The sequence below is a fragment of the Artibeus jamaicensis genome, unplaced genomic scaffold, assembly GCF_021234435.1.
Source record: "Artibeus jamaicensis isolate MK-2021 breed Jamaican fruit bat unplaced genomic scaffold, CSHL_Jam_final contig_519, whole genome shotgun sequence".
NCBI lineage: Eukaryota > Metazoa > Chordata > Mammalia > Chiroptera > Phyllostomidae > Artibeus > Artibeus jamaicensis.
In genome coordinates this window covers 52,600,412-52,740,478 of record NW_026521871.1, presented here as the reverse complement: position 1 = coordinate 52,740,478, position 140,067 = coordinate 52,600,412, and the positions used below count along the sequence as shown (strand labels likewise).

The 140,067-nt window shown below is 51.4% G+C and overlaps 5 protein-coding genes across 14 annotated transcripts; 3 read left to right on the top strand and 2 right to left on the bottom strand.

Annotated features, from left to right (window-relative positions):
- Positions 1 to 39,138: 39,138 nt before the first annotated feature.
- XCR1 (X-C motif chemokine receptor 1) lies at positions 39,139 to 48,735 on the top strand. Its single transcript, XM_037129920.2, has 2 exons — positions 39,139 to 39,285; positions 41,656 to 48,735. Exon 2 carries the CDS (start codon positions 41,673 to 41,675, stop codon positions 42,684 to 42,686), a length of 1,014 nt encoding a protein of 337 aa, XP_036985815.2. The 5' UTR covers positions 39,139 to 39,285; positions 41,656 to 41,672; the 3' UTR covers positions 42,687 to 48,735.
- A 2,441-nt stretch (positions 48,736 to 51,176) lies between these two features.
- FYCO1 (FYVE and coiled-coil domain autophagy adaptor 1) lies at positions 51,177 to 123,013 on the top strand. Of its 5 annotated transcripts, none has more exons than XM_037129845.2 (18): positions 51,177 to 51,298; positions 61,399 to 61,535; positions 64,562 to 64,668; positions 66,231 to 66,356; positions 70,066 to 70,172; positions 71,610 to 71,753; positions 74,513 to 74,603; positions 75,435 to 77,864; positions 78,945 to 79,037; positions 79,782 to 79,900; positions 81,947 to 82,114; positions 84,989 to 85,138; positions 85,797 to 86,008; positions 88,456 to 88,600; positions 104,250 to 104,342; positions 112,283 to 112,493; positions 117,723 to 117,832; positions 119,582 to 123,013. In XM_037129845.2, exons 2-18 carry the CDS (start codon positions 61,481 to 61,483, stop codon positions 119,655 to 119,657), a joined length of 4,437 nt encoding a protein of 1,478 aa, XP_036985740.2. In that variant the 5' UTR covers positions 51,177 to 51,298; positions 61,399 to 61,480; the 3' UTR covers positions 119,658 to 123,013. The 5 variants fall into 5 exon arrangements, with proteins under 5 accessions (XP_036985740.2, XP_036985750.2, XP_036985758.2 ...); XM_053669505.1 differs by lacking the exon at positions 51,177 to 51,298 and adding an exon at positions 60,805 to 60,945; XM_037129855.2 differs by lacking the exon at positions 104,250 to 104,342.
- CXCR6 (C-X-C motif chemokine receptor 6) lies at positions 93,656 to 107,112 on the bottom strand. Of its 6 annotated transcripts, none has more exons than XM_037129899.2 (2): positions 106,931 to 107,112; positions 93,656 to 96,538 (listed from the first exon to the last, which is right to left on the bottom strand). In XM_037129899.2, exons 1-2 carry the CDS (start codon positions 107,078 to 107,080, stop codon positions 95,486 to 95,488), a joined length of 1,203 nt encoding a protein of 400 aa, XP_036985794.2. In that variant the 5' UTR covers positions 107,081 to 107,112; the 3' UTR covers positions 93,656 to 95,485. The 6 variants fall into 6 exon arrangements, with proteins under 6 accessions (XP_036985794.2, XP_036985803.2, XP_053525482.1 ...); XM_037129908.2 differs by lacking the exon at positions 106,931 to 107,112 and adding an exon at positions 99,422 to 99,532; XM_053669507.1 differs by lacking the exon at positions 106,931 to 107,112 and adding an exon at positions 99,395 to 99,425.
- A 1,264-nt stretch (positions 123,014 to 124,277) lies between the features above and the next one.
- On the top strand, positions 124,278 to 127,972 carry LOC128628047 (uncharacterized). Its single transcript, XM_053669508.1, has 6 exons — positions 124,278 to 124,453; positions 124,967 to 125,127; positions 125,648 to 125,805; positions 126,186 to 126,297; positions 126,696 to 126,770; positions 126,915 to 127,972. The coding sequence occupies exons 1-6, from the start codon at positions 124,430 to 124,432 to the stop codon at positions 127,111 to 127,113; spliced, it is 729 nt and encodes a 242-aa protein (XP_053525483.1). The 5' UTR covers positions 124,278 to 124,429; the 3' UTR covers positions 127,114 to 127,972.
- A 1,681-nt stretch (positions 127,973 to 129,653) lies between these two features.
- Positions 129,654 to 139,574, bottom strand: CCR9 (C-C motif chemokine receptor 9). Its single transcript, XM_037129817.2, has 2 exons — positions 139,527 to 139,574; positions 129,654 to 131,583 (listed from the first exon to the last, which is right to left on the bottom strand). Exons 1-2 carry the CDS (start codon positions 139,545 to 139,547, stop codon positions 130,504 to 130,506), a joined length of 1,101 nt encoding a protein of 366 aa, XP_036985712.2. The 5' UTR covers positions 139,548 to 139,574; the 3' UTR covers positions 129,654 to 130,503.
- Between the last annotated feature and the right edge of the window lie 493 nt (positions 139,575 to 140,067).

The following is a 140,067-nucleotide window of genomic DNA, read 5'->3' as shown; positions in this document are numbered from 1 at the left end:
GCCCTAATCTGGGTACCATATCTTAGGAAAAGGAGTAGATATCTGTGATTCAGGCTCCCAGCACCATCAGCTGTGTCGTTGCCAGAATCTTCAGTTAGTCCTAAGCCATGTGGCACCTTCTCATGGCCCACTGGCGAAAGTCCTTGCACTCTTCTTCCAGGCAAAGTCTCTCCTGCTTCTAGGCCATGTGGCCAAAGGGAGCACCCCAAAGCCATGTTGCAAAGCTGCGGAGGTCTCCACTCTGCCAAAACCACATGGTTCTCTCTCAGCAAAGCTGTGGGGGTCCCCATCCTGGCCAAAGCCGTGTGGTTCTCCTCAATGGCTGCCGTGTCTGGGTTTAAATCCCCGCGCCAACCTTTCTCTGCACCCCCATTTCCAACTCGTCTTACAATCAGTTACACCTGCCAGCATTCCCGTATTATCCCAGGTTTACTGGGCTGCCATCGTAAGTCTGGGCAGGTGTGGCCCCATGTCATGGAGCCAATCTTCTCCAAGCTCTCACACTGTAACCAGGGGGAGCTGCTCCCCAGTTACATCTTTGGGTGGGAGTCCCTTCCATCCCCCTGGCTCAGAGCATGGCCACAGCTATTTAACATATCTATGCAACCAGTTAAAGGTTACAGATATGTTAAATTATCATGGCAGAGGTTAGCTGCAAAGCTGTTGCTGTACAAAACAGCTCTGCATGTTCCTGCTCCATGTGTCCCTTCCCCCAACTCATACCTGTAGAGGGGGGAAGGGGTGAGGACATCCTATATATCCTATATATCTTTTGAACATTTCCTGATCACCCTGAATTCTGGATCCCATTCCAAATCCCTATTTGGGGACCCCCTCTGGGCTGCACCCTGTTTCAATATGTCCCCAAAATTGGAGCTGAAGAAGCCAGCAACCAGGAAACACTACGGGCAGGGAGGGAGAAAGCCCAGGCCACAGCCTGCTCTCCCTTACGTGGTCTCCCTAACATCCCTGACATCCCCGCTGCGGTGTCAGTGGGGGCCAGGCAGGGAGCCCCACTTGCATCCCCAACGCCACCGGGCTGTAGGTGGGGAGCCTGGACTTCCGCCCCATATGACAATAACGGGGTGCCCCTCCCCCTTCCTACCACCCTGACAAAGGAGGTCTCCTTGGAGAGTCAGGACGTTCCCCATTGCCCAGGGGGCAGGAAGCCACCCCCCCCCCCACCATGTAGTCAGCAGAGGCCTCCCACCCACCGCAGAACAATAACGGCAATAACGACGCACTCCAAACCCTCTCCGTGGCCAGGGCTGCCAGTGAGAGGCCTCTCAGGGAGTGGGAACTGCCCCCTCTGCTGGGCAGTAATGAGCAGTCCACCCTGCTCTGATGTCACCCCCTGGGGCCTGGTGAGGAACCTCCCTGGCTGTCCACACTCCCTCCCCGTGCCAAAGCCAGTTCAAACAGAAGGTTCTGAAGTCTCATAACGTAATGTCTCAAATTCCCAGGTTTTAAAAATTGTGATGAAACATTCATAAAATTTACCATTTAACCATTTTTTAGTGTGTTAAGTACATTCACACGGTTGTGTGACCATCCCCACCGTCCACCTCCAGGACTTGCTCATCTTCCCAAACTGAGGCTCTCGGCCCATCAGACACATGCACAAAACATTGACAAGTTCCCATCGCCAGCCACTGGTGACTCCTGTTCTCTATCTCCATGAATCCAATGAGTTCTGGTACCCTGAATAACTGGTGTCATATGGTATTATCCTTTTACATCTGGCTTATTTTCCTCAGTGTGATGCCTTCAAGATTCATGCATTTGTAGCATGTGCCAGAATTTACTTTACTTTTATTGTCCAATACTATTCCACGGTACCTGTAGACCACACCTTGTTTGTCCTTGTGTCCGATGACAGACCTTTGGGCTGTCTTCACCTCCTGGCTGTTGGGAGTGTCCCACTATGGCCATGGCTGCATGAATGTCTGCTTGGGTTCCTGCTTTTGGATATACTCCCAGGAGTGGAATTCTATTTCTAACTGGTTTTGAGGAACCTCCATAGTGTTTTCCCATAGCAGCTGTACCACACCCCAGTTCCACGAGTAATGCGTGAGCGCTCCAATTTCTCCACACCTGCTAAAACCCTCGTTATTTTCTGGTGTGTGGGCAATAGCCATAGTAATAGGTGTGAGGTGGTGTTCAGTATGGGTTTCATCTACATTTCTCTAATAATTAGTGAAGCTGGGCATCTTTCATGCATTTATTGGTATTTTGTGTATTGTCTTTGGAGAAATGTCTCATCAAATCCTTTGCCCATTTTTAGTCAGTTCGTTGTTGAGTTTTAGAAATTTCCTATTCTGGATATTAACTTTTTATCATTGTGATCTGTGAACACTTATTCCCATTACATGGGTCGCCTTTTTACTCGGTTGATGTCCTTTCATGAATAAGAGCTTTAATTATGATGACATCCAATCTGTCATATTTAAGAAATCATTACCAAATCCAATGTTATGAAGCTTTACCCCTTTCTTCTAAGAGTTTTATAGTTTTAGTTCTCATGTTCAGGCATCCAATCCATTTAGAGTTAGTTTTTGTATATGATGGAAGGAAAGGGAGCAATTTCATTTTGGTTTTTTGTGTGAGGATATTAGGTTTTCCAAACACAAATGACTGAAAAGACTGTTCTTTCCTCCGTTGGATGTTTGCTTGGGCTGCTGTATCAAAGTGCCTCAGATCTGATGGCTTGAACGATGGAAATTCATCTTCTCACAGTTGTGGAGTCTGGAAATTCAAGACCTGAGCTTCGTCTGACATTTTTCTTTTTGATTTGCAGATGGCCACCCTCTTGCTATCCCTTCACACAGTCATCCCTCTGTGCATGTGGTCCCCACCCCAATGCCTTCCTCTCCTTGTAAGGACACAGTGACTAAGGCCCCACTCTAAATACCTCATTTTTAAATTAATTACCTCTTTAAAGACCTCTCCAAACACGGTTACATTCTGATACTGGGAGTTGGGACTTCAACATATGAATTGGGCGCGGATACAATTCAATCCACAAAAAATGGCCTTGGCACTGTTGTTGAGAATCATTCGTAAGAGTCGAATTCTAAGTTCTCTGTTCTGTTCAGTTGATCTATATGCCTGTCTTTGCCATTACTATACTGTTTTGATTATTATAGCTTTGTAGTAAGTTTTGAAATCAGGTAGTGTAAGACTTCCAACTTCATTCTTCCTGTGGGGTTTTTTTTTTTGTCCATTCAGGATTTTTTAAGATTTCATATGAATTTTAGGGTGAATTTTCCAATTTCTGCAAAAAAATATCCTTGGATTTTGATAGGGATTACAATCCCTATCTGAATCTGTATATCACTTTGGGTAATATTGACATCTTAGCAACATTAATTCTTCCAATCCATGAACACAGGACATGTTTCTATTTATTTGCTTTTTAAATGTATTTCTATAATAATTGTGGTTTTCAGTGTACAAGTCTTTAACCTACCTGGTCAAGTTTATTCCCAAGTACTTTATTCTTTTTGATCTTATTATAAATGCAATTGTATTTTTAATTTTCAAGTTGCTCATTATTAATGAATAGAATACCAACATTTTGGGATGTTGATTTTGTATCCTGACACTTTGCTGAATTTACTGATTTGTTCTAATAGGCTTTTTTGTGCAGGGGCGGTTATCTTTAGAGTTTTTTATGTTTCATATCATATCATCGGTGAATCGAGATAATTCTATTTCTTCCTTTCAAATTTGGATGCATTTTATTTCTTTTTCTTTTTTTCTAGTGCTCTGGCTAGGACTTTCAGCACTATATTAAATGCAAGTGGCAGAAGTGGGAATCCTTGTCTTGCTCCTGATCTTGGAGGAAAAGCTTTAATCTTCTTCACCATTGAGTATGATTTTTATATATTGCCTTTATTATGTTGAGGTACTTTCAGTCTATTCCTAGTCTGTTGAGTGTTTTTATCATGAAAGGGTATTGGATTGTCTCAAGTGCTTTTTCTACATTGAGATAATCATGTAGGGTTTTCCTTCACTCTATTAATGTGGTGTATTAATCACATTGAATGAGTTTTGTATTTTGAACCACTATTGCATTCCAGGAATAAATCCCACTTGGTCATGGTGTATAGTCCTTTGAATATGCTGCTGAATTTGATTAACTAGTGTTTTGTCAAGGATTTTTGAATCAATACTCATAAGAGATATCGGTCTGTAGTTTTCTTGTCTTGTCATCTGGCTTTGGTGTTGAGATGACACTTGTCTCATAGAGATAAGTTAGGAACTCTTCCCTTTAAATTTTTGGGAAGCGTTTAAGAAGGATTGGTGTTGATTCTGCTTTAAGTGTTTGGTAGAACTCACCAGTTAAGCCATCTGATACAGGGTTTTTCTTTGTTGAGAGATTTTTTTCGATTACTGCTTCAAGCTCTTTATTAGCAATAGGTCTATTCTGATTTTTTCTTTCTTCGTGATTCAGTCTTAGTAGGTTGTGTGTTTTGGGAATTTTTCCACTTCTTCTAGGTTATCCCATTTGTTGGTGTACAGTTGTTTATAGCACTCTTTTATAATCCTTTTATTTCTGTAAAATCAATAATAATGTCCTCACTTGCATTTCTAATTTTTTAAAAGATTTTATTTATTTATCTTTAGAGGGGAAGGGAAGTAGAGAGGGACATAAATATCAATGTATGGTTGCCTCTCATGCGTCCCCCTGGGACCCAGGCATGTGCTCTGACTGGGAATCGAACCACGATCTTTTGGTTCGCAGGACCGCACTCAATCCACTGAGCTACACCAACCAGGGAGATTTCTAATTTTTGTTATTTGAGTCTTCTCTGTTCTTTTTGTGCCAATCTAGCTGAAGTTTGTTGATTTTGTTGATCTTTTTAGGAACTCTTGGTTTTGCCAATTTTTCACTATTGTTTTTCTGTTCTCTCTCTTATTTTTATTTATTTATCACTACTGTAATCTTTAATATTCCCCATCTTCTGATAGCTTTGGGTTCAGTTTGCCCTTCTTTGTCTAGTTCTTTAAGGTGTAAACTTAAGTTGTTGATTTGAGATTGTTCATCGTTTAACGGAAGCATGTACAGCCAACTTTTAATCAGAAGCCACTCATCCTACCAAGGGCCAGGAAGATCTCAACCTGAATTTTAAAGAATAGAATCAATAAAAGCAACACCAAGAGGTGTTAGAATGACCTGACAATGAGTTTAGGCAGCTATCATAAACACGCTTCAACAGAGCGACTACAAACACCCTGGAAAAGAAGAAAAACAGAAAAGTCTCAGAGAAACAAAATCTACCACTGAAAAATATAATAACCAATTTTTAAAAAATGAAAAGGATGAGCCAAACAGCAGACTGGAGGATGTCAAAGAAAAAGTGCACCCGGCCAACAGAAAGAGGCAGGAAGGTTTTATGCAGGGCTGTCGTGGTCGGGGATTGACTGTTGCCATAAGGGGATGGAAACAAAAGGAAGGCCAATTTTAAAGCGCGGCGCTGCGGGGCGCTGCGGGGCGCTGCGGGTTGCTGTGGGGCGCGCTAGTGAAAAGCACCAGAGGACGTAAGTGGGGAAGTTGTTCAATGATAAGTAGGCCATCTGCGTTTGCTCATTTCTGCTTATCGAGTTTAGGTTTCTGCCCTCCCACACAGACCAAAAGATAAGGGGTCTTATCGTTCTTGATTAAATTTCGAAGAAATGACTCCCGGGTCATTAAAAAAGACATTTATTGATTCAAAACCTACAGGCTAGAAGATTTATCTACGTTTCAGAGCAGCGGAGAAAACATGTTTTATTATTATTTTTTAAATCCAGGAATAAGTGGACCTGAGCAATTCAAACCCACATTTTTTAAGAGTCAACTGTATTTTCCGTTTATGGTTGGAATTTACGTCCACAGGAGGCCAAGTTACATCACACTCAGATTTTCCACTGCGCAGTGGGTCGGCACCACTGTCTCCTACCTTGTTCAGGGGTCAACTGCACATACCTTATAAAGTCAGTGTTCTAAGAAAAGGTGATCAGAGGGGCTGAGGTCAGGAAGAAACCCGTCTGAAGCTTAGTCAAGCTGAGGCCAACACTAAAAGCCAGGTTGGTCAGCCCCCGTTCTGTTCGAGGGAAACCAGGTTTCTCATTGAACAAATTTGGAAAACCTTGTCTACGGAGCTTGTGTCGCCAGATTCCTGCGCTGAAACACGGATGGAGCCACCGTGGAGGTCTGACAGTGTAGCAGTGCGCAGAGCCAGGCATCCCCAAGGGGGTTTCTGTGGAAAGGAGGAGGGCAGGGCTTTACGACGAGTAGGAAGGAGCTGTGGACACACACCACAACTTGGACGAATCTCCAGGGCATTACGCTGACTGGAATAGAAAAGCTCAAAACATTCTGGACTCTGTGGCTCCATTTCTCAAAACGGAAAGAAACTATAGCGGTGGAAAATAAATTAGTGGCTGCCGGGAGTCGGAGAGAGTGCGAGGGAGCGGGCTCGGCGTGATGACGAAGGAGCAGCAGCCAACAGGAGATGTCTGTGGTCACGGAACAGCTTTGTGCCTTGATTGCCAGGGTGGTTACATGAACCGATACACAGATAAAAGTGACACACACAGCTTGTACCAACATCAGATTCCTGCTGCTAATATTACACCCTGATTATGTGAGATGTAACCACTGGAGAAACCGGCAAAGGGTCCGTGGGACTGCTCTGCGGTTATTATTCACCACCTGTGGATCTATACTTATCTTGAAAGTAAAACTTTAAGAAAACTTTTTAAAAAGAATAATAGTGTTGGAATCAGATAGGTTTAATTTTTAAAAAATAAAAATTTCCTTCTCTTTCGCCTAAGCCACTGCCTGGCTTCTGTCTTTCTGCTCACACTATACGCTGCTGAGAGAGGTGTCCGCATTCTGCCCCCACCTCAGGACCCACCGACTTCTCTGCCCCCTGCTCGGGACCTCACTGGGGACGGCCCAGCTGTAAACACTCCTCCCTGTGCTTTTACATGCCCTGCCGCTGGGTCCAGTGGGAGTCTTCTCACCTTTATGAGTTGGAATTTTCTCTCCGGCCTGGTCATTCTGTGTTCCCAGCCACTGGGGCAGTGAGTGGCTAAGAACAGTGACATTGAATGAGCAACCCCAGCCCCTCTGGCCCCTCATGAGCAGAGGGGCAGGTGCCTGGGGTGATGTTCTCTTTTGATGGGAAGTATCAGCCTCCCATGTTCAGGCTGTGGGTAGCAGGGGACCTTCAGGGCAGAAAGGGCCTCGGTAAACTGAGGCAATTTTTTTTGTTTGTTTTGGTTAAATACATTCAAGGGGAAGAGTTGAAACTATTACATCAGTAAAATTATTACAGACTTTTCTACTTGCTATGTGCTTCCTTCACATTTTGTGTTCTCATCAGCGTGTGACCTTGTTCCAATGACCTTGACTCAATGAATCAGCCAAGATGAAATATTTTCATTTATTTCAGCAAAGCTATGAGGATGGAGTATGCTGATGGATGGACCTCAAAGATGGATGGACCTCGAGTTCACAGCCGCTGGAGGTGGGTAGACACTTGCACCCTCTCTGTGGGGCACTTTTCTCATTTTAGATCTTGAAATTGTTCCCGCCTTTTGACCCGGGAACTTCATTTCTAGATGTGATCCTAAAGAACTAGTCAGGGCTATGTGTTCAAGAACATTCAATGTCTTGCTAGCATTCATACTGAAAGTGAGAGACAGCTTCACTGCCTAGCCGCAGGCTGCTGGTGAATAAATTCCGGCAAACCCATGTGGCCAACTGCATGAGACCATTACATATTATCTTAGAGAATGAAAATGATACAAGGAAATACTCACCGTGCCATGCTAAGGGAGAAAAGTGGAAAACAGTTTGATCTCAACTTCACCCAAAAAACTCCAGAAGGAAAAGCTTCATGTTATAAGTGGTTAATGCTGAGTTGGCTTGTTATTTGGTGAAGTTCTGTTGTTATTTTTGTTGGATTTCTCTAAATTTTTGTTACTATGTATTTCTTGATTAGTGGCTTTAATTTATTATGAAATATTGTAAACATTCAAAAAATATAGAGCCCTGAGTTAATTGGGTGTCGTCCCCCAAAGCAAAATTCCCTGGTTCAATTCCCAGTTAGGGCACATGCCTGGATCATGGGTCGAATCCTCTGTTGCGGTGTATGCGAGAGGCAACAGATAGATGTCTCTCTCATATCGATGTTTCTCTCCTTCTCTTTCTTCCTCCCTTCCCTTCTCTCCAAAAGAAAATAAAATCTTTAAACCAAATTAAAATAGAGAAAAAACTAGCAGATATGCATTAGGTCCCTACCTCACACAATAAAAAATGGAAATTCCAGCTTAATTAATTAATTCCAAATTAATTCCAGACTCTGTTACAAAAATAGAAAAAGCAAAAAGGAGAAACTTTGAAAGGAGAATATAGAAGATCCTCTCTGACCTCAAGTGGGGGTGGGGAGACTCTGCTTAACGGCACGTGTGTTGTTTCAATATTCCTGCCCGACAAGCCAGCCCCAAGTTCAGTGGCTTAAAATAGCAGCCGTTCTTCCCTGTTGACGACGCCGTAGGCCTTAGCGGGCAGTTCTTAGGATCTTTGCCGGGCTCGTGGATGTAACTATGGCCAGCTGCCAGGTCAGATGGGGGCTGGCTGCTGGCTGGGGGTCGCAGGGGCGTCTGGGCCACATAGCCATTATCTAGGAGGCCAGCCTGAGCTCGTGTACCTGGCGGCTGTGCTCAGAGCTGCCATGGCCTCTCTGCCACTGCATTCCCTTTGCCGGAGCAGCTAGTACTGAGATTGCGGTGGGGTAGCAGTGGGTGCCGCCTCCTGACAGCGGGAGCTGCAGAGACGCGCTGTTGGAGCAGAAGGGAATGCCTGGAGCGAAACTCGCGGCCGTTTGTGCAGTTGGCCACAGGAAATAGAACGCGCACGCCGTAAAGGAGCAGACCAATACATCGGAATACATTCAAGTTTAAAACTTCTGTACGCAAAATGACACCTGAAATATGTGATGTTGGGAGACTGCTCCCAACCAAATCTTCAAAAAGGGGCTGAAGAAAAATATCTATGTAAAAATCTGAACTTTCAAATTCGGGAAATTTTTGCCTTAACAATTTCATTACAGCTGGATGCTTTCTCCTCAAATAGGAATATTACAAGCCCACCTTTTGCATTTGAAAAGGAAGTCCTTCCACAAAAATTCTTATTCCACATCTATTATACATCATAAGCTGTGCCTATTTAAAATTGTAAGCGTTTCTTCATTTTAATTCTTCTCATTCCAGGGAGATTATCGAATCAGAATCTTGGGAAGCAATTCTCCTTTTAAAGGAGCGGGAGCATTGAGGGAGCCGAGCTTGTCTGTCTTCAGGAGAGCGTGAGGGGCAGGAAGCGGCTGCTTAGAAGCACAGACTGAGGGACCTATGGTGTTTTTGCTCTGAATCCGTACTCAAGAGTCCAACCTTCACCTTTTAGATGACTCTGGTTGTCCCCAAAACACCAGCCCCTGTGGCCCAATCCAAGGCCAAGTGTGAAGAGTTGGGGGTCAGACCATGACCCTAAGCCAACCCTAGTGGCTCCTGGCCTGTCACAGTGAGAACAGAGAAGGTTGGGGTTTCCCAGGGACAGAACACGAGCGCACCTCTGAGCAGCCACAAGCCTGCAGGGCGCGACAAAATGATTAGAAAGCAAACTTTTGGCTGAGAGGAGCAGCCCCGGTTCCTTTCTGGCTCATACCCACAGACGTAAGAAGAAACAGAGGAACAGAACGCATGAGTGGAGGGGCACAGAACCTTCCAGACCCCTCTTTCATCAGCCTGCCCTTTGTATCCACCCGCCGCTGCCCCAGTCTGCGTCCTGGAAGGAGCTGAGTTTAGGCCCGAGGCCTTTATGTAGAAAACATACTGCGTAATGAGTCCCCTCTGCCTTTGTGGGGCCAACAAAGGTGACAGCTGAGAAGTGATGTGATCTCTTCACCCAGCTTCCTGCCAAAGTGGCCGTAACACCAATCGCACCCTCGTTACCTGATGGTCCAGTTCTCTTTGGTGGGGTCGGGGGGCAGCCTTGTGCCTCATCTGTGTACGTCAGGGCTCTGCTTACAGCAACCCTGTAGCATTGTTTGATAATAAATATGGCAATTTCACCTTTACAAATATTTACCTACACGTCAAAAGGCCAGAGGAAGGATTCACCAACTCCTGGTTTCTCACAGAATTGCTCTGCAAAGGGACAGGGGAGGGTCTCTTTCCCTTGTAGCCACCAGGCAAGTTCAGCATTTTAATGTAGCCTTCACATGGATGACGGCAAGGCACCAAGACCTGGGCGGGCATGGGCCCCCCTTCCCCAATTCTGCGGGAAAGTCCATAGCCAGCTACCCTAGAAACTTCCAGAAGGAAATGACTGGGGAACTGTGATGAGCAATGGCTGACATGAGAGCAATGTTTTTATGACCTGGGAGGCAGAGGACAGGTGCCCCTTGTTTGCTTAAAGGTGAGGTTTTATCAAGGAACGTGGTGGAAACACTTTGGTGTCATTTCTAGGAACAATGCCGGAAGTTCTCCACAGTGTCCACAGTTGCTGAGACATTCTTGCGAGAACTCAGTGTACAGGAACTGCTTGTCCACATGTGAAACCGACTCTTGTCACAGGTCTAGCTTCAGATACGCCACTGCGTGGGCCCCCAGGGGTCTCCTTTTGTGGGCTCAGACTCCCCTGGGTGTGGCCCCTGTTGACACCGAAGCCATTTCCAGCAATAAAAAGGTGCAGATGTTCCCAAAATTGCTTCCACAAACCACAAATGGCACCCACAGCACCCCACCCCCCACCTCAAAGCAGGGGTGTCACAGAGACATCTGTGACCTGAGTGGCAGGAAATGTCCTCTCTGGAAGACCAGGGGAACCCCCAAGGTCATCGGTGAAAATCGGTCTGCTGCACCCAGAAGCCTCTTCCCCAGAGCACTCAGCCGACTTGGCGGCAGAGGCTCAAAGGAGGAGCTCCAGAACTGCAACCGCACAAAAAGAGGATGTGTTCGGAAAGGACAGAAACCATCTGTCATTGTGACCTTATTTTCTTTCTTGTTGATTTTGTGCCATTTCAATGCCGGATTCAAACACCTCTTGCGTGAAGTCTTCCTGTGTTTCCTCTACCCCCAGCGGCCTTGGATCTTGCCCACTTCCCACCAAGTCCCCCAGCCCAGACTCTGGGCTTGCTCTTACTGTGGCACCTTCATTTCAACTGAATAACTGAATTATTACAATTTTTTTCTGGCTGTAGAACAAGAAGTGATCATTATAGAAGAATATCCGCCCCCCCCCAAAAAAAAACAAATAAGAAAATTAAAATCCTAAATAATTTCCCCATCTCGATGGACATTTTTTCATTCTTTGTCCTGTGCATGTTGCATGTGCTTTTAGAAAAACAATGAATCAGACTGAATGTGTTGCTTTGAAGCCACTTTGTCCCTTTAATCTTGTGATGTACATTTCCCTGCATTCTAGAACAACCTTTTGGTGCTTTTGGACTATGGCTTATCTGAGGCAGTAGAACACAGTGATTTAAAAGTATAGGTTCTCCTGGCTGGTGTGGCTTAGTGGATTGAGTGTTGGTCTATGAACCAAAGAGTTGCTGGTTCGATTCCCAGTCAAAGCACATGCCTGGGTTGCGGGCCAGGTCCCAGTGGGGGGTATGTGAGAGGCAACCACACATTGATGTTTATCTCTCTCTTTCTTCCTCCCTTCCCCTCTCTCTAAAAATAAATAAATAAAATCTTTTATAAAATCTTTTCTAAAAATGTGGGTTTAGGAGTTGTTCTGCCTGAGTTAAAATCCTGTCTTGGTGACCTTCAGCAAATCCATTAACTTCCCCAAGCCTGGATTTCCTGCCACTGGTTTGCTGTGAGTACACATCTGTCAGAAGCTCTTCACATAGTGCCTGGCACCTGTAAGCCCTCCATCAGTATCTGCCACGCTCTTGATTTGGTCACAGTCCCCTGCAGTTGAGCCTTGAAAGGTCAAGGTTACTACTCCAAGTATCACTACAGTAACCATCCATGATGTTTTTTAAGATAAGAAGAATTTCTGGGTTACAGTATTTGCACATTTTAAGGTATTTATGTGTATGCCAAGTGGTTTTCTATTGATACGGAAGCAGTTTAATGGTCACCAGTGTGTGCGGCAGTTGCCATCGACACAGAGGGATGGAGCGTTCTGAGGCCGACAGGTCAGGTCACATGGCAGGGGGAAGAGGGCTCAGTAGTGCCCTACTCGTTGGCCCATTGCTGCTCTAGGTAGCAGTGGACTGCAGGTCAAACCCTGGCCCCATGCGGGCTAACACATTTGTGTCCAGGGCCACCAGAAACAAACAGAACCAAACACAATATAACCAAGACAGAACAGTGGTTTTCTTTTTATTTAAAGTGGGTTATGTATTGACATTGTCTCTGCTTTTCAATATTAAGTATATGAGGTGGAAGTCGAAACAGATGTCATATTCTCCACCATAAATCCAACAGACACCAGAGTTTGCTTGTTGGTTTTATTTATTTTTTAATGTATACACACACAAAAAAAAACATGCCAGTGGCTCTCAAACCAACACAGGAGCAAATGCCACAAAACACACTGCTTTGCATAGTGCTGTCAAAAGCAGAACTAGAAAATTCTGACCAATGAGTGGCTTCCCTGCCGAAGCTGCATGATGGAAATGGGGCAGCAAGCAGGAGGAAGTGGACGGGAAGCCAAGTGGACAGATTGTGAAAAGTATGACTTCAGTCCCCACTTTTAAGGAAGTAGATGGAGAAGGGCAGTTTCCAGAATAGAAACTCTCCCCACCAACCTATCAAGGATAAAAACAAACTCATAGCAAGTGCAAATAAGGAAGTAAGCATTGCTCACTCTCTTGTGCCTCACTGATAACGCTGTTGAAGATGAATGTATATGTTTTACTCCATCAAAATCTGTGATACGTACAATTTTATATCCTTCTTTCCCCCACTGAGTGTTCCAACATAAAAATTACCCCACATTAAAGATGTCCACAAACATCACTTTAAAGAACGACACGTATTTGAAGATGATACCATTGAAATAATTTTGTGCCTAGAATTCGATACCTTGCCAAACTATCCATGCAGTGTCATGCAGGACCTCGGACTCCCGTACAGTTTCTGGAAATGAAATTAATTGATGATGTGCCACTCAAGCAAGAAAAAGCTTTGAGAACTAAAACCAATTTGACCAGCCTCTAAATGCAATTAAAAAAAATGTTGCCGTATGGATGTACAGTTGGCCTGGCCTATACATTTTGAAGCCCTCAATAAATAATGTAACAGCTGGAAGGTGTTTATAATATTATAAAGGAAATACATGCTTCTTTGCCAATCCATTAAAATGGCAGAAAATAGTAATGTATGAAATACACACATCATGGCCCAAATATAAAACCAACCAAGAAGTAGGATTTTGTACAGTCGGTGGAATCTAAGAAGAGAGGATGCACTTGGCTTTGGCGTCGGAACACTCCCCTCTGCAGATCTCAACATAACACTTTCTTCCGTAGAGGCTGATATTGATACCATCTTTGTACTTTAAATACAGCTTGTTCATTGGCTTTCAATGATCAGACTTGACTTCCTGACTGAACGTGGAGAACACATTTACCAAACAGAACTCATGAGCTGTAACCCTTGGCCGCACTACAGAGGTGGTATAGCTGGGAAAGGGTGAGGAGTAGAGGGGAGAGAAGCAAAGGTGCAGACAGGTGAACCAATTAATTAATGGGTCAGTAAACAGATCGAATGTTATATAAAATCATAACCATTGGAAGAAATAAAAATGCACAATTGTCCATGATATGGAGGTGGAGGAAAGGGGTCAATAAGTGAATAAGTTTCTCTTGGTCTATTGATGGTGCTTAGAGATGATCATCGAAGTTGTGGGTATATGATGCTATTTAGCTATTAAGGTAAATACCAGAGGAAATAGAAACTGAAATAATCAAGTGAAGATACCTATTAGGAGAAACAGTGGGAAAGGAGTAGGGAAGAAGACTTACTTTTCATGGCTTTCTGCATGGTTTCTCCATCTTTATTTCCAGCCAATTATATGTTAATAATTAAAAAGCAAAATAAGAAAAACACCAAAGGATTCTAAAGTCATAGACAGGCATCAGGTCAAAAAGATAAAGATTTTCCCCTTCTATTTTCTAATTATACTGCATGTAATACGTGTTATTTCCTTAATGGGAAGATGCATGAAGAAGACAGAGAGGATTAGTGCATCATTTTTGTCACATGGTGGTGAGAAGTTGTGGGACGTGGGGACGACTAGGCCAAGAAATGCACCAAAAACACATGCCCATCTTCAATGGGCACGAAGGCCAGGCCAGCTGCGTGATCCTGGGCAAGTCACGTAGCTCCTCCGGACTCTGCCCCCACCTCCGAGACGCAGAGGCGCTGTCTGGACAAGTTCTCAGGCCGGGTCAGCTCCCAGAGCTCACGACTCTCTCAAGGGCCAGTGGCCATGAGCTTTGCCCCTGACAGCCATCAAGAGAAGGCTGGGTTCACTTTTCTGTTGTTGAGAGCTTACTTCCACTTGAATCCCAAAGCTGTGAGGTGCTGCAGACCTCACGTTCTTCTAACAGAATGGCAGTTGTTGGCTCCACAGAGAGTGCAAAGTCCACATAGATTATTAGCCCTGGTGCGAGCTTAGAAAAAAATGCCACAGGCCTTACAGTAAGGATGTAACCCAGGCCCAGCTCAAGCCTGTAACCTCGACGAAACCTGTAACCATTCGGGCCCGCAGCCTCCAAGAAAGCAGTCTGTTTTGCAAGACATGCAGGAAGCTTGTCAAAAGACACAACCACAACAGAACTGCCACATCAAACTGAGAGGTGTCCTTTAAAGGCAGGGAAACCACGCACCCACCAGGACCCAGCTAGAACTAACTCCTGCTGCCCTCCGGGTTCAACATCGCTCCATGTCCTGGCCAGGATATGGGGGTTTCATCCCAAATTCTGCCCCCTGGTAGGTTCTTAATGAGTAACAACATAGAAACAGAAGAGAGAAAGCTTGTGGTGAGATCCTGTAGCAAACTGCAACTCATTTCCTTTTTGTAAAACAGCTACTGACTTGTCAGGTCAAGTTTTGAACAGCAAGGGTCAGGGACTAAGGAAGACCCACGGGTGGTCAGTAGAGAGTCTAGAGTCTTGCCATAGGATGTGTGGTCCCCAGAGCAGCAGCAGCAGTTTCCCGGGAAGATTTCACACAGGCAGACGCTTAGACCCTGAATGGCCCTGTGGAATCAGACACTGCCTTTTGCCCAGATCTCTGGGTGACACATCAAGGCACTAAAATGTGGGAGACGCTGGCATGCAAGACCTGGGAAGTCCTCACACCTACCCACGTCAGCACCTGAGGACTGCACCGTGCACAAGGTCAAGTAGCTAAACCCACAAAAACTCTCCAAGAAAAATGTCATTATTGTTGCTTTTATCATTACTGCTCCTGTGTACAGACGAGGAAACCCAGGTTAACTTCCGAAGAGCTGGGCCCAGGAGCTCGGAGAGAAGGCTTAGAGAAGTTAGAAACCTGCCCAAAGTCAAAGGTGGTAAAAGGCAGAATTGGGATTTGAAACAGTATCTCCTTGCACCTCAGCCTCCTGTTCCTAAGCTCTGCTCTCAGTTGCCTCACTAGAGTTGGATGCTTTCAAGTGATTCATTCAGACCATTGAATCCGGCTGGCAGCGTGTCCAGAACCATCTTCCAGAATATCATCCTTAGGGGACATCCTTAGGAGCTTCTTTCTCACCCCTCACCCAACCATCTGGGTAGATGTGGATGTTCTGGGAGGGGTCCTTCCCAGAATTGTGTAGCAGAGAGTGTCACCCTACTTCTGGACACACAAGTGTGAGTCCCGGAGGATCTGCATGTGTCAGCTGGCCCCGGAAACAGCGCCTGTGTTTCAAAACGAAAGGTCAAGGCTTCCAGGAAGGATGATCTATTTTATGCCTTCAGGTTTCAAAATGACTATGGGGCCCTTTCACCTACCTCCTGTGAGCTAAACACCATCCTGTACCCTCTGACACCCTTGGCTCTGGTGGCAGAGGAGGGTGGGTGAGGCAATTGCCGCTGACAGGAGCCCCGATTTCCAGGAGCTGAGGCTCTAGAGTGTTTCCCTAAAAACAGAGGGGAGAATGAGGGGGCTGGTGGGTAATTACGATGTTTGCCCCTCTCTCCATCTTGCTTGTCATCATTTGGAAACCTTAAGGTAGAGGAACACAATTTCAGAGTCCCTCTTTTCTGGCCCTTACTCCGGGGAGGAGGAAGCCAGGCTCCACCATGCATCGTCTGGGTGACCATCAGCTGTGGGTAGGAGCCAGGGAGAACAAATGAAAAAATGCTGACTGCAGGGTGAGAAGGAAAGAGACTCCGGCCGAGTGGTCTGAAATCTGCTGCTGGAGCCAGGCAGAAAAGCAGAAGGCCATGGGCAGACCCTGCACTCCACTTTTAAAGTTGGCCTTGGTCTTGCTTCTGAGGCTTAAGTTCTACCTTGTACCCCAAGGGGTGGGCCTTTCCCCTGGGCGTGACAGCTTCTTCGGGTCACCCTGGAACCCAAGTCCGCTCTGCCGTGTTCAAGCCAGACTCTTCCCATCCTCCCTCGCTCCTCAGAGCCGGGACGATGGTCGCATTGGCTGCAGCTGAAGCCCAGGCCTCGCTCTGGGTTCGGACACCGGCACCTGGTCTTACCCTCCCCTGGGTGCCTTCTCCTGCTTCAGATAGAACCCCTGGTAATAATAAAACCTGCCCAAATCTCCAGAAGTGGCTGCAGTCAGTTCTCTTACGCTTTAGGTATTTTTCTTCTAAGCCCAATGTCCCCTTTGGCTGAGACTGCCTGGCACACAGTCCCCAACCCACCTACCCACCCACCTAGGGAAAGCAGCTCTGGGATGACTTTTGAGCAGGGGTGACCGTGGAGGGGACCGGGAATGGAAACCCTGCTATAAACGGCCAGTAGCTTATGACATGATTTGATGCAAAGGGACTGACAAAACCGAGTGGCAGCATTAACTAAGCCAATCGGAGTCCCTCAGCAGGGAGCTTAACATGAAGTCACGGGACGGAGGGAGGCTGACGCGTGGCTGCTGCTGTGTGCGATTCAGGACGCCGCAGACTCCCACTGCTCACGTTCCCAGCTCTCAAAACCAGTGGGCCGGGAATATCCGGCTGGGTGGCTTTCACCCTGCCTGTGATCCAGGGACCCCACAGGCTTGCAGATGGGCACAGAAGACATCCTCCTCTGGCCATCGAGTGAACACGGTTCGTGACATCTCGCGATGTGCGTAGCTCACGCCGGGCAGGTTTCTGGTTCTGATGCCTGCCCTGCCCTCATGTGCCTCCCTTGCTGGCTGAAACTGCCCTTCCCACAGCCCTTTCTGCCCATTGAGGCAGGGATCAACTACTCTCTCTGCAAGGGTGGTCACTGGTTGGACCGAGAGGGCCCAGCCACAGGGATTCCAGCTGAGGGGCTGTTCTGTGTTCTCCGAAACACTTTCAGTGGCATATGACCAAACCCCAGTAACGTGGTACAAACAGCTCTAGGCCTACGGTTCTCTCCTGCGGAAGTCCAGACTGGAGCCGCAGCTCGGTTCTGCAAAGGGCCAGGTCTTCCTCTCTCGCTGCTCCAGCAGCTCTTCCATGCCGTCCTCCCCTGCACTGCCCGATGCGGCTCAGGGCACGTCCACCTTCCAGTAAGTTGGGAAGGGAGAAGGAGCCCGGAGGGCATGCCCCTTCCCTTGAAAGGCACAGTCTGGAAGTTTGGCTAACTGACACGCATATCCTATTGGCCTCACCTGGGTGCAAGGAAGGCTGGGAAATGTTAGTCCTATTCTAGGCAACTCCATGGCTGGCTAAAATTCCAGGCTTATAGTACGCACCTCGCTAAAAGTCTGGAGTTTCACAGGGTGGGGCAAAAGTAGGTTTACAGCCTGTGAGTACACAAAACACAGAGTTGATCAATTGTTGTATTATTTTTCATATATATAACTGTAAACCTACTTTTGCCCCACCCTATGTTGTGTGCTGAGCTAAAAATTCGAAGTGCTATCATTTTGAGAGAATGAATAGTAGGGGCATCTCTGGTCTCGGCTGGGCAGACCAGCTCCCTCCAGAATCGGGGGCTGGAGAAACCAGAGGTGGTGGTTTCTCCACAGTAAGAGGAGATGGCCCTGGCCATGCGGCTTGGTTGGCTGGAGTGTCGATCCAGGCACTGAAAGGTCACTGGTTTGATTCCCGGTCAGGGCACCTACAGGAAACCAATCAATATTTCTCATTATATTCATGGGCGTTTTTCCTTTCTCTCTCTCAAAATCAATGGAAACATGTCCTTGGGTGAGAATTTAAAAAATAGAGAGAGAGAGGAGACAGAGGGTGACGTGCAGAAAGAATCACAGCCACAAGGCCCAGGAGAGGATGCGGGAGCGTGGCCAGGCCCCAACCCCACCACCTCCCCCCCAGACGGCTCCCACTCCTGCTACCCCAGGGTGTGTCCTCTTGGAAAATCCCCTTCTCTCAAGGAACGGGAGGCACCCAGAAGTGTCACTGCAGGTCCTGGGCGCGCAGTCCTCTGGGAGGGGAGGCCCGAGCAGGGTTCGCACGGTGGTCTGTTCTCAGAGGAGGTAACAGAACTAACTCTAAGTGCTCTGTTGTCTGTCCTCAGGCAAAGAAGAAAAACCGCCCGGGGAGCTGCTGCTTTCAGAGAAGGAAATGAGCCAGAGCCATCAAGATGCTGTCTGCTTCCTCTGTGTTCAAAGTGCAGAGAGAGATTGAGAGGGTCCTGTTTGCTGGGACCACAAGCACAGGGTAAGTCCCCCGAATGAACACAACCATGGATGAGGGTGAGCCTGGGGTGCGTAAATGGGCACTGAGCCCCCGACATGCGGGCTTCACAGAGGTGCCATAGGCGCGAGGCCTCCCTCGAGACCACTGTCCCGTTAGCCACAGTGCACTCAGGGGGGCCTGAGAACAGGGAGGAAAAAAGGGTAGGGGGCAGGACCTGGGACCCGGCTAGAACCAAGAGGGACAGGATCGGTCTCAGGTCCTGGAGGAGGGAGTCCCTCCAGAAGGCAGGAGTGGTTCCTGGTTCCCGAAGAGGATGGCCAGTGTGACGCCTCGCCTGGCAATATACCTTTCGAAAATCAGAAACCCACATCACAAGTCAGGCCTTCACTGATTCGAGATAGGCATGATTCGGCTGTGGACTAGGGCCAGAGGTGTGGGCAGCCTGCAACCCCAAGGGTGGGTGTCTGCCACACATGCTGGCCACAAGCCAACGGCACTGGGATGCTGAGGTTGCCATTGGGGCCTGCGTGGTCCTCAGGTGAGGACACAGCAGATGACTGTGGTCCCGGGCGGCAAGCCCCAGTGGCCCTGCAGGACAGGGCTCGGGCAAGGAGGGAAAGGTCGCTCCTGCACAGCCACTGTTGATGGTGGAAAAATTGAAGAGAAACTTAACTCTAACCAGCTTGAGCAAAAAAGGGAATCTGTGGGCTGTGTAACCAAACCGCACGCAGTACGGCAACACAGCTGGATCCAGGGACCAGATTGGGAGACTCAGCTGTTGTCAGGTCAGGACTTCCTCCCCAGTGTGGGCTGCTGCTGCACAAAACGCCGCAGGCCGGGGGGTAAACAGCAGTGATTTCTCACAGCTCTGGCGGCCGGGGCATCTGAGATCGAGGACTTGGCCTGTTTGGTGCTGAGTGAGGACCAGCTCCCAGGCTTGCGGAAGGCAGCTTCTCGCTCGGTCCCCACACGGCGTCTTCATTGTGTGTGTGCACTGGGGCGACAGAGTGAGCTCTGGCATCTCTTCCTCTTCCTCTGAGTGTGCTTATGCCATCCCAGGGACCTCACCCTCTCGACCTCATCCAAACCTAATCGCCTCCCAAAGGTCCCACCTCTTAATGCAGTCACATGGGGGCTAGGATTTCTTTTTTTTATTAAATTTACTGAGGGCACCTTGGTTCATAAAATTATATAGGTTTTGGAGGTAGGAGTTAGGACTTCAAAATATGAGGTGGGTGGTGAGTTCCTCACAAACCGTGTCTCCGATTCTCTTTGCACGTTGGATTCATTCTCACAATTCAGTGTTTCCATCACCAAGACCAAAGCCATGACTATAGGCAGCTTTGGACCTAAATACTAGCAGAGGGAGTCTCATCACCAACTCTGGGTTCACAGAAGTCTCCACGAAGGCTCACGATTGGCTTTGCAAGCCACCTGCCCATTCCTGGACAATCACTTTGACCAAAAGTGATTGGCCCAGGAAGGACACATGCTCATCTCTGTGGCCTCACTGATGGTTGGAGTGGGGAAGGAGCAGCCTGCTCCCCCACAAACGGGGAGGGCTGTTGTGGGCCTGCTCAGCAGCAAATGCCCATTGCAAAGGGAGCTGGGGGCGGAAAGGGCCGAAGAAGGAGCTGTGCTGAGTTCTAGCGAGTGGAACTTCCTGGGGTGCCTGAAATAATTCAGGGAACTTATCAAGGAAGGAGCTGAAAACCATGGAATAACACTGTGCAAGACAAAGAAGTCTGCTTGTGACTGTTAATACAGAGATGGGGGGGCTCTGGTAAAACGACGTCTGCAACCGACTCTGAATGAAGTACTGCTCCTGGGCCTTGTTGCATCCACCACAAGTGCCACTTCCTTTCATGCACAGTCTTGCCAGAAAGCCCTGCAGAACAGGGTCTGGACATTGTCGAGCTCACTGGTGGTGGTGCAGCTGATTTGCACCAGCTGGCTGACAAATGTCTCTCTGGGGGGAGAATTCAGCCTGAAACCTGCTTGTGTGGGAGCCTGGAGCGAGGCTGCAGGGAGGAGCTGGCCCTCGGCTCATGGGACTAGTCGTGGCTGTTCCCAGGAGCAGAAGGGGACCTCATGGTTCTGTGTGACCAAATGGGGGGGCAGGAGGTGCCCTTGCAAACTCAGCGGCTCATCAGTTTTCCTCAGAAATATGTGTCACCCATTAGGTGTTGGGTTCCACCAGGAGCATGAATCCACCCTCCAGAGATGGAGGGAAGGGTGCTGGATATAAGGCCAGACCATTCCAAGTGAGACCAATGAATGAACAAATGTCCGGGAGGGAGAGAGAGGAGACCCAAGCAATGAGGCAAAGGCCCAGTAGCCAGGCTGGTGTATGACCTTGGAACCAGAGCACACAAGGGCCACCAGACACAGGAGCCTCAAGGTCTGGGCTGCAGCCCCGTTAGAGACTGGGCAGAGGAGAACCCAAGGCTGCTGTCGGCTGCAGAGACTGAAACCAGGCCCAGGCTGGCCACCATCCACCCACCCCACTGACACCTGGAACTGCTCCCGGGAAGTGCACAGAGGTAGGGACTCAGGGTGCCTCACACTAGTGACAGCCTTGAATCATCGCCCTTCCTTTCCACTGCCCAGCATGCTGACCGTCATCACAAAGACCACAGGGAGACGTCTTCGAAGCTGCTGGTGTGAAAGCGTCTTTGAGAAGAAAGGGTCTTTGAAAAGTCTACTTTTCAAAGGGCAGAAAGGGAGTTTCCAGCCTGGATGTGGAGGTCCTCCCACGTTTTCTGCAGAAAGTAGCGGCTTTCTCTGGAACCCAAATGAGGAGGAAGAGGAGGCGGGGTGGGTGCCAAGGGCAAGAAGCCAGAGAAGAGGGGAGAGTTGCTTCCATGGCCTGGAGGAAGGTTTTGAGGAACATGCTGGACACATAGGTGTGAGGTTAACTTGCCCCTGGTCCGCCCCAACCCCTGACATCTTCACCAAACTCCCCGCTGCTCACTGATGCATGCGTCCCTCCTCCTCCCAGTTTAGTGATGTGAAACCATGCAGTTCCTCTGGGTTAATACCAACAGCTGCCATTAGTTGAAGAGGTTGAAAGTCCCCTACCACACTTTAACCTCACTCCAGGTCACCAGAAGAGCAAGTCTCAGGATGAATTCTTCCCCCAATACTGACATCTGTCAGCAGGCAGGTCGTCCTGTCAAGTGCAGGAGGACCATTCAGGGCTACAGAGAGAGGGTGGGGATGAGAACAGAAAACTCAAGCAAAGACGAACACACCTTAGGGAGAGCTGATGTAAATGGGCTTTCGGAATATTTACTGATACACACTGATTACTTCATTCAAAATCTTACTAGAGGCAGGGACTACTTGTTTTGCTTTCACAATCCCACATGACCTCGCTCCCCAACCAGCAGGGGAGGAATATGATAAAACGCCAACAGCACAAATGAGCTCCGTATGCAGCGACACATGAATGATTCTCTTCTCTGGGGAGGTGTAGATACTGGAGGCGTAAACATGGGATGTTGTGCCTCCCAAACCAAGCGTCTCCCCCCTGCGGTGTCCACCTGGAAGATCTACAGGGAGATGCCCCCTGGAGGACACCGAGGGAGCTGTGGGAGGGGCGGGAGGAACTCCTGTCTGGCAGGAGGGCAGTGTGTCTGGCATCTGCTTGGTAGCACAGGTGAAAACCAGGTGCACATCAGTGCTGGAGTCCAGCCAGCCATGCACCAAGAGGGGCAGAACCCCACAAAAAGGACCCCAACAGCAGTGAGCCCCCCAAACTCAGGAAGATGGCTGCAGGTAGATGGGCAACTGGAACAACAGTGGGTTGTCCCACTGTTGGGAGAGGAGTGAGCTCCAGCGCTGAGCTGAAACTGCGGATAACAGGGGTAAGAAGGGCAGATTCTGAGCCTGTAACCATAGAGGTGGGGCACAGAGAGTGAGAGAAAACCCCAGTTATTGGAAAGCCCTGCAACTCTCAAAGCTCAGGCCTGGAGTGTGGCACTGCAACTCCTTAAATGCCCCTTCCTAAGGGCAGGGCTAATCCCAGATATAGAGGAAGTCTTTTCATTAGGAGGCATTTGGCTGCAAGTAACAGGAAACTGAACTAGAAGTGGCTGAAACCTGGAAGGTCATTGACTTGCAAATGGGCAGGTCAGCACAGCAGGCCGACAGCCAACCTCATCCAGGGCCTCTGGCTCCATTTTCCAGTGACTTTCTGGACTCTGCCTATTGCGGGACAGTAGTTCATCTGCAGGCTGGTAGAATGGCTGCTGCGGGCTGGCCTTGGGTGAGGACCGAGCAGCACCACAGGGCCAGCTTTCTTTGGGGCCTGTGAAGCACGTGGGCTGGACAGACATCTGAACAAAATCATTCTTCTGTGAGGAAGAAGGAAGGGGGATGATACCAAGGGTGGGATGGAGCATGTGGGGTGGAGCAGCAGACTTGGGTTCTCACTGCCCCTCCTCTGTGGGAGCTGAGGAGAGCCATGTCTGCTCTCAAGGCCTCAAATTTTTCATCTCATAGCAAAGTGACTAAACTAGAGAATCTTTAAGTCATCTTTGACTCTATGAAATGAGATGTTTATGGATTATTCAAGGTGGGCCTTCAAGTATGGGAAACGACTCTAGCCCTTTGTGGAAGATAATACTGCCCAGAGATGGCCCCAGCAGCTCCTCCCTGCCACATGCCCATCTCTCACCATTCCACCATCAGGTCGTGGACCTGATCTTCATCCCCTGGGTCTGTACTAGCTGGATGACCCTCCTGCACCCAGGGGCCAGCCATAGTAGCTTATAACTACTAAACTGATGGCCTTTTCAAAAGACCATGCAGATTCCACCTGGCTCCCTCTGAACACTAGCTGCAAGGGAGTCCAACACTGTATAACAAAGCCAACTGCTCTCAGACCTCTCTGTGCTGAAGAGACCGTGAGCAGGCAGCCATGCAGAGGACTTGCTGATCATCAGAAGCTGGCCTCGAGTGTGTGCCTTGGACCCCAGCCCAGGCTGACCTGCAGGTGACTGAAACCTTGGCTGGCATCATACTGCAACCCCATGAGACACACCACAGCTGAACAGTCCAGCCGAGCCTGTCCAGAATGCTTGACCCAGAACATCACGAGCAAAATGAAGTAGATGTTCTTCTACACCCTTGTTTTTGGAGTGATTTGTTATGCCTCAGTGGTAATCAGAATATGCTTAGAGAGGACTGGGCATAAATGAACCAGGAAAGATTTTAGACTCAGCTTTGAGAGATTGTTCCTAATAGTTGCAAAACATTGAAAAATACTTAAATTCCTTTTTGTGGCTATTAAGGAATCAGGTGGAGAGACTCTTTGAGGAATGACCTGGGGCAGTCTTGCCAGGATGTGATAACAAGTCACCTTTGTAGCTGTGTAGCCCTTTAGGGTTCCTGCAGGGCCCGCCCACTTATTCCAGGGTCGGAACTAAGGGCGAGGGCAGGATTCAGTCTCCGCCTTTGTTCAGTCCCCCTCCTGGAAGTCCTGAGCCTGTGACACCCCTATTTTTCTCAGGGAGAATAGTAATGGATGAGCAAAACGTCCCTTCAGTGAGCCCCATGTGTAATGGGCACCACACCAGCCAATTCCCTTACTGTCTCCACACCATGCCTTCCTGTGGGGACAGCAAAGAGGGCTGGGGGCCTCTGAACTGCCAAGTTTCCCAGCTGGCCCTCCCGTGCCCCTCTCAGGGTCTCCGGGTCCAGCCCCACAGCCCCTTGTATGGCTGTGTTTAGCAGCTGCCACCTAGGCTCTTAGCAGGTACACCTCCTGGTTAAGGGTTTTCCCCGAAGAGGTCACACAAACTACAAAACCCCACTGAACCTTTGAGCAGTGGGCAGGGCAGGTGTTACTAACCCACTGTGGCAACCAGCCTTCAAGGCGACCCATGGTCTTTTGTACCTCCTGGTATTTGCATCCTTCAACAGGGTGACTTGGGTGACAAATAGGATAGAGCTTAACTTCAGCAGCTAGGTCAACAACAGGGTGGCTTCTGTCCTGCTCTCAGACTACTCACTCAGGGGGAGGCCAGCTGCCACATCATGAGGACCCTCAAGTGGCACAGTGGAGAGCCTCCTGCCGTCAGCCATGTGCCTGAGCTGTCTCGAAAGCAGGTCCTCCAGCCCCAACGGAAACTTCTGGTGACAGTGGGCCCAGCAGACACCTTGACCTCATCTCATGAAAGACCATGAGCCAAATCCGTGCGACCGAGTTGCTCCTAAATTCCTGACCCAAGGAAACTGCATGAGATAATTAATGTTTATTGTTTAAGCGACAAAATTTTGAAGGAATTTTTTAAAGGGTGACCAGTACAAATGAGAAACTGAGGCCCAGAGACGCACGGTGACTAGCCCCAAGCTGCAGAGCTAGAACTGGGAAGAGAGCCCTGCTCTTGTGATTGCTGAGTCAGACAGCACGGGTCCTCTTACCGCCCACAACTCAGCAGGCCTCCAGTTTGGCCCCAGAAGAGGGAGAGATGAGACTGCAGGCACGGGGCAGTGACTGCGCAACCGCCCTGGCCACGCCCAGGGCCTGGACCGACAGGGCTGGGGAAGGTGGCTGAGACCCCCCGCTCCTGTGTGCATGGGGCCTCCACCATGAGGAGAAACAAGCCAGCACTCAGGTCTTCTCACCCGAGCAGCACTCCTGTGCACTCAGGCTCACAGTGCTCCGGGCCTCAGTGCCTGCCCCCGTCCACCACCACAAAGGAAGCTACTCAGAACCGCGATGCTGCAATTCTCCTGGGCTGTGGTGGACCTGTGGGTGCAGGGACTTGTGTTTAAGACCCCTGACAATGACTCAGGCACTGGCCTGGCCTCCCAGTGTCCCCACTGCTGATTCATGCATCTGCTATAGAGAAGTCACCCCAGTGTGGGGCACTTTCAGGTCCTATGTGAATCACTGGCCATATGATCGCCGGTCACCTAGCCGCAGCCTGGGCCGGTGGCCTACGTGAGCTCTCCCCAGCAGCTCTGTGTGGCAGTCATGCGGTCAGCATGGGGCCAGTCATCTGGCTGCTTCTTCATCCCTCCAGCTGGATGGGACTTAATGCAGCAAGAGCTACTATGATCCGTCCCCCCCACCCCCTGACCCCTGCAAGACTGGGATTGGGGGTGGAGCATCAAGAGGGTGGCTTATGAAAAAAGGGTAACAGTTGCCGCTTGTCTTTGGGGTCTCGAGTCCGGCTGTCTGCACCGTGGAGGGCGCACCAGACAGCGGCCTAAGGCGGGGGCTGGGATTGGCGGCAGGAAGCAGAGAAATGCTTGTGGGTGGGTGGAGGTGGTGGCAGAGAGCAGCCCCTTGGCTGTGCGGGCCTGTGGGAGGGAACGAGGGAGAGACCTGAGGTGGCTCTGCAGCTCACACATTTCTTCATAAAGGACCTGCACAGCCCAGCAGAGGGTCTTGTGCCTGTGACCTGGTTGGGCATTCAAGGACCTCCACAATAGAAGAAGAAACAATAGGGTGTAGAACACCTGGGTTGTAATCTCGAGTCAAGATCCCACCACTCGGATAACCTTAGAAAAGCTGTTGGCCGGTCTGGGCCTCAGTTTGCTCATGAGAAAGTCACACAAATGCTGCTGTTCAGAGGGGACTCCCCGGAGCCCCGGGGGTTCCACAGGCCGGCCTTAGCGTGTGCCGTTGGCAGAGAGCCTCTCAACCAGTGCTGCCCAGTAGGACTAGAAAGCAAGTCACATATGCGATTTTAAATTATTTTAGTAGCCACATTTTTAAAATCTAAAAATATAAATAAGTAAAATTAATTTTAATAGCACCCTTCAACATGTCATCAATTTATTACATTTATTAAGATCTTTCACATTCTACTTCTTGTATTAAATTGTCAATAGCTGGTGTGTAATTAAGTGCATCTCAGCTCTGACCGGCCACACTTGCAGGGCCCCATAATTTGAATCGTGTGCCTGACCGTGGAGGAATCAAGGCTTTAAGAGAAGACCGCCCCCTGGTGGACAACACAGGAAAGCACAGGGGAGACCAAAGGATTAGAAGGAGGAAACACTGCAAAGCACAGAGAAGTGGGGGGGTGGGGGCATGGGGTTTGGGGCTTGGGGTTTACGGGTGCGGGTGGCTCCGTCCAGCCAGAGCGTGAAAGTAGAGGAAGGAGCATGACAGAAGAGGTCCTGAATTCATTTGGACTCCTCCAGCATCATGGGGTTCTCATGACATCTAGTTACAGTCTCAATTCTTTGGCCCAATGATCATGTATGTCGGCATTACATATATGTACATATATATAGTCAGGGCATTTTGGAATAACACATGAAAATAGAGACACAGGTCAAGGCCACACTCCCAAGGGATCTGGGAGAGAGATCTGATTGCAGAGTCACTACTAGGAAGAGAGTGATGGAGACTGTTCCTTCCAGACAAAATAGGGATGGGGCCCAGACACAGGGGTGTTGAGCAGGGAAAAACTATTCAGATGATAGTACAGGCTGAAGATCAACTGTCGTGATCAAGTCCAAGGACTCAGAGGCATTCAAGAGGCAGAATAGCAGAGCTGATTATGAACAGACCCTAGAGCCAGCTTCGCTGCTTCCTGGCTGCGTGACTTGGGGCAACTCCCCTCCTGCACCTCAGTTTCTTCATCTGTATAATGGAGAGAACAGTCATAGCTGCCTCTTGTGTTTGCAGTGTGAGGAGTTGTATTTGGTAATGATAGATCCTTCTTTCCTAATACCATGTGTCAAATGCTTGGAATAAAGATAAGAAAGTCCCATAGATTAGTTGTTATCATTATAGGAATTTCTTTAGAGGGGCAACATTTTCTGTGAGTGCTCACACAAGAGTCAGCCTTCTCCCCAGTGAGATGAAGTTCAACTGCAGTTACATGGCACAGTCTGACTATGCTCTGCTTCGAAATGACAGTATTGTTTCAATAGAGGGCAGTGGCCAGCAGCCTTTTTCTCTAGCCTCTTCAGACTGAAACTGACAGGAAGGCCGGCTTTCCGACCTGGGGAGTAGACACTCAGGACCATGAGGTTCAGACCTGGTTTTATGTTTCCCTCTTTCCCAGGGAAAATGCGAACTTATCAGGATTCACAATTCTATCTCTTAACATTGGTGCTGATGAATTCAATGATCTTCTAATTTAAAAGAAAATAATGCAAACAGCTGCATTTTGTTGAACCACTGGTATTCATATTCTATGTATATAGAGAGAGTATATAAAGAGTCTATATTCATATTCTATGAATATAGAATATTTATATAGAATATATATACCAGTTACACACCAATTGTTCCTTGGTGGCTGCAGAGTCTGGAGTAGTAGCTTCTATTTCATTCCTGATGTTAGTTATTTGTGTCTTTTCTCTTTTTTGTTGGTCTTTCCAGAGGTGTATCGCTTTTACCGATCTTTTCAAAGAACAGATTTTTTGCGTCATTTCTCAGTTGTTTTTGCTCTCCATTGTATTATTTCTGCTCTTCTCTTTTCTCTTTTCTTCCTTCTCCTTACTTTGCATTTATTTTGTTTTCCCTTTTCTATGTTCTCAAGCTAGGAGCTTAGATATTTACATGATACATTTTCTCTTCTCTAACGGAAGCATTCAGGCTATAGACTTCCCCCTCAGCACTGCTTTCACTGTTTCCCACAAGGTCTGCTGTGTTGTGTTTTATTTTTATTTCATTTAACGTATTTTTATTCCCCTCTAGACTTCTTTGGTCCTTGAGTTATTTAAAAGTATGGTACCTAGTTTCCACTAACTCGCTTGGTGAGACTTCCAGGCACAGTAAGTTCGTTTACTATCTCCATTAGACATGGTTCCAGCTTCAGTTTCATAGCGGGATGTCCTACGGGGAGAAGTACGTCTTGGTTGCTGAAGGGGCCTGGAGCTGTGTGAGCTAACTTTGTTGGCATGGAAACATATATGAAGTCACACACACATGTGTGTACACACGTAGGCGCCTGGCATTCTTACACCCACGCTTCACCAGCAGAGCACAAACTCTCGTTTTCAAACAGCAAGACGGATGGCAGACACCATGGTAGACAAAAAAAACAGGAAAAAGAAACAAAAAAAGGAGCAGGTCAGCACTGCATCTCTAGAGGAATTAGGCCAAACCAGAAACCTCCGGTGGAAATATCAGATGTTTCCTGGTGTGAGCTGACGGTAAACAGGCCGCACTTCTTGTAGGTTAGCAACACCTGCCTCCGAGTCAACTTCCTCCCTCCTCCCCCATCGCTGCCCCCGGCAAACCGAGATCAATCCACTCATTCTGCTCTGAAACACTGAGGAAACGAAAGATCCTGGATTTCATACAACGATGGAGTGGAACTTGCAGGAACTAAAGATGCATCAAAAAGGAAGAAAGGTGTGTCTTGCGAAGCAATCCAATGACCGACAGGCCAACTCCCTTCTCAAATGGCGTGTGTGAGAAGCACAGTCAACACTGTAGTTACGTTTATATTCCGTATCTACAAACATGTTACTATGTTTATAAAGCTGCCCTATCCATCTGATAACTATTTCTGTCCTCCAGTTTTTATAGTTTCGTTTCTTACACTTAAATTGATCCACATGATTGTAGCTTCATAATACATTTACACACCTGGCAGTGTCACTCTGAGACTGAGCCAGAGAGTGGGGGCGTCGCATTCTGAGCCCCAGCTGTGGAGTGAAGGAGGGAACTGCACCTGCCCCTCCTAAGCTGAGGACACCTGATCGATCGGTTTAGGTCACGGCTTTATAACCTCGGCACTATCGCCATTTGGGTCACCTTCTCTCATGGAGTTTGCCCTGCTTGGCTACATCCTGGGACTCTACCTGCTAGATGTCATTAGCATCCCCCCAGTTGAAATAACCCCAAATTCCCCCAGACATTGCAAAATTGCACCCCCTCCCCCATGAGAGCCGCTTGTTTAGACATGTGCTCCTCAATTCCTGCTCCGGATCCTGTAAAAGCTGCAATGCTTGGAGCCATGGCAGCCTTATTGCAATCGTGAAGACTGATGCTACCGAGGTGCTGGGACTGGTATAAGGGATAGAAAGGGCCCTGGTTCTTTTTTTAAAAATATATTTTATTAATTATGCCATTACAGTTGTTCTATTTCCCCCTTCATTCCCCTCCACCTTGCACACCCCTCCCCCACCATTCCCCCCCCTTTAGTTTATGACCACGTGTCTCAAGTTCTTTAGATTCTATATTTCCCCTACTATTCTTACCCTCCCCCTTATCTATTTTCTACCTGCCGTCTATGCTACTTATTTTCTGTACCTTCTCCCCCCTTCTCCTTCTCCCACTCCCCTGTTGCTAACCCTCCATGTGATCTTCATTTCTATGGTTCTGCTCCTGATCTAGCTGTCCTCTTAGTTTGCTTTTGTTTTAGGTGTGGTTCTTAATGACTGTGAGTTTGCTGTCCTTTCACTGTTCATCTTTTTTTATCTTCTTTTTCTCAGGTGACATTGCCGTATTGCTGCATCAGCCCCAGAATTTCCTTCCCCAGGGAAGTTAGCAGCCTCCCCCTACTTAAGCCACTGTAGGCGTGAGCTCTGTCACTTGCAGCCAGGAGCATCCTGGTGAATCTGCAGATCACTTTATTCCTCTCCGCACAGGCCTTCACTAGTTCTCAGTCAGGATGAATTGCAAACTCCTCAGCTAAGCACCCGAGGGCCTTTTCCTCCCTCTCCGAATCTCTCACCAGCCTTCTCTTTTGGAGCCCTTAAACCAGCCCTGATTTTCACATTGCTGGTCACGTCCATGTCACCAGCTTCCTCCTCTTCCCTCCTGTCCACTTCTATTCACCTTTCAAGACTTAGCCCATTCTTCTCCTCCTGGAATTTCCCCTGCATCTCCACGTGGGGGTTCTGAAACATGAACCCCAAATTATTTATCACTCCTCTCACTGGGAGTGATCATTGATTCCCCGCGTGGGCATTTGGGCCTCTGTGACTTCTTGTACACTCGACACCAAGACAGAGCACTAACTGACCAAGCCAGGGAGCTGTTATCCTTTGCACACAAGGGGACCTTCACGTAAGGACGTACAGTGTGTGAGATGAGTGGCTGGAACTGAAGGTATCGGGGAGCCCAAGCCGACCCCACCAGCTGAGGCCGCTCATCTTTCCAGCCTCCGGTCCTGCCAGTCCTGCCCCTATACCAGGCACTTCATCTGCTCTGAGCCCCCGGTGGCCCAGGATGTGCACTGCGGCATACGTTTCCCCAACACCTGGTGTTCTGCCCCCCTGGGTAACTCCTATTTGCCCTCCAGGGTTTTCCTGGATGTCACCTCTTCCAGGAAGCTTTCCTGGCCTCTCCAAGGCTGGTGCGCCCATAGCCAGCTCCTCACACCGCACTTACCACACTGCATCTCAGCCGTTCGTTTCCACATCTGTGAGCCCGGAGCATCAGAGGGGCAAGGACATGATTTACTCCTTTGGAGCCCTCCGTGCCTAAAATAATGCCGGACCTGACATAACACAGTCAGGGAGGTGGATGCTGCAGTTATCTGCAGTTCGTGTAGGGAAACAGAGGCACCAAAATCACATGGGCACAGAATCCTGGAGTCTGAGTTTGAACCCCAGCAGTCCAGTTCCAGATCCTGTGATGTCAAACCCTACACTGCCCGGCCGCTCCTCCTGAACCCTCTAGACCCTTGTTACAGAGTCCTGGGCCCACCAGAAGACCTTATTTCTCCAGGTCCCCGTGGGGCCCGGGAAACTGCACCCATCACGAGCCTCGCAGGGCACCAGCTGCCCACTGAGAAACGGTGGCTGTGCCCCAAGAGTGCAAGGAGCATCCAGGACTCTATGAGGTCCGGCCTCGATGTGCCGCCTCACTACGTCACAAACACATCCTGGACTGACTCTTGTCCCAACTCTCGTTCTCTCTGCCAGGAAGGCTGCCACCAGCCCCCACCCACCCGCCCGCCCACCCAAGGAGTGGAGAGAGTGAGACGAGGGGGCCCTCCCTGCTCAGGATGAGCTGGCACATGCTCCAGGCTGCAGGGACACCCCCACAGGGCCCCCGCCAGAGGCCCCTGGAGCAGGCTCAGAGTCCTCAGGCTTCTTGGGTGTCGGTTTAACTACGAGCTGCCAGAAACATCGAAAAGCTCCATCCAGAACTCTCCGTACATTGCAAGCATACCCACCCACCAGTTAGTCCAGTCCTCAGACTGCCCCCTGGGACCCTTCTCCCAGGCAGTGCTGGTGATTCCAGAAGCACTTTCCTCTGCGACCTGGGGAGAAGGCAGCAGTACGGCCAGGGACAGCCCCAGCCAGCTGCCTGCATTGCCCCAGCTCTCAGTGGGGAAACCCTCATGCCAGACCTGTGCATGGTGGGCGGGCAGAGAGTGCTACTCAGGAAAGGCCCTGTCCCTGGAGCCAGTGAGTTTGTGGTTGCCCAGAGCTAAAGGGGTGCCGTATGAAGGTTTGGCACGGAGCCCCCCAAGCAACTCAGCTGTCGGAGCTTTGCTATGAAGCCGGCAGGCCCTCACTTGGGGGATCTCCCGGCTGTGCTGCAAATGGAAGCTAAGTAGAGAAGGCTCCTCTCTTAAAGCCACATCAAAGTGAGGTTGCTGCAGCGTTAGCAGAACTCTTGGTGATGGCAGTGTTCACAGGTTCCCTGAGAGCGTGGGGTGGCCGAGGGCAGGGTGGGGGTTTCTCTGACCACCACTACGTGGTCCGACTGTTGCTGGTTGATAAAGCACCCACAGGTAGAGGCTTAGAGTGAGAACTGCACTATTATTTCTCATAATTCTGTGACTCCAGGACGTGAGCGGGGCTCTGCAGGGTGATTTTGTTGTGTGCAGTATCAGCAGAGGTCCCGTGGGTGGTACTGAGCTGAGGGATGGGCTACCCCAAGGCAGGTTCCTTCAAGTGTCCGGCTTTTGCGGCAGAGGAGGCTGGAGAGCCGGGCCCGGACACTCCTACGTGGCCTCCCCAGCAGCGCAGCCTCGTGAAGGTGGCCTTCGCCAGTAGTGGTTTAGGGATCCCAGTGAGAGTATCCCGAGGGGTCCCACTGAAGGCTGCAGGGCTTCTTACGACCCAGAAGTCCCACCATGTCACTTGTACTAGTTCCATTAGTCGGGCTAGCCACTAAGGCCAGTGCACACTCAAGAAGAGTAGAATTAGACCCTGCCTCTCAACAGAAGGAGCGGTAAAACTTTCACACACATATTTATTCTTCTACACAAGAAGAGGTCTGGAAAATGCTTGCTGGGCTCATGGTGGGGATTCTTTACTTCGCACCCACTTTCTGAGCCCCTAGAATGTGCCAGGCATTGGAACCAGACAGAACACAGCCCCTGTACTCATGGAGACTGTGGACCTGATGACAGTCTAACAAGCGGTGACATAGCATCTGGCCGGTCAGAAGCGCTCGGTAGGTGCCAACCACCAGCATTATGGTCGCTGAACAGATTGTTATAGGATAAAGGTGTAGACATCAACAGACAGAGGCCCTGAAGAATGACAAGGTGCAAAAGAACACAAGAGCCTGACGTCTTCGGGAGGGCGAAGCGGAAGCCCAGGAGGAGGGGTGATGAACTAGTGGGAGGGTGGCCAGCAGAGATTTTGGGCATCACAGTGGCTGAGGACAGCGTGCGATCCTCTCCCCTAGCAGGACCCCAGGCTCCAAATTCCAAAGGCTAAGGCTGTGTCTTTTGATTCTAAGAGGCCTGTCCCAGAGGGCCCTTGGAACCCAGGAAATAAGGCATGAGAGTGGCCCTCACAGGTCACGCCAGGTACTGGACACCATGCTTCAGCCCGAGGCTTCTCAGCAAGGGCGTTGAAGAACTTCGCATAAAAGAAGAGCAGGGGAATGTCTTACGTAAACGTTCACCTGAGGGCGAGCTCAGCAGAGGGGGACTGGAATGGTCAAGTGGACAGGTTGGCCCAGTCTGTGGCTGCCAGCCAGCCTCTTCCTCCAGACCCCCCCCCCCACTCACTGCCCAGTGGGCACATGAACCAAGTATCCGCCGTGGCAGGGATGGCGGTTATGCAAGGGCTCGGCCATTCAGACCTGACTCACTGAGGCCGACGTGGTCACAATCACCGCTGAGGGCCCAGTCTGCTGGCAGCAGAGACCCACACCGAGTCCCCAGCAGGGACGAAGCCATGGAGGGATCGGCCAGCTTGTTTAGTGGTCGGCTGACTGCACGGGGCTGTGTCCGTCACGGAAGGAGCAGTGTTTTTTTCTTCCTGGAGTCAACACTTACTCTGGATAAAGATTTGCTTTCCTCACACACAATGTTCCTGCAAAACTGCCCTCGTGGGTTCACGGACCGCTTGATCCCCTGTGAGGGTGCTCCACGCAGCATTGCTTCTGCTTGAGGAACTTACTTTACAGCATAAGAAGGGCAGCAATGTGCCCGTGTCCGTGGAGTTTGCTAGTTTTACCATGTTCCCCTAAAGCTGCTGGCTTGACAGAACAATGGAAAGGCCCTTTTTAAAGACCCAGTTGTGATGCCAGCCAGCTGGCAACGCCTGGTGGCGTGCCTCCAAGATGCTGAAAATCAGTGCCCAGTATATGGTGCTCTTCCTCCCGTGGCCAGGAGTCACCGGCCCAGGAATCAAAGGGTAGAAGTGAGAGTAGCACCACCCACTCTTACCCCTAGTGATTCATCAGCAGAACGTTTGCCTCTTACTCCCCTAACCCTGTGCTCTGCTCATCTTGTGGTCTTGTTTGCCAAGGTAGGAATGCTTCCACCAGGAGAAAATTCCATGAAACCAGAAGTTAAGACAGCCATCCGGACACTTTGGGCCCCTTTTGCCTCTGTATCAATGGGCAAAGAAGGGAGCTGCTGGGCTGGCTGCCGGGGTCAACCCTGATGGCCCAGGGAAACTGACCGGCCACTCCACTCCACAATATAAGTGTGAAAGTGTCTGGAATACGGGCGATTCCTTAGGGTGTTTCTTAGGACCACCTGCTGAAGTGCTAATGGTTCAGGTTTTAGGAGTGAACGCTTGGATTGCCCATTAGTCAAAGAACCATGACCAGCTAAGGTGTTTGCGGAGAGCAGTGAGCCTATGGAATGGGTAGTGGGGGCAGGTAACTACAATACCAGCTATGGCCACCTGGTCGGATGCCAAACTGAGAACTATAACAGTGAAGAGAATCTCTTCCTTATTTTGTCATGAGCATGTCTATATACACATGTATTCGGCAAATAAATGTTTCTTCCCCCTTATCCTCAAACATAAAATATATTCATAACAAATAACTTCGCATATGTATTCAAGTTACTGGATATCCAGGAAAAAAATGCATATCGCTCAAGAACTTTGCAACCCATCTGGGAAAAGGTTAGCATGTTTGCAGTTGTATGCAGCAGTCATACCACGTTAGGTAGAAGTCTGACTTTGTTATTGTACATAGGGAACCTATCCACGTGGACTGGCAAATGTAGCTCGGCCCTATGGGAAAGCCCATGGGGGCGTGGTGGCACACAGGACACCAAACCAGCCAAGTCGGTTCTCCCGTGGGAAATCAGGACTGCATTGTACCTAGGCTGTTTTGAGACTTACTCTTGCTAAAACTCTTCATCCTGAATTGAGGCAGAAAATGCTTACTATATATCTTTAAAGTAACTTCCCGAAGTCTGTGTCAATTCTCCCAGGGATTAAAGTGTAACCAGATCTATTACTCTTAGTGGTCCCTTGCATTTGCAACATTTTTTCCTTGTTAATCTGTGGGAAGTAATCAGTAACATCCTTTCCTTTGCTATTTGTAAAAGGTAATTACCTAAAGCAAATCTAAATATAATGAATGAGAACCTTCTTTGATGTATGCTAGTAGAAAGCCAATAAAAGCCTGTCAAGGCGAGGGTCAGGGCGCTCTCCCCTTGAGAGAGTGGCTGTACTGTCCCTTTTTCTCCACAGGACTCAGTAGTCCATGTGAATTTGTCTCGTCTCATCCATAACACTGCAGACACTGTGGGCTGGTGTCTGCATCAACCGTAAATGTGTGCATACATGTTATTATAAATGTATCTATAATATATATATATTTGTAAATGTATATACCTACAATTTATATTATATAGATTATACATATATATTTGTAAATGTATATACCTACAATTTATATTATATAGATTATACATATATATTAGATAAATGTATACACAATTTATATTATATAAATTATATGGGTATATTTGTATACAAATAGATACTTCATAATATATCTAAATATCGTATATGTATAATATGTATATATTTTTAAATGCTACTGGTTCCCTTTCTCTGGCAGAATGCTGACTGACACACAGTTCAATAAAGCTGACCGAGAAACAAGACTCTTGCAGGCCACAGTGGTCAGAGGTACTTGGACCTCAGTCAAGTGGAAGTGAAAGTGACCGGGCACCTTTCCTCTTTTTTGCTAGAAGTGGGAACCGTAAGCCACAGGTTACGTAGAAGTAAATAAAAGTGAAAGGGACCCTCTCCTCTCAGTCCCTGAATCTGGGAATTGGGAACTGAGATTTCCCTCCAGAATCCGCCAGCAAACCTGGCTGTGCAGCTGAGATCGGCGAGCCTGGAAGCGGAGGCTGCCTCTCCGTGACGTGCCCAAGAGTGGGGGTGCCCGTCGCCCTTTCCGAGCAGGTGAACAACCGGTGTGGCACTCAGCATGCTGCCCGCTGATGGATTTCCCTCCACTCCACCCGACCGTCTTCGGGGATGTGCCAGAAAGACACTGCCGTCCTCCAGTGGGGCACTTTTGGGTGGTGTCCGCAGGTCACGCAGGGCCATCTGCAAACCAGGCATGAGTGTGACTCTCCTCATCCACCTGCACTCAGGAGGGCAAGGTGTGTGGGATGGGAGTGAGAAAGAGGCGGTGCAGCAAGAGCAAGAGCCATGGGCCTTCGGGTCACTTCCTCACCTCACTTACCAGTGCTTTCGGGGTCTGCTTGGTCCCAGCCTCATATAAAACACCTCCAGGTGATGGCCTGGCGGGACACATGGAGGTGGGAGGGCTGCTTCTACTGGCAACTTAGGGGTTCTCCACCCCCAGCTTCCTTGGGATCTTCCTGTATGTTCCCGTTCCAATTTTCAGGATTTTTTTATCCCCCAGTCAATGCCCTCACTTGATGAGAAGACACACTGCAAGCCTGTGGATTTCATTTGCACTATAATTCCGCCACGGCAGGCTGAGAGGTGTTTTGGCTTCCAGAAATTTCAGCCTGGTAGCTACAGGAGATAGGATTTCTTTAAGGACAGACACAGAAGTTTAGGCAGAGCATGACCTGACAATCTGAAGCCCTGAGCTACTCCTTCTCTTTATGTCCTTCCTCTAGGACACTGGAGGGTCACCGGCCAACATCACTCATTATACACCCTAGTGTGACTAACGTGTCCTAAGGTATCAAATACATGGATAGTGACCTAGAACTTTGCCTTTGTAAGTATCTGGTTAAGAACACATGTCAGATGTGATGTGGCAACAGAGATATGCCACCCAGGCAACCATGGGTCTGATTTCTGTCACTGTAGATTAATTTCACTTTCTTATAATGTTATATAAATGGAATCACACCGCGGATCCTCTTTCTCGCTTCCCTCATCCGGCGTCATTTCAAGATCCAGCATGTGTAGTGTGTGTTTAACAGTCTGTCTCTGCACCATTTGCTAAAAAGGCTAGTCTTCCACCCCCCCCCCAGTGGTCTTGGCACCCTTGTTGAAACCACTTATAGATAGGAAAACCTATCTACATTTACAATCTTAAATAGAAAAAAAAGAACAAAATTTGAGAACGCATACTTCCTGACTTCAAAACTTACTGCAGAGTTACAGAAATCAGAACAGTGTAAAGTTGGCCAAAGGACAGACCTAGAGAAGAGTGGAATCTAATTTGAATATAATTTAGAGGTCAGAGCTAAAACTGAAACACTTTAGCCAAGATAGTTGCAAATCTCTGCGGCTTCGAGTTGGACAACAGTTTCTAAACACGACACCACAACCACAAGAAACAAAAACAATTTCTAAATTTACCTTTTACCAAAATGAAAAATTGTGTGTGAAAGGACGCTACCAACAAATTAAAAAGGAACCAAACTTGGAAAAGTCATTTGCAAATCACATATTTGATCAGAGACTACTGTCCAGAATATATAAAGCAACACTTACAATTTAATAATAAAAACCCAGAGAAGCCCAAATTTTAAAAGGCAAAGGTTCTGAACAGATACTTCTCAAAAAAACAAACAAACAAACAAAAAAACCCAAAACAACCAAATGACCAATAGGCACATGGAAAGATACTCAACATTGTGATTTATTAAGGAAATATGAATATAAATCATAATGAGTTACCATTTCATACCCTACATTTAAAAAAAAAAGAAAGGAAACTAACAAGTGTTGGTAAATATGGGGAGTCATAGAAACTCCTAGTGAACTAGTAAGAAAGTAAAACGGTGCAGCTCCATGGAAAACTGTTAATTCCTCGAAGAGTTACCATACAACCCAGAAATTTTACTTCTGGGTGTATACCCAAGATAATCAAAAGTCTCTGTCCATGTAAAGCGTGGACATGAATGTTCTGAGCAGGATTATTCATAATAGCCAAAAAGTGAAAGCAACCCCAACGTCCCCTGGCTGAGTGGACATGTGAGATGTGGTTTCACCAAACCATGGATCCATTCAACTGCGTTACTTCATTGGCTATCAGCCACGAAAAGGAATAAAGCCCTGACATGTGCCACAGCAGGTCAAGCCTTCACAACACTGTGCTGAGTGAAAGGAGCCAGACAGAGGAGGTTACGTGGTCCATGGTTCCATTAACATGAAATGTCCAGAATAGACAAAGCCACACAGACAGGAAGTAATTTAGTGCCTGCCAGGGGCTGGAGGCTGGGGGTGAGGGCTGGGGAGTGGGATTGATGACTAACAAGCCTGGGATTTCTCTGGGGGAGGGGGCGGTGATGGGAATGCTCTGGAATTGGATAGTAATGATGACCATACCTTAATACTGTGGCTATGCTAAAAACTTCTGAATTCTACAATTTGAAATAGTAAATCTTACGTTACATGAATTTTATCCCAATCTAAACCAATCATGAGTATATATAACTGGTACATTAATCCAATAGAATGTTTGATAAAATAAAAATAGAAATTAAAAAAAGTACATCATCCTTGAACATCCCTTTTAACTCCAAAATTACTTGAATCTACCGTTGGTGGAACCCAGGGCTCAGATGCCCCCTATGTTGCTGACCCCACCCATCCACGGAGACTGACTGAGTGCAGGCTCTTCTCTGTGAGCAGCGATCACCGGAGCCGGATGCTAACGAGGGCGCTAGGAGGGCAGTAGGGGTTGTGCGGGTGGGTCAAACCGGGAAGGCTGCTGGTGGGAAGAGGAGGGATTAGTAGACTCTGTCTGTCAGCAGGTACAGCAGCCTTACTCACCTTCCCCCAGCCTCCTGGGCAGAGCAGGTGTTGCAGTTTCTCTGAGCAAAATAGGGAAGCACGATTTCTGCCTTGAGACCTGTGTAAAGAGGCGTAGATATAGGTGAGTTCCTTTTAATGTTACATTTTTCTCGATTTTTTCAAATATTAAACCAATTTTGTATTTCCAGGATAAACACCACTTGGTCAGGGTGTAGTATTCCTGTTAAATGTGTCGCTGGACTTGGTGGTCAGGGGTTTTGTTTCTTTGTTCATGAAGGATTTTTGGTCTGTAGCTGTTGTTTGTTTATTGCAATATTTTTATCTGATCTTGGTATCAGGATGGTGCTGGCCTCACAGAACAGGTTGGGAAGGATTCTGTCTGATAGTTTGGATAGCTTATATAAGATTGGTGTCATCTCTTCCCTAAATGTTTGACAGAATTCACTAGAGAAGCCATGTAGTTCTGGGGTCTTCTTGGTGGGAAAGTTTTTCTTCATAGTTCACTAAATCTCTACGATGAAACGCAGGCTGCTTCAGTCTGCCATATCATTTCAGATCAGTTTGGGTAAACTGGACATTTTAAAAGCTTTTTCCCACTTCACTGAAGCTGGTGAATCTGCTAAGATAAAATTAAAGCGCTATTTCATCCGTATTCTTCTGAAGGCAGTGGGCTCTGCAGCGATGGCTTCGCTTTCGTCTGCTGCTGAAAGTTTCCGTTCTCCTCCTATTTGCAGTCAGTCTAGCTGGAGTTTCAGTGCCATTACAGATGCTTACTCAACAGCCAGCTTTGTTCTGCACATCTTCCCTCTGTTTTATTTTCTACTTCTGTGTGTCTGGCTTTACCTTTACTTCCTTCCTTCGACTTACTCTGGGTTCAGCTTGTCCTTCTCTTTCTGGTGTCTGAGTCACGCCTTTTAGATCACTAGTTTTAGACTCTCTTCTTTCTAATTAAAGCACTTAAAGCTGTGACATTTTCTCCAAGCGCCGTTTTAGTTGCCTCCCGTTAATTCTGATGTGTGCTATTTTCATTATTACTCAGTTCAAAAATATCAGGGGTCTGGCACAAATAACGCCCCCCTCTCATTACAAAATCTTGTATTACAAAATCATAAGCATGCAGTTCTGTACCATAACAATATCACACTGAAGCACACCATGTGACATTTTAGATGAAATGTTCAAGTGAAAACTGTAATTTATTACACCCGTATTATTACCCTCCCAATCATACTCTAGCACCATTATTTCTGCTGGACCCTGTATTTTACAATTTGCCTTGTGATTTCTTCTTTGACTCATAGATTTTTTTTGGGAGTTGTACTTCCACATTATTGAGGCTTTTCTACATATCTTATTGTTATTGATTTCTAATTCCTTTTGGATTTTTTACAAGATTTTTTTTCTTCTGAAATTCCTTACCTTTTCATTCACTATGCATATTTCTCCTTTCTATCCTTGAGCATTGTTATAATAGTTGCGGTTTCAGCCTTTTTGCAAAGTCTAACATCCAGGTCATCTCACAGTCACTTTCTATGTTTTGTTCTGAATATGGGCCATATTTTCTTATTTCTTCATAAGCTGAGTAATTCTGTACTGTATCCTGAATATCATAAAAGCTGTGTTGTGGAGACTGAATTCTGTTTTATTCTTCTGATAAGTATTGATTGTATGTTGCTGCTTTGTAGTAGACAGTGAAGGTGGCTGGCTCACCTCTCACCTTTGACCCCCGTGACGCAGGCAGCAGCCCAAAAGTTCGGTTCTTTTAGCTCGCACTGGCGCATGCGTGGTGGAACAGCCAGCCAAGCATCTCTACGATGGAGGTCCGCACAGAACTTGGGGCTCTTGCTCTCTAGCCCTCTCCTAGGAGAGAGTGGTGCTCCATTTGTGTCGTGTCTGTTTGAGCCTGCTCCAGGAGACAGCAAGGTTTTTCAAACAATCCTGCCATTGGGACGTCAACATCGGATGGGAGGAAATAAAAAAGGGAGAGAAGGAGGGAGGGAGATGGCAGACATAGTGAGTGCTCACTAGATGTTTGTTGAATAAATTACGACGTGACTGTGGCCTCCTTAGCTCTGCATTAGAAATGAGGACCTAAGTTTCAGAAAGATTCAGTAGCTTGCTCAGGAACCCAGTAATGGAGCCAGAATTTGATCTCACATCTTTGAATCCAGTTCCACTTCTTTTTCCAGCACCTAGGAGACCGGTCTAGCTTAGTGCTACTCAAATACCAATCTTCAAGGAGAAAAGGGACTTATGACAGGATGTGAATTCATTCACTTCTTTCTTCATCAAGAAAATCTTGCTAAGCAAAAAGTGCTAAGCACACTAGAGTATGTTTAATGACTCCATGTGCTGGTGAAAGTTTCTAATCTTACTACAAATAATTCACCAACCGGCAGCGGGTCTGTGGACCACCCATGTCCGTAACACAAGTGCTCCTGTGCTCTAGCCCAACCACATGGCTTTAAACTCCATGTCTGTGTCCTTTCAGACGCTCCCAGCCTCTAGATGGAGCCCTCAGACATCCCAGAGTCTGTCACTCCTGTGGATTATGATCCTGACAGCTTTCTGTGCGAGCCGCAGACCTCTACCTTTGCTGTCTTTAACACCACCATCCTGCACTCGCTGGTGTTCCTCCTCAGCCTGGTGGGCAACAGCTTGGTGCTGTGGGTCCTGGTGAAGTACGAGAGCCTGGACTCCCTCACCAATGTTTTCATCCTCAACCTGTGCCTCTCAGACCTGGTGTTCGCCTGCCTGTTGCCTCTGTGGACCTTGGGGTACCACTGGGGCTGGGTGCTGGGAGATTTCTTCTGCAAACTCTCCAACATGATGTTCTCCACCAGCCTCTTTAGCAGCATCTTCTTCCTGACAATCATGACCATGCTCCGCTACCAGTCTGTGGTGACCCCCCTTTCGTCCCTGCGGGTCCACACCCTCCGATGTCGTGTGCTGGTGACCACAGCTGTGTGGGTAGCCAGCATCCTGTCCTCTGTCCCTGATACCATGTTCCACAAAGTGTTCAATGATCTAGAAACGTCAAGGTGTGATTATGCCGAAATCAAGTGGTTCCTAGCCTCGGCCTACCAGCACATCATCTTCTTCCTGCTCTCCATGGGGGTCATCCTGTTCTGCTACGTGGAGATTCTCAGGACCCTGTTCCGCTCCCGGTCCAAGCGGCACCACCGGACAGTCAGGCTCATCCTCACCATTGTGCTGGCACACTTCATCAGCTGGGCTCCCTACAACCTGGTCCTGTTTCTGCAGGCACTGCAGAAACAGAACGTCATTCAGAGCTGCACGGTCATCGAGAAGCTGCATTATGCCTTGCTCATCTGCCGCAACTTCGCCTTCTCCCACTGCTGCTTCAACCCAGTGCTCTATGTCTTCGTGGGCGTCAAGTTCCGCAGACACCTCAAAAGTCTGCTCCAGAACTTCTGGCTCTGCCAATCACAGGCACCCAGCCCTTCCTCACCGCCTCACTCCCCACGTGCCTTCCACTCTGAGGGTGCCTCCTTCTATTAAAAGAGGGTGGTGCTGCAGGTTGAGGTGGACAGAGGAGCCGGGGTGGGAGCAAAGAGGGGGGGTGCAGAAAGGAGCACTGCAGAAGGCACAGCACTGGCGATGCTACCAGCTGTAGGGGTGGGGGCGAAAGGACTACATCACGCCGGGCTGCCCCACACACCCCTGCTTCTGCAGAAAAGTGGCTCATGCCCGGAAATTTTATGTGGCCCTTAAGAAAAACATTTCTTGGATTCTGAGCTTATTGTTCATTCTTTCATTGATGCATTCATATAGACCTGTATTTCTTATCATTGCTGAGTTCAGAAGGTTCTTAAATGAATCTAAACCATGAAAGGCTTCCCTGAAAGGAACCTTCTTCAAGACCTGATGAGGGGCTGAAGCTCACTAGGAGTGATAGTTGCGCAATTGAAGGCTGCCAGCAAGATGGTCTCCGCCATTCCTGACTGTAGGGTTGTCCCAGCTGATTTTGGAGAGCACGGGTTCTGTATTCCTCTGTGGCAACTGGATGAGACTGTCTGCGGGACAGAAAGTAACCCTAGTCTCAAATAAGCACAGTCAGAACGAAGTCTGGAACCTAAAAGCCCACAGCTGGACTGGAGGTGTGTTCTGTATCCCAATGCCCATTTCTAGCACATGAACTGGCTTTGCACGTTTAGTCCATAAGTCTTTTATTGAAATAAATGAATGCGATAGAGACTGTCTTCTGCAGGAAGCATGTGTTTGGAGGAGATAAAGATAAACAAGGTAGAGCTGCTACCCACCAGGTGCCAACGGTGCAGCTCCAAAGGCCCAGATAAGTAAGCACCCACCTCGGCGAAGGCACCTAAGGTGCAGATGCCTCCAACATCTCACTCTCTCCAGCTGGATGTTGAACAGACTCTTTGGATTCACCACTTTCCACCTGAAATGTTCTCCTCCTGCTTGATGGCACCAGCTGCCACTCCAGTCACTCACCCTCCAAACCCGAGTCATCTTCAAGCCCTGCTGTCCTCTCCTGTCACTCCCATGGCCAAGTTCCATTGACTCTGCCTCCCCAAGGTCTCTCAGAGTTGTTCTTTCCATTGTGTGCCCACAGATTCATCCCCAGATGGCCTCACTTCCTCGGCGTCTTCCTGCAGTTCATCTCTTTCCCCACCAGTGTCCTCTGCATTGAAATCAGGGTGCTCAAAACCCTTCCTGGCTCCTTATCACACAGAAATAAAGCCAAACACCTTAGCAAGTGCTCCAAGGCCCCTACAGTCCAGTGCCAACTGACTTTGCCATTCTCATTCCACCCTAAGTCCCCACCCCTAGTAGCTTGGGATCCAACCCCAAAAGACCACGGACCCTTTTCCGGACATCCTTCTCCCAATTTCCTTTGGGCCTCTGTCATGCTGTCACCGGGGCCTGCACACTTGTCCTTCTGCTCCCTAATGTACAAACCCCAGCTCCCTCAGAAAGCCCTCCTCAATCTTCAGATCAGGAGAGCATTCTCTGGGCTGGCGTGGCACTCTGCTTGTCCCCTCAGAAATATTATTTGTCCTTTCTACCCCATGTCATAGTTATGGCTTATGTCCCTTCCCCAGGAGACTGCAAACTGCCTGAGGTCAGGAACTTGGTCCTATGCCCTGCCAAGCAGGGACCCTGATGCTCTGTCCAGTGTACTAAGTGGGAACAAAGAATGACAGCTGTCACTCTGCTTCTAATTTGTGCTTTTTGGGGAGATGTGCCCTGGGGCACTTTCTGCTTCCTTTCCCCAGGCCTCTTCTCTATAGATATTAACCTTTCTTTCCTAGTCTACACTCAGAATACATTGCTTAATCTTTTCTGTGGCAATGACTGTACTTGACCTTGCTTTTTAGTTCATGGTACACATGCCTGTCTCTCACATGGTTCCATAGCTTCACATCCAAGGGCAGAGGTGAAAGCCACCCTCTAAATGTTCCGACACACACAGATCTGGTCCCGATCTGTCAGCCTGATTCAGCTCCGCAGTGAAACCTTTGGAAAAGCTCCCCAGATGACCTGACCCAGACGTGCACCCTGGGCGGAAACATTTGTCTGCAACTCCTTAAAAGTGGGAGTTCCAGGATCTTCCACAGATCCTTGAGCAGGACTTTGCACGGAGTCGCTGTGGCACTCAATGTATGCTTGTTGAATAAAGTAGCTACGAAGACTGCCCTGGGCTGGAGCCTAGAGAGCTTGTATGGCGTTTTCTCCTCCATTTCCAGCTACAATTTCAATGATCCAGTTGCCACTGGATGGCTGGCCCTGGAGGAGTTTGACCTTGCTGGGGAAGAATGAGGGTCTAATTTTAAGAATTAGGTCAGTAACACCTGCTGGAGAGGGCTGGGCAGTGAACCAGAGAAGGGACTAGCTAACCAGCAGATGGGGCCGTCACTCACCACGGATGGAAGAAACAGCAAAAGGAAGGAGACAGCGAGATGATTTCAGGGTCAGAGCTAAATACAATCATGTTCATCTCTCTACACTCCTAGTGATGTTTTGGCACTCCCAATAGAACGGCTCTCAGAGGACTCTTTAACCAAGAGTCCTCTCCTAATCCAGCTCCTGGAGAATCCAAGGGGAGAGGCATGGAGACAGAGAGGTCTAAACGGGAAGATAGAGGGACATCCTGTCAGAAAGGGAGCGTGGATGAGACCAGGGACCACACTCTACATCTCTGACCACCCCCTCCTGCCGCGGTCCAGCCGCAGCGGGTCGAGGGGTCCCACAGGTGAGGGTAGGCATCGGTGCTGGGTAACAGACGACAACACGCCTCAAAGGACAGTGAAGCTCTGTTCTATTTATTGCAAGTACAAGCAGGTTTTTATATTTTCATTTTAGGTAGTGACTAACATTTGCAGGTGCATAGCAGGATCAGTTAAGAAGAAAAAATCAATACAAAGGTAACCAGGAAAAGTATGAAAGTTCTCATAGATTCAGTTATAATAAACAAAGATTATTTTGACCAGGAGAGCCATTAATCAGGCAATTAGAAGTAGCTGTAAGTACAGAATTTGAATGTCTTAATTGTATATTAGTTTCTCAGAATTTGTCATGGGGCAAAAGGGTGCGCTAGATTGAGTAGAGGTAATAGGAAATTTATTATAAGGCCTTTGTGATGTCTAATTGAGCTATCTATTCTTTTCTGTCTAAAATGTTTCTCTGTGTACTATAAACTGACTCTCTAGTAACTGTTTCTATGTGTTTAGTTTGTAATAGTTAACCAGCCCTTTTTTAATTTCTTTGCCTGTCCAATTGATATATATTCTTATTCGAGGTAAAGGAGGGGCTGTTACTTCAACAACTTCTAAACATTCAGGGACTATTTCATTAGAGGGAACTTTGTTCTCTGATCAAGAAATTACTTTGTACAACTTCACTGGAATTACGCAAATCAATGAACCTGAAATACAGGTGTCTAACAATTCCACCACCTTTTGATCACCCAAACAAACATGTAACTTGTTTTTCTTATTTCTGGTACACTATGGCGGTCCTGATTGCTTTAAGTTGCTCAAACCAGGGTAATTTATACAACTTGACATGTTTTCCCTTATGGTTAACAATGATATTACCCTGGCTGTCGTACTCCCCTGTATAAGGGAGAGGAGAATCTGTGGGGATTTGTCCATCCTTTCTGGCAGTTCCGTGGGGAATACTAATGTTTTCCCCTGAACTGTTCCCTCCTCTTTGGTGATTTTCACAGAGATAAGTAAGTACAGTACAATGTCCATACTCAGTAGCAAGAGTAAAATAATTAAAATAAAACAGCCAATTGTTAACTCATTTTGGATGCCATGTTCTCCTCCGGGAGACAGATTCCTTGAACTCGAGTCCTCCATGCCCGGACCTTGTCAGACAGCAGAGTTGGAAGAGGGCGTGGCAACCTCCACTCACCAGTCTCCTGCCTTCGCCTCCTTCCACCCGCTGAAACCACTGTCCAACCTCGGCTAGTCCCTTGTGGGACGATCACTCTCCCAACAGTTGCAAAATGATGCCCCAGACCCTGGGCTGCAGACCTACCCTCCTGGAGCCTAAAAAGTCCCCAGCACTACCCAAGGAAGACCCTCATCACTGCATTTCCATCTCCACGTTCTCAAACAAAAGCAAGAGGGGAGCATCCCTTCTGATTGCCAAATAGGGATGGCCTCCAAGCCCAGGGCAGCCCCCCACCTCCAGTGACCCTGGCCAGAGTGGAACTTCCTTGAGAGCACAAACCGTGTTGCATGTCTAGAACCTTCCTTGGTGCCCTGAACTATTTGTGGTTGGTGGAGTAAGTGAATAGGACATCTTTTGTTTTGTTTTCTTTTCTACTTCCATTTCCTCTTCTGATACTTCGCTTATATTACATCTTCCAGTCAACTCCCGGAACCACCTGTGGGCTTCCCGTAATTCTCCTCTTGAGCCCACCAGCCCAGACATGGCCTGGTGTGTTGAAGTCCCGAAGGCTTTCATTTGGGAAAGCCAACAAAGAGACCCCCAAGTATGGGAAGCCCAGTAGAACAGATCCGCAGATGGCATGTGAGCCCTGGACCCAGACCCCAAATCCAAGTTCTTTTACTCGTTCACTGTGACCTTGGGTCTCTCAGAGCCCCAGTGTCCTCATCTGTTAAACTCTATAAATGTCAACAACACAAAGACAGACTCTAACCACACAGTAAAGGTGTGCTTGAAGTCATGTGTGTAAAAATACTTGCTTTGTAAAGCGTTCAGCCGCAGACTAACATGAATTACTCTTGCGATCATCTTATGAAAACAGAAGGCTTCATTGTATCATATGCACAAATAAATTTCTACCCAAGGTTATTACATAAGACTCCTCAAAGTTCTCTATTTGTAGGGGGGACTGGGTTAGGATTTGGAGGTGGTGAAAGGAGGGATACAGAAAAAGCATTGGGGACAAAGAGTGTGTCAGGATGCGTCAACAAGCCCCAGGTATGTCAGGATGGTGGGAAACTGGCTCCATTTAGGTCTCAGCAAAAATGGTCTGAGGCTGAGTCTGCCCTGAGTGCTCCGTGGCTTGGTTTTCTGTTCCAGTCTCTCCTCTGGCCTAACACCCATGTGCTCTGTCTCCAAGTCCAGTGCTTTTTTTTCTATTTCACAATCCATCTGTGTCTGAACAAGAACCTTCCAGAGATCAGCCCTCCAACCAGAAGGAATGATACTGCTTCCTGCTGGGAATTTTAGGTGTCCTGAAGATCTGGTAGGAGATACTTCACAGGTTGGGGAGGAGTTTGGGAAGGGGAAGTGGGATTATCCTAACTCCTCACTAAATTATTCTGAGTACAGAGCTCGCCTCTCCAACATGAATGGACCGGTCCAAATTTTAGGTGTGAGTTTGTTGCAGTCACCTTCCAGACAACCTCCCAGTTTCTACAAAAGGAAGTGTGGCAAGAGGGACCACAGGAAGACAAAGATAGTCCAATTCCTTGACTTTAACCATTTCAGAAGATCAGTCTTGAGCATCATTCATAGTTAGAAGAAATGGACGACAGATGGGATGATTAGAGGGATTAGAGGTGAGAGAGGGGCCTGATAGGAGGAGATGTAGACCTCTAGGTGGTTCCTGGTCTCATTTGTGGAGAGCCTGCTCTGTACCAAGCCAGTGTGAAGCCTGTGTTGGGGGGAGGGAGTCAGCAAAGATGAATTAACCCTACTCGAAAGTTGGTCGGCCTCTAGTCATTCCCATTTGGAGAAAGGTTTCCGTAGGATTACTCTAGTTTCAGGGAATTCCTGGCCCTTTTTCCAGATAATCTGAATGAACCCTCTGGACTAAGAGAAAACGACCTGGCCTGACTGTCTACACAACTGGGAATACACACCTTAATCTTGTCGCTGAAACTATTCCAAGGAACTTTGCAATGAACTATGGGAGTTTGGGGAAGGAAGTACCCGCCTGTATCTGTTCACCCCCCACTTTGGTTATGACTGGTTCAACAATCTGCCTCTGATCTCATCCAATAGTAAAGAAAATATAAGTTAAAAAACAATAACACCAGACATTGCTAATTCTTCAAAATATCTTCTGCTTATTTCAAAATTAGAGGACCCACAAATTTTGGTCCCAACAGGAAGTTACACCCACTTTTCTGGCTGGGTCCTTAAGTAAGGCACTTTTCCTCCTTCAGAGATTTTTTTTGGTAGTTTTTTTTTGTTTTGTTTTGTTTTGTTTTGTTTCAATTTCACTGGAGGGGGTTGAACTCAGTGATGTCAAAGATCCCTTCCCATGATTAAAAAATAAAGTCTATGGGCTTATAATGTCATGGGTTGCATCTTCATCAGCTTAGGACATGGTACGAGTTGTGCCTTCCTTCCAAATTCACATGTTCAAGTCCATCTGTGCCCCCAGTACCTCTGAATGCGACCTTAGCTGGAAACAGGATAGTCGCATATACCACGAGTTAAGATGATGTCTTTCTAAAAAAGGGAAAATTTGGACACTGACCTGGACAACACAGTGTGAAGATTGGGGTTGTCCTACCAGAAGCCAGGGAATAGCAAAGAACAACCACCAGAAGCCGGAGGCAGTCATGGAACACATTGTCCCTCGCAGCCGCAAAGGGAACCAACTCTGTCAACACCTTGATCTCATAGCCTGAAAGAACTAACACAGGGCACAGATGCCAGTGGGCGTGTGGGGAATTCCAGTGCATCTCAGACGCCCCCAGTAAGGTTTCATTATCTACCTCGCCCACACAGAAGACTGCAGCTAACTAAAGATGAAGACAGGAGATTGGGAACCGACTTCTACTGAGACCTACTTTGTGCTGGGTCCATACATTTCCACATCTCACAGCCACCCTGCAAGGCTTCTGTCTCTCCACTTAGACGGAGCAGATGGCTCTGAGAGGTCACACTCCCACATCCAGGGCGTGGCTGTCAGTTTGGGCCGCATGCTAGATCCCATGGGGAGCTCCAAAAAATACTGATGATGCCTGGGTCCCACCCCACAGGTTCTGATGCAATTGGTCTGGGGTGCTGCCAGGCAGCAAGATTTCGAAAAGCTCTCCAGGTGGTTCTAATGTAGAGCCAAGTTTGAGAAGCCGGATCTGCTGTGTTTATTCATTTGGTCACTCATTCAATAAATATTTGATGAGCACCTACTACATGCCAGGCATTGTGCTATGTGCCTGGCACACACATGTCACAGAATCAGTGTACTGTGCTAGCCACTGAATATTTAGTACACCAGACACTAACAGCAGTTATGAAAGAGGAACTAACTCAAAAGGTTAAGGTAGGAAAACCAATCAATATAGCAAAGCACTATTACAGAGAGGGGAATTTTGTATGTTCGTGACTTCCTTGGGTGTGACCCACAGAAGCTAAGTTTGCTTTTGGAAGAATATCCTTTGGGATTTTTTTTTTTTAATTCACATGATAATCCTTTTAGTTAAGTATGTGGAATGGACATGTGCTTGTGGTACCCTGCCCTTTGAACTTCTCCCCTTGTGTGAAGGAGAAAATATAGCAAAATCTAAAAGCACTGTTTAGCTGCCTTGCTGATTACAACCTGGTGTGTGTTAACAGAATTCATATAATAATAATCACCATTATTATTGTTATTTTTAAGTGCACCCTGGGTACCAGGAATTTGGGGGACACTTCATACCTATTATATCATTCAGTCTTCACAACACTCTTCCTCGTTTTATTGGTGAGGAAGCAGACACCAAGAAGAAAAGAGACCTGGCCATGATTACACTATTGGGCAGTAGCCCAGTTGGAACCACAACTCCATCTATTCGGTGGCAAGACCTCCCAGCTAATCACACCCAAGTATGACAAAGTGTCATCTACAGCGCTCCTGGGGAATCAACAAGAAAACAATGATTTTGTTATTACCTTTCCCACATACACACTCTAAGAGCAGATATTATTGCAGAGAGCCATATCAACGAATGCATTTTGCTCTATTGAGTCCAGTCTCAGAGCACTTTGCAACTTAAAAAATATAACTTGTGAATAGAAATTGGGCTGAGAGTGGGGCAGAAGTTAGGAACGTTAATTCATCCATGAACGCAGTTGTGGAGCACCGATTTTCAGTAGAGTCCTGTGTTAAGAAGTGAGGGAGGTCAAAAGACGGGACATTAGATCCAACAATGTGTAATGTTTTTTTTAATTTAGTCCAACATATTAAAAATATTATCATTTCAACATGTAATCAGTATAAAAAATGTTCACTTTACATTCTTTTTTGTACTAAGTCTTTGGAATTCAGATGTATTCTTTACTTAAAATACATGCACAACTCAACTCAAACTGGCCACATTTCAAATTCTCAGAAGTCAAGCATAGACAGCTCTGCTTTCAAGAAACAGCCCAGACGCGCGGCTTGCGCACACAAAGGCTTGCGAGATTGCAAGGGTTAACCCCACAGGCCAGGTGGACCGACGGAGCTGTAAACCTCAACTCTGCGGAGCATGCTGGGAGTTGTAGTCTGCGCCCGTCCACTCGTGGGGCTGGTGGGCGTTGTAGGCCTCGGGCTTGCGGAGCATGCCGGGAATTGTAGTCTGCGCCCGCCTGTGGCGGGGTGTGCGTATCATGGTCGTCTACGCCGCGCTCGCTCAGTCTTCCGCTTGGCCCCAGAAAGTTTCGGTTCTGCCCAGCGGTGGACCCACGAGCTTGTAAGTGCCACCCGGGGACCAGCCGTACTCTGGGGGTGCCTAGGCTGCTCTCGGCCCCCCAGCGGAGAACTTCCTTCCAGTCGCGGCTTGTCACCTGTTGCCCTTTCCGTCCCTACCCGTCCCGGGTCTCCCACAGACCCCTCTCCGCCCCTTGCCCGGCGGCCCTGGGAAGTACCTTAGGCATGATACTGACCCTGCAACCCAGGCTGCCTCTGGTGACCAGTTAGAAAGACCCCCCAACACCAGCCCCAAGACCCCCAACGGCCGAGGGGCCGCAGAAGAACCACCTTGTGGGGGGGGTCTCAGAACAAGCTGGGATGTTTTAGGCACAGGAGGTCAAGTCCCCAGGTTTCTGCTCGCATTGGCCAAGAGGCCGCCGACCTTAAGAAGCCGGTTCCAGGCTCAGCTGGGCCAGGACAGGGTGGACCTCAACTTGGCGAGACTCCCCTGTTGTCCCGAGGACGGTTTGTTCATCCCGGGACGTCCTCAGATCGCGGCCCCTCGCACTTGACCCACTGCCCCTGTGCCCAGGTGCAGGGTCTCGGGATAGCCCTCAGGCCACCGCTCCTGAAACGTCCCTGCCTTTGTGGATTGCCTCCGGGTGGCTGCTCCGGACTCCATGGAGTCCGTGCTATTCAGAACTTAGGCTGGGGGATGTAGAGAGGGGGCTGACTTTTACTATTTTGGTAAGAAACCGCGTGGGGTTGACACATTAACCACGTGGCTTTCTGTTCATGCATTTCCCGATGGCTTTTGTCACTCTTCACAGTTCTCATTGGCTGCCCCCTCCAGAAGAAAAAAAAAATAGGGCATTAAGTGAAGTATGGCTTGTGTTGGCCACAGCCTCTCTGCCCTTCTGCTTGTGTGGCTGCAGCTGCTTCCTTTTCTGGCAGAGAAATGGGTCAGGGGCTCTGAGGACAGAGGATCAGGCCTTAATCTGCTCACTGCCCGCCTGCCGCTGCCAGCCTTTGGGTCCCTGCCATCTGCCTAATGCCGGTGCTGGGGTTGAGAGGTGTCAGGCGGAAGGTTGTCTGCCTCCCATGGCTCCCACCTTCTGAAGTGGGCCCAGGTTGAGTGACCCCACTTGACCCCCCACCCTTCCCTCCTTGACCGGACCCCTTCTTAAAGTATTGAATGCCCCGTGCCAGTTTTGAGCCATTGTTGTCACCCCGGAAAGCAGAGTTCAGGGTCTCGGAGATGGGCTGTAGTTTCCTTGATTCAAAGGATCTGAAAGGGCTCTCGCTTTAGGAGATGGGTTTTTTTGCCTCATTTCGTTTTTAAATTATTTTCAGGATTTTTAAAGGAAAATAGTTACACACAGGATCTTTGAAAGAATCATGTAGTGAGCATTTGCCCACCTGTTAGATTCTACAAGTAATATTTTACTTGGATGGTTTTTGTAGTTGTGTTAGAGTTAATCCTCTGCCTGCTCCTCTGTCTCTGCTCCTGGTGGCTGGTCCTTTGGGGGGGCAGGATGGCTCCCACGGATGTTTGTGAGGAGAGGGACCACTTAAAAGAGATGTCTGGGAGGGAAAATTATTCTCTGTCCTTTAAGGTTCTTCTGATTGGACCAATAATCAAATTAACATGAGACAAATGAGTAGGAGAAAAACAAAGTAAAGTTTAATCATATGTGTACTTTCTGTATGCGTGAGAGAGACCCAGCAGCACTGGGCTACTCCCCCAAATGGTAAAAGCCATCACCTTAAATACCGCCCTCAGCTAAAGATGAAGGCAGGTGTTAGGGGTGGAGGGGCAGTTACGGGAGGTCACCTGGTAAGCCGGGCACTACCCGGGAGCGGTTGTCATGCAGATGTAGGCCCCGCCTGCTCCGTGGAATGCAGAAGCAGGCCTGGCACAGTGAGGGGGACACCAACCAGTGGAGATTTCCCTTACACCTGTCGATGTCCTTTTACCAGAGACAGCCTCCATGTTTTCAGAGCTTCTCCCACATTTGCTGTTTCCGTATTTTGCCGTGCATAATGCGCATTTCGCCCACATTTTTGAGGGAAAAATAAGGATGCGCATTACACATGAGTAGTATCTGGCATACCTTGTATCTATTCTTGTGTTTTGTAATTATTTGTTGCATAAAATTTCTTATACCAGAATATGTTCAAAAGTAATGCTAAATCCCTTTATAATACAAAAAAAGTATCTAAATGTAAATAAATAAAGCAATTGAATTAAAAAGAAATATTTTTTTCCGGAAGGTTTGGGCCCCAAATGTAGGTGTGCATTACACGCAGCAAAATAACGGTAACTGAAAATAATCAGTATCCCAAAGAGGCATCTCTTGGAGTGGTAAACCTGCTCCCCTTCAAGAGCAAGACCTGAGCAGCTGGTGACTTTGACCCATGTTGGTTGCCATGGGCCGCTGCATCCAGAACATATAGCCAGCACCCACCGCTGACAGCCTTCCTCCAGGGGAGAGGCTCGGCTGAAGGGTAAACTGTTTTCCGGTAATTCCAAGGCCACCTTTTGTGACTTAGGCCTAGAATGTCTTTAACTTGAAGCAGAGCAAGCGTGTTGTCTAGCAGTAGGCTCATGGTGAAAACCCCAGTTGGCAGCTTCAGGTGCTGGAGCAGTCCAGCAGGTGAGGTTCATTAGCTGTGTCTTTTTTTTTTTTTTTTAGAGAGAGGAGAAGGGAAGGAGAAAGATGTGTGGTTGCTTTTTGCATACCCCGTACTGGGGACCTGGCCTACAACACTGGAATGTGCCCTGACTGGTAATCGAACCAGCAACCCTTTGGTTCACAGGCCCATGCTCGATCCACTGAGCAACACCAGCCAGGGCCATTAGCTATGTCATGTAATGGCCTAAAGCCACCTGTGAGCAAAGAGGAATGGAGTTTGACCTTGTCAACATCTGAGCACTTAGTATATGAATGTCATCTTGCTCAAGAGATAAACTAGATTTTCTATTTGTAATTTCAGTGCCAGTTTTTGTTTGTTTGCTTGTTGATTTTTCAGGCTGTTGATTGGTATAGGGGCCTCTGTTTGAATGACTAAGTAAACCAGTAGGCTGGGTATGGAATGGTTTCCATGAGACTGTTTATCTCGCTGTTTTGAGATGTGTCACTGTACTGTCCCAGCAATAAGAGCTTCATCATCAGAGCACGTGGGCTCCGTGGCGTTTAGAGGGTGAAGGTGGCGGAGCGGTGCTGACTTGCTCCGGAGGCGTGTCCCCTCTTCCTCACGTTGGAGCCAGTCAGCCCCGTGGTTGCAGTGGCTGACCACCAGTGGTCCTTCCTGTTTCCACAGCTCTCGGTGGCATTTGAAAGACACCAAGTGGCTCTTTGTTGTTGGGCCAGATCCCGTTTTCAGGGACAAGGGTGTGCGTGTACCTCAGTGCAGTTCTGGGGACAGACAGAACTTTCGGTCCACTTTCAGTCCTGTGGCTCCGCGGCTGATTCAGGGGCCAGGAGCAGGTTTGACCAACCATCTGGGGAAGGGGCAGGGACAGGGACAGGGGACAGTAGTGCACCCTCAGCCTGGGGCAGGAAACTGTGAGGGAAGCACTTGCACTTTAGAAGAAAAACCTGAAGCAGAAAAAAGCATTCCAAGCAAGTCATTAGCATGCCGAGGGCTAAGCCAAGAGAACCCCTGTAAGGGTCCGAGATGGTCTGGACCACTGACCCTTTAATGTGGAGCTGGAAGGAATTTTTCCAGGGCACCTGCAGACTTGGTTAGTAAAGTAGGGGGCACTTAGGAGGAGCCTCAGCCAAAGGCAGCGCTGAAATGCCCGCTATTCTCTTTCCCCAACTCCTCCACGAAGGCAGGTCAAGGGTATCCTCCCCTCATTGTACCTAAAAAACAAATGAATAACCCTCCCCCCCCCACACACACACACAAGGTAGGAGGAGGTCAAATAACATCTTCAGAACAGAGATATCTGCTAAAATTGCCTGAAAATAGTTTGGTAAGCTAAACATACCATAGACTTCACCCCGGGCTGTTATTTGTTGCGTTATAGGTAATGGGAATTTTGCATGACTAGTCTGATTCTAAATTTGAGGAGGTCCAAATTCACAAGACTCAGTTACAGTCGATACAGAAGACTGTTTTCTTGCCCACTGCTATAACCCCCACAGTTCTGGTTCTTGCTGCCCCTCCGATCTGCCAGCATAGCCCAGCCCTTGCCCCAGCCATACCCGGGTTGCTGCTCTTGTTGCCCCAGGAGCACAGCAGAGCTCAGACCCATCAGTGCCTCCCCAATCCACCCTCGTAGTGTTCCTGTTTGATGGTTGCAGACCCCAACTTCAGGAACAGCGGAGGCAGAGGGCCTTGGGCAGCGCTGGGTGAGTGGCGGTGGAGGTGCTGGCTGGGTCAGGGTGTCCGGCTGGGTGGGGTAGAGGAGGCCCCTGGGCCAGGCTGTCTCAGGGTCCGGGCTGCGGTGCACACTCTCCTGTGGATGCACCCGATCCATCCAATCCATAAATCACATGGTTCCATTCACTCTCTGGATAATAACTCTGTAATATTCCCACCACAGTGATGATATAATGTCTGCAGTTACGATTTGACTTTTTAAGTGCATTATTTTAGTCAACTTAAAAGCATTTTATACTTAATAAAGACGAATTGAATAATCAGAGAAATAGAACTTTTTTGCAGATTTACCCATATATCCCACCATGGAAGGATCATTTACACTTTGGTGCATTTCTAGTATATTTCTATGCCTAAAGTTTGATTCGGTTAGTGGAAGAAGAGTCAGTGGTTTGGTTTCGTCTCATTCATTCAGTAGTAGCTTAGGGCCCTCCGTGTCAGAAGTGTGCTGGGGGCTGGGGAAATGACGAGCAGCCGCCCTGGAACTCACCGACAAGTGGGATGGACGACAAGTGGGATGGACGGCTCAAATGACTGGCTGGCAGTGGCCTCGAGGGCAGAAGGGAGAGCCCCTGTGGTGGGGGCTGAGCTCCCGGGCAGAGTGGAGTTTGCTGCCTCAGGTGTCCACCTGTTGTCATCAAAATGCCTCCCAGGCCTCAGTGGTCTCTATCATTTGGTTATTTGTCTGTAAGCATATCAGGGGTATGCTGTCTGCCTACCCATCATGAGTCTTTGAAGGCCAGGGTTCAGCTGGCCTTGTTCACAGCTGTAGCCCCAGCTCCTGGGTCAGGCCTGTCTCAGCGGTGGTGCGCAGCGAACCCGGCTTGGCTGGCTGGAGCTCTGTCAGCACACGGGGTTACCTGCTGTCTGGGCAGACCCCCCACCCCGACCCAGTGTGTGATGCGGGAGCACCACTGTTTTCCACCTATGTGGGGTTTGTGCCATTCGGGGCAGGAGTTAGGTGCACAAGCTTGTTCTCGTTTGTTTGTGCAGCTCTGCCAGAAACTGCCCAGGTTTTCACACACATGTGCTATTGTGGCCTTCTGGGTGCTTCTTGGGCTTTCTGGTGGCACTGCAGCCCCAAGTACCGGTGTACAGCCCCGCCTGGGAGCAGCTGCCCACCTTCCTAAAGAAACGACAGCTTCCCCCAGGCTCAGGAGCAATGCCTCCCATCCCCAGGTTTCTCTTTGCCCTGTTCTCCTGGTCAGTGGGCTGGAATCGAGCCGGCGTGTGTGTTCCAGGGCAAGTGACCAGGAAACCTGAAATTGCTGGTGGGAAGGGGGCATAGCAAGAGAATTTTGAAGAGGTGATAGCAAAGTCTCAAGTCTTCATCCCTTTTAAGAAAGGGAGAAGATTGCAAGCAAGGAGTGCTTGGGAAAGATGAGCCAGGCATACGGTTGGTCAACATTTTAATTATAGGTCTGAGGGTAGGGCTGCCCAAGGAGACTTTGCTCATGCGTGAGACAGTGTCTACCTCTGGGCTGGCCAACAACCTGAGCACCCTCCTAGGCGCCTTCTCGAAGCTCTGGGGAGGGCAGCCTGCCCGTCCACCAGCAGACTCAGTGCTGAACCGGCGGGACTGTGGGCCCTCAAAGCTACAGGTACCAGCCTAGAGCCCCCTGCCCATAAACTGGATAGATGCTCCTGGGTGTGCCGAACCAGGCCAGGGCAGTGGGCTCTTCCAGGATGGCTTCCTGCTTTGACCGATCTGAACTCGTTAACATCCTTCCTTGTTCTGGGTGGGATTTATAACTGGTGTGTTCCCCCTTGCTTGAGAGTGGGAGGAGCCCCATTGTACAGTGGCCTCTAGGGTCAGTTCTTAGTTCTTGTGTTGTTACTGTCAGTACTCGTTACGAGCAAGTGTGGCGGAGTTTGAAGGCCAGGCCGGGCTGCTTTTCATGCCCCAGACCTCCTCCTCCCCTTCTGGTCCTTCATTTCTGGGTCTCGGACGCAATATTGCCTCTGCCAGAACCCATTTCTGGGCAACAAGAATATTAGTCATTTGTACCATAGTGTAAATAAGTTTATGTGAGTCAGTCTTTGTACCTTGGTTTGGCACTAAACTGCAGAGTCTATTGTTTAAGGCATTTAGGGCTTCTGGGCAGGTCTAGGAGGAATTTCAAGGTGGAAGAAGCTCCTTTACCTCTCGTATAATTAATACCTAGGCCATGACTAGAGGCGCAGACAGTAGTCCCCGGTAAAATAGTAAAAAATGCATCTAGTTCCTTTTCCTCTTTTGGAAGGGTGGGTGTTGTCAGACGTCTAGCTAAGCTTAAACATAGTTTTGAGTTGTTGGCGAGAAAACCCAGTGTTCTCCCAAGTGGTTAGTGTCGGAATTGGATTGAACTGTGGGACACCAGGTGTCAGAACTGGTTCCTGGTGTGGGAAACAGGCACAATTTGGTGTCAGAGTGTCGTGGGCTTAAAAAGAAAAAGAAAAAAGCAACTTCATTCCTCAACCAGAGGGCAAGGCTCTCTGGAGACACAGAAAGCCAACCACAGTGTGGAGAGAGACGGGGCCCCTGTCTGTGCTTCCACTGGTCACCAACGACCTCAGACTGAGGAAGAGGGAGGGCACAGTGCTAAGTCATGTCCTTTCCAGGTCCATGGAATCGGCATCCCTGTGGAGGCCATGTCTTTCAAGGAAGCCCTGCCTTCCTGAAAGCATGTGAGGAGGTGACCCGCAGCCCTGGTGGGGAGCCTCCTGTGGCCTGCGGGCCCAGCAGCCAGGTTCTTGGGGCTCGTTACTTTGGTAGTGACGCAGGCTGTTTGGAAAGGCAGCCTGTGTGGTCAGCAGCTGGCACCGCTCACCCCGTGGCCTGGGAACTTGGCTTCAGCTGAACGCCCCGCTAGGGTCAGGCAAAGAAGGCCTGCCCGGGCTCGGGCCCACACCGGGGCAGCTTCGCCAGGGTGCCAGGGAGTCTTGAAGGAGCACGCTTGTGTCTGTGTTCAGCTCATCGTGCCAAGACGCCAGTTTGGTTTGCCTGTGCTGTTCCCTCACGCCAGGCTCCAGAGAGGGCTTTGCCCTCAGGTTTCTAGGAAATCCGGCTGTTGTATGTCGCTCATGCATTGTTCTGGCTGAGCCTGTTGAGCTAGTGCAGGGTCTGTCGTTGTCCCCGGCCCAGTGCCCCACCTCCTCCCACGTGTGCAGGTCTTGCCTCTGCTTCAGGCAAACATGCACACCCAGCAGGCTTCCTTTATGGACCCATGGGGTTTAGTCATCTTCCTCGGAGACCGGTTCTCCCAGAAGCTGCAAGGCTCTGCGTTGACGGCACTCTAAAGAGAGGAACGCCGTTGGAGAAACAGGCTCCCTGTGCCACCACCACCACCACCCACCTTGTGCCCTCTCCACCTTGTGCCTCTGAGGACCTCCCACCCGTTTTTCAGGCCTGGCCCAGCCCAGCTGCCCTCACAGTGCCGACCCCGCTCTCCCTTCCCCAGGCAGAATTCACTTTCCCCTCTCACCGGGCCCACCGCACACAGCTTTCTAAATTCATCACAGTGCAGATGTTGTGGCTGAGATACAGTTTACAGTGTGTGAGTTTTGACAACTCAAAATACATTTGTCAGATACTTGCAGTCATGTGACCACCACCATAACTAAGACAGAACAGAATTGCCCCCCAAATTTCTGCGTACTCTTTTGTAGTCAGAGCCCCCCTTTACCCCCAGGGCCTGGCAACCAGTGATCTGATTCCTCCTCGATGTTTTGCCTTTGCAAGAATTTGCAGGTGGAATCGTAAAGTACTGAGCCTTTTCAGTCTGGCTTCATTCACGCAACATAAAGCATTTGTTGTGTGTATAAGTGGTTTGTTCCTTTTCATTGCTGAGCACCCATCACTTTTTATCCATGCATCTGCATGGACCTCTTTTGTCGTATCTCAGTATCTGGATAGTTTTCTGTCTGTCTCCTTGGTGCCTAGCCTAGCACCTAGGGCTGGGCTGGGCCTTGCCTACTCTGTGCCCCCAGCCCACACATGGTAGACAGTGACAGCGTGTGGGGCTGGGGCGGCTGTGCACTGGCAGTGATACTCCTTGATCCTCTCCCTTGCCAGCAGGCCGAAGTGCCCGCCTGGGCAGCAGAGCCCCTGCAGAGGGGCAGGCCAACCTGAGCGCCAGCTCTCCCCATGGCCCTGCTCAGGCCGTCGGCAGGGGCTGGGTGGACTGGCCCCCTGTAAACCACACCACCCTCAGTTTGCCGTCTCTGATGGGCAGGGTGCCAGCACTTGCTGGGGAGCTTCGCAGGTTCTGGATGCCCCTGCTCCCCGAGGCTCCGTGTCCTCGGTTCCTGGGAGTGCGTGTAGGACTGTGCCTGTCCCGTTCCTCCTCGTCTGGAGAAGCCTTCTTTGGGCCTTGTTTTTACTGAGTCACAGCTGCCCTGGTTTGTGAGTTAAAAATAGGCCGGCCTCTCTGTCCGCCCTGTGACAGGCCCTCCTCACTCAGGCTGACACTGGAATGCTTATGTAAATATTTGGAGGAGCTGGAGGTTGGTGACCATTTCTATTCCAGGATCTTCCTGCCTCGACTCCCAGAGCCAAGTGAGGCCAGCATGGCCCTCAGGGTAGCGGCACCCCATTTGGGAGATGGCGGGAGGTCAGGGTGGTTCCTAGAAGCCAGTGGAAGTGGTTGACCATTTGCTGTAGAGACCGTGGCTCAGCTGTACATCCACGGAGTGTACATCCACAGACTGACCGGGGCATTCGAGCCTCAGTGCGCTCCCTGCTGGCCTGTGGTCTCAGAGAAGCTACAGTTTGCCAGTTTCTCCTCTGCACATTCTCCAGTGTTGCTGGAGTGACCCAGTGTTGCTGGGGTGACTGTGGGAATTAAAATGGTCCCGGGGGCCCAGTACATAGTAGGTTCTTGTTCAGCGGTGGCCACTACTATGGCTACCTCTGGTCTCGCCAACTGCTTTGCCAGCAAACCTCCAGCTTCACGTGGGCATCTGAGGAAAGAAGTAGGGACTCGGAAAAGGACACAGGGTGTCCAGGTGTGCGCCCAGGCCTCTTTTCGGCACCGCTCACATCTCCTCATCTTCGTGGGTTTCAGCCACCACAGTGTCCTTAAGTCACTTCAGCAGCTGCCCTAGTAGGGCTGGTAACTCGGGCTTCACGAGCCGCAAGAGGACAGTAACTGAGCTTAAAATAGAAGTGTCCCTTGACCGGTTCCAAGGGCCTCACAGGCCCCTGAGGACAGACCCGGCGGTGCCTGCCCAGCCGGGCAGAGCTGGACTCTGGGCACCTGGAGCTGCAGACCTGCCCCGAGGGAGCCGCTTCCCCCAGACCCAGGCCTGGCTTCCCTTGGCCCAGCACCCCCGAGGGTACGTGTCTGCGTCTCTGGCCCACTGCCCCCAGCAGTCCTCAGAGAAGGATATGGGGGTCTGGAATTAGCAGGCTGGTGAACTGGGTGGGGTCGGACTAGTTCTGGCCTTGGTTTTGAGAGGATGGGGGAGCCACCGGGAGGCGTTTTTAAAGGTAGAAAGTGAGGCCGTGCTGAGAGGGCAGGTTAGGAGGGGAACGCACAAAGAATGGGCCACAGTGTTGGGTTGACTTTGTTTCTTTTTAAGGCCCCAGCCAGTTCACTGTGTTTGAATGTATGTGTGCCAGGAGCCAACCAGGGTGCCCACAGAGCCAGGCCCACACAGGAAGGTGAAGCCCTTCCCGCTGCAGGACGGTGCCTGGGTGGGGCAGCGTTGTGCCCAGAGCAGCGATTGTCCCCTGTCTCCGCACTGGTCTGTGACTGCTTCTTCCACGCCTCCTCCCCCCTCACGCAGGTGCTACCATGGGCTCTGACTTCTGCTGACTGGACCTGGGCAGGAGGTGCGCTGCCACAACAGGCGGCCCGCAGCCGTCGCCATGGCTTCTGCCAGCGTGGAGAGCCAGCTCCAGAGGATCATCCGTGATCTGCAAGGTACGCTGGGCCACACGGCATGCCGGGTTCGGAGTGAAGGAGCCGTCACTCCGTTGCTGTCACCAGCTGAAGTTTAGCCCTTTCATCTGTGTCCACCCCGGGAGGGGTCACTGGAGCCCTCGGGGCACATCATTTTGAAACATTTGGAGCTCAGGCGTCCATCCTGTAAGGCCGGGAGAGCGTGCCTGGTAGGGCCCTGGAAAGGCACTTTGTAAACAAAATCAAATACTCCTTTCCGGGTCTGGGTCTGATTTCTGTGTGTATGTTCTTGGCTGAATCGTGAACCTCCAGGCTCTGATGGAGTTGGGAAGAACATTCTCCTTCCCTCTGAACGGAAAGACCAGATGCCCGTCTTTCTCGCTTCGCTGTCTCACCTGCTCATGGTGGGCAGGTGGCCTGTTCTGGACCAATTCCAGTGCGGGCCTCCTGCCTCCCGGGCATCCTCTAGTGCAGCCTCGCCCGGGGGAGAGCCCACCGTGCGGGCTGTCCCTGGGGAGAGGCACGGCAGGAGGGTGCCTGTGAGCAGCAGTGGGGACTGACTGCCTTCTCTGCTGGCCGTGGCCCAGGACCCGAGGTCTGCTTTTCCGGGGACGCTCTCCCAAGTCTCTTTGGAGCTTCAGCACATTTGCTACAACAGGCTGCAGCTTACCACTTCCGCCTCATCACAGAGCATGCAGTGACACTCTTTGGACAGACAGACTGCTCACGCACAGCCGGGCCCAACTGCAGGCTCTTCTGCCAGGGCCATCAGGCCATGTTACTGGCCTCATTCTGAAGGCCACAGTCGATGAGATAAAAATCACTTTCTCAGGCCTATCTCCTATTTCTATCTTTGGGCCTCTAGTAGCAAATAATTCCATGGCATTTCACATATGCCAGGCACTGTCTTATTCATGTCTTATGCACGATAAGTCAAGAGTCTTCATGTTTAACTCTGTGAGGTGGGACTCATCATTATTCCCACTTTGCAGATGTGGAAGCGGACACAGAGGTTCAGTGACTTGCCCAAGGTCACAGTTCAGTCCGCAGAGTCTGGCTTGTACACACACACCGGGTTCCAGAGTCTGGTCTTAACCACACCTGTCTCCCTGCAGCTAGAATGTTGTTGCTTTTTAAAGAACCCACACACACGCACGTGTGCACGGAGGAAGCAAAGTGCCAGTCTCTGCAACTGACCCCGAGAGGTTTCTCCCCAGCGTAGGCAGTCTTCTCTGTCCAGTCTCTGGTTCGGGACCTGGCGCCCCTCACTGGGACGCAGAGGGGAGCCCTGGCGGAGCTGCCTCCGGGAAGAGGGTGGGCATCAGCATTTGTTCGGCTGCCCTCTGCTACCCCGTGTTCTGACTGCTTCTGGTCGTTCCTGACGTCCCACGGCTGTCTCAGTGCCCTAGACCCAGCCCACAAGCACTCTGGTGGGAGTTCTTAAAAGGCACCACATTCTCAGGACTCTTTCTTTCCATCTGTCGGTGGCTGTCTTAACAAGCATCCCACAAGTCGGCAGCCTCTGCCCTGAGAGCGGTACGTCCTTGGCTGAGGTGTCCTGGGGCAGCGCCCAGCCCTCACGCCCCTGCAGGCAGCCTGCTTCCCCTCGGGAGGCAGTTGTGTGGGCTTTGGTGTCAGGCAGGCCCCGGGTCAGCTCACAGCTCCACCTTTGAACCCTGGAAGATGTCAAACAGGTCCCGCCCCCTTTCCAGGGTGCGGTTGCTTCCTCCCCGTGGAGGGGAGGATGGTGACCTCGCCCACTTCTTGACTGCTGGCAGGGTGCATGTGGGATTCCCAGGAAACCAAGGTATCCACCAGTAATGCGTCTGGGTTATCAGAGATTGGCGTTAAAATCTTGACACTTCTTTGAAAGAAAGGCTCTCTCAGAGTTTCAGGAGTTCCAGATCAGTCTGGGAGCGCTGACCCCGCCTGAGGGTGGGGAAGGAAGGCTGGGAGTCTTTTCACCAAGGCCAGCCACAGCAGACACTTTACTAGGGCGCAGCTGGGCACCAGTCGCTTACAGAATCAGTCCCAAGCACCTGTCTTGCTGTGAGCTGACTTCGCCGCAGCTCAGGCTGAGCCCCGCGCAGCCCTGCTCTCAGCCAGGGTGCGGGAGAGCAGGCCCTGGGGCTCCTTTTCTCATAAGACTTGTCAGAGAAGGAGGTATTTTTGTCTTCCGGCATGTTCCAGCCATTTCAGCTGGGGACATTTTTCTAAGTTCTCAACCAACCCAGCCTCTCATAACCCCTCTGCCTCATAGCAGAGGCTGTGAGTGAGGTGAGGGCCACAGGGGGTTCCCCCTTTTCTGCCCTGGGAGGCAGACTGTCGTAGAAGTGAAGGGGTGCACTGTGGGCAGGAAAGCCCCCGAGAAAGCCAAGGCTCCCGTGTAAGGTTGGACGTGTGCTTACTGTTTCTCACCTTTTAACAGCTCTGAAGTCGGGGCATCTTGAAATCAGTTGCATCGTAGATTTGTTGGGATGATACTCCTGCTTCACGGTGTGTATTCAGTGAGAAAGACGTGCGAAGCTGGTCCCTAGCAGGTGCTCAGTTACCAGAGGCGGGTACTGTCATTGTCAGTCTTGGCATCATTGTCCTTGGTGTTATTTACGCATCCTGGGTCTTCTTGGGGCCTGCACTTCCCTGCACTGAGCAACAGGATGATAGTGAAGAACCGTAATAAGCAACGTGGCCAGAAAAAAGGGGAAGGCTCTCTGGAAGCCAGTGTCAGGGGACTGCTGAGTGACTCACCCACACGGCACACCTCTGTGGACGAAACGCTGTGTGTGTATTAGAGGCCTGCGTGGTGGGCCTGCAGGGTGGACCCAGAAGCGTGCCCACCCGGTGAGCTGCTGCAGGGCACTGGACTCTCCGGACACCTCAGCACCTTCTGACTCGGCCTCACGTCCCCGTGGACGTGGGGCCTCACGTTTCCCATGGGCTTCGCCATCGTTGATTGACTCCCTCCTACTCGTGCTTCCCAGGCCTTTTGCCTTTCTCTCCGAGGTCCAGCTCCATCTGGTTACACGTTCCCATTCGTTGTCTTAAAGGTGCCGTGACAGAACTAAGTAAAGAATTTAAGGAAGCAGGGGAACCCGTCACGGATGACAGCACCAGCCTGCATAAGTTCTCTTACAAACTCGAGTATCTCCTCCAAGTAAGTGGCCCCCGTGCTGTGTTGCCTCCTGCCCCACTGTCTGTCGTCTCCCTCACAGTGACTCAGCCGCACTCAGGGTGTGGTCCAGGAAGCTGGGCAGCCACGGAGCCGTCCCGGTCAGACCAACCGTCGAGGCGGCCCCCATCGAGAGCGCGGCCCTCCCAGTGCCATACTCTGGGGAATCAGAACGTTGCCCCTTAGGGTGACTTTGGGGATCCAGAACATATTTAGAGAGTAGGTCAACTTAAGGCAGGTAACAAGGTCCCTGTATAGCAGATCTTAACTTTGGGGCAGCCACGTCCCCTTACGAAAGTCTGGGGAAGCTATGTACCCTCCATCCTAACAGATGTGCATGTGTGTGCACAACCAGGCACAGCTTTCCCAGCAGCCTGTGGGCCCTCTGAACACTGTCCGGATGCCTACTTCAGCGCCTGCTGCTCAGGTGCGGTCCGCAGACCAGCATGGCACCTGCCCTGGGACAGTGTCAGGGATGTGCTCCTGGTCCCCCTCTGACACCCTGCGTCAGGATCTCTGCAGTCAGCGGAGGCAGAAGCTTTTCCTTTAACACGTTCATAGCAGAATGCTTGTGTGTGCTCGGTTCAAGTGCACAGGTCTAGGGAACTCAGCAGGTGTTGAAAAACACAGGCAGCTATCTACAACAGGAAGGAAATAGACCACAATGTTAACAGCAGTTAACCTTAAGGTGGTGGTATTGGGTGTTATAATTTTTCTTTTCTGTTTTTTTTGGGGGGTTCTATCCAGATTGCCTAACAATATATGCATATCTTCTATAATCAGAAAAGAATGCTGTAAAATGTTACGTTACGTTATAGAGCGATATCCCAATACACTTTGAACACCGTTGGTTTGCACCCTCACACCCACCGTGGTGTACAGGGTGAGGGCCCACTGGAGGGGCGGCCACAACGTGTGGAAGGACTCGCCCATCACCGGCCTTTTCAGCTGGTTCTCTGTTTCACACCATGAGGATGTTTACGGACCTTTGGGTTTTTTCTCATGTAAAAAAATTCGTTTTAGTTTTGGATTTGAAATGACTTACAGCAGACCCCGATTTGAATGTATTGTTTATATATAGAGACATTAACACTTGAGTAACTGGGATAAAATGTCACTAACTCATCTCCCTGAATTGAGACAGAGTTAGCACTCTCCATGTTGCCCTTAGGACTTTTCACTGGTATTTCTTTATCATAAGTTGCTACAGATCTTTATCAAAGTTATTAGTAGCAGCTTTGGTGGTCTTCCATTCAACTCTGCACTGAGGTCCCTTCAAGGGATAAATCTTTTTTTGGTAGGGGGTGCTGTTATTCCTGAATCTTAGTAGTTGTATGACCTCAAGCTAGTTGCTTACCATCTCCTAGCCTCGGTTTCCTTATCTGTAGGTTGGGGATTAAAACACTTTCGTTTGGCAATAAATAAAAATAATGCCGGTAAAGGGCCGTACTCAGGGCCGGGCAGCGAAGAAGCTGTTGTTACCATTTGTCACTTAATGAGATGACGGCAGTGGTTTAGATCGCTTGTCTGTCCCATTCCTTACCCAGTTCGATCAGAAAGAGAAGGCCACCCTCCTGGGCAACAAGAAGGACTACTGGGATTACTTCTGCGCCTGCCTGGCCAAGGTGAAAGGCGCCAACGATGGGATCCGATTCGTCAAGTCTATCTCGGAGGTGAGCAGAGCAACCATGGGCCTCGCGTCCTCCTCTTCGCCTGCCTTAAGCATCTCTTTGCAGAGACCTTGCTGCAGACAGTCAAGTGAGGGAGTGTGGTTCACGGGTGGTAAAGAAGTGAGGAAGTCCAGCCCTGGCTGGTATGGCTCAGTGGATTGAGCACCGCACTGTGAACCAAAGGGACGCTGGTTTGATTCCCAGTCAGGGCACATGTCTGGGTTGTGGGCCAGGTTCCCAGATGGGGGCGTGTGAGGAGCAACCCACATGATGTTTCTCTTCCTCTCTTTCTCCTTCCCTTCCCCTCTCTCTAAATAAATAAATAAAATGTAAAAAAAGAAGAAGTCAAGTCCAGGGACACTCAGTGTCTGCAAGCCACCTGTGTGAGTGTTTACCAAGCCGGTGCCATTGTTAGACCGCGCCCCACGCCCCACACCTTACCCACTCTGCCCACAGTGCCCCCCCAGGTGGACAGCATTTTGTTTTTCAAGTGAGTTTCTCAGGTAGAAATCCTAATGTTTTCTAGGCTGCCTTCCCTACAGTGTTTCCAGAAAACCTGGATTGAAATGAAGAGAGTAATGTGAGAACCTAAGAGATGCTAAAATGCTGGTGTGCTAACTAGCTGCCCACGTCACGCTCCGAGTCCCCAGAGCAGAGTGCCATGGTTGGCTGCTTTACAAAACTCCGACACAGTCTGTCTCTCTTTCTGCCTCTCCCCCACCTTCCACTCCCAACGAATCTCTTTTTCTCTCAAAGCCTGGTCCATCTGGGAGTAAGGAACTTCACACATTAGGGAGCAAGGAACCCCCTAGATTTAGGGCGGGAGGTCTAAAGTGTTTGAACATTTCTCGTTCGGTTTCTTGTCTGCAAGTTTAAAGACACCCAAAGGCCCACAGACATGCTCCTTGGCTGGCCTCCGGCAGAGACCTCGGAGTCAGGGGCTCTGGGAAGAATTCCTGCTCCACCCTGGAGCCAGATGGGTTTCTTCTTACAGCGAGTGGCAGTTAGATAGGCTGGCCGTGAGGGCTGGACACTTTCCACCAGCTGCACCCTCTGGCACCTGAGCTGATGAGGCAGTGTCCTGACTCGGAGGAGTTTGCTCTGCCAATTTCTTTAATGTCCAGGTAGCACAGACGGGTCTCGGGGCATCTTGCCTGGTAGGACGCCCAGGTCGTGGTGTAGGTCAGCAGCTGAACGCATCGTGGAGTTGGAGAGGGCGCTTGCTGTGCTCTCTTCTTCATGCACCCGGGAGTCTCCCCGCCACTCTCGTCTCCTCCACTCCTCACGGCAGCCAAAGCCTTCGATGTCCTGACTTCCAGCAGCTGAAGCCTAGGGTTAGGAAATGCTTACGCCTGCGTACCTTCTCTCGCAATGCAGTGAAGCCTGTCCAGGCCAGAGAGACTGTCCCCTAGAAGCAAAAGCATCCCCTGCTTGCTCAGACATCGCTGGGGTTTTGGTGGTGGGCATAGGCTCCACTTCCCATAGAGCCCAGTTGTCTCGTCTGTTGAGGGCTCCGCTCTCTGGGCACCATTGGGCGGAATGGCTTGGGACGTCACCAGCAGGGTGGGCTGCTGGACACTCGGGTCACCTTGAGTCCATAATCAAGTGCCAGCCAGTCCAACAAGCCAGGAGGAAAAAGTTAGTGGATAGGGAGCATCACTGGGCCCCGCAGGCCCCTTTGGGGTGGAGGCAGCCATTGGACTAAGGCAGTCCCAGACTCCCGCCAGCCACGTCTGCAGGTCCACAGCGGGGTCCACCTGGACTGCAGGCACCTTCCACCACAGCAGGCAGGGGCGGGGCCGGGTGCGGCCTGGCATCAGGCTCCTGCGGCCAGGCTTAAAGCTCAGTCCGTTCCCATGTACCTTGCACACTTCCTGCCTTAGCTGCTGCTGTATCGCTTCCCAGTACAGTGCACGTGAGTTGTGATTAAATGCTGAAAAAAATTCAGGAATTAGGTAATGAAAGCGGACCCATGATCTCAAAAAATAGAAAGTGAAAAGGCTGTGCCATGTTTTCATTTGTAGTACAAAGAAGCTACTGTTTTCTTCACCAAGGGGTGTTTTAAAAGACCTCTTAAAATCAATAGCTCCTTTTATATAAGTATATAAAATCAGCTAGCAGGCCTGATTAAAAATACAGACTCATGTTTTCCATAAAAAAATTAAATGCACTAAATGCAGTTACAGTGGTCATTTTGCTAATACAGACCAGCCGCTTGCCTGGGAGCTCACAGACCTGGGCTGCTCTGCGAGGTTCTGACTCAGCCCCTGGGGCCTCGTGTGGATGTGTGTTTGCACGACTGTCACGCTTCGCTTCACGGTCCCCAGCTCAGCTGTTCTCAGCTGCCTGAGGCTCCTAGTCGTCCCCACTGGACACTGTGTTCTCACCGCATTCATCAGTGGCAGAAGTGTTTAGACCTGGGGCTGTCACCGAGCTTCTCCGCTGGGCATCTGCCCTGCCCAGCTGCCTGCAGACAGGCCATGGTGGGCTTTTTAAAGCCAGTGGTCAGGCTGCCTCCCACCTCCATTTCCAGGTATCTTGACTTTTACCCCAAACCCACAAAACTCACATGGAAAATATCTCACAACATTTACAGTTTTGGGGTTTTACACCTTCTTGTTGTTTAAAACATGTTGTGGTATCATTTCCTCGAGTCAGCAGTAAGAAGTTGTGTGGCTCTGAGTTAAAAGGTATTTGATCTTGGGCTGAGATATGAGCAGTATGAACCCTGATTTACAAACTGGCCTCATGTGTCTTCCGTGGTGGCCCCTAGACCCCGTCTTTCTCAGTGGCTCTGTCTGCAGCTGGCAGAGTTTCTGACCAGCAGACCCATCTCCATCACAACAGGCTTCTGTGCTCTGTCTGGTGGGAGAGGGGTCGAGACAGGCCTGCGCCCGGGCCCTCCGTCCACCTCAGACTGCCTGAAAGAGAACCGTGCCCACTTTCCCATCACCCCAGTGTGACCGGGCCACCTAGAGACTCCCCGGTCTCACCCCTGGGCACCTTCTAAGTGCAGTGAGTGGGCACAGATGAGGAGAAATCCCACCAGGAAAGTTGACAGGTGCGTGGATTTTACTTGCGGTTTCATGAGAACACAGAGGAGGCAGTCCCACACCCATCATACCTTCCTTTCAGTCCCCCTTACGCACCCCTGCCCTCTGTCGTCCCCCCCCCACAGACTCCAGCCAAGCCGGATAGGCCTCTTCCCCTGCGTCTGTTCTCCCAACAGCCCCCAAACAGCCCAGACATGAGCCACACTGAGACCCGCTCTCGCTCAGGCTCACTTCTGGGGTGCAGAGCCCTTCGTGTCCTTCCCAGCTGTATTCTGAGTGTTCCAAAGTAAGCCGTGCAGTTCTCTGCCAACTCCCATCCCAGGGGCCTGGTGGGGTGGAGGCGGGTCAGTGGCTCTGCAGTGCAGTCGCAGGCGTCGGGGCGCCTCCCGCGGGCACATCTTTCCTAACGCGTTTGCCGGCGTCTGTAGATCATTCTTGCGTGGAAGCCTGGAAGAAGTCGACCCACTTCAGGCCTCACGCTCAGGGGTGGCATTATCAAATGTTTCAGGTCCTTCCAGGGAGGTGAGTGAAGCCGATGTGTAGGTAGAGGTGGGTGACCTTTTCTGCCCTGTCTCTCTTTGCTGCAGGCCGTCTGTGAGGCCAGGTGTCTGGGCAGACTTCGGCTAATGGTTCTTCATTTCTGTGTCATCTTTTTCCAGCTCCGCACGTCTCTGGGAAAAGGAAGGGCATTTATTCGCTACTCCTTGGTGCACCAGAGGCTGGCCGACACCTTGCAGCAGTGCTTCATGAACACCAAAGTGACCAGGTACAGGCAGGCCAGGGCTGGGTTGGCCCCGTGCTGTGTACAGGTGAACCAGAGTCCCCTGGTCAGCAGTGACAGCTGCAGTGCCTGTCTGGGGCACACCCAGCACAGCAGAGCCCTCCCAGCTCTGTCCCCTCCCCTCCCAACCACAGTCCCCGACACTCGTGGGACCAGAGCACTGAGCGCTTACAGGTGAGAAACACAAGGCTCAGGGAGGCACTCGGTGCCTTCCACGAGGCCCCACCGACACTGAGTTGGTCGTAAAGCAGGAGTTGGGTCCAGCTCGCTTGACTCCTGTTCCCAGGTAGTTGTCCCTGGGGTGTGCCCTGTTCTTCGTGCTGGCCCTAGTGAATGGACACACCCCACTGGTCACCAGTGGGTTGCAGCCTTGGCCTCTCGGCAGAATTCCCCATGGGGCTTTTAACACCACTGAGTCTGGGCCTCACTGAGGTAACTCAGACACTGAGTTAATACCTGCCAGGCATGACTGGGCTCCTGGAGGATGTGACAGTGACCAGTTTGGGGTCCTCTGTGCCACTAGTGACGGAGCCTGTGGCGATGGAGGTGGGAATTGAGCTTGTAAAGCCAGGGAGAGGCGGCCGGACCAGGAGCTACAGGTCGGGCACCTTCCGGGGGGCCCGAACCCCTTTCCCGCTCTGCCTCCCCTCTCCCTGGCGAGTGCTCCTCCAGTTAACCAAAGAAGTCACTTCCGAACTTTTTAAAAGAGAACTGTTGGGGGAAACACTTTGTTTCGTTTTGTCACCTTTAAGATGGACTTGCATAGAGTCGTATTTCTCATGCACGAGACACGCGACAGGCTTTGTGAATTTATGTGAGTTGCAGGAACACATTGGATATGCAGGTTATTTTGTCGCAGACGTTGGGGAAAACCGTCACAGGCAGCCTGGCTGCCAGGGGACCACGGTTCACAGACTCAGCCAAGATGCCCTTCAAACTCATCCGCATTGTCCTTTTAAATCCCTCCCACTCGCGGGGAGTGAAACACCCAACACACAGTGCAGAGCTTTTGTTCTTTGTCTTTTAAATTGGTGTCAAGACAGAAATTAGCAGTGGGCTCAATGTCCTGTACTGAACTCTCCAGAAGGAATAGATCGGGTTAGTTACCTGTCACAAAGGAAGTGTTCTTCCCCCTGCGGCCACCCTTTCTTGGCAGCTGATTAGATTTAAGGTTGCTCATATCCTTTTTGGGAAGTAGCTGTGATAGAAATAATAAGCGCGTAAATGTCTGGTTCATCCCAGCAGTTCCTATGAGGAGGTGCAGCTTCTTTGAGAGCTGTGTGCTCCTGCAGTGAAAAGCAGGTGGGGGGGTGTCTGTCTGTGTATGTAATTTAGTGACCCAAGTTTGACTCGGGCGAGGCCCAGGCATACTGAGAGCACCTGTGTTAGTCTTGTAATCCGTACCTCGTTGTCTCCCCGCAGTGACTGGTACTATGAGAGAAGCCCCTTTCTGAAGCCGAGGCTGAGCTCTGACATTGTGGGCCAGCTCTACGAACTGACCGACGTGCAGTTTGACCTGGCGTCCAGAGGCTACGACTTAGATGCCGCCTGGCCAACGTTTGCCAGGTATTTGGAAGCATCGCTTGGTTTAAAAGATGGGGGAGAGATGCTTGGATGTTCGAAGGTTGCCGCCAGTCTTCTGAAAGCACTTTTGTTTGCCCAGCAAAGATATAAAGCTTTGCAACACTTAGGCCTTGTACAGACTTTGTTGTACTGCTAATTGTACAGACTTTGTTGAATCGTGACTCACAATAACATCCGAAGGCTCCGGCCTTCAGCTAACCTGACTGGCCAGGTGGTATGAGTGAGTCTGGAAGTGCCTGTGCAAAACACAAGGCTTTTAAGTAAGCTAAGGGGCCTGGTGGGAAAGTCTGGGGAGGAGCACAGGGGCTTTTTCCCATTCGTATCTTAGGGGTTATCACAGAGGCCTTCTGGGCAGTCAGAGAGGGAGTGAAAGCTGGAACGTGTTTTCACTTTTTACACCAGGATGGCACTCCACGCGGCATCCCACTGAATCCTCACAGCACCGCGGGAGGGAGGGAGGGGTGAGGACCCAGGCTCAGAGGGAGGGACTCCCCCCAAGTCACGCAGCTGGTGGGCAGCAGGGCCAGGGCACCAGACTCAAGTCCAGCCTTCTCTCTTTGTTTTGCTTTTTGTTTGTGAGGCTTTTAAAATTTCAGTTTTCATATTTTGTATTAGGACATACTTTCTATGTAGAGAACAGCACTGAATATAATGATGCCCGTGTACAATCAAATAGTTAACGTTTTGCCACATCGACATCACGTGTGACTTAGTGATTTTGAAATGATTTCAGAATTACAGAAAAGCTGCAAAAGGGGCACAGGATACTCACCTGTTCACCTCGACTTGCTACCCCAGTTATCAGTACTTTACCAGGAGCGTTTTCTCCTTCTTCCATCTCCACCTGTTGGTTTGTTTCCTAAGCCACTGGGGAGTAAGTTACAGGCTTGCTTTTCCTTTACTCCAGTATACTTCAGTGTGTATTTCCTAAAATCTGGGACAGGACCTCAGTACAGTTATTAAAATCAGGAAACTGATGTCGATACAATGCTACCATCTAACTTACAGACCTTGTGTAAGTACTAAGAACTATCCCAATAATGTCCCTTGTACTCGTAATCCAGGATCACACGGTGTGGTTATCTCCGTGTCTCCAATTTGAGACAGTCCTCTTTCATTCGGAACAGTGTCTCAGCTTCCGTGTTTCGTAGTACATTGTGCAAAGCACAGGTCGGTTACTTTGTAAAATGTTCCTGAATGAGGGTTTGCCTCGTGTTTCCTCCTCAGACTCAGGTTGAGCATTTTTGGCAGGAATACCTCAGAGGTCATGTCCTTCGAGGTGCATTCTGTCTGGGGACACGTGGAGTTGTTCTGTTCCATTGTGAGCTCAGGTAACCGCGACAGTTTGGCCCGGGCGGTGTTTGCCGGGGCCCCCCTAAAGTGACTGTGTCTGCCGTTGTGGTTAATGTGTGTCTTATGGTAAGACACTCTGAGATTAGGTTACCATCCTGTTTCTTTCAGTCTTTCATCTGTTAGTTGTAGCATCCATTTGATAACTCAGGCAAGAATTACTTTACCGGACTTGTATTCATAAGTGTTTTTGTATATGCAGTTCGGTTTGCATGCTTGAATCATGAGGTAGCTATCCCTCTGCAACTTGCTTTTTCTGCTCACCATTGTTTTTGACATTTTTATCTGTATTGGCACATGCATTTTTTTAAAGATTTTATTTATTCACTTTTAGGGAGACGGGAAGAGAGGGAGAAAGAGAAGGAGAGAAACACCCATTGGTTGCCTCTTGCACACCCCTAACTGGGAACCTGGCCCTCAACCATGTGCCCTGACTGGGAATCGAACCAGCAACCTTTCGGTTCTCAGGAGGATACCCAACCCACTGAGCCACACCAGTCAGGGCTGCAGTTCTGTAGATGTAGAGTAGGGTCCGCAGCTAGGGCCTGTAGGGCAGTGTGTAACAACCGCAGAGTCTGCAGCTGCCTTCATGCTGCAGTTGGCAAGTTGAGTTTTGACAGAGACCATACAGCCTACAAGCCCAGAATGTTTACGTCTGGCCCTTTCCAACAAAAGGTTGCTGACCCACGGTGCGGAGTGCTCTGCCACACGGATAAACCAGCTTGTCTGTCGCCCTAGTGATACAGGTTCCACTCTCTGCCCCATTGTAGACAGTGCTGCCAGGAACACCCGTGTGCCCCCTGCGCACGTGCGTGTGACCCTCTGTAGGTCAGAGCCTGAGAAGCGGGATTGCTGGGCTGCGGAGAGCAGCAGCTTTAAAATGCGATACTTGTAGGTTAAGGAGGAGACTCTGCTGAAGCGGAAAGGTGTTTGTTCTGCCCTGTTGCTGCTAAATGGGGATCCTCCTACAAGTCTTTGCGTCATGGGCTGTCAGGCAGAGTTCTCTGCAGCGACCTGAGCGGGAAGCAGTCTGTGACGCAGTGGCCGTGGGCTCCTGAGCACAATGTGGCCTTCATTTACCAGGTTGACCGCTCCTTCCGCCTCACTAGTAGACACTGAAAGTTAAGGAAAATTTAAACCCAGAGTTGGGAAACATCCTGTTCACTTAGTTCTTTTTTGGCACTGGGACAAAGGCCGTTGTGTTTAAACTTTGTTGATGGAGTCCATTTGCTACAGACCAATGCAGATATGCTCTTTGGTGGAAACTGTTCAGTTTGCCTTTTCACACTCTCTGACCGGGAAATCCCACCTGCCCCCATCAGGCTTGTGCACGCATGTGTGTGTGTGTGTCCTGCTCTGACACAGGTGTGTCTGTTCTGTGGCCCCCGCAGGAGGACACTGTCCCCCGGCTCCTCTGCTTACATGTGGAAGCCCCCCAGCCGAAGCTCCAGCATGAGCAGCTTGGTGAGCAGCTACCTGCAGGTAATGCCGAGCGAGAGGCTGCCAGTTGCCTCACTGTAGCGCCAGCCAGTGCGTGTCCTTCCCTTCGCAGCTCAGGGCGACGTTCTCCGACTCCTGCTCTTCCAACCGGAGCGAGACCCACTGTTTTCTAGGGTCTGAGTTTTTACAGCCAAGTAGAACTTAGGCTTCATAAAAACTAAATTCTTTTCAAGGCTCTAAAAATATTTGAAAAGAAGCAGTTAACACTGCAGTAGAAAGCAACGGAGTCAGATCCAGACTGTCGCCTGCCACCTATGTGCCCCCGGGAAGGTGACAGGTGCCCGGGAAGCCTCAGCCTTCTGAGGGCAAGCCTCACCTTTATGCTCACCCACCCAGGGGGGTTCTCTTTGTTAGAAATTTGAACATCATAGCTGTGTGTGGTTTTATAGGAAAGACCACTGAAATTAATCAACAAAACAAAATAAAAGTAATCAGTCAGCATTACGAGTAGAAAATTGACTAACCTTTTGCTGTATTTTGTGGTTTAATCACAATAGGAGTTGTGGATACAGTGCGATGGTGAACCATAGTTGAAATATAACAAGTTGTTTAAGAGCAAAATTCCATTATGCTGCTAAAGCTGTAGGAGGCTCAGTGGCAAATTCGAGTCCTGAGTGTGTGGCATCGGGTCTTTAGGGTGTGCTGCTGGCAGGTGCTGTGAGCAAAGGGCTTTTCTTTGAATAGCTCGATGGACTGTCCTAAGATTATGTCATTGCTCTGTTTTTCCTCCTGTTCTCATTAAACTCTAAAGCTTTTCCAAATAACCATGTCATTTCATCCCAAAGCCCCTTGTTTCTTGTTTTTCCTCCCCAGACTCAGGAAATGGCCTCCAGCTTTGACCTGAGCAGCACCCTGAACAATGAGGCACTGGAGGGCTTTGATGAGATGCGGGTGGAGCTGGACCAGCTGGAGATGCGGGAGAAGCAGCTGCAGGAGCGCATACAGCAGCTGGACAGAGAGAACCAGGAGTTGAGGGCAGCTGTCAGCTCGCAGGGAGAGGAGCTGCAAATGGAGAGGGAGAGGGGCCGCAGTGCTGCCCAGGACAACATTCGCCTCACTCACGTGATGGCTGGGCTCCAGAAGCAGCTGGAGATCACCCAGGCCACCCAGAACACCATGACAGAGCTGCAGGCCTGCCTGCAGGCCCTGGAACTGGGTGCTGCAGAGAAGGATGAGGACCGCCACTCGGGCCTGCGGCGACTGGAGCCCATGCTACAGCTGCTGGCACAGGAGCTCCAGGCCACCCGGGTCTCACTGGGCAAGAAGAACCAGCTTTTAGCTAGTGTCCCAGATCTGCCGGGCACAGCTGAGCAGAAGGCAGATGTGGCACTAGACACAGAGGGGCAGCAGCAGCTCATCCCCAATGCCTCCGCCTGGGAGATCCAGGAGCTGGGGGAGAAGCTTCAAGCTCTAGAACAAGAGAACACCAAGGTCCAGGAGCTCAACAGGCAGCAGAGTGCCCAGCTGGAGCAGCTGGCCAACGAGCTGCAGCTGAAGGAGGAGGCCCGGGCTGGCATGGAGCACCTCGTGGGGGAGACGTCCTCACTCCAGGAGGAGCTGTCCGGGAAGAGGAAGGAGGCAACCGAGCTCCAGCAACAGCTGCAGGAGGCGCTGACCCACTTGAGCTCCGCAGAAGAAGCTCTGGCAGAGGTGAGGCAGGAGGAGAAGCGGCATGCACAGGAGAAGGAGCTGCTACAGCAAGAGGCCAGGTCCCTGATACGGCAGCTGCAGCTCCTGGAGACACAGCTGGCACAGGTGAGCCAGCATGTGAGTAACCTGGAGGAAGAGAAGAAGCAGCTCATCCGGGACAAAGACCACCTCAGTGAGAAGGTGGGGACACTCGAGCGGCTTGCTGGGCAGCTAAGCTCAGGTCTGCCTGTGGAAGGTGAGAGGAATGAGGCTCTGGATTCCACCCTTCAGGATTCCACCCCACAACAGGCCTTGGAGGTGCCAGGGGAGCAGAGAGGCCTGCAGGAGGGATCGATAGGCAATACCAAAATGGAAGGGAGCGGCCAGGAGGAGGAGCTGCAGCAGGCCAACAGGGAGTTGGAGAAGGAGCTGCAGAGTGTGGTAGCACGCAACCAGCTCCTGGAGGACAAGCTGCAGGCCCTGCAGGCTGATTACCAGGCACTGCAGCAGCGGGAGGCAGCCATCCAGGGCTCCCTGGCTTCCCTGGAGTCCGAGCAAGCCAGCATCCGGCACATGGGTGACCAGATGGAAGCCAGCCTCCTGGCTGTGAAGAAGGCCAAGGAGACCATGAGGGCCCACATGGCAGAGAAGGAGTCTGCTCTGCAGAGCAAGGAGGTCGAGTGCCAGCAGCTGCGGGAGCAGGTGGAGCAGGGCCGGCAGCTGGCAGAGGCCCGGGAAGGGGAGCTCAAAGCTTTGGAGAGCCAGTGCCAACAGCAGACCCAGCTGATCAAGACCCTCACAGCAGAAAAAGGCCAAGAGGGGCTCAGCTCACTTCAAGAAAACACATCTCAGGAGCTGGCTGCCCAGCTGGTCCTGTCTCAGGCGCAGCTGGAGGTCCACCAGGGGGAGGCTCAGCGAGTGCAGGCAGAGGTGGTGGACCTTCGGGCCAAGCTCCAGGCAGCGCTGGGTGACCAAGAGAAGGTACAGAGCCAGCTGAACATGACCGAGGCAGCTCTGCAGGAGCACAAGGCCCTTGTGCAGCAACTGAAGGAACAGAACGAAGCCCTCAACAGAGCCCACGTCCAGGAGCTGCTGCAGTGCTCAGAGCAGGAGGGGACACTGCAGGAGCAGAGGGCCCAGGAGGCCCATCTGAAGATGGAGGAGCTCCACGCCCTACAGGAAGAGCTGTCTCAGGCCAAATGCAGCTCCCAGGAAGCCCAGCTGGAACATGCTGAGCTGCAGGAGCAACTGCACCGGGCCAACACGGACACCGCTGAGCTTGGCATCCAGGTCTGCGCACTGACTGCTGAGAAAGAGCAGATGAAGGGTGTATTGGCTCGCACCATCCAGGAGCTCCAGGATGCCAAAGAGGTAGCCTCCAGGGAGCGAGAGGATCTGCAACACCAGGTGGCGGAGCTGCAGCGAGAGAAGGAGGGCTTGCAGGAGAAGCTGAAGGTGGCTGAGGAGGCAGCTACCTTACTGCCTCGTCTGCAGGACCAGCTGGCCCAGGCCGAGCAGCGGGCCCAGAGCCTCCAGGAGACTGCACACCAGGAGCTTGACACCCTCAAGTTCCAGATGAGCACCGAGATCATGGACTACCAGAGTAAACTTAAGGTAACCCTAGCCTTGAGCCCCGGGCCACACCTATCTCCTGCTGCAGGACCTGATGGGTTCATGAGGGTATAGGTTGCATCTTCAGCCATGTGGCACCTGAGGGCCCAAGAATGTCCTAAAGGCCCAGGCAAATGCTCCCGTTCTGCTCTCAGCATCACCCTGCAGGAAATGCTAGCGGCGTGATGCTGAGGAGCGATGCCTTAGCCAAAAGTCTAAACTCTAGGCCACTGCAGACAGGTTTGGCCCACACAGGATATTTTTTTTAAATTAGTATTCAACATGTAAAGAGCAGGATGTTTACAAATTCAGTTTGGGTGCTTCTTTTGAAATCTTGAGAGATCTAAAAGCCTGTGCTCTCAACCCCATGTGGCAGTGGTGGGCAGGAGCTGAGCGGGGGGGTGCTGCCTACATCAAAGGGGACAGGCACCCTCATCATTTTCCTTGTAATCCTTTATGCAGTCACCCCGCCCTTTCGGGCACATGAGTTTGAGACCCCTGCTGTAGCCTAGAACCCACTGCAGAATGCCAGCAGTTCCTGGCTGCCTGGAGCCCTGCTCCTGGCATCTCTGTCCCTTCAGGCGCCATTCTGGAAGCAGGTACAGTTGGAGGGAAACCGAGTCAATTAGTTGTCACAAGGCCCTTGGCCTAGATGAGAACAGCAATTACCACAGGCCTTTGATACTGTACAAAGGGAAGGGGTTAGAGGTCAGGACAGCTCTGGTTTCCAGTGCTCATCATTTGTCCAGGTCTGTGCACTCTCAGGTCGCTCCGATGCTCCGCTCTTAAGCAGCTGTGGCATTTGTTTCCACAGATGTGCCTCCTACCCTGTCACCCCATCCCATGCAGCACCATGTGGCTCAGAGGCTACTTTTTCCCTTGTAGAAAAGCAATTCTGAGTTTGGTGACCAAGCCAAGTCTCCTATTAAGCTTGAAAAAATTTTGTTACCAATGAAGCCCAATGCTTATTGAGTTGGGGGCAAAAAGAGAAGGTAGCTTGGTTTTTACCCTTTTGGGGGATGTGGCTAAGGGACCCTCAGAGCAAGAACCCCACTTCTGTGATCCCTTTCTCGTCCTCTCCAGACTGCCAATGAAGAGTGCAGGAGCCTCCAGGGCCAGCTCCAGGAGCGAGGCCAGCAGCTGCAGGCCGCCAAGGAGGCGGTGGGGAGGCTGGAGGTAGGCCTGGCCCAGGGGAATGTGCTTTTGGGAGCCTGATCAGCAGCTGGGTGCCTGGGTGGGAGAGGCCGGTGCGGTGGCCTCTGCCTGGTCATTTCCACTCCCAACGTGGGCGCCTCTCAGGGAAGAGGGGATCTGGTTTGGTTTTCATTGGACCATCGAAGGGCTCCCCGTAGGACTTCCAGGTCCCAAGCTGAAGCTGTCGTCAATTCACTTCTGCCGACATCCTGAGTTTTGTATCATGGTCCTTTTCCACTCCCTGGACCCCAGCTGGAACTGCCAAATGTGTTTTTCACCCAGCCTTACGGAAGGGAAATCAGTGGTCGTTCTTAGTCATCTCTGCAGACATTCTCTAGGTCAGTGACTGAACTGAGCAGTAACGGGTGGCGCTGAAACCACAGTCTTCAGGGCAGTGACTTATTTAACTGAACGTTGCTCCCTACCGCCCACCTCTACCCCCACCCCCACCCCCAGCCAGGAGATTCTGATACAGCTGCCCCTCCAACCACCACAACCAGTTGCAGCTGCTGCTTAAGGGACGTAACTACAAGTTGGAGTGCATCACAGGTAGAGACTCCACAGACAGAAACAAAGGTCCTTGGCCTCCTGAACTGAGAGACAAACAAAAGCCCCTCCAGTTGGAAGTGGCCCCGTCAGATGGGGCAGTGTGCCCAGCAGTCGCTCTGTGGGGTCTGCCATGTGCTTTTGCGAGCCGGGTGTCTTCTCCATGGTGCCCTTTGCCAGGCTGCCCAGGCAGATGTGGGAGAGAAGCTGAGCCGCACCAGCACGCACCTCTCAGAGTGCCAGGCCGCCATGCTGAAGAAGGACGAGGAGGGGGCCGCCCTGCGCGAAAACTTGGACAGGTTGGTGAGCAGTCCTTCCATGCGGCCAGCGGTAGTCTTCAGGGAAGCGGGTATTGGGTGCAGTCATTTAGAAAGTCAGCCACTCATATGGAGGTAAAGATGTCCTTTTTTGAGAAAAGCCACAGACTCAGTGCTTACGCCGGAAGCACTGCACAGAGAACCTGGCCGTCTCCCTGTAGGCAGTGGGGCCTTCCTCCTAATTCCACTTTCTCACCTCTGGCAGGGCGTGTTTCAGTTCACTGATGTCATGTTTTGGAAAAACTATAACAGGAAGTAAAAATTGGGATATAATAGTGGTAATAACAACAGCAAGCAAGTAATGCTTAAAGTGGAACCGGCACCATTTTTAAGTTCTTTGCGTCGAGTTGCCCTTGAGCCTGCCCACAGTCCGATGAGGATGGTCTGTGTATCCCCACATTGGAGATGAGGGAACTCGGCTCAGAAGAGCTGAGCTGCCCTCCCAGGGCTGGATAGTGTGTAAGTGACAGGAGCAGGGTTGGAGCCCAGAGCGTGTTTGGCTCCAGAGTCTTTCCTCAACAACTACCCTAAACAAATCAGACAGCGTTGTGTTCGGCTTTACCGTGGGGCACTGCTGCGTGTGTGTGCATGTGTGTGCCTGCCTGTGTTTCCTTGCTGTGGATGTGACTCCAGCTCCTCCTCATTTCCACTGTGTTAGGTGTGGGTTCTCCCCAGCGCCTCCTGAGAGTGAGTGAGTGTGCCGGGGACCCGGACCAGCTCGTGTTCCTGCAGCCTGTCTGGAGCCGGGTCTGTGCAGAGCACCTCACGCTGTCACCCTTTCGTCGTGACTTTGTAACCTTACAGTGCGGGCCTGCGGGCGGCCGGCCCCGGGGCCGCCTCCTCATCAGGCTGGTGGGCCACCTGGAGTCGTGAGCACCAGCCCCCCACGTCCTGATGGAGCCAAGCTAGTCCTGCCGGGGCCTGATTAAAACAGGTTTAGCAGGAGGAGATGCTGGGACTGAATTGCCCGAGTGCCCCCCACAAAGGCAGGCACCCCGAATTGTGCCAAGGATTTCACTTTCCTACCCACCCCTCATCCCTCCTGCACCCTCCCTTGAGGCCTGGGCCCCAGCCCTGAGGGACGTCCAGAGCACGTTGGATGCGCAGTCACCTGGACGTGCATTTCTTCTCACCTGGCTCTCCCTGGCTGCCATTAGCCAGGTTCCGTTTGCATGGCAGTTTCCATAGAACTTTCTCAGTTGGTGCTGTGTTTTTTTAAATGCTGTAATATTTTGTTTGTAAGGTCTCAAAGCCGTTGTTTTAGCTGCTCAGAGTTGCATAATCTATCTGTCCAAGATTGGATTTTATGTCACTCCTTATGTGAATAAAACATGGTGGTGTGTGTTCGCCCATGAGATCATTTCGGTGGAAACAGCCTCTGGACCACATTGTACTGGATGAGATACAGCTTTGTCTCTGCAGAGATCTCTGTTTACAGGGGCGTTTATGAATATCTTGCTGGGCCTTGGGCTTTATAGAGGCCTTGGAAAAGCACTGCGTTAGGCGATAGCCAGGCTGAAAATGGGTGGGCAGGGGCTGGAAGACAGCGTGGATCGGCCGGCATCCTCTGCAGGGCTCTAGCTCGCAGAGTGCCATCTGTGTGCTCAGCACTGGGCCCTGCGTGTAGTTACAGGGACATGGGAGACTCCTTCATGTGGTCACCTCTGTCTTTCCAGTCCTGACTCCTTTCCCTCTTGCAAATACCCCCCATCAGTAGCCCCTGAGCTTCGCCCTGTGGGCTCCTCTCATAACCTTAGTGCCCGCCTAGAGTTCACCTTGACCTGGGTGCTCTGAGTGACCTGAGGTCAGCTGCTTTCCCAGGATGCCCCTGGTGTTTTGTGTAGTGGGGAGGGTGAAGAGTTTGAGTGTGTGAGGGGGGCCTTCAGGGCTAGGGGAGTGCATCAACTGCTGAGACAGGGGAAAGGCTGGGAGGGCAGCTGGGCCTCTTCTTAGAGGCCTGGTTGAGCCCAGAGACACAGGAGAAGCGGGAGGGGCCGGTAATCAGGAAAACGGGCCCTCCTCCTCCAGGACCCAGAAGGAACTTGAAAAGGCCACCGCAGAAATCCAAGAGTATTACAACAAACTCTGCCAGGAGGTGACAGACCGGGAGAGGAATGACCAGAAGCTGCTGGCTGACCTGGATGACCTGTCTAGAACCAAGAAGTACCTGGAGGAACGGCTGATAGAGCTGCTCAGGTGGGTGCTGGCTAAACCTCGGCTGGCTGGCGTTTTTCTTCTTCAGAGAAATGTGGCTGTTCTTAAAAGGACTCTTCGGGGGGGAGTACCCCGTCCCCTGCCCAGCTGTTGCATTCTGTTGTTAGGGCCCCCACCCCCCACAACACACACACACACACACACACACACACTCAGACGTACAGGTTCTGCTCAGGCCCTAGGCACACTCTAAGAGTGGGTTTCAGTGTTCCAGCAAGTGCGCACCGGGTTGCTGTTTTCATGTTGCTCTGTAATGTTTTTAGAATCTCTGTGTGCTTAGCCTCAAGTGACAGTAAGTGATGTTTAATGTTTTATGGAATTTCTGCCTTCCCTTGCCCTATTCCACGAGCCCTTTTCTCCTTCCCCATCACACTTTCCCTGGTACCAGGGTTCGCAAACCACCATACAAGGAGCAGGCAGCAAATGTAGGTGTGTGAACTGAGCCAGGTGCTCCCTTTCGCCCATCGTTGTCACTCCAGCATTGAACCCAGAAGAGCCACCTTAGTTCTTAGAAGGTGTAAATATTGATTTTTATGTGAAATTATCCTAACTTTTAAACACTGGCAAGTCATTAAAATTTTTTTGAAGATTTTATTATTTATTTTCAGAGAAAGGGGAAGGGAGGGAGAAAGAGAGGGAAAGAAACATCAGTGTGTGGTTGCCTCTCTTACGCCCCCACTGGAGACTTGGCTCATAACCCAGGCATGTGCCCTGACTGAGAATTGAACCAGCAACCCTTTGGTTCCCACGCCAGCACTCAGTCCACTGAGCCACACCAGCCTGGGCAGAGTCATTAAAATTTTTTTTTAATTTTCATATGAAAATTTTTCAATATACAGAAATAGAATGGCGTCATCCACCCCGGTATGCATGTTACCCAGCCTCCACAGTGTTCAGTTCATGGCCCATCTTGTTTCATCCTGTGTCCCCCCCACCTCCCCCACCTGTCCAGACTATTCTGAAGCAAATCCAGGTACCATTTCATCCTCCAGTGTTTTAATGCTTGTCTCTCCATTTTAAACAGACACCGTATCATCGCCACACTCAGCAGTGAACCGTACTCCTGATAGCACCGAGTTTCTTAGTTGGTTCCAATTTTTTTCAATTGCCTTAGAATTTTTCCTAAGCAGGATCGAAATTAAATGCATACGTTGCATGGTGATATTTTCCTTAGATCCCTTTAGTCTATGGGTTTCCCTGCCCTCTCTCTTAACTACTTTCTCATTGGAATTTACTTTTGAAACAGCCTGGTCATTTATCTGGTAGAGTTGCCCATGGTCTGGATTTTCTGACCTCATCGCTGTGGTGTCATCTAACATGTTCTTCCAGCCTTTGTGTTTCCTATGAATTGACAGAGCAGGGCTTCTCAGCCCTGACTGCACATTGGAATCATGGGGGGAGGTATTAAAAAAATATACATGGCCAGGCCCCGCCCAGACCCACCAAACTGGAATTTCTGGGACTGGGTTCCAGACACCAGTGAGCAAGGGTGGGAAGTACTGCTCTAGCAGAGGCTTGCTCAGACTCCGGTTCAGACTTTTGGCCGAAACGTTTCTGAGATTTGGCTTACGGTTCTGGGTCTTTCCTTCCAGAGCCACGTCGCTCTGATTAGCCCTTTCTTTGAACCTGAGCAGCCATGGATAAGCAATGCTAGACCTAATAATTTACCCAAGGTTGCAGAATGGTGACACTAAAGTGGAGGTTTAAAAGCGTGGCCCCCATGTCATCAGTTTGCAGACTTGGGGACTCAGGCCCTTGACCTCTGAGCGCAGGCATCTTCCCAAGGTATGTGACAGAGAAGCCCAGGTCCTCAGCGTTCCCCGAGTTCCCAGGGCAGGGTGCCCAGCCTCCTGGGGCAGATGAGACAAGTCGTGCACCAGCTGGGAGGAGCGCTGGTCCAGAGAATGAGCCTCCCTGCTTCCTAACAGTTGCACGTGTGCTTAAAAAGCCAGTCCATTCCATGTGCTGGCTTTCGGATTTAGGGGACTGGTCTGGGGTTGATGCAGAGTTGAGGGCTGGTGATGGGACTAGTTTCCCTCAGGGCCTAAGTGGCTCTAGTGACGGTCATCAGGGGCTGAGGTGCTGCTGGGCCACTTTAACCCTCAGGATGTGGCCAGGGTTCCTTCTAGGAAAGAATTAAACCTTCCCACATCAGAAGCCCTAAACCCGAAAATGACCATTAGCAGCAATAAGGAAATCTCCATCCACGTCTTCTCTGGTGTATGGGCATATTCGGACACTGCCAGACCTTTGTGAAGAGCCCCCCACTTCTCTCAGACTTGCTTCCGGGAGTGATTTCCATCTCTTGGAGGAGCCGGCAGGGATGAGCATCCCGTCAGGTTTTCAGGCCAGGAAATCTTTGGTCCCCGGCAGTGATTAGTGGTCACTGGAACCACAAACTGTAGAAACATAAAGGTCCCAGGCACATTGAAGTCTTGAGTGGGCCATGCACTCGTGGTCCTTGGGCTCACAGCACACAGACTGGCCTGTAATCTGACAGCACATTGTAGCTTAAGCTCACAGTGGCCTTATGCACCGTCACTGAGGTGCCCAAGCAGTGCGTCACCCTTGTCCGTGCTAGCCACTCTGAGGTGGCCAGAGCCGCTTGTTTACATCGTAGGCCACCTCTCTGCCTTCACGTGTGGTGTCAGTTAAGGGCCTGCATGTTGGGAGGGTCCTACGAAGTCTGGGACTGATGTGAGGTGGCAGGTGGCCCAGAGTGGGACATGTTTCCAAGGTAGAAGTGAATTCTCCTTCTGTGTCTTGGGCAGTTTGGAGTTGGTCTTTTGAAATGAAGCAGCGATGATTCTCTTGTTTTCATGGATTTTCTTTCTTTCTGACATGGCTGTGTCCCAGGGACAAGGATGCGCTCTGGCAGAAGTCAGATGCCCTGGAGTTCCAGCAGAAGCTCAGTGCGGAGGAGAAGCTGCTCGGGGACACAGAGGCCCCCCACTGCCTCGACTGCAAGCGGGAGTTCAGCTGGATGGCGCGGCGGCACCACTGCAGGTCAGCGTCAGCTCGCCGGATGGCCGTGGCGGGTGCCGGCACTGGGCCTGCCTGTCTGTGAGAGCACAGGGCTTTTTGGGTGTAAGGGACCTGGGCAAGGAGGGTGTGTTAGGGTAATAGCAGGGCACTCAGGGATCCCTGAAGGGGAAGAGACTTTAATAGCGATGTGCGGGTGGAGTTAGGGGACCCACGGGGATGTGGGGCCCCAGAGACCAGCAGCTCTGGGCCCTCCCTCAGCCTGCAGGGACCAGAAGGGAAATGGTGTTACTTCAACCCAAGGAGATAGGGTCGGAGGCTTCACTGGAGGGACCCCGAACAAAGAACCCCGAAGGCCCAAAGAAGGGTAGGCAAGAAAGCACCTCGGACTGTGGCCAGAGCAGGGGCAGGCTGTCGTCTCCGGGGGCCTCGGCCCTGCCTGAGGCCTCGTGTCGGGGAAGGTGGTCTTGGCCTCCCACGGCCCTAGGAAACAACATCCTCCCACGGAGCTTGCTAGGGTGGCTTTATTGGAGTCTTGTCAGATGGGGCTTAAGGCCACTCTCTGAAGTGGGGGCGGAGCCGGGTGCGACAAGTGCCACGTGGCCTCCAGGACTCAGCACAGAGCCCCACTCCGGCCGAGCCGATCACGGGAGCCTCACGGCCCGTGCTTTTTGATCCCCAGGGTATGTGGCCGAGGTTTCTGTTACTACTGCTGCAACAACTACGCCGTGACAAAGCCCGGGGGCAAGAAGGAGCGCTGCTGCCGGACCTGCTTCCAGAAGCTCAGTGAAGGCCGGGCCTCCCCCGACAGCACCAGCTCAGGCGCCAGCCACGGGCAGCCCAGTCCCACCCGGTCACCAGCCCAGGCTGGGCTCCAGGCCACCGGCGGCCAAGGTCAGTCTCCTGCTGCAGCCCTCAGTGTTCCACAGGTGCCGCCCCCGCCACACACACACACACCCCACCACCCCGTCTCGGCGAGTCACCTGTAGCCAGCTCGGAGTCGGTGTTTTCCAAACCCAGGCTTTCATGAAAGAGGTGCGAGAAGTAGAGTGCCGCTCATTCGGGGCTTTCCTTTTGGAGTAACGAGGATCGAACAAGAAGTGAAAAGGGCATACCTTTCTCCTGGTGTGGTTCAGGGTTGCGGACGGGAGGTCTGTGTCCCTGCCAGCTCACATCCTACCCGGGGACCGCGCCCCACACTTGGGAGATGCCTGGCATGCCATCCCTCTCCCTGTGGCCCACGTTCTCGCTCAGTGGCCAAGGAGGATGTGTTCTCCTTCATGTCCTTTCACTTGGCGCCGTCAAAGGAAGCAGTATTGGGTGCCTGCTGCTTCTGCGCCCCGCATGGCCTCGCTGACCCACCCAGGCTGCCCTGTCGGGAACTGGCCGGCGGGTGTACCCCAGAGGCCGCGCTGACAGGCCAAGGGCAGGAGTGAGTCTCGTCTCTGCCTGGGCAACACTGCCCTGCACCGGTCCCTGGGGACCCCCTTGGCCTCTGCCTGGATCCAGGGCAGCTGGCCGTCAGGAGTAGTCAGTTCCCCCTCCATTAGAGTAGGCCGCCCAGGGGGTCGGCTGGCTCTGTCATCCGCGTTGGGTGCAGAGAACCGCTCGGGTGGGGAGTGTGCTTTGCACAGCTTCAGCATTTATTCCCATCTTTTGCCCAATTACAATTTTTTAAATTATTGGATTTTGAGAGTCCTTTATATATTCTGGATACAAGCTATTTGCAGGTAACGTGTTTTACAAACATTGTATCCCAGTCTGTGAGCTGTCTTTTCATTTTCTTTCAGAGAGTAGACTTACAATTTTGATGAAATCTAATCCATTCTTTTTCATGGATCGATTTTTTTCTTTTCCTTGTGTACTCTATATATCTTTGCCTAACCCGAGGACTCAAAGATTTTTCATTTTTTCCTAGAAGTTTTAGGTTGCGCTTTGGGGTCCATGACCCTTTTTTTAAAGAAAAAGATTTTATTATTTTTAGAGGGGACGGGAAGGAGAGAGGGAGAGAAACGTCAATGTGAGAGAGAAACATTGATCCATTGCCTCTCGTACGTGTCCTATCCAGGGATCGAACCCACAACCTAGGCACGTGTCCTGGCCGAGAATTGTGGTACGACACCCCCCCCAACCCACTGAGCCACACTAGTCAGGGCTATGATCCATTTCGAGTTCATTTTTTTTATATGGTATAAACTATTAATGGAGATCCTTTTTTTTTTTGCATACTGTTGTCTAGTTGTTTTACTACCATTGGTTGGAAAGTGTATTCTTTTCCTAAAGAGCTGCCTTTGCAGCTCTGTCGGAAATCAGCCGAGTCTTCCGATCCGTGGACATAGTGCAGCTCTCCGTTAATTACGGTCCTTGCCTGGGTCCCCCCAGTGGACCTCAGTTTGGATTCCTGGTGCTCGTCTGTGGCGGGGTCTATACAGAGAAACCAGCCGCTGGTCCTTTTTCAGCCTGTGCCTCAACCCCTTCCGTACGCAGACTTCAGACGAGAGGAGGAAGTTTCCTTCTGAAACACAGCCGTCCAGCAGTGTGCCCGCCCCGACTCGGTGGCATGTGTTCTAGTGACAGCAGGGCAGAGCACTGCGCCAGAGCACCGAGGGCACTGGCTTTGATGGCCAGTGCGCCCCGTCTCCTCTTCTGTCTGCACCGCCTCCCCCGCTCCCTGTCGTTCTTTCGTTTCTTTCACCTCCGACCCACCCTCACATTTTCCGTGACAGCAGAGAGAGAGTGCCTGTGGGCGGCCGCGGGCACAGGCGTGCAGACAGCGTCCTTCCTGCCGGTGGCCCACAAAGCCGAGCACAAGCTCCCTGGCTCCCTGGTCAGGAACACAGTGGTTGCTACAACTCCTTGCGAGGAGGGAGGGTCTTTCCCCACCCACCCCACCCCAGCGGGCTGGGTGAATGTGCAGATCAGACTGAACCCCGTTTTCAGGGACCGGTGAATGGGACGTGTCTTAGGGAGCCTCTGCAGCACAGAGGTGTGTTCGCTTGTCTGTCAGGGTCTTTCCCGGCGAGGCTTTGCTGCTCTTTCCCTGCTAAAACCAGGGGCCTCAGGTGAGAGCTGGAAACCTCTCTAAGGCCCTGACTGAAGGGCTCGAGAGAAGTCCCTCAAGCTGGCATTGTCTTGTCTGTAGTCCCCACTCCACTCCTGGCATGTCCCAGCAGCCAGTCCTCACACACCTGGACAGAGAACTGGCAGCCGGGTGGGCACTTGGTGTGCCCTGGTGGCTTGTCCTGTGTGGCTGCACCCCCTCCCTCCCCCAAGGCGCTCTCCCCAACCCGTGCACAACTAGCTGTGTTTCTCTTCCCTCCCGGTCTTCCTCTGTGGTCCAGACGCACACACGGACCTCCGGTCCCCAGACGACACCATGTTCGACATCATCACGGACGAGGAGTTGTGCCAGGTTCAGGAGTCCGGCTCCTCCTTGCCTGAAACACCCACTGAGACCGATTCTATTGACCCAAACATGGCTGAACAGTGAGTACATGTCACCTCCATTTCCTTAGCGCTCACCGAATGCCTGGCTCTTGTGCTTTCTTATCATAGGGGGCGGGAAAGTTTGGAAGCAGGGCTGGCTGTCTCTGCCCGAGGGAAGGTGCCTCAGAACAGGGCTCGGGAGAGGAAGGCCCTCGATGAGCACCAGGGCGAGGGGCGGGCGGCAGGAGCCCTGCCAGAGACATCAGTGGTCCCCTGGTTTCAGCATTAATTAAGGCCCTTCTTGGCCGGGGCCGCTATGTTCATCTGCTTAGACACCAGGAATGTTTCCTCATAGTCTATAGACTGGAAGTCCAGTCAGCAGCTTGCTTTCTCCTGGGGCCCCTGTCCTTGGCATTCGACTGCGACCGTGCCTCTCCCCTTGGTCGTCTGTGTACGTGTGCCCGGCTGTCTGTGTCCCCTCTCCTCCTCCCCCAAGGACACCACTCTGATTGGATGGGGCCCGCCCTATAGGTCTCATTCTCACTGAGCTCTTTAAAGGCCTCACCCCCAAACGCAGTCGCATTCGGAGATCCTGGGGGTTAGGACGTCACCATGAATGTGCGAGGGACACTGCCAGCCCATTGGAGCAGCCCCTGCCCTGCGGCCTCCGCTGGGCCCAGCAGTGCGCTGCTCTTCAGCAGTTCTGTTCACCCTTTGGAACCTCTGCTCAGGCAGCGTGTCAAGGCCGTGAGAAAGGAAGCTGGGGTTTTGTGTGCCTTGTCATGGGTAGGTAGGTGGGTTCTCTCAGAAGCCCCGTTAGCTCCTGAGAAGCCTCTCGGGGCCCAGCATTCTGTAAGCAGTAAACACACGGGCAGGCCCCTTAAGCCCACGCTCTGCGGCACCAGGGACCCTCCACTCCCCCAGCCCGGCCAGGGCTTCACCACTGTCTTGTGCTGCTCGTGATTAGGGACCCGGACCGCCAGACCGCTCCCATGCTGCAGATGACAGCTGACAACCCCACGGGGCGTCCCTTGGTACTTATTCTCTGTGACCCTGCCCCTGCCTCAGTTCTCTGGGCTAGTTATTTTCCAGCAGGGTTTGTGAGGAGAGTTTTGCCAATTTTTAAATATATGTAGTAACTGTACCAGGTGCCACCATATTAAATGTCAAGAGTTTACGCCGTGGGAACCTGCCGTGGGAAAAGGTCAGGTTCCTCTCCGTGGCAGCGTCCATGCAGTTTCCCCGGCAAAGCACTGGCTGTTCAGAAGCTCAGCAAAAAGTCAGCCTGGCTCCCAGGGCCGGGTGCTTCTTGACGCACCTCCCTTCCAGTCGCTGGGGCTCTGGCTGACTCGTACTGAGCCCTCTGCTCCTCTCTCCCCGCCCAGATTGAGAGGCAGGCTAGGCGGGACCTGTCACATCTGTCACCCAGGACTTCTGCAGTGGGCGGCGATGCAGTTCATCTCCGTGGGGCTCTCCACAGAGGGGATTTAGGCTTCAGTGTCCCTCCACGTCCTGTGTTCTCTCACCGGAGAGTGACCGCACTGACCCTGCGGTGGCCCCATGGAGAAAGCCACCCTGATCGCTCAGCCCGAGGATGCCCCTGCTCACTGTCGCTTCTGTGGCTTTGGGCCTTTTCTGTTCCTTCTGGAATCAGAATTCCTACCTGACTGTGTCAGCCTGCAGTGCTCTCCCCAACCCCTGTGGCCCACTTGTCCCCAGGGGACGTTCCAGTCCATGAGCACTAAGTCCCTCCGCTGTCACCGCCAGGCAACTCTTCCCTGTCAATGCCTCGACTCCCAGGCAGGTGGAGGTGCGGAGAGCAGGACTGAGCTGCAGGGCCTGCGGGGGCCGCCTGCATGAGAAAGTGATCCCCTGCAGCCCTCTTTCCCTCGACGTCCTGTTCCCCAGTAGGAACAAAATCAGAAGGGGTTCTGACAGCCGATACGTGTGTGTTTTTTGGTCATGGGAAATCAGGGCATGTTCAAGGAAACTGCCAGTGTGATGGCCCATAGCCTGCAAGGTGGATCTGCAACTGACCAACAGAACCTGTTTTGGGGTGAATAGCCAGCCCTCTGCATCAGCTAAGGGCCTGCCTCATCACACACCCTCTCGGTGCGCTAGCTAGGGATAGACCCAAGCATCTGTGGGAGCTTTTTCTTATATTTTCTTTCTTCCCAAGTTTCAAACTAGTCAAAAACACCAGGAGTCCCAAGAAAATATGGGAGGTATAGAGTCCCTGATAGTAAATAAGCATCCCTGATGGGAAACTTCAAGAAAGAAATCAGCAAGTTCAAAGTCAGAAGTGGTCCGGGGGATTAAACACTGTGTGAGTCCGGATGTTTGGGGAAGAAGGCTGCCTGGGACCCCGGTGGTGGGAGGCTACTCTGCTGAGTACCGCCCCTGGGCCAGCAGCGTTGGCACGAGGCCTCACTTCGTTCCCACCCAGCCTTGCACAGACTGGGGTTATGTTCCCCATTTTACTTCAGGTGAAGGTGCTGAAGCCTCAGGGGGCCAGGTAACTTGCTCCCTGCAGTCCACAGCCTGAGGTCCACCTTGAAGAATACAGCTCTCTTGGCCAGGTCCCCATTTCCCCATCTGCACAGAAAATACCTGCCCACCTCCCCTGTCCCTGTGGCCACTCCTCCCCACACATACACGAATTGTGGGGAGCTAATGAATTGTCTGTCTTGCCCCTCCTGGTAGTGATGGAACAGGAAGAGGTCCCCGAATCCAGACTCCCAGGGAGACCTGGCAGGATGCTATAGCCTCTCGGAGCGGCCTCCCAGTGGTCCTTCTTTCTGCACGTGGCTCAGAGCTAGAGAGGTGGCAGGAGGCAGGGACACACCCATCCTTGGATAAAAGGGTGATACCTTCCGAACCCTCCAGTCGTGGCCTATACCCTCCCCACAGTCAGCCGCTCCCACTGGCTGCTCTCAGGGCTGAAGTGGCAGGCAGAGAAGGACAGAACACTCTGTCAGGGCTGGGTCTTGGACCCCTTGGCCTCTGCTTAGCTTCCACCCACATGTGGCTTCCTGGAAGCCTGGCCCCCCTGCTGATGACCAGACGAACAGACCACATGGCGATGAAGAGCCTGAGCTCCAGAATCAGATACCCCTGGTCAGATCCCGGTCTGCCACCTGCAGGTTGCATGGTTTTGGCACTGTGCCCCTGAACTCAGATCCCTCCCCTGCACAGAAGGGCCGGGCCAGCGCCCACCCCTAGGGGTTCTTAGGATTGGAAAGGAGTGGGGAGTACAAAGCACAGAGCCCAGAGCTGGCACCCAGGGAGGCTCTCTGGAGCTGCGCTGGTCTGTGATGGTTCACCTGCATCAGGCCTTGTAGAGCTGAGCCGTGCGAGGCTGCTGCTGTGTGCCCCGTCCTGGCACCTCGCCCACCAGTCTTCTCCAAGGAAACCACTCCGGATGCCAGATGATGCTGAGCTTAAACTCACCCACAGACTGTCTCCACCCCCAGAGCACCTGTGCTAGTGGTTTCCTTGGAACGGATGCTTCATGGTCAGATGCTTTCGGGAGCTGTGGTGGGCTTGTCACCGACCAGGAGATCTGACACCTGCTATGTCAGAAACAAAATGAGAACAGGATATGGTGATAATGGTTAAGGTTAGAAAGCTGCTTTGTGCTTGGGTCTACCCACTGAAGCCTGTGCCTTCAGATGAGTAGAGCTGGCAGGTACTGGCGGGGGGCGAGCTATGAAACCTCTTACCAGCATTTGGGGGCAGAGAAAGAGGTTCTTCACCGGGGTCCTCGCCTGGGTCTGCTGTGTGAGCTCTAGCACGCATTAGTCTCTCTGAACCAGCGTCCTCTTCTGCACAGTGGTGTTGGCTGTTCCCGTGCACCACTGACTGGGCATGTGGAGGGGGGTGCCGCCTGAGAGCCCCCGCAGGAGAAGGCCTGAAGGAGTGCCCTGACTGCGCGGGGCCTCGTGTTCTTCGCTCTGCCTCCACCCCTCCAGCAGGGGCAGCTTTGGGACGTCTGCTCCCACAGCCCCATTCCCTCAGTCCAGAACACCCATGGGGATCTCCTGGGCTTCTCCCAGGTGGCCTCGGTGTTCAGAAGAGACAGTGTGGCCACCTCTGGTCTCTACCAAGTGTTGGGAACATGGTCAGGGAGAGGCACGTTCTTTACCTTCAGACTCTGGGGCCACAGCCAAGACACACTGGACTCAACCAGGGTCCCCACCCAGACTGCCCTCTCCTCCCCTTGCCACCAGGCCTCTTACATGATGGCTGGTGCAGGTGAGCCAGGGGGAGGATTGGGCAGGGAGAAGAGCAGATCTGAGGGTGGGATCATAGACTTTGCGGGCTGTTTCGTGGATAGAATGAAGTCAAGGCACAAAAGCCCATGACCTACGTGGGCTGTGCTAGTGTCACCAGTGATGAATGGTGTGCACCAGGGGAGGAGTTGGAAAGTCACGTCTGCTCCCAGGTGTTGCAGGTAAGGGCCCAGAGACTGGCAGACCAGTGAGTGACCAACGAGTCAGGAAGGTGGCGGAAGATGCAGCTGCGGTGCTGGTCCTGGGGACAGGTGGGCGGGCCTCCTAACTGTGGAGCCTAGAGAGAATGTGCAGAGAACAGGCCAGAGATGTGGTACAGACCGGCAGGTGCCTGGTCAGAGAGAAGCCCGGGTGCCAGCAGTTGCCCCCATTTTGCTGTTGTCTACGTGGCCTGAGTGCAGTAAAGTAACCCTCCTCGTGGATGCGGGTGGGCACGCCCCGAAGCAGTAGGCGTGAGCCCTGCAAGGCCCCACCTGCGTGTGGCTGGACCAGAGTGTGCGTGGCGTGCCATACCCCTCCGGGAGGGAAGCACACCCACCTGTGCCTCACCAACTCAGGTGCCTTCCATTTTGTGTCATTAGTTCTTTGTTCTTGTTTTAAAAACTCACTCAGTGACATAGTTTATGAGATTATGTGTTTTCAGTGTACGGTTCTATGGCACATCATCTGTATATTGCACTGTGCGCCCATCACCCAAGGTCTAGTCTCCTTCCGTTACCATGTGTTTGACCCCCACACCCTCTTCAGCCCCTCCCCACGCCTCTCAGCCTCCGCCAACACCATCCTGCTGTTTGTGTCAGTGGGTGTTTTATTATTCCTTTTTTATTTACTAATTGATCTCAGAGAAAGAGGAAGGGGGAGGGAGAGAGAGAGAGAGAAACATTGATCAGTTGCCTCCTGCATGAGCCCCCACTGGAGAATCTAACCACAGCCTAGGTGTGCGCCCGGACTGAGGATCGAACCTGCGACCTTTTGGTGTGCATGAGGACGCTCCAACCAATTGAGCCACCCGGCCAGGGCCTGTGTGTTTCTTTCGTTTGTTCGTTTGTTGCTTTCTGCTTTGTATCCCACATAATGAGTGAGGTTGCAGTCCATGTCTTTTTGCATCTCACTCACTTTGCTTAGTAAGCATAATACTCAAGATCCACTCAGATCGCAGCGTTTCATCTTTTCCTGTGGCTGAATAGTGTTGCCAGTTCTTGTGAGAAAGAACAATGGCTTCTGCCTGGTGGAGCCCTCCTGCCCATGAGACCAAACTGCGCGAGTGTTTTGCACGCACCACCTCGGGTCCGCATGCCAGCGCCGAGAGGTCAGAGTCGTGCTGTTGTCCCTGTTTCACCAAAACGAAAGAGGTGACAAGATTACCCGCTCGTAAGGGACAATGCTGGGACTGAACTCTAGTCTGTCTTAAACCTCAAAACCACCCCGTTCAGCCACTTCTGACCCATGTCCCCTGTTGTCGGCTGGTTCTGATTTTGGTGAGTGACACATGAACCAAAAAGACAGCTCTAAGCCTACGAAACAGATAGGATCTGATAAACGCGCCGCAGTGTCTGACATTTAAAGCTCTGCCTCATCCTGTCCCACACCGCGGAGATGAAGCAGGCGCACCTCGCATTCTGGCAGGAGGCTGGAGACCACAGGGAAGGGGCCGGGGGTTCTCACTCAAGTGTTCTACTTCCTTGGTAGAGCGGTGCCATGAAAGTCTGCAGCTTCTGACTTACTTCTTGTGCTCTGAGCTCACAAGTAATCTCTTTTGATGTATTCCAGGCATACCACATTAAAGCAGAAGGCGCCCCGGGGGTAAAAGTAGTTTGGAGACTTAAAAGGCTTTATTTCCTAGTCATGAAAATCATATGCTCTTTGATGCGTGTGTGTAAGAATCATATGTACATACATAGAGGGTTTGTGTGTGCGTGTGCGTGAGAGGCACAGGATAATTCAGCTGTAAAGTGAGCAGACCCACCAGGGAATCCGTTTCAGAAACACTCTTCAGATTCACGACAGCCTTAGACTCCATTGCACGCCGTTTTCTAGCGTCCTGGGGGCCACTGCAGATCTCAGCCAGACAGTTCGTTCGGGCCCGTTTGTGGTCCCTGGTGCTAGTCCCTCTAGGACTGATCACGGAAAAATTAAAGCACCTCCCTGTGTGAAAGCCAGACCCCTCCCGAGGCAGAACCTGATCTCACTTTCGAGGTGACTGAGGCCTGAGCCCTATGGGCCGGCGCTTGTTTCCACAGCTGCCTTCATCTCCCCTGCCTCCCAGGAGCCAGAAGAGTCTTCTGGCCAGAGTGTCACCTGCTGTCTGCAGCCCCGTTGGCCATGCTCCCTGCTTCAACCTTCAGTTTTAGTCTCCGAGAAGAACCAGAGGTTTTTAGAGTCACACGTCGTTCCCCTTGGTGTCAGAATTCTTGGGATGCAGGAAGGAAATTCCTTCCAGTTTTTTAGACCCCGCTTTGAGCTCCAGGCCTGGGTGTTCGAGGAGAGAACAGATGTGTTCGCACCCGAGAAGCAGCATTCCACACCAGCCGGAGCATTTGGTTACATCTCCATGAAAACATACAGCCCGTGAACACAGCCTTCCTCATGGCGTCCAGAGGACACAGCCCTGCTCCTGTCAGCTCCCAGGCCGCTTCTCCAAGCCCCGCAAGGCCTACAGCTGGAACATGCTGGTGGCCTCCGCGTGGTGGGAAGTAGAGCCCGTCTTGGAAGTGTTCTCTGAAAAATTCTGCTGCCTTGAGACTCCCAGGTAAGGGAGGCAGCCAGTGTCTCTCATAAGCTTCCAGAAGTTCTTCTGAAACTTCAGGCCAACAAAGGCATAGAGCACAGGGTTAAGGCAGACCCGTAGGTAGGCAATGGCCTCGGTCACGACGATGGCATAGTGGAAGCTGGTCATGCTGTGGTACTCCCAGTTCGTGCTGCGGATGAGCTTCACAAGGTTGAAGGGCGTCTGGGTCACCAGGAACAAAGCCACCACCAGGAAGATGATCTTGAGAGACTTGTGTTTGTGGAAGCCTTGGGCATGAAGCAGGTTCTTAATTATGACTGAGTAGCAGACAATCATGACGTTTAGTGGCAGGAAGAACCCCAGGGTCATCTGGATGGCAAGAACCAGAGTGGAAATCTCGTCATGGTGGTAACCACAGATGCGCTTGTCAAAATCATGGACATCACCATAGATGATCTGTGGCAAGGAAACCAGCAGGGAGACCACCCAGGCAGACAAACAGATGGCCTTGGCCCAGCTCATCCACTTTGTCTTCTCATTGTAGGCCTTGGTGGCCTGAACCACCGCAATGAAGCGGTCCACGGTGATGCAGATGAGGATGAGCATGGACGTGTAGAAGTTCAAAGTATAAGTGCCCAGCAGGATTTTGCACATGACACTGCCAAAGATCCATTCATGGATGCTTGCGTAGGTCCAGAAGGGCAGAGTGCAGACAAACACCAGATCAGCCAGGGGCAGGTTCATCAGGAACATGTCTGTCGGGCTTCTCAGCTTCTGGTAGAAAATGTGTATGACCAGCACAAGAGAGTTCCCCACCAGGCCACAGATGAACACCGCCATGTACATGCAGGGCAGAAAGATCTTTCTGAACTGCAGGAAGTGTTCATGGTCCTGGCTACTGCTGTCCGAAATGTTGAAGAGCCCATGGACATCATAGTCATCATCGTTGGTGGCCATGGTGTCTGTTCTGACGAACGCCTATGAGTCAAAACACAGGAGTTATATCTGGGGCTGAGGGTTCACACCTCCTGTCTTCCCACGGACCAGCTGTTGGCCACATTTAGGGGCAGGTGGTCATCTCCTAAACCCAGCCCTGTTCAGCTCCCTGCCAGCACTGCCTAGTACACCGGAGACAGTGAGCCCAATAGGGAAACTGCTCAGATGGGACAAGGAGTTCTTGGTTAGTCCTAAAATTCTCAGGGTCTCACCCATCTGGGAGACCACGCACCTTCCATAAAATCGTGTGCTGACTTTGCAATCAGAGGGTGCCCATGGTGAAATGGGGTGAAATGGGGGTGGTGTCCTTCAGAAGAGCAGCACAGCAGTGCCCATCATGTTCACCTGCTTGTGCCTCGCATGTGGCCTTGCCCACCCATCCTGCACCCCGTTTGTTAAGTTAGAGCCCTGAACTACTCACAGAAGCTGAGGCATATACTCCCCTTCCAGGGGGTCTACCATCAAGGAGACCGGAGACCAGGAGGTATATGGGGGGTGGCCCATTCCTCCTGTCCTTCTTGCTCTCAATTGCATAGATTTTAAAAGATAGTTGATAGGAAGTCAAGGCGTAGAAAAGCACATGGGCCCAGCACTGTGGCTGAGCTCACCCCCGACCAGGAACTGGGAAATTCTCCTCACAGCCCAACCCCAACGTTCTCTGTCACAGCCGCCTGTCACATGCTGCCATCGGAGCCTGTTTCCTGAAGACTCTTGACCTTCAGGCATCTCTTTCTTCTTAAGATTTTATTATTTTTAGAGAGAGGGGAGGAGAGGGAGAGAAACATCGATTGGTTGCCTCTTACATGCCCCCAACCAGGGGCCTGGCCCACAATCCAGGCCTGTCCCAGAATCAGACGAATGACCTTTCAGTTTGCAAGACAATGCCTGCCCCATGGAGCCACACCAGCTATGGTATCAGGCATCTCTTAAGAGGTGGATCTCCCCCAAAGGGAACATGGCCTTGGCCTTCATGACTAGCAGTTTAGGCTGAGGGGCCTCCTTTAGCAGGTGGAAGGCCTGGTCAAAACGGGACGCCAGCTGGGCAGGCGGCCAGAGGCCTGGGCCAGCCTTGCAGTGAGGCTTGTAGCAAAGCCCAGATTGCTGCCCTTCTCGCCTGGGGCCCCAGCCCTTCAAGGCTGGCACTTCCCTTGACCCTTCTCACTTTGACCTGTGACTCTACTAAGGACCACAGGCAGGACATAGAGGTGATGTGGCCTGTGGCGTGGGCATGGGGCCCTGGCCTACTGAGTCACCACACACAGCAGCTAGTTTCTGGGGACCTGGTGCCATGCCCTGCTGGTATCTCAAGAAGTTTTTTGTTTTTCTTTTGTTTTGTTTTTTTAACTAAAATAGACATTCTTTATTACAGATTTCAAAGTTGGAAGGAGGCAGGCGTCTTTTAGAAAAGTTAAAATAGCAACCGACTAGACAAGGGCACAGGTATCCATCTGTGCTCTCTGATCGCTCGGAGACGTTCCCTGACTGGGAGTGCATCGGCCCTGGTGCTGCCCCTCCGTCTTTCCTGGGAACCAAGTGCCTTTCTCTGCAAGGAAAGACCTCGCCTTTGAAGGGCCAGACGACTCAGAAAGTCCCTCCCCTGGACCACAAATGTTAGTTCTCGAGGGTGATCCGCCCGCCAGTAGGCATCTGAGGCAGCCGGTGCCTCCAGCTCCCCAGGCTCCGGGGGCAGGCAGGTCAGAGGACGGGTGTGTGTTACGGCGGCACCAGGGGACCAAAATTTCCTCACCGTCTCAAGTACGAAACAGGAAGCTCTGCTTTTCCTGAGTGATGTCAAATCTCCACTGCCGCTCGACTTTCTTTCTAACCCTCCGGTCATGCTGTTGCCGGATCCTGGCGCTAACATTACGCAGTTCCCCGAAGGGCTCGTGCAGAGTCAGTTGTGGTAATTAGTGAACTTCAGTGGTATGTTGACTGGTTGGGGCTGCACAGGTCTGTGCAGATGGAGCATTAGAAATTCTTTTCCCTTCTAGAAATGTGAAGACCATGCATTTATCTTCTCTAAGCAGACTTCTATGTTGATTTCCAAAAATCTTTAAAAAATAGTAATATATGCAACTTTGGAAATAGTGTAAATGTCTGACAATTTAAAATAAGTTAGAATTCAAAAAAATGTAATTAATGTTTAGGAAGTACTTTTAATACTTTGAAAAAGTTAATACACTTAAATTGTTCAGAAGAACGTAAGCACAAAATTAGCATCAACTATTAACTGTCACAATGAACAGGTGAAAAAGAAATGTAAAGTCAACTGTGGTTCTTAACCTTTGATCATAAATCCCCTGGGAGCCTCCTGTGAGCTGCAGACCTTGCCTTTGGAAATGTGCGCACACACACACCCCTGCAGTTCTGGGGGGTTGTGAACCCTCTCACTCTCTGCCACACATTCTCTGACTATATTTTTTAAAACAGAAAATGACCAGATTTTAATCAGCAGTGCACTTCCCGCTGGTGAAAGTAGGGTGACTTATTTCCCTTATACTTTCTAAAATTTCAACACTGCTGTATTGAGACAAGAAAGCAAACCATATTCTGACATAGCAGCCTGTCATTAAATGCAAAAGAAACAAAACCAGAAAGGTTATTCAGGGAACAGACAGACAGTGACTCTCCAACCCCCTGGGAAGGCAGGATGCCTTCGCCCCACGGGACCACGAGCCAGCACTCACTCACTGTGGGTCCCGCACCGCATTAAGTCATTTCCACGGCCCTCTAACCCTCGGCGACACACAGCAGAGATGGCATGCGAACCCAGAGCAGCTGCGCTGTACACTCGTAAGCCTGCACATTTACAGCAGAACCTGGGGCCCTGGCATTTACCTATAAAGACGGCAAGGAATGACTCACCAGCTGAGGTGCTTTGTCAGTTTGTTCCAGAGATGAGCTCTGCTCAGCAGCAGGGGCTACCTCTACCCCTCTGTGATGTGGTCCATGTTTCCGCTGAATAGTTTTTAACTCTTGGTGATTGGAAGAGACCTAACCCATCACCTAGATCAGCATCCACATGACCAATCTGCGCCCATGTAATTTCGGGTCAAAGATAGGAAGCTGTGGTTCTACTGCCGTGAACTCCCTGCCCCCTGGCTGGCAGCTGTTCTGCGGGGAACTGAGAGAGCTGTCGTTTGTAAGCTGAAGGGGAGCAACAAGAGGTACTCCTGGCTCCAGCAGTCCACTGAAGATGGTGTCCGTGTCTCCAAGTCATTTCACTCACTAGTCACGCGTCTCTTAGGAACAGTTTGAATCCGGACCAATGTGAAGTCCATGCTCCGGCCTGGGCCGTGTGTACATGCAGCTCCAATGGGAGGGCCACCAATGCTCAGCACCCGGTAGAGTAGGTGTCCCTTTGTTACAGGGGAGAGCGTGAGGGCCGTCCCCGCAACGACAGTCCTGTGCACATGCAGCTGGCACTTCCAGGACGCAAACCCAGCTCTCTGTCATTGCCAGGCCAATGAACCAACGTCTCTTAGGTGAGGGTCTGATGCAGCCCTGCCTCCTAAACCCATGCCGCTTGGGCCCCTTGGCAGGCAGCGCTCACCCACCCTGCTGGTGCTGACTCAGCTGGTTTCCCGAGGCTGCCCCCTCCGCTCCTGGAACTCCCTGGATATTGGTCACCCTGACTGTATCTGTTCCAGTTGGTCTCCGTGGTCCGAAAATGCTGGCGTTTTCTGGGAAGTAATAGAAGGCAGGAATTGGAGGAATGGCTGCCTGGGTCACATTCCCCCGCGCCTCCCCTCTGTGGAAGGGATACCAGGTAGAGAGGGGCTCTGCTGCTGCTTTTCCCAGAAGCAGCTACCCTCTTGCTGAATCACCAGACCTCCCCTCCCTGATTCTGCACCCCCTTGCAGCTTGCTGTGCCCCAGGGCTGGTACTCTGCTCCACCTGCTGAACATACCCTCTCCTGTGGCTCTTCCTGAGGGCAGCGTGTCCAGCTTTGGGACCAGGGACCAGACGCAGCCCCAGAGTCTGGAGACTAAATGCTCAGTCCCACTAGGATTTGGGCCCTGGCCTGGGTGCCCCCTTGTCGCTGGCCAATCCTAGTCCCTTGCTGGTGAGGAAATAGATTAGAGAGGTCAGCTTGCTTGCCCAAGAACACACCTGAAAGTCTTTTTTGAATGAATTAGTTCAGACTGTTCTTTCCTCCATGCCGATACAAATGAAGTGTTCCCCAAGGGCAGGAACCGTGATGCGGTGTGAACTGTGTACCTCCGGACCGATGGGTGGGGAGATGGCGGGATGGGTGCAGGGACCTATGACAAGTCAGCAAATGGACAGGCTAAGCCAAACGCTGGAAGGGACGTGGGCCAAAGTGCCCATCCTTCTGAAAGACGCCTTTTGGGGCAAGACAGCCCTCTAGAGTGAGCCAGCCTATCGTTTTAGAATCTGTAAGCTTTGAGAGATGAGCTTTTTTCCCCCAGGGACAAGCCAGCCATGTCGTTTAGGACCAGTTCATGAGGTGGCGTTGAGGGGCCTGAGCCTTGCCGACACGTTGGGCCGCGGTCTCCTCTCAGTTGTCACTTGTACTCCGTGGGGACAACCAGGTCTCCACCTGCTGCCCCCACCCCTGTGTGCTTGGGGGTGGGGGGATGTGTACGTGAGAGAACATACTCGTTGTAACTGTTCTCCGTGGGAAGGTCTCCAGTGGAACACTTGCAGCTGAACTGGAGAATTGAAGCCACTCACAGTCTGGGGGCCGGAATTTTATTTCGGCCACTTGGCAGAGTGCCTTCTGTTATCTGGCAGTTTGTGGTGTTCATTGTTTCAAGGGTGTTAACTTTTCCTTGAAAGAAAACTCGGAAGGCAAGGACCCAGTCACCTGTGTTGGATTTCCCCTGGAATCCTGAAACGTTTTCCAAACAGAATGGAGGGAAGGGGATGGGGGAAGTGGCAGCCACACCTGCCGCAGATTTCTCTTGGAAGCCAGTGCTGACCTGCTCGCTTGGCCTCAACACCTGACGTTCTCCAGCCAGGACCATCAGGACCCGGGACGGGGCAGTTACCGCTGCTGGCAGGAGAGGCCAACTGCAAGGCATTGGTGGGTGAGGGGGCTGTGGAGGAAGTTAAAATCATCCTCAGAAAAGTAGCCCCATCAGAAGGCAGAAAGAGAGTTGGGTGTGGCTTGCTCAGCGGCGCCCCCAGGTGTTGGTTGTGAGGATGGGCTTGCTGGTGTGTGTTGTGCCAGGCCATAGTTAGCAGGTGATCGGAAATCAGAGTTCCAGAAGTGCTCTGCTTTGCTCGGTTTTCAGGCAAAAGGAAACTGATAACCAAAAAAAAAGCACTGGGATTTTACTTTAATAGTAAAATATAAGGACACCCTGATCCATAGTGAATGAGATGCACAAGATGCCTCAGCCCAGCCTCCAGACCATGCTGTTCAGCAGAGCCTACTGCGGTGACAGGCACGTCCTGCACCCCCGCTGCCTGGACGATGGCTGCCGGCCTGTGTGGCTACTGAGACTTGACGTGTGGCTGGTGCAACCAAGGCAACAAAATTTTTTTTGTAATTTTGATGAATTTGAGTTTAGCCACATGAGGCCAGCGGCTACTGTACTGGACCTACATTTGTAAACCAGAGACTCTGTAGTCCACAGGGCTGGTCGCAGCTCGAGGCCGAGCTGCAGGGCGTGTCATCGGCTGCAGCGCCACTCCAAACTGCACTGGGCGTGGCCGGGCAGAGGCAGCCCTCTGGGAGAGATTGTCAGCAGGACGCTCCTGCTTTCTGGGCAGCTTGCTCTTCCCCAGCCAATCTAGTCAAGCAGGGAGTCCGCTCCCTGGGCAGTCTTCAGAACTGAAGTTGTACAGCAACGAAATTAAAAAGGGACTAAGGCATTTTGATTTGGGAGAGGAAAATACGATGGATTCCAGCTGCAGGAACCCCACCCATCCGTCACCCGGACAGGCTTGAGCCCTGGGCCGTGTTCCCGGAAACTCCCTCAGCATCTTTCTCGTCTGTGGTCACCACTTTACTCTTCGTTGGTTCCAAAGTGGAGCCTTGGCCCTGTCCTCTGTTGAGGCATTTGACACAGAAAGCCACCTTCGCCTGAGGCACATAACTAGACATTTATTGGGCAAAGGCTGCGTGCAAGGCCGGTGGCCACCCTCAGGGTGGAGCACGACACACAGATGTGCCTCAGGACGGGTTCAGTGTACTGGCCACCCAGAAACTCAGCAGGGAAGCGTGGCACGCCATCCTCCAGGCCCAGAGCTAGCAGCAAGCTGCCACGGCTGGAGCCACGGGAGGAGGAAGGTCACCTGGGGCAGTGAGTTCGCCTCGCCCTTCTGAGAAACGCACCACAGTGACAACAGGAGGCAGTGGGTCTGGTAGAGACAGGCTGCCCCCTAGTGGCCTTGCTTCGGTCCCTCGACTTGTCACATTTCTTCACCCTCGGACCCTCCTAACACAGTCACCCACATCCTCTGTGGTGCCGTAGGAAGAGTACCTCGTACCTGCCTACTTTGGTGTGGAGACTTGAAGTCAAAACAAGGGCCTCATAAAACAGTCCTTACCTTCACAATGTCCATTAGTCATTTCTGTTCTGAATTTTTAATGTTGGCCATAACCTAGTTGATTCACAACCCCCTAAATGGGTCGTGACTCACAGTCCGAAAATCTGTTGAAAAGAGCACTGCCTCTGGGCATCACCTTCCAGACCGCAGGACCCACCCAGCGCGCTCCCAGCCCCTCCCCGCCCGCCTCACTCTGCCGCCTCCGTCTCGTGGGGGGGGGGGGGCAGGGCTGGCCAGGGTCTGGGCCCTGCTCTGGGGGTCATCGACTCGGGGTCTTCTCCACGGGTTTGCCCCCAGTTCTTTCTTGTCAGTAGGGGTTAAAAATATTCTGCGGTCAAGTAAATATAGAAACACTAGAGTTAAAATGGAATAGATAACTTTGATGCAGGGCTTCTCAGAGTCTTGAATTTACTGTGACTATTTAAAGTATTCTGTGGCTGCCCTGATCAGTGCTGCCCAGCTGGGCATCATCCTGCAAAGCAAAAGGTCGCAGGTTCGATCCCTGGTCAGGGCATATGCCTGGGTTGCAAGTTTGGTTCCCAGTTGGCGGTGAATTCAAGAAGCAACTAACCGGTCGGTGTTTCTCTCACACATCGATGCTTCTCTCCCTCACTTCTCCCTCTTCCCCTCCAAACTAAAGACAATCTCTAAATAAAATGAAGTGTGCCGTGACTTTCTAAGAGACTGTGCTGCCCCCCTCCCCTGGCACCAGTGTCCCCTCAGGCACACTTTGGGAACCACAGGATGTCCCTTCGGCCAGGTGGCCCTCACAGCCTGCCTCTCGGCCCCCACAGTTTCCCACCCCATTACCCCTGGGTGCTGGTCTTGTTCCCAGAGATGGACCAGCGCCGGCTCGTCTGGTCGCGGCCTGGCACTGAGAAGGCAGGGTCTGTGCTGCCGCTGCCCTGTCCCCTGGCTGCAGCCTGCGGGTGGGACGAGGGACCGTCTTTCCTGTTACGGTCTCTTACGGTCTTCCCCTGGGGAAGACGTCGTCAGGGAAGCCACTGGCGTCCTTTCCCCGCTCAGTGGCCCTCTGCCCACAGAGTGTGCCAGGCCCGTCTCGTGGCCTGCAAGACTGAAGCATTTCCCACGAGGTCTGAGGTTGGCTTCATGACCCCAGGGATGAGACCTAAGGGTGTGCCACCCTGTGTTCTCGTTCGTGCCACTTCAGGGACGCCACGTCACACTCGCTGACCCCGGAGGACAACGACGTGCTGCTGGGGCAGGACGCTGAGATCCGCCTGCTGCGGTCGGGAGAGCTGATGTGAGTGCCAGGGCCCGGGGCGGCTTCCCCGGGCTGTGTGGGGGCAGACGGGCGGCCCTTCCAGTGTGGGGGCTGGAAGGCACCGTCATAGCTTTCAGGTGACGCGTTTTTAAGGTGTAATTGGTGGTCAGTGAAACTCCCCCCATGGTGCGTAATGCTCAGAATGGGAGGGTGTGTCATCACCACCCTGCTCAGCTCCATAGCCGGCCCTGCTCCCCGAGTCCGCCGGGGGGAGCCTGGGTCTAGGAATGAAAGCCAGCCCGGCCCCAGGGGCCACTCGTGGTGAAGACACAGACCGGGCCCTCGCCCCAAAGTTCCCTGCGCCCCTTCGTACCCATCCCTCTCCTACAGGGCTGCCCTGTAGTCCACTGTTTTTTTTAAATAAATTTGTTTTTTTATCATGAGAGCGACACATTTTCAATGTAGAAAATTAGGAAAGTAAAGGTAAGTGCATACATAATTTTAACATAAATCATCCACATTGTACTTTGCAGTCTTTTTAAACTCAGTGTTGCAGGAGTATTTTCCGGTCGCCATCTCCCCCCAGTGTGGTGTCCAGCAGCTGCATCGCTGCCCCGCAGTCACTGAACAGGCCCAGCCACCGGGTCCCGGTGTTCACCCCACACCTCCCGTGTGCCGGCCGCCGGCCCGAGTCCAGAGAGCACACCTGCGAGCCTCACAGAAGCAGACGCCGGCCGTCAGCCTCAGCGCTGGGTCCGGGGGGCTGACAAACAGCAAACGTGAGCAAGGGCTAGAAGGCGGTCCCGCTCTGACAAAGAGACAGAGCGGGATCGGCGGCCGGGGGAATTCACCACTTTAGACGACACCAGCAAGGGCAGACTGGAAGGAGCTGCACATCACTTGGGACCTTGCTGGCCATCAGAAGGACTCTGGTTTTTAATCTGAGGGAAGTGCAAGCCCCCGAGTTAGGTGTGGAGCAGAAGAGTGACTTACTCCAATTTCCATCTGAAATTGGCTGCCTGTGGAGCATGGCTGGGGGGGGTCCAGGGCGGAGCAGGGAGCCCAGCAGCATTTACAGTTATGATGCGAGAACCCTGGGCCTTAGCTTTTGTTTAAGATTATATTTGAGCAGTGATAGCAAACCCTTGATTTGTTTTTACTGGCATCTCCTCTCAGGAGACTGAGTATTGTTCTTTACTGAAAATATGGTGTCTAGAAAGGTTAAGGAGGCTGAAGGCACGACCCAAATAATGATGCAGGGGAAGGTTCTCGAACATAAAACTCTAAGGTGGCCTAGCCTGAGTGTTACCATGCACGGTAACACATTAACTCGTGTTGCGAGACCTCTTTTCCACAGCGAACCTCTCTAGCTTCTCTGAATAATATGAATATTGGAAAAGGCCTTTCATATATACTTAGAAATAATACCCCAACTCATATGGCTCAGTGGATTGAGCACCAGCCTGTGAATCAGGTTCCATTCCTGACCAGGGCATGTGCCTGGGTTGCGGGCCAGGTCCCCAGTTGAGGGTGTGTGAGAGGCAACCCATAATTAGAAATAAAGCTTAACACATGGAAAAACGTTTTATGGAATTAAATTTTCACAAAGGTGAGAGACTTAGATCGGAGCTGTTCTTGAGAGTGTTTGTTTGGGTTTTGGAATCATTGATTAGTCTTCTCAGCACAGCTTTGGGAAGTGTTTCTACCTCGCCCCACAGCCGAGTAGACAGACAGACCTCTGGCACCACCACTTGCCCCGAGCCTTGGGCCAGTTACCTGATCTCTCCGATCTGTCCTTTCCACCCCCGAGGTCAGGAGGACAGTGACAGGCTGTGTCCGGGAGAGGCCAAGCCACGCAGGTAAGACCGGCCCCTCCACACCACTCAGACGCAGCCCCAAGCTAGCGTGCTGCCTGTGGGGTCGCCGGCCACTCAGTCACTCAGTCCGAGTCACCGAGACGTCCCCACTGGGGTTAAGTTCACCCTCCTCGTTCCACAGCAGTAAGGGGGCAGGTGTGCTCATTTCTGTTTGCAGATGAGCACACGGGGGCTTCAGGGGGAGGGGTCAGCCCCTCCGAGGCAGCGAGAAGGGAGGCAGGGCCGAACCCACCTCTTGAGAGACCCGGGAACACAGGCCCAAGAAGCCTTCCTCCCCAAGGCCATCATACCCGCCCTCATTAAAGAGGGTCTGGGGAGGGGTCCAAGATGGCAGCGGAGTAGGCGGAAATTGCACTCGGCGTGCGCCCAGAACCAAACTGGAAGTATAACTAAAATAGAGAGCACCGAGCCTGAATAACCAACCGACGACTAGCTTAACGAAAGCCTTAAAACCAAGGAGTTACGGAGGAAGCCCATCAAGACTGGCAGAAAGCACAGACTGGAAAAGGGCAGGCCCTTCCCTCCAGACGGCTGTCTCAGCTGCAGAGGGTCCCCCTGAGGAGTGAGGGGTCCCAACCCTACTCCGGGCCCCACAGCCCAGAGCACCAGAGCCGGGAAGAGGTGCCCACATAACATCTGGCTGTGAAAACCAGCAGGAACTCTGTCCCCTAGGCAGAGACAGGGTTCTGCTAGAAACCCAGGCGCCCTCGCCAAGGTCCGGCACACGCGGTCTCGTCTGCAGACACTTACCGTGGGCTCCAGCAGAGCAGTGGAGGAGGAAGCAGTCCTGTGAGGAGAGACTGGGGTTCGTGGATCAAGGGAAGGAGCTGAAGGGCCAGCTGCCAGGGTCCCTGCGCCGAGTGCTCTCTGTCCTGAGGGAGCACCCCTCCCTGGGACCATAGCTCCAGGGGAGAAAACAACCCCGCCCTCCAGACTCCCTGTTGCCCTGAACAGCAGAGGCCCGCGGAGCAGAGGAGTCATCTGTCCGGGAATTGTGTGGCTCTGGGACAGAGCTAACTCCCCCGCACCACCCCCAAGCCTGACCGTGCCTCACCCTCACAGAAGAGGCAGAATCTGGGCCAGTTGCCATGGTCCATTTCTCCTTATATGCCAAATGGTGCAGAGCCCTCCCTTCACACTGCCAAATCTTGGTCTGTTTGGGCCTGGTTAACTCTGCTGGCCTCGCTCTGATGACTCCCTGAGACCCTGCACCACCACAGGTTGACAGACACCTGGCCGGTGGCAGCCAGCCTTGGTGTGCCCAGGGACTTTTGCTGGTGGGCCTCAGATCCAGCACTGCTACCAGTCTGGTAATCGCCACTCACCCCTGCCTGGTGACTCACTGAGGACCTGCCTCGTGAAACCTGAGTATCGCCAGAGGCTCTTTCAGTGACTGAGATGAACAGGTAGCCAGAGGCAGAGGCAGATCCCAGAGTGCCTGGGACCTCGCCGACCTGCCCCCGGGCTTGGTGCTGGTGGAAGCCGGGCTTGGTGCGCAGCTTGGTCCTTCCTACACACACCCAGACCCAGCAGAGGCAGCCACAAACTGTGCATTGTTTTTGTAGCTCCAAACAGCATGCCCAGGACCAGTCACTGGCATTTATCAGCACCAGAGTTCCTCCCAAGAGACCCAGAACCCACGCACGGGAGGTTCTGGCAGCATCAGAGCAGGACCGAGTGGTGGCCCCAGCGGCACCTCCAGAGGGAGCTCCCAGTGGGCGCTGGGCCTCCGTGAGGCGCACTCCGCTCCCTGCGGTCTGCACTTGCACAGCAGCTCACACACCGCGGTTGGGCCGATCCATATAGACGGCCAGCCTGGGGTTCGACCCCACAATCTGACAGGCAAATAGCAATTCAGTTTACTTTTCACAGGAGGACTCACATAACCCACACAGAAGCCCCGAATCAGATGGTGTCATGTGTAAATTTTTCCAGACGTTTCAAGAAAAAGTAACACCTCTCCTTCTCAAACTATTTCAGAAAATTTAAGAGGAGGGAGGACTACCTTTCATTTTACAAGGCCAGTATTATTCTAATTCCAAATCCAGGTAAAGACATTACCAAAAAAAAGAAAATTTTAGGCCAATATCCCTGATGAACATAGATGCAAAAATCCTCAACAAAATTTTAGCAAACCGAATCCAGCAATACATTAAAAAGATCATACACCACGATCAAGTAGCATTTATTCCTGGATCAAGGTTATTACAATATCCACAAATTGGTCAACATGATACACCGCATAAAAAATGAGGAGTAAAAAATCATATGATCATATCGATAGATGCAGAAAAGGTGCTTTTTAAAGATTTTATTTATTTTTAGATAGGAAGGGAAGGAGAAGGAGAGGAAGAGAAACACTGATGTGAAAGAGAGACATGGATCGGCCGCCTCTCACACGCTCCCCTCCAGGACTTGGCCTGCTACCCAGGCACGTACCCTGACCATGAATCAAACCAGCGACGTTTTGCTTTGTGGGATGATACTCAACCAACTGAGCCATGCTGGGCAGGGCCAGGAAAAGCTATCGACAAAATCCAGCACCCATTTATGATAAAGCCTGTCAAAGTGGGAATGGAGGGAACACATCTCAACATGTTAAAGGCATATATGACAATGCTAACATCATAGTCACTGGGGCAAAACTGTTGGGTTGGCCAAAAAGTTCATTTAGTGTTTTCTGTAAAATAAAAGACGCATTTTTATTTTCACCAATAACTTTATTGATTTGGATATTTTGAGTATGTCGGCTCTCTCCTGCCATTGGCTTCTAGTGGGTAGAGGCCAGGGGTGCTGCTAAACATCTTCCAATGCATGAGACGGCCCCCAGCAAAGAATCATTTGGCCAAAATGTCAATAGTAACAAGAAACTTCGCAAATCACCTTTGGCACATTCTATCAGTCACAGCATCTTTCTCCATATACTGTAAGAGTCTCTTTTTTGCATTTCAGTTATGTCATTACCTTCCTTGAAATAATAAAGTATAACACACTGAAAAAGTTGCATATCTTTTTCCATCTTTAATATTAAAATAGCTACACCTAAATTCACCAATTTTGATAACTTTTTGAAAATGTATGCTGATATGACAGCTGTCGCAATACAATCTAACAAAATTGTTTCGAATGAAGTTAAAGACAACTAAGTACTACTAGAGCCATCATGTGGAAAAAAACTAAATGAACTTTTTGGCCAACCCAATGAAAGCATTTCCCCTAAGATCAGGAGCAAGACAGGGATTTCCACTTCCACCACTCTTACTCAACACAGTACTGGAAGTCCTATCCACAGCAGTCCAACAAGAAGAAGAAATAAAAGGCATCCAAATTAGAAAGGAAGAAGTAAAACTTATTATTTGCAGATTACATGATACTGTATATAGAGAGCACCACAGATTCCACCAAAAAACTACTGGACTAATAAATAAATTCAGGGAAATAGCAGAATGCAGAATAAATATCCAGAAGTTGGTTGCATTTTTATATACCAATAATGAACTATTAGAAAGGGAAATTAAGAAAACAATCCCATTTACAGTTGCATCAAAAATTAAATACCTAGGGATGAATTTAACCAAGGAGGCAAAAGACCTGTTCTCAGAGAATTATATGACACTGAAGAAAGAAACTGAAGCAGATACAAATAAATGGAAGCACATACTGTGTTCTCAGACAGAAAGAATTAACATTGTTAAACTGTCCATACTCCCCAAAGCAACCTGTAGACTCTGGGCAATTTCTGTCAAGGCACCAGAGGTGTATTTCACAGAATTAGAACAAGTAATCCAAATATTTTTGTGGATCCACAAAAGACCCCAGATATCCACAACAATCTTCAGAAAGAAGGACAAAGTTAGAGGAGTCCATGCTACCTGATACCAAACTATACTATAAGGTTATAGTAATCAAAACAGCATGGTACTCTATAAAAACAAACATAGGTCAGTGCAACAAAACAGAGAGCTCTGAAATAAACCCGCACTTATATGGTCAATTAATATTTGACAAAGGAGGCAAGAGCATAAGATGGGATAAAGATAGTTTATTCGATAACAGGTGTTGGGAAAATTGGACAGATACTTGCAAAAAAATGAACCTAGACCACCTTCTCACCATACACAAGAATAAACACGGATCGAAGACTTAAATATAGGACTCAATAGCACAAAAAATCCTATAAGAAAACGTAGGCAGTAAACTCTAGGACATTTCTCTTACTAATATATTGTGTCTCCTCAGGCAAGGGAAACAAAAGAAAAATGGGACTACATCAAACTAAAAGGTTTTTACACAGCTAAGAAAACCTGTAACAAAATGAAAAGACAACCCAGTGAGTGGGAGAATGGATTCTCCAATGATACATCTGATAGGGGGTTAATAACCAAACTTTATAAAGAACTTACACAACTAAACACCAAAAAAACCAACCCAATTTAAAAATGGGCAAAAGACCTGAATAGACGCTTCCAAAGAGGACATACAGACGGCCAACAGATCCATGAAAAGATGCTCAACGTTGTTAGTCACCAGAGGAATGCAAATCAAAACCACAACAAGGTATCACCTCACACGTGCCATCAGTACGATGACGGACGAGGGTGTGAAGAAAGGGGAGCCCTCGTGCACTGCTGTCGGGCATGCAGACTGGTGCAGCCACCACGGAAAACGGTATGGAGTTGCCTCAAAAATTAAGAGTGGAACCGCCTTATGACCCAGTGATCCCACTCCTGGGGATACATGCAGAGAAACCCAAAATGTTAATTTGGAAGAATAAAAGTGTATGCACCCCTATGTTCATAGCAGCATTATTTACAATCACCAAGCTATGGAAGCAGCCAAGTGCCCATCAGCAGATGAGCAGATTAGAAAATGGAATACTACTCAGCCATGAAAATAATGAGGTCTTCGCATTTGCGGCAGTATTGGTGCACCCAGACGGTACTGTGCTGAGTGAAGTAATGTCAGTCAGAGAAGGACAAGTACCATACAATTTCACTGACATGTGGAATCTAAAGAACAATGTAAGCAAACAATCAGCGTGGAAACAGACTCAGCTACAGAGAACAGCCTGACAGTTGCCGGAGGAGAGGGGGTTTGGGGAACTGGGGGAAAGGCAGAGGAATTGAGTACAAATGGGTAGTTACAAAATAGTCACGGGGATGTAAAGAACAGCACAGGGAGTATACTCAGTGACGTTGTAGTAAATTCCCTGACCAGTGTCGCTCGGTTGCCTGGGCATCATTCCGAGAAGCAAAGGTTTGCTGGTTGGATCCCGCCGGGGCACACGCCTGAGTTGTAGGTTCGGTCCCCAGTCAGGGAGTGTATGAGAGGCAGCCGATCAATGTCTCTCTTTCACATCAGTGTTTCTCTTTCTCTCTCCTTCCCTTCTCCTCTCTCTAAAAATAAGTAAATAAAATCTTTTAAAAATAATATTATAATAACTGCATGATGTGGGGTGGGTACTAGAAATATCAGAGGGAGCACTCTGTAAAGTATGTGATTGTCTAACCACTGTGCTGTACAACTGTAACTAATACAAAATAATCCTGAATGCAAACTATGATTGGAAAAAAATTTAATTGAAAAAAAGAAAATCTGGGGTATTTGCATGTAAGAAAAGTCAGGGTATCCGCTTGGAGGTTTCTGATGAGGGGTGTGCTTTCTGCTGGTGCTAATTAGATAGAGGGGGACAGGGAATGGGAAAGGGAAGGGGGACAGCTAAGGAGCAGGGCGGCTTCGGGCGAGCTGCAGAGAGCCAGGCCTCAGCACCGGCCTCCCGCCCTAGAGGGGGACCTCAGGCCGACCTCTCGGTGCCACCGCAGGCTCGCACCAGCAGGGCTTGTCTGTTTCCTTTACCCGTGTGTCCCCAGTGCCTAGTACTACAGCAGGCACGTGGTAAGTGCTCAGAAAATGCCTGTTGGCATGAGTTTCACTTAAAACTTTCTCCCCATATTAAGCCCATACTCCAGGATACCCAGAGCTTATCCTCCCAAGAGCTTTGGATTTCCGGCCACCTCTGAGCCACAGCCAGCCTGACCAGCAAAGGCAACTTTCACCCACTTTGATCCGGTCCCTCCCTGCGTTTGTTTGGTTGGTTTTCAGGATAAAAGTGCCCTTCACAGTGGAAGAGATCGCCCACTTTGGGGAGGGCAGCAGGGAGCTGTTCGTGCGGTCCAGTACCTACAGCCTCATCCCCATCACCGTGGCCGAGGCGGGCCTCACCATCAGCTGGGTCTTCTCCTCCGACCCCAAGAGCATCTCCTTCAGCGTGGTCTTCCGGGAGGCGGAGGACACACCGCTGGAACAGTGTAAGGTAAGGCCAGCTCCCTGCCAGCGGGCCCTCGCTCACACATCAGGACGCCTGGACGCCTGGGCAGGCCCTTCCCACTGCAGGGCCGTGGCTGGTGTCTTCTGCTGGGCAGGCCTTTCTTGAAATGTTCTGGGCCCCAGCTGAGAGAAACAGGGTAGGACAGCATCTGGGGAGTTTTTTTTCCCACCTGAGCCAGCTCACCTCCCCTTAGGCAACCTGGTGGCCCCCTGCTCCCAGGAAGTCACCAGATCGATGCTGGACTTAGTGCAGACCCCCGATCGGCATAGCACATTGCAGCCCAGAACTCCTGGGCTCAAGCGATCCTTCTGCCTCAGCCTCCCGAGTAGCTGGGACCACAGGAGTGCGCCACCACGCACGGCTGGGGAGCTTTTTTGAACCCACTATGAGGCTACACCCCAGACCACTGAATCAGAGCCTCCGGGTGGCAGGGGGTGCAGACATTCCTAGGCAATCCGGGGAGCAGCCAAAGATGGGAACCACTGGGCTGGGGTGAGGGGAGGAGGTCAGTGCGCAGGGGTCGGGATGGCATCCGGAACAGAGGCAGGTGAATGGGACCCGTGGTGGCTGATTGAGTGTGGGGTGAGGAAGGGGGTTGGAATCCACACCTGCTCCTCCATAGGGAGACAGAGGGTGCAGGAGACAGTGGGTGAGAGCTGGTGTGGGTGGACACCCGAGTTCCATTTGAATCACTGCGCGGAGGGAACGGTGAGAACAGTCAGACGCTGGACGGGAGCTTAGGGAGGAGCCCAGGTCCTTAATGTGGCTGCGCAAATCGCCATTTTCCAAAAAGACCGGAGTCAGGATAGCAGAGCAACTTGAGGTCGTGTGAAACAAGGTAACACCCATTTACCCCTCATACGTGTGGCCCACGGGTGCCTGAGGGGTCAGGGGAGGGTGGAAAGGCCCTGAGCTGAAGGAGCACCAGGCTGGCTCAGCTCGGACGCAGCAGGCCGCTGCTCCTGAGCTGTGTGCCACGCGGAGGAACGTCTGGGTGTGCCTCCCGCCGTGCCCGCCCTGCTCATTGTGGACGTTGCTTGTCATTTCTGTGCTCTGAGAGTCGCTCCTGAAACGCCATCCTAGCCTCCCTGAGTGTCGTGTTCTTTCTTAGTTTGTTGCAGTCTCGTGTCCTTTCTTATCTGAACACTGCTCTGCCCTCTCATCCTTTCTGGGGCTGAGCGCTGCCTCCTACCTGCCTAGCTTTGGGGCCCTTCCTTCCTGAGAGGCTGTGAACCCTAGCCTCGAGCCCCTAGGGCATGAGGTCCGAGAGTAGACTCAGCGTCACCGGCTGACTGCACAGGATGGGGGGTGATGTCACTCTGTGTGCAGGTGTTTGTCCGGTTTGCAGATAAGGAAACTGAGACACAGAGTGACTCACCCGGGCCATTAGTGGAGCAGCAGTGACAGTGGTGAGCCTATCAGCTCCTCCCTGACCCTGCACTGCCAGGAACTCTCACTGGGGCCTTTGCTGCTCGCCCCACTGTTCCCAAGGCCCACCAGACACCCAGCACTGCATCCGCCAGATTAGACACTGGTGGGTGTTGGTGGTGAGCAGGGAGGACGGGGTGGAGGGGGTGACTAAATCAGGTGTCCAGGCCTTTGCCATTCCTCCTGCCCACACGTGGCTGAGCCATGGGTCTTTCCCCTTGCTCAGTCACTCGCCTGCCAAATCCTCATGGCCCTCGGACCCCTGTGTGGTTCCCACCAGGAATCCGGAGCCTGGGGACCCGGAGGAGCTGTCCTTATCTCTGGCTTCCAGGTGTTTCCTCGGGGCTCATGACCACATTGTCTTTCCCACAGTGGACACCAGGGGGCAGAAGGAGCCCATCTACAGGGGGAGTGAGCCACCAGGGCTCAGATGCTCCTCTGCCTTCACAGGCCCACTGTCACCAGCCAGCTGTAGGTGGAGATGGTTAGTTCTACCTGAAGCTCCCAAACACGCCAGCCTGGCAAACCTATTTCCAGCACACCTCTGCCCTGGGGACTCCCCGTGAGCCCCTGACCAGCCTGGGTCTTACAAGAACCAGCAGGATGCGGTGACGACGGAGGCACAGACTCAGGAGCTGTGCTGCAGACTCACAGTCTGTCCCAGCCGTTTACTGAGCCTCTGCTGTACACTGGGCTCCGCAGGGCCTACTGGGGACAGAGAGAGAAGGGGCAGCATAGGACCTGCCCCTGAGGAGCTCACGACATAACCAGAGACCTGCGTAAACAGGCAGCTGTGATCCCACCAGGCGAGTGTCACCATCAGCCTGGCCTGGGAGCCAGCAAGCAGGGCAGAGACCCCTGGGCCGAAGCAGGAGACGCCTGTGGGGACATGGGTTAGAGAAGCGTCCAAGCAGGAGGAGCAGCACAGCAGAAGGCCAGCTCATTTCTGGTGGCACCTGTCAGACACTGCCCCCCTGGACCACCCTCTCGCCAGGGTGACTTCTTCCAGGCCTGACCCCAAGTTTAGAGATTGTGAGTTCAGGAAGGCACCTGATAAAAGAAACAGCGCACCAGCAACTGGAGGGCACCTGTGCGCAGAGCACAGGTCCTGAGCGTGGGTTGGGGACTGTGTTTGACCAGAGAAGCTCATTGGCTGCCTGGGGCCACAGAGGAGTCGGGGAGGAAGCAGGACTGGGAGCAAGGACCTTCAGCTTTTTACTTTGTAATTAGCTTCATTGAGCCATAATTCGCCCATTTAAAATGTACAAGGCGTGGTTGTTAGCACGTTCAGAGTTGTGCAGCTGTCCCACTGTCTACTTTTAGGTCATGAGGTCCGTCTCATGAGGTCCATAAGGTAAGGCCAGCTCCCTGCCAGCGGGCCCTTGCTCACACATCAGGGCGCCTGGACGCCTGGGCAGGCCCTTCCCACTGCAGGGCCGTGGCTGGTGTCTTCTGCTGGGCAGGCCTTTCTTGAAATGTTCTGGGCCCCAGCTGAGAGAAACAGGGTAGGACAGCATCCCTGCAAAACCTCGGAGCCATTAGCTGTCTCCTCCCACCCGCCCCCGCCCTGCCCTGCCCTGCCAAGCAACCACCAGCTTACTTTCTGTCATTGCGGACTCGCTTGCTCTGGACATGACAAGTGAAGTGAAGCCTGCAGGATGTGGCCTTGGTGACTGGTTGGTCCCATTCAGCATAGAACCCTTGCTTTGTACCTGGACTCCGAGCTGCTAGAACCCAAGGAGCGATCAGTGAGACCACGTGGACTGTTGTGCAGGCACGTGGAGTGAATCAGGGCACAGCCACCGAGGCAAGGAGACCGCGGGGACAGGTCCCCAGGGAGCACCTCGGAGTCCAGTCTCTCTCGGGTTTATGCCAGTCACCTTCCCGTCACCTCAGTGGCACAAGCTCCGGACACCAGAGTTATTATGTTCAGTGTCCCCTGGACACTTGGTTTTTTTATTTAAAATAATGAGAGATTTTTACACATTTGACCGTCTTAGGAAAACAGCAGCTGAAGTGACAGAACACTCTGTAGAATAGGATGTTGGAAAGAAACGAAGAGCAGTGCTCCAAACGCAGCCTCTCCGGAGGACCTGTGCTAACGAGCTCTTGGGGGCTGCTCCGTGTCCACGGCGCTGACCGGAGGCGGGAGGCACCTTTCTCCCCAGCAGCCTCTCCTGCCCATGCTTGCAAGAGGGTCTCCGGCCAGGCTCAAGTCTGAGCCCATGGGCCACAGAAGCAGACCCATCCTCTGTGCTCCTGGGACCCTCCACCCCCGGTGGGATTAGAGTGTCATCGCAAATCATTGGACTGAGGGAGATACTCATGCGTCCTGCCCCGCCCTCGCCCCAGGTTTATCTTGGGCCTGTGCTCTACCCTCAGCACCACCAGCTTCCAGCCAGAGGGGACGTGCCGCAGGATCAGGAAGGCACCCTGTGCACACCCACTCTCCCTCCTGTGACTTTGGGACCTCCCTTTTGATTCCTCTTCGACCCCTGTTACTTAGAAGTGTGTGATTTAGTTTCCAAATATGTGAGGCTGTTGTAGAGCCCTCCTCTTTATCTTTACTTTAATTCCATTGTCAGAAAACACAGTATGTATAACTTGAATCCTTTGAAATGTGTGTTGTTGCTTCTGACAGCGTGGGAGAATATGCCCTGCCTGGTGCAGGGTCCCCGTGCCTTTGACACGCATGCGTGCTCTGCGCCTTCGACACGCATGCGTGCTCTGCGGTGGTTGGGCGGTGCTCTGTAATTGCCGACCGGAGCGGGTTAGTTGGTGGTGTTCACCTCTCTTGTTTCCCTACCAGTTCCTGTCTGCTTATTCCCTCGGTCATTGAAAGATGCTGAAACACCCAGCTGTAACTGACTGTATTCCATTTCTCCTCGTAACCGTTTTCACTTCATGTGTTTTGAAGCTCTGTCATCAGGAGCATAAATGTGTAGGATTGTCATTCTCTTGGTGAACCGACATCTTTGTCATTAAATTCCCCGGGGTCGTATTCTTTGATGGGATATTTCCTTCCGTACTAATATAGTCGATCCAGCTTTCTTCAGACTAGCGTTAGCATGGACATCTTTGCATATCCTTGTGTTTTTAACCTATTTGTATCTTCACGTTTAACTTGTACCTTTCATAGGTACACTGGGTGTGGGTCTCGCTTTTATCCAACCTGATGAGCTCTGCTTTTTAATCGGGGTGTTCAGACTGTTCACATTTAGTGTGATTATTGGGGCAGTGAGGTTTGACATAGCAGTTTCCTGTTTGTCCCCGTGTATCCTGTCTGGTGGTCGCTTCCTCTGCCCCTCAAAGCAGTGTGAGCTGAGGCAGCTGTCAGCCTCCCCTTGTTCTCCCCGAGATCACCGCCCTTTGCCACATCATGTCAGGGTTTTGAAAACTGTTTTGTGTAAAACTGGGGCCAACATGAAACAGCCAGACAGATGGGTTTTACCTAGAATAAGCCCCAGCTTCCTAAAGCCACAAAGGAACCGCTTCTCCAGCTGGCGGGGTGTTCCAGCACTGGCCATGGTTGAAGGAGGCTGGGGGACCACTCTTTTGGGGTGGTGACTAGTTATTTATTCTGGATGAAATTTGTACCTACCCCCTACTGCAAACTGTCAACAAAACCCAGGCACCCCGGCCCCGACCAGGTCAGCTTTGACCCCAGACAGGCCACTCGGCCTGCCTGGGCCTCAGTTTCCTCCCCCAACATAAAGGTCTTCCCAGAGGATCCTGGGGGCCTTGTCAACCTCTGTGACGCCCTGTCTCGCCTGCCTTTCCTCCCAGGTCCTCATTCCCATGACCCGATGCAGTTCCCACAAGGAGAACATCCAGGGCCAGCTCAAGGTCCGCACACCGGGCACCTACATGCTCATCTTCGACAACACCTTCTCCAGGTAGGGGCTTCTCACTCCGCATCCCCCAGGCCACGCGCCACCCGGTCTCAAGAACAGAGGTGGACATTAGGAGTAGATGACTTAATTATCATTAATTTATTGTGAGTGGTCTCTGATTGTAGACCCCGATACTGTGGGATTCCAATGTCTGTTATCAACCTTAGAACAAACACACCAGCTCACCCTTACAGGCCTAGTGCATGTCGGGCGTGTTCTCAGCCCTCCACACTTACTAAGTCACTTAAGTCCCACAGCAGCCCCATGTAATGGGGACCGTCTTTCTCCTCATGTTACTGCTAAGGGACAGAGGACCAGAGGGGTAACAGCTTGGCTCTCCCAGGTCGTACACCTAGTGACGGAGCCAGATGTGAACACAGGTGACCGAGCTCCAGACTCTGGACTCAACTGGCATACTCGCCTGCCTCTCTCTCTGGTGTCCAGGTTCCCACTGTCTGGCCCAAAGAAAGGCTCGTAAAGGCAGTGGCAGGGTTCGATGGTGGAAGGGCGGGGGCGGGCAGACAGGCCGGTGAATGAGGGAGAGAGGGGAATGAGAGAACGAAGGCTAAAGCTAGAGGCAAACCGGACTAGACCTGCGGGGCGAAGCTCCCAGCCCTTCTGTCAGTCAGGGAGCGGGGGCAGCTCTGTAGGACGGGAAGGTGGGGAGGCCAGGGGAGGAAGTGGGAGAGAGGCAGTGTTGGATGTGCCTCTACCATCAGCCAGGGCTCCTGGGGACAAGAGACAGGGGACCCTGAGGGTTACTGGCACCTGTCCCTTTAATGTCTTCTGGCTTCAGCATAAGCCCTTAATTGGGGCCGCCTCTTGTATGAGACCTGCCTTACCAGCACCCAGCCACACCTCTGAGTGGTGCCCCACGCTAGTGGCCACATCCCCCCCACATGGGCACCCTTGCCAGCCCACTTGGGTTTTTAACAAAATGACTTGATAGGACACTTGGGGTGAGAAAGCTGTGCTATCCCCTCACTGCCACCAGGCCCTGAACTCCCAGGGCTTGTGGCCAAGGGCATCTACTGACAGAGAGGTTGGGAGGGTGAGACTCCCACCCTGCCCTGCTCCTACACGCCCCCATGAACATGAATGCACGTTGAGTCAGCAGGACTCAAGGGCGCAGGGCCAGCGTGTCCAGAGAGGGCGGGTGTCAGCCAGGCCCAGGCTTTGCTCTTTGCTCTTTCCTCCGTGGGCCGTACTTGAGCTCCTCTGCAGGACAGCGAGCCTTGTCACTGTGTCACTGAGCCTCACTATCAGTTGACGGGCCAAGAAGGAGCATGTTGAGGGCAGAGCGCAGTTCCGAGCCCCAAGCCGGCTCCCGGTTAGAATTAGAGGTGACCGTGGTGCTGTGGCCAACCCTGGCCTTCGCCTGCTGAGTCTGTTTGCAGAGATGGTTGGCAGAGCAGACTCGGATGCCCGCTCAGAATGGAATCCACACTCACCTCCCCTCTCAACGCCTGCTCTACCCACTCTCCGCTCCGCTATGGAGTACAGGCCCCCCAGGTCCCCGAGTGCCCCCCGGGGGGGCCTTTCAGAGCAGCAGAGAAAGAGGGAATGGTGCACGCATGGTGCCAAGTGGGCGTTTCTGCACCCAGGCCCCAGGAATCCCGTGGTGATGTCCCGAGACCCCCTGCGTCTTTACAGGAAGAGGACTCGACTGGACAGACAGGAAAGGGGGTGAGGGGCCAGGCCACGGCCTCCTTTCCCTCCTCCCTCCCTCCTTTCCCATTTCTGTTTCCTCAGGTTTGTCTCCAAGAGAGTGTTTTATCACTTGACAGTCGACCGGCCAGTGATCTATGATGGAAGTGACTTCCTGTAGCCTCGAGCACCTGGATTCTCAGTTTCACTTTACCCACAAGAAATGCCACTTTTCTCACCTGTCACATAAAACACTAAAACAAAAACAAACAACAGAAAAACAGCCACTCCAGAGCCGATCAACTGTGCAACTTCAGGCCACAGGCCCTCGCCGCTCCGCAAAGCTGCTCTGTGCACCGGCTCGCCCTGGGCTGCAGCGGCATTTCCATCGGTTGGGGGTCTGACCGCACTCGAAGCCAAAGGGATGCTCCGCTGAAGGGTTCCACCCCCCCACTCACCCTCCCCACCCCCCGCGAGGACACAGTTGATTCCAAGGCTCCTGTAGAGTTTCACAGGCCAGCGGTGACACCAGTGTCTGCCCGTGGAGCGAGTGGCCCGGCTCTGCCCAGCCTGGGCCCAGGCATCCTGAGTGGCCATGACCCAGGATGCCCTTGCCAGACCCTGTGACGTCCTCGGGTCCTCCCAGGACACAAGGTTCAGGGTGCCCAGGGGCCCTTCCAAGATCTCAGCCAGCCTCTTCCCGTCATGTTCTTGTCCCTCTCTGCCCCGGTGAGTCTGGGGTCACTCCCAGACCCAGTGATTTCAGGAAGGCCTCCAACTGCACCATCCTCCTGGCCCTCCTGTCTGGACACATCTGTCCTGGGGCAAAGGGCCTCACTCCTCCAGGCTTCTCATCTGTTCAAAATGTCACCCTGAGAAGGAGAACTGAAGACAAATCTGGAAGCAGAACCCGAATACGCAGGGCCTGCAGTAGCCGTCTGTGTACAGCTGGCTGAAGCCTAGTGCTGGCCAACGTCAATGCCATGATGAGGAAGTAGGATCGCGCCATGGCCTCGAGGTCCCACTTCTCAGCTAATGACCTTTGTTTACACAAATTAGGGCTCAGCTTTACGTGCAGACGTGTTTACTGAAGATCCTAGTCAGGATGAGAGCCACTTTCAAATCAACAAGTCTTCGGCGACTCAAGTGTAAACAGGTGTGATTCGTGAATCTGCCCTCTGTTCACCTTTTGGTCCCAAGTCCCCACCGGCCAGATTCCCCAGCACTGCCCCCAACCACTTCCTGCTGCTCAGCCTGTGCCTGTGCCAGCAGATCAGTCCTGTTTTCTTTTCAGGGACAAGAAAGTGATAACTTTCTGTTCTACCCTTTTTCTGCCACAGAAAGTCACCTTTGTTGGCCTCTCTGCCTGTTCAGGGTTGGGGGAGGGCCGAGTGCTAGGCCCGGGCAGTCCTCTAGGTCGCCTGATGACCAGGGCAAGTCACAGCACCTCAGGGCTTCGTTTTGTCTCCTACAAATCTGACCTGGCTGGTTTCGAGAGCTCAGGACAGGCGGGGCCCCAGGCTGAGTCTGGCAGAGACTGCACATGCCCTGGGCAGAGTGCTCTCCTGGGGACGGGTGGAGGACATGAGTTTTGCAATGGACTCAGACCCCTCATTTAAACAGGAGACTCGGGTGCTTCCGGTTCATTTAAATGGGGACTGGTGACCAGAACCTTCCAAAGAAAAGATGGGCCTTGTGCTCTCTTTGGAGCAGCCTCTGGCAGAAAGCCATCAGAGTCTCTACCCTCTCCTGCTGGCTCAGGGCCTGCTGGTGCTCAGCACCAAGAGAGAAAATGTCCAGGCCCCCAGGGCCTTCATGGCCACGTGCTGGTCCTCATAGGCAATCCGCAGCACCAGTCTGGCATCTTGTGAGTACTGAGCTTTCCCAGGACACTATGGACAGTCCAGGCTGATGGCCCTCCACTAGGGTCGCCACTATCTGCAGCCAGAACCATCGTCTAGTGAATGCGCGTATGTTTCCCTCGAAACGCAGCAGCATTCCATCGGAGCGAGGTCCTAGTGCAGCTTAAAAAACCACGTGGCTCTTCGACCCAGAGCCACTCCTGCCGAGCAGGCGCCCCGTGGTGAGCACCCCGCACCGTCAGCTGCAGTTGGCGAAAGGGCCTTGGCTGTGCTCGGGGGACCGCCCAATCGCTGGTGGCTGCAGCCTGCCTCTTAGCCTGTTTACTTTTTGTGCTGGACGGACCCCTGTCCTTTGTTATTTTGCTGTGTGAGCTCGAGTTTGCTGTGCACTCTGCAGCTGGAGAACTTGCCCTGTTTAAGTGGCTTGTATAAATAGCTGTATTATTTCAGACAGGCCCCCAGCTTTAGTGAGGCTTTGGGGTTGGGGAACCTTCTAAAAATGCAAACGACAATGAAGGACTATTGAAGGTGGTAGCCCACCCAGTAGGCGAAATTGCACTAGAAATCAGCAGGGGGGAGATGCCCCTGGGACCCCCAGATCACTTCACGCACACACAGCAGCCCCTTTGTGGCCCACAGCTCTCCGAGTAACAGTCGCCTGTTTTTAGTGCTGACGCTGGCTGTCACCACGGCCTCAGAAGCCACTAAACCTCCGTGAGGACATGGCCTCAGGGGGCACACTCACCCACAAGGAAGTGTTTGGGAGAAAGTGTGGCCTCTGCAGAGCTCTGGCTGGAGCCCACTGGACGGCAGTTCGACCAAACCAAGAGCAGACATGTTCTCACGCAGGGCTCTGGCACTGAAAGCCCCCTGGGGTTGGGGAGGTGGCAATAAAAAGCCATGCAATGTGACTCCAAAATGAAGGGGGTGGTTTTTCTGGACAGTTGTCCCCCACCTGCGGTGCTGAAGCTCATGTGAAAGGAAGTACCCCATTTGGGCATGAAGGCTCAGAGTCTCTATCTTATGGTGCTGGTAGATGTCCACTGAGAGTTTCATAGGAGTTCCGTTTTGTGGGAGGCTCTGGCCCAGGAGCCTCGAGAATTCAGGCAGAGAGGAGCCGATCGTGGTGGTTAGGGCCCCGGGCCGCCCCTCGCGGAGACGGCTGCATCAGCCCTCCCCCGGGAGAGACGCAAAAGGCACTTTCTAGTGAAAACTTGGGTAAGTTTTTCTCATTGGGATTCTTTCAAGGAAATGGGAAAGACTGAATAGAGCTTTTTTCCTCTTAATCACTTTTTAAAAATAATGAAGTGGACCTTTGAATTTTGGGAGGCATTTCTCATAAGAATGCTTCCATAGAACTTTATGACGGGTCATCCAGAGACGCTCCTGCCTCTGGTGTCTGCCGCACCGGGGCCTCTGTTGCTCGGCTTCTGATTGGAATTGCACTTGAACTGACCAGCCCTCAATTTTTGTGGCCTTATGAGATAGTGGGTCTAGGAACCCAGTCCCTCCTTATCTGCCAAAGAGTTACCCAGAAGCACATCAGATGCCAACACCCCGCCTGCCCGGTGGAGGTGAGAAACTTTGTATCCCAAAACATTTCTTTATAGCATCTGCTGCATCATTTGGAAATGTATTTTTAACCTCAGGATTTAAATAAACACTATGATATTGAGAGTGGTGTCATCTTTCATTCCCTTGGGACATAGGGTGCAGATGAAGTTGCCCAGACCAGAGTCGGAGTTGAGCTGCCCTCCTGGGAGATAAAGGGCCCAAGTGAGCTGGCAGGTGTCCTGAGCCTTGGCCGCCTGGCCTGATGCCTGGGCACCTCCTGCCCCACTCTGAGGCTGGTGTCCAGACCTGCCCGAGCCAGTGCACTGTGCCAACCCACCGCCCTCCACCAGGTGAGCTGCCCTCAGCCCAGGTACCCCCAGCCCTTCCGTGGTACTCCAAGGCACTATGAGCAAAGGCAGACCTGGTTTACCAGAATCCTGGGGTTGGGGAGAAGGTCGTGGACGGCATGAACGCACGGTTAGTCCACCTGTGGTACAGGGCTGGGCGGGACTGCCGGGCCGGGCAGCTGGAGAGGGAGGAGTTCGGGCGCCCACTGTGACTCACAGGGCTCTTGCAGGGGCAGGCCTGGAGTGGCACATCCCACTCGCCTCTGGACTGGTCAGACTGAGGTGAGGCCGGGGGGTCCGTCACACCTTAGACTCGTGCCTGGGGTGTCAGAGCTCCTTACCTCGGGTTCCCTGTGCCTCACAGAACACCTCCCAGCCCGCTTCCCTCCGCCTCCCTCCTCCCGGCCTGGCGCCCCAGATTCGCGAGTAGCCTCTCCTTTAATCAGTAATTCTAGAGTAAGCCGCCTTCTCTGCAGCCGTGTTCTCCAGGCTTCGTTCACCTCCATCACCCTCCTTCCCTCAGCCTCACAGCATCGAGTGCTGTGCCAGACACAAGAGTGATCCACGGTGACTGAATCCGTAAGGACACGCGTCGGTCCCAATGCCTTGGTCAGCCATAGGCCCTCAGCAATCCCTCGGGCCACCTTGGCCAGGGACAGAAGCTCCCGGAACTCCCTGGGCAGAGAAGGGCCAGGGGTGAGCCTGCAGGAGGTCGGAGGAAGATGGGGTGCGCTGAGCAGTCTGGCTCCCCCCTGTGCCCCCTCTTGTTGGCGATGCCCTCAGCCCAAACCCCACACTGCCTGGCAACCAGCTAGAAGTTACTGAAGATTGGTTCATCCAAACACCCAAAACAGCACGGAGGAGGATTTCTTTGTTAGTAGAGAACAGTGGCTCCAAGGGCTTGGTGGCTTGGTCTAGGGCTGGAACAAGAACTGAAACACAGTTGTGCATGCTGCGTGTGTGGCTGGGATCTGGGGGCCTCTGTGTCTGATCCCCCACCCCACACCCCCCGCCTGCTTAACCAGTGAGTAGCCCAAGATGACCAAAGTCTGCTCCAGATTCTCCAAGCCCCATGCTCTTTCCCAGGCTCCTGGTTCAATGCAGCGCCGCCTGCCCCGCGGCACTGGAGGGACCGCGCCTCTTCAGGCCACGCTGGCCCCTTGCTGCTGGAGGACGTGGTGGTCCCCCAGATGACTCAGAGGAATGCTTCCAGGGTGAGCCCTTTTGGTCTGAGGTGCGTGGGAAAAATCCAGCAAGGGGGGCTCACCACCCGCATAACCGATAAGCAAATAGTCGGTGAAACCAGTCACCCAAGATGAGAAAACTGGGCTTTTTTGGAGGGAGCAGCCGAAGCTGAAGCGATGAAGAGCTGGGGGGAGGGCAGAGCTGTTATGAAAGCGGCTCACAGCGGGCTAGGGTTGAAAGAAAGTTCAGCCTTTTGCTTTTCCCACGCCCCACTGGCTGCTGAGGAAAGATGGTGACACTGAGCAGAAGTGCAAGGCCCAGCTCTGGCCTTTGATGTGCGTCCCCGCCTCCCCCTCCATGCGGGCGCTGGGGGGGGGCCTGAAACTGCGGTTTCCTCCCACCTCCAGTCCGGAAAGCATGAGGTTATCTCAGGGTGGGCAGCCCCATCTGGAGCCTGGAATGAATGGCCTCTTGGCTGAAAAGGGAGCCAAGTGAGACAGGCCTCCCCAGACCTGAGATAACCGAGTGTCCCTACTGAGCAGAAGGCCTCACTTCCTGGCCCGGTTGGGCCTGTGGCTCCATGGACTCAGGAGAGACAAGGCGGTTTCAGGAGGGCCTCCCCAGCTTTCTGCTCCCAAGGAGCCTGGCTGAGCCACGAGAGAGAAGGAAGCCAGGCCTGTGAGCCTGAACCTCTGTCTGCCAGGTCGGTGGGGCAGGCACTGTCTTCTCCCTGGCAGGTGAAGGAGAACGGGATGACACTAGAAGGATGGGGGAGCAAAGAAGGGGTGCCGAAAGAGGGATAAAAGGGAAGGGCCTTCCCCGAGGGCTTCCTGGGGAGCTGGACTGCAGGCTGGGGTAGCAGAAGTGGCCTCTCTCATTGGAAGAATGGAGCAGGGGGGAAAGGGCGGAGCTGGTGTGGCCAAAGCCAGCCACCCCATTCAGTGGTGGCAGCGCGTCCGGGGAATCAAGGCCCGGACCGCTTAGCAAACAGACAGTGAAGGCAGAGACTGCAGGCATGGGAAAGATTGGCTTGCGGCACTGAGGCTGAGGCTGGCTCCGAGGCCTTGCGTGCTTTCACGGAAAGCCACTGGGAAGTGGCAGTGCCGTCACTGCTCCCAAGACGCCTTGGGACAAGAGACGGGGTCCACGTGTGGAACCAAAGTCTTTGTAAGGACAGCCCTCTCTGCAGCGAGGACCCTGACTGAATAGTTGGGTGTTTTCAGAAAGAGGACTGCACGTTCGTGCCCTGAGATGTGGAAAGCGGATGGGGAAACAGGCCCGGAGCCCCTGGGGTACCGGGGCGCAGACATCAGGCTGCCGGGAAAGGCCCGAGACGGACCCGGGGCTCAGCTTCGCTCTGGAGTCAGACTGTCCACCTGGTGTAAGTAAATGTAAAGCACATGCCATGGGGGGGGGGGGGAAGGGGGGTTGGGCTGGGAGGTAAAGGACAGAAAACTGTACTTGAACAACAATTAAAATAAATTAACTTTTTTTAAAAAGCATGTACCAAAGAGTTTCTTGGAAGAAAGTTCTCCCATTTTGGTTACCCGGTGGCCCAGGAACATGCGGATTCATGGGCACCACCCACGTCAAGCCTGGTTCCTCCGATCTGGTCCTTTTACAAGCCCTCCAGGTGATGCTGCTGGAGGCGGCCTGTGGACACGTCGAGCAGGGCCTTGAGGATGGCCACTGGGTCCCCACTTTGGTTAGAACTTGGGGACTTAGGGTAAAATGAGCTAATGGCTCCTTTTCCTAATTTAGTTCCAGCAGCGACTGCTCAGCCTTGGACCCACGGGGACGCAGGGATGGAAACGTCACTCTCAGAGAGAAGGACCCTTCTGAACAGATCCCCTGGTGGGAAACCCTTCCGCAGGTAAAATCTTTCTACAGCCGCTTTTTTTTTTTTTTAATGGCTGGTATTTATATTTAAGGGGTGTGTCACTACCTGGCAGATGGCTCGTGAATGGAAACAGGCCCTTTCCCCAGATCCAAAGTAGTTCCATTCATGCCAAAAATGTGAGAATCAGAGGTAGAAACATGAGTCTGATGCCCACGGGCGTGGGTGGGGAAGGTCGGGCTAAACACGGGCCCCTGAGTCCTGACCCACACACAGAACCCAGATGCTCTGAGCACGGATGGTGGGGCGGCAACTCTCCCCTACCTTCCAGCTAAAATGTAGGTCTCCCCTCAGGTAGGAACATAGACCATCTTAGCAAGACCTGTGGCTTTGTCACCAGTGGACACAACAGATGTTTTCATGTCCTGTGACAGCCATAGAAGACTCTCGAATGCCATTCGTGCTCATCCCCACTCGGAAATGAAGGTTGTCCTTGCACCTGCTGGTAGGTGTCATTTAATGCCCCAGTAAAGAGTCACCTGTGTTACTAGTCCATGAGTGTGTTTTAATATTTAGGGAATTATGTTTAATATAATTGGTTTCCTTTGTGGTCCTATCTGCTTTTTTTACTTTAAAACACGCTGAGAAGGAAGCTGCGGGCTTTGTCAGCTGCCGAAAGGCACACGAGACACGCACAGAAAGGTCACTAGTTTTTACGGGAGACAAGAGAAGGACCTCCTCATGGCAGCACTGGTGATGGGTGGCAGTAATAACATCTGTAATTTAACGGGCTCCTGCCATAAGTCAGCTGTTGCAAATGAGGAAACCGAGGCACGGGAGCAGTTAGCCTGAAGCATTTGGAGAAGAAGCTCTTCCCGAAGCTCACGCTGAGACAGTCTGGAAACCACCCTCCTACCACTGGAACCTTCATCATCCGATGGCCTTTTTAAGTCTGTGGGCCAGGAATTGCTGCACCAGGATGCTGGACCTTACTACCCAAAGGACGTAAGGTCAAGGTTGTCTTGAGTTCCTCACACTTTTCTGGCAGCTGATTTCTGATACCTGAAGTACAAATTGGACACAATGACTTAATTTTAAATTTTTAACACATTTATTAGTCCAACATACCGTGTCTACATACAAAGCACTGCATGGGGACTGAGCATGCTCAGCACAGACACCAGGTCTCGAACGCTCCCGAGGCTGCTTGTCCGAGGGCTCACCCTCGGAGCTGCTGTGTGGGCCACTTGTCTGCGAACCACTGAGAAGCCGGAGGAGGCCACCAGCCTGGGGATTCTCAGCCAAGGGTGTCAGCTGACAGAGCCTCCTGTGCCAGTCTCCAGTCTGTCTGCCCACGGGGCCCTCGGCTTTCCCATATTGCTGGAGTGTAAGGACCAAGGGAAAGGACTGTTATATTCCCATTCTAACCTCAGCGAGTAGGAAGGGTCGTGGTACACACACGGATGTTTGCTGAATGAATGAATGAGTGTTCTGCAGGCCCGGAAGGCAATTCCAAAAGACCAGATGTCAAGCGAGTTACTTCAAAATAATAATCCACACTTGAATGTGCGTGTTGTGATGTGTTGACTTAAATTTTGTTTTTAAAAATAAAGAGAGATTTAGTAAAAAGGCTACTTTTTGGTCATGAAAACATACTTAGTTTCTTCATTTTTCTGATTTTAGAGCTCCAGTACAATGTAATGATATGCTATCGTCCCTTTTTGTCTTTATTTCAAAAAGTAGCCAACGCAGCCTATTTTCTAGAGATGCGGGGTGGGTCACCGCTTCCTGGTGGGTTTCCCCGTGCTGACCCCTCCCACGTTTCTGTCTCTGAGATAAACCCCTCACTGAAACCCAGCTGAACTGGCATGTAAAGTAGTTCCGCTTAGGCAATCACTTAAACACTAAGCCAATGTGCCAGGAAAGAAAACTTAAAGCCTTTCAAACACAATGCGGTCACAGCACGTCTTCAATCCTGCACTGAAGCTGAGATGGGACCCGGGCAGTCCAGTAGCGACAGTTGGGTCCCTTGGAGGTGGGAGGGACCGAGTGCGTTAGGATGCAACGCAGGGTTTCATAGTTCCCATGGTGCCCCCACAGGTATCTTAGCAATTGAAGCGGGAAGGTGGACCGCCTGGCTCTGCTCTTCCCACTCGCGTGCATTGGCCAAAGTCTTATCTACCTTCAGGCCCCCACTAGGTCTGCCCTCAAGTTACCCCTTGAGCAACTGCAGACTGAGAGCAGATTCAACAAGCACAATCTTGCTCCCCTTCCTCCTTCCCACCCCCCCTCTCCGCAGCTCCCCGGGGGGGCCCCGTGACATAGCACCAGAACCGCAGCGTGAGAGGGCGTAGGATGGAAAAGCCAAACTCGGTTGTGTTCTTTCTGCCTAACTGCACAGTGTCCTTTAGGTTCAGTCCGTGCTTATTCCTAATCTTCCAAGTTTCTTGAACAATATCCGGGTCTTCTAGAAATGGTGGCTACACAGATGGCTCTGTGCATGGATGGCCTTGGATACGTCGTCTCCCCTGGACCGTGTCTGTCCGATGGGAGCCCAAGGGGCTGTGCTGGGCCAGGGTGCGTATTTGCCACCAGCTGCCCCCACGCGGGATGGGTTAGCGATGGGTTGTCCCCCTCCTCGCTCTTCCTTGTTGCTGCCCGGTTCCTGCTCACGGTCTCACTAACACGTGGTTCAGAGCAGGCAGGCGACGAGGGAGAAGGTGGCAGAGTCCAGTGCTTCCGAGTCCCTTTGGAAGGCACGGCCCCGGAACTGGAGCCGCAGAGTTCACAGCCCGCCAGGGAGATCGGGTGCTTCCTCCGGACACGCGGCAGAGCTGGTGGTTTACCGCGGTCGCTGCACTGGACTCGCTGGGAGCAACTGGGGAGTGAGTCTGACCCGAGGAGAGAGGGTCAGCCGAGAGGGTTTCCAGGTGTTTGGGAAATTTAATTTCCTTATGTCAGTCTCTTACTCTTCATTCAGCCATTTGCTCTGTAATACACTTATGTAAAATATAGACACCGGGTGAAGAAAGTGACTGGTAATGGATGTTCTTAATGGACATTAAAAATTCTTTTCTAGTATACGTACAACTATTATAATATTATATGTCAACTGTAATTAAAAAATACACTTAAAAAGTTTTAAGCACTTTTCTAATATATGAAATGTGATACCAAAGAGCTTAAAGAAAAACATAAAGAAAAAAAGGGGAACAAAAGAAGATTACATTGCTTTGTTTTCAGCCTAATCTCTAAGTGGGAAGCCTGAGGACCCCGTCAGCACTGTACGGCCAGAGGAGAAGCACGGTGGTGAATGCCCCCCAGCCCCTCAGCAACACGAGGACTGGGGTGGGGGCGGGGGGAGCGTCGAACCCGTTTCACAGGGACCGGCGTGGATCTCCGCACAGGCCACTCAGCAAAGCGAGCCCATAGCACAGCCAGGCCGCTTCTGCAAACACAGGTTCAGGAGACCACGTCCACAACACTGGTGCTCGAGTGGACAAGTGGAATGCTCGCCCACGCCGAGCCTGCGGGCTGGCACAGCACCATGGAGCCTCGGCAGGACTTGGAAAGGGGGTGGAAGCCAGCCGAGTGCACATGCCCTGCTGATGTGGTCAGTTGCCCAGGGACTCGCTGGCCTGTCCTACAGAGTGTTTCTAAAGAGGAACAAGGACCCTCCCTGGGTCCCTGTTCAAATCAAGGAGACCAGAGCAGAATCGGATCTGAGGTTGTTTGGAAGATTCTAGGTTAAGACTCTGTAAGACCTGGCATAGGTATCGGCCTCAAAACCAGGGCAGAAACTCCCCAAACCTGGGAGTTTTCGGGAAACCCTGTGCTCTTGGGGACTATATACAGTGGCCACTGCTTCTGTGTTTCCTTTGGGAGGGGAGGGCTTGGGACTGAAACCACAGCCATTCCCACGCACGGAGAAACTCAGACGCCGCCATGGGCTGGCGCGGCCGGGGTGGTCTGCCCTGCTGCCTGCCCGTCTGCCTTTGAAAACCGTGGGCACCGTGGCCGGGAGCCCATCAAGTCTCCTGGGATGGCCAGTCAGTTCTGAAAACCCTGCCTCGGCAAATTCTGACTCAAAGGAATACTTTTCCAACTCATTCCTTTCAGAGTTTTCTCTTTCTTGCTTCCTTTTTCTCCTTTGGTGTCCCTCTGGTCCCACTGGTGGCGAAGCCACACCTGTATTGATTGTTTTACTTCCAAAAGGAGGGGCCGCCTCACAGAGAAGCTCCCTCAGAGGGAGAGAGGCCCCGAGGTCGTCTCTAGCAACGCAGAGGACAGCTTCAGGCTGCCCTCCCTTCTCGTAAAGGAGACCCACTGCGCCTGGCTGATGCAGCCCAGGTTCTTCAGGGTCTTCATGAGATCCCGGCGGAATCTCTCCCCCACAAAAACGTAGAGAACAGGGTTCAGGCAACTGTGGAAAAAGGCGATGGTCTGACAGACCTGGAGGCAGACGTCGATGCGGTTGGATATGGCGCAGTCCCAGATGAACTTGGTGTGGATGTTGGCGGCCTGCACCAGCAGGATGCTGTTGTAGGGGAGCTGGGACACGAAGAAGACAGTGAGGACAGTGACGGTCACCTTCAGGGCTTTATGCTTGGACGACTTCTTGGCTTGGATCAGAGTGTGAATGATGAGGGTGTAGCAGCAAGCCATGACCACGAAGGGAAGGAAGAACCCAAGGATCACCTTGAGGGTCAAGACCACCGACTTTACTCTGGCACTCTTGTCATGAGGGTACACCATAGTGCAGAGGGTAATGTTGGATTCCTCCTTGGTTTGGCTGTACAGGATTTCTGGGGTGCAGAGGGCGACCGCCGTCACCCAGACGGTCACGCAAACCACCTTGCTGTACAGAAGCCTCTTCTGCCGCCAGGTCTGCGCTCTCGTGGCCTGAGCAATGGCGATGTACCTGTCCACACTGATGCACATGATCAGTAGCACGCAGCTGTAGAAGTTCATCTTGTACATGCTGTTGACCACTTTGCACATGAAGGTCTGGAATTTCCACTGGTCGGCGGCAGCGATGGCCCAGAAGGGAAGAGTGAAGAGGAAGAGAAGGTCGGCGATGGCCAGGTTCAGCAGGAACATGTCCGTCATGGTCTTCACTCTCGTGCAGTACCAGTAGACGAGGACAACCAGGCTGTTGCCCACAGTGCCCACGAGGAACACGAGCCAGTACAAGGGAGGGAGGAAGTGGCTTGCAAACTGCCTGACACTGTTTTTCTTACAGAAGAAGTTTGTGAAGTTTAAGTTCATGTAGTCCTCCATGGAGTCATACGTGTAGTCATCAGACATGTTAGAGATGAGGCTCTGCAAGGAGACACAAGACAGCATCAGGTCAAGGACAAGGTTTTGGAGGTTCTGTCGGCGGAGGTACAGACCACTTGACCCTTCCAATCCCAGAAGTCTGTGATAAGACAAAAGAAATGTTTATGTAAGAAGCAGGGGTTCTGAGAGCGTCTGCCTGGGTCATAACAGATTCATCTATTCAACAAATGTTTATCGAGCAGCTACAATACATCCTGCCCGCTGTCTGTGCTGAGGACACAATGGTGGGTGAGTCAGACACGGTTCCCGCCCCTGTGGAACTGACCTGCCTGTGGAGGGCGCGTGCAAGGAGTGAGCCATCACGGGACACGTGACAGGTGCTGTGCTGGGAAAGGGCCCCCTGGGGCCACTGATGGGCACGCACTCATCAAACTCTGTGAAGGATCCTGATTGTCCCTTCGCCGCTCTGTCCTGTCCTCTCCAGCGGGTCCTCAGAGGCTCTTAAGCTTTTCTGGGTCCAGCTCCCTCTGAGTCTCCAGAAGCCCGGACACACACATGTGCATGTGTTTATACACCCTCACATACATGTACCAGCACCAGGGCAGGCTATAGAATTTTCAGGGCCTCCTGCTCAAAATCCATTAAGAATCCCAAGACAGCGGAGCGTGAAATCAAGCAAGTGGCACTTCCAAGGACAGGGCCCCATGCAACTGTGCAGGGCAGATGCCCATGAACCTGGCGCTCCCAGGCACACACACATCCACGCACACACAATCGTGCATAGTCACACATACACTCATGTATGCACCAATGTGCCTCTACTCCTGCTCACACGCACATATTCACACATACATATTTATGCACATACTGTTGAGCCCCCATAATGCACACTTGCACATATGCACACAACTCATGTGAATGTGCACACATACCCCCCCATTACAATTTCTGTGGCTTCCTGGCCCAGTGCCGGCCTAGCACACCTGCTAAGGGAAGTGGAAATAAGGGCTGGTGATCAGAACCCCGAGACATGGGAGGAAAGGGGGAGGAAGGGCCGTGGGGGTGGAGGAGGGACGCAACCCCACATCTGCCGTGGTCCACAGAACCTCAAACACTCTCGCTTCCTACCAGCACCCCCAGGGCTCCCGGCGAGGCTCCCCCATCCCACCGGGAACCACAGCTCCGGGGCCTTGCCCCAAGGTGCACCCCTGCCAGATTGCCTCCCTACGTTTATCTCACCTCAGGCAAATACGGCAGTTGTTCAGTTCACCCGGATGCACTGGGACTAGAAGTAACCTCAAACCACCATAGGTTTTAATTTTGTTATAAATATTAAATATTTAAGTATAAATACTTAGATTTCATATTTAACTACTCAGTGAAATAATAAAACATCCTCTGCCAGACTCCCGTTTATACACATTGTGATTTCCGTCTATTTCTAATAACTTCGACCAGCATTTCCCACACTGTACTTGGGTGCAATGCTAATGGTTAGATGGGTGAGACTCTGCACACTACAGCACTTTCTTTGAACGTCACACTACTCACAAGCACATTAAAGGCTGTGAAAAATCCTGCAGAACTTGACTGATTATAACTGCATGTTAGAACTGTAAAGTTCTAAGAAGTCCTTTGGATCTGGGGAATGTTGCAGAACAGTGCTCCCTGAACTTGTTACAGCACAAACCCGTGTGTGTGTTTGCTGAATGCTCTTAGGTATCAGGACACACCAAGTTGGCGGGTACAGGGCAGCAGTTGTCAGGAGGCTGTTGTCTCCTGGATTCGGAAACCCACACCAAGAGCCAAAGGGGCACGTCCACTCTATTAGGGCCCTGGCTGGCAGTAAGTACCAGCAGGACCCCAGGGAGGACACCCATGGTAACTTGGACTACAACTAGGAAAATGTGGAGTCTAGTCCTGACTCCACCTCCAGTGTGTGACCAAGACAAAGTCCCAGTGCAATGAGGGACACCCTGGAAGACGGATCCAGAAGGATCAGCCGGGAAAGGCCCACCTGCCATGGGAGGGGCTGAGGGAACCGCCTGCCCCATTTCCCACATGCTTTGTCCCCAGGCCCAACTGATCTGTCCTCGGTTTACCTGTAACCATTTATTCCCCTTGCTGTCTAGAAAGCCTGTCTCACTGGTGACACACATTTCAGTGAAGATTTGGGGAGGATGACATTTTGGAGGAAAGGCAGCAAAACCATGCAAATGAGCAGGTGCCAACGGTGAATTCACATGACGAAGCACGAAACTGCTTTCAAAGAGAGCTTCTTTTGTCTTGTTTTTACACTATTTGGGTCAAACAGACTCTCACAGGAACCTGAGCTGATGCTGGGAGGCGGGGAGACAAGCAGCATCCCCTTCTCCAGATGCAGCCCAGAGGGTCTTGCAGAGGGGACCTCAAGCGGTCCCAGTGTCCCGGAGACCCAGCATTCTCCGGGTCTGCCCAGCGAGGGGCTTGTGACCGCCACTCCTCAAGATGAGTCCCAGAGGGAGGCCCCTGCGTCCTGCTCGAAGCACAAGGAGTGTGTTTCCTTCTTCCTTATTTCACTCAGCAAGCACGATGCTCTCCACAGTGCATCTCCATGTTGTTGCAGATGGCAAGGCTTCTCCTTTTCCATGGCTGAGTCCCGTACCATTGTGTATGTGCACCTCTTCTTCTTAATCCCTTCATCATCCCCTAATCCTTCCATTGATGGACACCTAGGTGGCTTCCCTATCTTGGTTATTGAAAATAATACTACAATGAACATAATGCATCTATCTTTTTGAAATAGTGTTTTAGGTTACTTTGGATAAATACCCAGGAGTAGAATTGCTGGGTCTTTCTTTCTCTCTTATTATAGACTTTGTTTTAAAAGTCTGTTTTGTCTGATATAAGTATTACTCCTCCAGCTTTTTCTGTTTACTTACATTTTCATGAGATATCCTTTCTCCTCCCTTTACTTCCAGTCTGTGTGTGTCTTTCATTCTAAGGCATGTCTCTTATAGCAGCACAGGTAAGGGTCTTTTTTGTTATCTATTCAGCCACTATATGTGTTTTGATTAGAATATGCAACCAATTTACACTTAAAGTAATTGTTGAAAGATATGTAGTTATTGCCATTTTATTATTCATATTTCTTCTTTTTCTTCCTCTTCTCAAATTTCTTTAACGTTTCTTGCAATGCTGTTTTGGTGGTGATGAACTCCTTTAGGTTTTTCTTGTCTTGGAAGCTCTTCATCTTTTCTATGACTCTACATGACAACTTTGCTGGGTAGAGTAGCCCTGGTCCTAGGTCCTTGCTTTCATCACTTTGAATATTTTGTGCCAATCCCTTCTGACCTGCACAATTTCTGTTGAATAATCAGCTGAGAGTCTTATGGGAGCTCCCTTGTAGGTAACTAATTGCTTTTTTTCTCACTGCTTTCAAGATTCTTTATTTTTAATCTTTGCCATTTTAATTATGATGTGTCTTGGTATGGACCTCTTTGGGTTCATCTTGTTTGGGACTCTCTGTGCTTCCTGGACTTGTATGTCTATTTCCTTCACCAGCTTAGAGGATTTTCTGTCATTATTATTTTAAATAGGTTTTCAATTCCTTGTTCTCTCTTTCTTCTCCTCCTGGTACTCCTATGATGTGAATGTTGGTACACTTGATGTTGTCCCAGAGGCCCCTTAAACTATCTTCATTTTTTTTGGATTTTTCCTTTTTGCTGTTCCAATTGGGAGTTTTCTGCTTCCTTATCTTCCAAATTGCTGATTCAGTTGCTCAGGTATATTTTAAAAGTGATTTAGTTCACACACATACAACCTTGGATGTGTGTACATTTTGTCAAGACCGTATCTGTTGTGAAGGTAAGCCTACATCATCCTTCTAAGTTCAAAGCTTTTGTCATCTTTATGAGCATAACGGAATGATCATTCACAACCCAGGCTGAACAAAGGTGTCTTGCTGTCTCAGGACTACACTATTGGCTGTGTACATTCCAGATGAATGGATATCCTTTGGATCATAAACACAGGATTCTTTGAAAATCCTCATAACAAGTCAGTATCAATATTTAGAAACATAATTATTCATTATCATTGAAGCACATCAGACCAGTGCTGAGCACAGTCATGGACATATTTCATCCTGAAGTTTCCAGGCAGGGGCAGGCCCCTCTTTCGATGAGGGACTCCAGGCTCCCATGAGGAATTCTGAGCAAAGCCATTACTCCATCCTCCCTGTTCTGAGTCCTGGGTTAGAGCCACTGTTCTTGCTGGAGAAGCTACCTACAGAGGCTGCTCTCAAAGCCTGGGTCAGTCAGATAAGGATCTTGAGAGCAGATTAGTGGAAAGGCCTGAAATCCACACATTTTTACCCCACATTCCATCCAGGAGCACATGGCAGAACCTTCTAGAATGACTTCCCACCAGCTACCCTAACTTTATTCCCAGGGTCTGCATACAGGTAAGATCAAAGGAGCTCCCCATGTAAACTCACTCTCTGCACTGAGAGGGGGTCCTCAAGGGGCTTGTTTGTACATCTCCATATCCTACTCACTGAGATCTACTCTAGACACTTACTGGGCACTTAAATACAAAAGATCTGGGAAGAAAGACTTCATTGCTCCTGAAGAACACATGAGGGTCTTTATTCTCATGGAACATAGGGATTTTATGACTGGTCAGGATTCTTTTAATTGGAAAGCTCAGCCAAACTCGTAGCTCAGTTCCGGGAACCATACCAGGTCTTTGAGGCCAGCGCTGTCTGATAAAAACATAAGACAAACCACAGGTCAAGTTTGCATTTTCTAGAAGCCACATTAAAGTAAAAAGAAACTAGGAATTCACGTTAATGTACTTTATTGAAAACGGATGTATCTAAAAGACTACCATTTCGGTGTGTCAGCAATCTAAAACTTACTGAGCTATTTTACATCCTGTGTGGGGAACTGCTTTCAGCCTGAGCGTATTTTATACTCACAGCACATCTCAGTTGGATTGGCCACACTGCAAGGGCCCCACGGTCCCCCGGGGCTTGTGGCCACCTCAATGGACAGCACAGCCTCAGGCTGAAAACACAAACTCAAACTCCTCTTGGTCTTTTCTGCCTGTTCTATCAACTTCCTCTGACGCCATTTTAATTTATGTTCTTTGTTCCCCCTATTCTGATGTATGTATATTTGTGAAATGTCTAAATTAATTATGGGGCATGAAGCAGGTGGGGATAGTGTTAGAAAGGGCTATCACAGTAAACATCCCAGCCTTGCTTTTTTTGGAGGGGCTGGCCAGTTCTCTTTCACATCTTATTAAAATGTCTACAAATACTCTCACCAAAGGTTTCTCTTCCTGTATTTCTTAGCAAACTACGTTGTTCTCAGACCCTCTTGAAAAAGGGAGGTGTTGACCGAAGCTAAACCTCTTTTGCAGCCTGTCGTGCCGATTAGCTGAAGTCCGAGCTAGTTTTGGATTCTTCTGCCGCGAGGAGAGGTGATTCATGAAGGCACGAGGGGCCCAGACCCAGCCGGCATTTTTGTGAAGGTGGGACTGAGAAAGTGGCGAGTCCTCCGTCTCAGGCTTGAGAAACGTTAGCGCTTCACGTCTCATTCACGGGAAGTGCGTAATGGAATCTGTTCACTCGTTCAGGTATTTCCCGAGCACCGTCTACATGCTAGGCAAGGAAATGTTTTCCGGAGAACACCATCCTACTCGATGACGGGAGCGAGAATGGAGGGAGATGTTAGAAACTTCCGCCGCTCAAGAGCCAGGCCTGCAGCTGGGCGGGGTGAGGCCGGTGAGGGTGGGGCCCTGGCAACAGCTCTGACGTGGCCTTTTTGGGACAGTTGGTTACTCCCAAGGGGTTACTAATCTAGGGATTTATATCATCTGTTTCAGATCTTTCAGAAGAATGGCAGGTTCTGCCCCAAGCCCTCAGCCACTGGGGGAGGGTCAAGGCCAGAGGCAGCCCCCAGCGCCTGCCCCCCCAGCCTCAAGCTGGGGCACTTTTAATCCGTCCTGACCCAAAGCCTTGCTCTCCACATTCTGATGTCAAAATGACACGACAAATCTGAGCCACAGAGACGGGAGCCCCCACCCCCACCCCCACCCTGCCGCCATCTGCCTAGCACCATGGGCTGCTTTGTGGCTTGCTTGGCTGAAAGCAGCTCAGAGCTGCCTTTGGCTGGGGACCGACCTCAGTACACAGGAAAGACAGGGGGTTTGCCCCCCTCTGTCCCCACAAGGCATTCACCACAGGCTCAGCTGTCCACCTCCCCCACAGATGTGTCCTCCTGCCCTCTGCTCCAGCTTCAAGGGCTGTGCTGGGGAAAAGGGCCCCAGAGCTTCCCAAGGCCTCCCCCACTGATGAATTTTCTCTGGAAACCCTCCGCTGACTCCAGGTCCCTCAGTCCCTCCTCTGGGAGCAGATAGGATGGAAGGCAAAGACGGTGTCCTTCGAGGCTCTGTCCCCCATTGTCCCTTAGCACCAAGATGGGCATCTGGGAAAGCGGGAAGGTGGGCTGGTGGGGAGAGGATGGAGGGAGGGGACATGAATTCCTTACCAGCAGTGGAATTCGGCAGGCATCACGGCCAGGCGCGCTGACCCCACACCTGGGGAGGACAGATGCCCAAGCAGGGAGACTTGACATCTGCCCGCAGGGAGAGGCCCAGGGCAGCGGAGGGTGCTCCCCACCAGGGCTCCTCCTCCAACTTCCCGTGAGACCTTGAGCCCTCACTCTACTATCTCAGCTTCAGTTCCCATGTCTGTAAAGGGGGCTCTGCCTCTCCTGTGAGGCAGAAGGACTATGGTGTCCAGGGCAGTGACCAGTGTGCCAGGCCCCCTTGAGAGAGTGGCCACAGGACATCATGGTGGCTCCCAATGAACCCTGGTGTTGGGGCCGCAGCGGTCCCATCCTTGCCCCATTTAGGTGGTGCTGGACATACCAGGTCACACTGGGGTGCATTTTCTTCCTGTCTAGGGCTGACTTGCTGGGTTTGGATATTTTCCAGGGTCCCAAATGAGAAAGCCAAATGACAATCCCTGAAGCAGCCCCACCTTAGCTCTGCTTCCACTGCATCGGGGTGGAAGGCAAATTCTAACGGAGGAGAAACCAAAGGGGCTAATTCTGGTCAGAAAAATAGAGACATACCTCACCCCTTCACCAGGTCCAGATTTATCACCTTTTGCTATTGTTACAAATACCTAGTGACACGTACACAAGGCTAAGCATCGTTCACACACTGCCAATGGCCTGACGTCAGTGATCGAACCGCAGCTCCGCGAAGACCCTGGGGACCTACAGTCCTCTGTGGGGTGGGTTTGTTAGCTCCACTACGAAGGCCTGATTTCAATTACCTACCTGTAAGACTCAGACTCTCCCTTTGAGAAAAGCAAAATGAAAGCTCTTAGAGGTCTTTGCAAGATGTTTATGAGCACAACAAAAGCCTGGGAATTTCATTTGATTCTATAGTTGATCACATTTGGCTATAAAATCACAAATGAGTCTCTGGGTAAGGACTTCCTGATTTTTGTTGGCTTCCTTGCCCCTCTCTGAGAAATACACCCCACTGTGTGGTTTTATGAAAACCCACACAATGTTGTGTAAGAAATGGCAGTCAGCGCGCCTACCAGGACTTTTGTGGAAACAAAATAAGTGGATTCTCCCTTGCACTCTATTGTCTGCGTTTCAGAAGAGACACATGGGACAAAGCCCACCCTAGTTAGAGATCATAAAAAAAAAGAACCTTACCTATTAATAAAATCTACAAGAGCATTTTCCTCTGTCTTCACAACATTTACTGGAGGGCTTTTGACCCTTCGTGTCTGCAGAGCCCTCTGCACTGGGGTCGACCGCCTCTAGGGGGCGCTGCTCTGCAGCGATCTTACCCCAGGAAACCTAGCAGAGAAATCCTCTCCCCCTCCCACCCCCAACCCCTCAATGGAGTCTTTCCCACACCCCCACAAAGGCTACACAGGAATGCACTTCCAGGAGCCTGGGGAGCGTACTCACCATGAACTCCGTGGGTGTCATGGTGGGCCAGATGCAAGCTTGCTTCTAGAAAGAGGGCAAAAAGAAAAAAGAGGACTTGTCAATGAACCTCAATAAACACCTAAAGATGGAGGTTAAATGTTGAATCTGTTTTTCTCGTGACAGAGCAAACCTCAAGCGAGGGTTGGAGTCTGTGGTGGGCCGGTGTCAAGTGGAACAGTCTAGATTTCAAAACCAGCTTGGTGGTCTGCACAGAAGCGAGAGAATCCTCTCCCTTGAGAGCCCTTTGGGTCTTTGACATCCTCCTTGTTCCATTAGCTCCTTTTCTCCCGAGTCAACTCTGTCAGTATCTGTTTCACTGAATCCCCCCACCCCCATTTTATCAGGCTGAAGATCACAGGACTTGGGGATGCTGTGACCCAGGCTCCACAGGGAAGGGGCCTCTGGGTGACCTGGTGGCAAGAACGTGAAAGTTGGGTGGCATCCGCCAGCATCGAGGTCCCGCTCCCAGAGGACCCGGCACCCCGACACCCGCCCGCACGCTCCGAGTACAAGCTTAGAG

What these genes read in the sequence shown, in the direction of transcription:
- XCR1 (XM_037129920.2), top strand. Translation starts at nt 41,673, where the DNA reads ATGGAGCCCTCAGACATCCCAGAGTCTGTCACTCCTGTGGATTATGAT.
- FYCO1 (XM_037129845.2), top strand. Translation starts at nt 61,481, where the DNA reads ATGGCTTCTGCCAGCGTGGAGAGCCAGCTCCAGAGGATCATCCGTGAT. An exon ending in ATGAACACCAAAGTGACCAG is followed by an intron (nt 70,173 to 71,609) that starts GTACAGGCAGGC and finishes GTCTCCCCGCAG; the next exon opens with TGACTGGTACTATGAGAGAA. An exon ending in TGGTGAGCAGCTACCTGCAG is followed by an intron (nt 74,604 to 75,434) that starts GTAATGCCGAGC and finishes TTTCCTCCCCAG; the next exon opens with ACTCAGGAAATGGCCTCCAG.
- CXCR6 (XM_037129899.2), bottom strand. Translation starts at nt 107,080, where the DNA reads ATGGTCCCAGGGAGGGGTGCTCCCTCAGGACAGAGAGCACTCGGCGCA. An exon ending in CTGCTCTGCTGGAGCCCACG is followed by an intron (nt 96,539 to 106,930) that starts GTAAGTGTCTGC and finishes TTTGACTCATAG; the next exon opens with GCGTTCGTCAGAACAGACAC.
- LOC128628047 (XM_053669508.1), top strand. Translation starts at nt 124,430, where the DNA reads ATGACTCAGAGGAATGCTTCCAGG. An exon ending in AGTCAGACTGTCCACCTGGT is followed by an intron (nt 125,806 to 126,185) that starts GTAAGTAAATGT and finishes TTCCTAATTTAG; the next exon opens with TTCCAGCAGCGACTGCTCAG. An exon ending in GTCCTTGCACCTGCTGGTAG is followed by an intron (nt 126,771 to 126,914) that starts GTGTCATTTAAT and finishes CTGAGAAGGAAG; the next exon opens with CTGCGGGCTTTGTCAGCTGC.
- CCR9 (XM_037129817.2), bottom strand. Translation starts at nt 139,547, where the DNA reads ATGACACCCACGGAGTTCATG. An exon ending in TGACACCCACGGAGTTCATG is followed by an intron (nt 131,584 to 139,526) that starts GTGAGTACGCTC and finishes GTCTCCTTGCAG; the next exon opens with AGCCTCATCTCTAACATGTC.